This window comes from Euphorbia lathyris, chromosome 10 (assembly GCF_963576675.1).
Source record: "Euphorbia lathyris chromosome 10, ddEupLath1.1, whole genome shotgun sequence".
Lineage (NCBI taxonomy): Eukaryota > Viridiplantae > Streptophyta > Magnoliopsida > Malpighiales > Euphorbiaceae > Euphorbia > Euphorbia lathyris.
Window position 1 is genome coordinate 20,804,829 of NC_088919.1, and position 144,179 is coordinate 20,949,007.

The 144,179-nt window shown below is 35.5% G+C and overlaps 5 protein-coding genes, 3 non-coding genes and 4 pseudogenes across 25 annotated transcripts in view; 5 read left to right on the forward strand and 7 right to left on the reverse strand.

Annotated features, from left to right (window-relative positions):
- LOC136209650 (aquaporin NIP2-1-like) overlaps window positions 1-988 on the reverse strand; it is a 1,865-nt gene extending 877 nt beyond the window's left edge. The window contains exons 1-2 of the mRNA XM_066001189.1: window positions 682-988; window positions 1-87 (exon numbers count right to left, since the gene is read on the reverse strand). The exon at window positions 1-87 is cut by the window's left edge and continues 108 nt beyond it. Of these exons, the coding sequence (XP_065857261.1) occupies window positions 1-87; window positions 682-957 (363 nt within the window). The 5' untranslated portion in view covers window positions 958-988. The remainder of the gene's footprint in view (window positions 88-681) is intronic.
- Window positions 989-14,222: 13,234 nt separating this feature from the next.
- On the reverse strand, window positions 14,223-17,495 carry LOC136208046 (beta-1,3-galactosyltransferase GALT1-like; annotated as a pseudogene).
- A 6,440-nt stretch (window positions 17,496-23,935) lies between these two features.
- LOC136208047 (structural maintenance of chromosomes protein 4-like) lies at window positions 23,936-48,817 on the forward strand (annotated as a pseudogene).
- LOC136209985 (ARF guanine-nucleotide exchange factor GNOM-like) lies at window positions 24,076-30,884 on the forward strand. Of its 2 annotated transcripts, none has more exons than XM_066001638.1 (3): window positions 24,076-24,214; window positions 25,562-26,343; window positions 26,936-30,884. In XM_066001638.1, exons 2-3 carry the CDS (start codon window positions 25,705-25,707, stop codon window positions 30,509-30,511), a joined length of 4,215 nt encoding a protein of 1,404 aa, XP_065857710.1. In that variant the 5' UTR covers window positions 24,076-24,214; window positions 25,562-25,704; the 3' UTR covers window positions 30,512-30,884. The 2 variants fall into 2 exon arrangements, with proteins under 2 accessions (XP_065857710.1, XP_065857708.1); XM_066001636.1 differs by having other exon boundaries at window positions 24,077-24,214; window positions 25,545-26,343.
- Window positions 48,818-59,800: 10,983 nt separating the features above from the next.
- Window positions 59,801-65,887, forward strand: LOC136209987 (ARF guanine-nucleotide exchange factor GNL1-like; annotated as a pseudogene).
- On the forward strand, window positions 65,214-77,070 carry LOC136209986 (structural maintenance of chromosomes protein 4-like). Of its 7 annotated transcripts, XM_066001640.1 has the most exons (24): window positions 65,214-65,926; window positions 66,014-66,144; window positions 67,155-67,233; window positions 67,304-67,461; window positions 67,546-67,621; window positions 67,785-67,913; window positions 67,982-68,126; window positions 70,352-70,482; window positions 70,852-71,004; window positions 71,118-71,276; window positions 72,656-72,964; window positions 73,048-73,224; window positions 73,504-73,587; window positions 73,664-73,873; window positions 73,966-74,055; window positions 74,149-74,270; window positions 74,344-74,499; window positions 74,871-74,914; window positions 75,021-75,061; window positions 75,256-75,390; window positions 75,504-75,591; window positions 75,682-75,754; window positions 75,841-75,994; window positions 76,876-77,070. In XM_066001640.1, exons 2-23 carry the CDS (start codon window positions 66,038-66,040, stop codon window positions 75,959-75,961), a joined length of 2,787 nt encoding a protein of 928 aa, XP_065857712.1. In that variant the 5' UTR covers window positions 65,214-65,926; window positions 66,014-66,037; the 3' UTR covers window positions 75,962-75,994; window positions 76,876-77,070. The 7 variants fall into 7 exon arrangements, 6 of the variants coding, with proteins under 6 accessions (XP_065857712.1, XP_065857711.1, XP_065857716.1 ...); XM_066001639.1 differs by lacking the exon at window positions 76,876-77,070 and having other exon boundaries at window positions 75,841-76,293; XM_066001641.1 differs by lacking the exons at window positions 65,214-65,926; window positions 66,014-66,144; window positions 76,876-77,070 and adding an exon at window positions 66,615-66,747 and having other exon boundaries at window positions 75,841-76,293.
- On the reverse strand, window positions 76,408-77,214 carry LOC136209988 (aquaporin NIP2-1-like). Its single transcript, XM_066001645.1, has 3 exons — window positions 76,920-77,214; window positions 76,750-76,811; window positions 76,408-76,670 (listed from the first exon to the last, which is right to left on the reverse strand). The coding sequence occupies exons 1-3, from the start codon at window positions 77,157-77,159 to the stop codon at window positions 76,415-76,417; spliced, it is 558 nt and encodes a 185-aa protein (XP_065857717.1). The 5' UTR covers window positions 77,160-77,214; the 3' UTR covers window positions 76,408-76,414.
- Window positions 77,215-88,626: 11,412 nt separating this feature from the next.
- LOC136208332 (amino acid transporter AVT1I-like) lies at window positions 88,627-92,795 on the forward strand (annotated as a pseudogene).
- Window positions 92,796-96,612: 3,817 nt separating this feature from the next.
- On the reverse strand, window positions 96,613-103,652 carry LOC136209226 (pentatricopeptide repeat-containing protein At2g36730-like). 11 transcript variants are annotated; one of them, XM_066000638.1, is made up of 5 exons: window positions 103,238-103,652; window positions 101,455-103,137; window positions 98,398-98,428; window positions 98,163-98,319; window positions 96,613-96,994 (listed from the first exon to the last, which is right to left on the reverse strand). In XM_066000638.1, exons 2-4 carry the CDS (start codon window positions 102,984-102,986, stop codon window positions 98,215-98,217), a joined length of 1,668 nt encoding a protein of 555 aa, XP_065856710.1. In that variant the 5' UTR covers window positions 102,987-103,137; window positions 103,238-103,652; the 3' UTR covers window positions 96,613-96,994; window positions 98,163-98,214. The 11 variants fall into 11 exon arrangements, with proteins under 11 accessions (XP_065856710.1, XP_065856708.1, XP_065856715.1 ...); XM_066000636.1 differs by lacking the exon at window positions 96,613-96,994 and adding an exon at window positions 97,225-97,614; XM_066000640.1 differs by lacking the exon at window positions 96,613-96,994 and adding an exon at window positions 98,539-99,905 and having other exon boundaries at window positions 101,469-103,137.
- A 33,790-nt stretch (window positions 103,653-137,442) lies between these two features.
- LOC136210190 (small nucleolar RNA R71) lies at window positions 137,443-137,549 on the reverse strand. Its single transcript, XR_010677901.1, has one exon. It is a non-coding gene; the product is annotated as a small nucleolar RNA R71 (small nucleolar RNA).
- A 3,025-nt stretch (window positions 137,550-140,574) lies between these two features.
- LOC136210191 (small nucleolar RNA R71) lies at window positions 140,575-140,681 on the reverse strand. The gene has a single exon (XR_010677902.1). It is a non-coding gene; the product is annotated as a small nucleolar RNA R71 (small nucleolar RNA).
- Window positions 140,682-143,709: 3,028 nt separating this feature from the next.
- On the reverse strand, window positions 143,710-143,816 carry LOC136210192 (small nucleolar RNA R71). The gene has a single exon (XR_010677903.1). It is a non-coding gene; the product is annotated as a small nucleolar RNA R71 (small nucleolar RNA).
- Window positions 143,817-144,179: the final 363 nt, after the last annotated feature.

Here is a 144,179-nt window from a genome sequence, read left to right on the forward strand (position 1 = left end):
AACATCTTTTATAGGTTCAAGTAAAACTTTTAATGTAAATGAAGCGTATACTGATCCAGTTATTTGTGCTGCTCCATAAAATGGTACCTGCATAAAAAAAAATCCAATAACTGAACTGAAAAGAATTATGCATTGCGTCGGTTCATAAGCTATGCTAATTTTGTGTTTTTATGTCGTGTCAGTCGAATTGCCTCATGAACATGTCATGTGGCTAGAAGAGAGAGGTATTTGCTGGTGGCCTCAAAATGTGGCCATCAGCAGGTATATGATATATCTTTTAGCATTATTATTGATAAATTGTGTCGGAAATTATTTATTGGATTGATCTGAAACATTTTGATAATGTAATGTGTTCAGTTGTGTGGTCGGAAGGTGTTAAGCTACTACTTTCCACATACTCAAAGTTACAAAAATGGCCCCACGTTACCATTATGTAAGTGTCTTGTAGCAATCACCTGATGTACACAAACAAATTTCATGAAATTCAATTAGAACAAACATAATTTCATAATAAGTTTATATCCAATGGTGATTGATTAAATTAGCAGTTAACATTATTGTATGATTCCATGTTTTTTTTATACAGTTCTACGACATTGTTGGTACAATAATAAAGAAATCTCATAATACCTGATTACATCCAAAACTCAAAACTTTTAGCACAAATAAATATAGACTGACCTGGTTCCATGGAAAATGTCCAAGGGAAGCAAAAGCAAGAGTAACAGTAGGATTCATGTGAGCACTAGAGACGTGTCCTACAGCATAAATCATAACAGTAACTATAAATCCTCCTGACATTGAAGCAGCTAACTTAGAGATTGTTCCTTGTTGAGTTAAGGATGATGTTCCACAAGTGATAAAGACCATAATATATGTAGCTATTAACTCAGCAGCTATCTTTCTGAGAAAACCAGGAGAATAATGCTTCTCAAATGATTTTATTTGAATACTCATTGAGTTTTTTCCAGATTCTGATGACACTATTTCTATATCTTCTGTTGTTGGCTGACTCAGATTTGTTGTCATTTTCTATTTTGAAATAAATAAATAGATAATCAATGAATGAAGAACCACAAATTGGTCATATATATTCTTTCTTTGTAAGGGAAAGCTAGACACCAACTCCTTTTTATACCTACTTTCTTCATAAAATTACCCTTTTAAAATCTGAACTATTAATAGTTAGAATTTAATTATTTATTTATTGAATAATTAAAACTTAACTATTGATTTAGAAATCAATAGCATGATTAATGAGAATCTAAATCTTCACAGCAAGAACATAACCAAATACTTGAGAGATTAATGGATAAAAATTTAGTAAGAAATGCGATTTTTTTTTTGTTACAAGAAATGCGATTTTTTTAATTCGTGGTTAATTCCATTGTTCTACCAAATGTGTCAATTTTTTTTGAAAATAATTAAATTACGGACGGAATTTTATTTTTAGCTACCAAAAATTTAAACAAGGGTTTTTTTGAAAAAAAGAAAGAAAGAAGGGGTCTGATTTAGGCTTTCCCTTCCACTGTATAACTGCGCTAACATGTACTGATATTTCATATCGGGAGTAAGGGACTGATCTAGCTCATGGTTGGATATCCTTAAAATCTAATCTAAGGGTACTAAAAAAAGTCAAACCAATCTAGTTTAATCCAAAAATAATTAATTTATTAATTTATTGGATTGCTTTTAACCAACCCGTAAGGATTTAATCCAAACCAAATCCAACTTTTAGAAGGATGTTGGATTAGATGGAAGATTATTGATTTGGTGTGGTTTGATTTTCTTCACGTTTCAGCTTTGAAATTGAATTCTCAAATTATTGTCATCTTAATTTTGATTTTCAGTTTTTCTGTCATAAAGGTAAATAAATAAATATGATATATTTATGAACTTTGGCTGAACTTTTGGGTGTTTTAAGAATTAAGCTATTGATCATTTATTTTTTCATATTAAGCCCTTGATCATTGATTCTTTTATAGATTAGGTCATTATTTAACTTTTTCGTTGAGTTTGGACTGCATACACCGTTAAGGCGATTCGGTTTGTTGACATGGACAAATAAAAATAAGAATTCCTTAACTAGGAGAGATAAAAATTAAAAATTAAAATGAAATTTATAGAACTTAACTTCCAGTGTATTTTTCCAAACTCGATTTTCTCCTCTCCCATTTTGTGATTTTCAACATTAGAATCACTAAATTGATCTTCTCATCTCCTAAACTCGATGGAAAAGTTAAATAAGGATCAAATCCATAACAAAATTAATAATCAGGGACTCAATATGAAAAAATAATTGACCAGGGACTTGATCCTTAAAATAGGTAAAGTTCAAGGGTTTAATTATGCTTTTTGCCTAAATATAAATAGAGTAGAATTTTCTAGCTGAGAAATATCAGGACAATATCGGGTCCGGCCCTGTATTTTAGACACACTAAACCTAATTTTTTTTATAAATAAATTTAAATTTAATAAATATAAAATTTAATTAATTGCTAAACTTATTAATATAGGTAAAATGAGTAAAATTTACATCGAAAACCTAGAGTGACAAATAATATGAATTAAAAAAAATCTTTTTTTTAACAAATAATATGAACGAGAGAGGGAGTAATATTTTTTAATTCAATATTTATTTTTAATATATATTATACAATTAAACTATTTAATACTTTCAGTATTTATAATATTCAACACTTAAAATTTAATATTTATTTTTTCAACAGTTAATTTTAAGTTTTATCAAACTCACCTAAGTCTTTTTTTTTATCTTTTTTGTTAGAAAAAAAAACAAAATTTGACTAAACCCTAAACCCAAAGTCTTAAATCCTAAATTCAAAACCCTAAAACTTTAAACTCTAAACTAACGTTGGAAGTAACAATATATTAATTTTATTAATTTTTCTTGTGCATCACATACTAATTTGTCATCAATATAATTTAGGCTTAAAGCACTTTTTGGCCCCTGACTTATCCAAAATTTGTGCATTTGACCTCTGACCTATTATTTGGTCATATTTGGCCCCTAACCTATCAAATTAGATAAAATCCAACCCATATTGAATGAAAAATTAACCCTGTTGGAAAATTAACGGCAGTAACCAATACAAAAATGACACATGACACATAAATAAAATTAATTTTCACTCTATTGGAACACTAGAAAAAGTTTTTAGGATTTTTTTACTGTGTAAAATAGTTACTGTTGCTATCTCCAGTTGAAAATTAAGTTTATTTATGTCTCATGTGTCGTTTTTGTATTGGTAACTGCTGTTAATTTTTCAACAAAGTTAATTTTCCATTCAATATGGGTTGAATTTTATCTAATTTGATAGGTCAGGGGCCAAATATGACCAAATAATAGGTAAGGGGCCAAATGCACAAATTTTGGATAGGTCAGGGACCAAAAAGTGCTTTAAACCTATAATTTAAAGAATCACATCTAATTAATTACTGATAAGATTCTAGTGTCATATAATTTGCCTATTTTTATTTTTATTATTTTATTTTTGTGGGCCGTAAAGGCAGTGATTGAGCTAAAAAAATCAACTATTCATTGGGATTTTGGCCCATTAATTTCGGATAAATCTCAAAGTCCATTTTTATAAAGTTTGGGAATGAATACTGAAAAAATATATTCATGTCATTTTCAAAACCAAGCATAGCCAAATTTTTTTTTTCATTTCAGAGATTCTTATAGTGATTTGAAAAAATGGAGAATCACTATTTACCTCTCTATCGTATTGGAGAGTATTTTACTATTTCTTAAAAAATAAAACAAATAAAGGTTTTTTTTAGGTGAGATATTATGAAAGATTTTAATATAATATTAATAAAAATATTATGTGAATTGAAATAAATTAGAGAATATATTTTTGGAATCTAGGAAATGAAGTAATGGTTAGAAAAAATAGAGATGAAAAGTTTGAACTAGAGTTAGAGCTGCCAAAAGCAACATTAATTTGTTTAAACTATCATAATTCTTTGGGTAAATAATTTATTAGTCCCCTAGTTTTTACCTAACACACTGTTTAGTCCATCTATTTTGAAAAACACATTATAAGGTCCCTAACTTTTACCAATATTAACCCTTTGGTCCTTTTATATATAGTTTTTAGACTTGTAACATTATAAGGTCCCTAACTTTTACCAATATTAACCCTTTGCTCGGCGTAGTGACTTTAGCATGGTCACGCTGGATAGAAGGCTTAGGGTTTGCATCGGAGCGGTTCTGGGTGTGACCGGCGCCGGAGATGTTTAGTGAAACGTTAGTCATATTCGCAAAGAAGTTTGGGAGCATTTGGAGTTTTTGAGAGAGAAAGTATGGATGCCAGAAAAATTCGTAAGCGTAAAGAAATAAAAGTGGGGATTTGCCCACTATTTATAGAGGTGAGAGGTGGATCTTATCGAATCCATGTGTCAGTTTGACCTTGGGATATTCAACCGACAAGGATCCTGGCATTTATGACACATTCAGTGCATACGTCATCCTAGGTGGCTATTCGCGTGCTTTGGCATTAAATGCAACAGATCTTTTACTCAGTGTTAGAATTCTAACCGTTCTATATTCTGAGTAGTCAGTTTTTTATGCAAAAGGATAGTTTGAGTGTTTGGTTACTCAGTTTGAGATAACCACTCAGTGTGCATATTTACTCAGCATGTGATATTCATTCATTTAGCATAAAACACTTAGCATGATAATCAACTCAGCATGCATATATCACACATTATACTTTGGAATTTATGAAAGATGATTAAACATACCAATGGCTTCTCTAAGTATGTTGAATTGCTCACGTGCTAGTGGCTTTATGAAGATGTCAGCAAGCTGTTCATCTGTTGGAACATAGGTCAGCTTGATCTCCCCTTTGAGTACATGGTCTCTGATGAAATGATGTCTTATGCTGACATGTTTCATCCTGCTGTGCTCGATTGGGTTCTTTGATAGGTCAATGGCACTCTTATTGTCACATTTGACTTCAATTGTTTTAGTTTGAACACCATAATCTTCTAGCTGTTGCTTGATCCAAAGGACTTGAGCAACACAGCTTCCAGCAGTAATGTACTCAGCTTCAGTGGTTGACAAGGCTACTGACGATTGCTTCTTACTGAACCAAGACACAAGACAACTTCAAAGGAAATGGCAACCTCCTGAGGTGCTTTTTCGTTCAAGCTTGTCTCGTCCGTAGTCAGCGTCAGTGTATCCAATGAGTGTGAAATCATAAGTGTTGGGATACCATAAACCTGTATTCACTGAGCTTTTCAAATATCTAAGGATTCTTTTTACATCTATGTAATGAGATTCCTTAGGGTTAGATTGATATCTAACACAATAACATACTGAGAACTGAATGTCTGGTCTGCTGGCAGTTAAGTAGAGTAAAGAGCCAATCATACCTCGGTATAATTTGCTGTCTACTCACTTACCATTCTCGTCAGCGCAGAGGACAATGTCAGTGCCCATAGGAGTAGATATTGGCTTGCAATTTTCAAGTTCATATTTTTTCAATATCTCCTTGGCATACTCAGTTTGACTGATGAAGATGCCATTTTTCCCTTGTTTGATTTGAAGTCCAATGAAGAAGTTGAGTTCTCCCATCATTGACATTTCAAACTCAGTCTGCATCTGCTTACTAAATTCCTTACACATTGACTCGTTAGTGGCACCAAAAATAATATCATCAACATAGATTTGAGCCAGCAGGGTATCTTTACCCTTTCTCTTAATGAATAAGATTGTATCAGCTTTACCTCTGACATAATTTCTAGTCAGCAGGAAACTGGTCAGCCTCTCATACCAAGCACGGGGTGCTTGCTTGAGGCCATACAAAGCCTTTTTGAGTTTATAACGTGGTTTGGGAACTTGGGATCCTCAAACCCTGGAGGCTGATTAACATAGACTTCCTCGTTTATAACTCCATTAAGGAATGCACTCTTAACATCCATTTGGAATAATTTAAAGTTCATATAACTTGCATATGCATATAAAATTCTAATAACCTCTAGCCTTGCCACTAGGGCAATGGTCTCACCATAGTCAATACCTTCTTGCTGACTGTAGCCCTGAGCTACAAGTCTTGCTTTGTTCCTGACTACGTTCCCTTGTTCATCCAGCTTGTTGCGGAAGACCCATCTTGTTCCTATGGTCTTCTGGCTTCTTGGATGTGGTACTAACTCCCATACTTCGTTTCTTCTGAATTGATCAAGTTCTTCTTACATTGCACTCATCCAGAACTCATCGTTCTCAGCTTCAGCGAAATTCTTTGGTTCCTGAACTGAGACGAATGCTACATTGCTGAGGTATCTCCTGAGTTGATTTCTTGTCATCAGGGTGTTCTCAGCAGCATCAAGAATGGCACTTTCTAAGTGTCCTCTTGGTATTCTGATCTCTTTTGGTAGATTGATGTCTTGAGCTGTTCGTGTTTCAACAATCTCTGCAAGTGTAGATTGGTCAGTGAAAACAATTTGAGTTTCACTTTTATCTTTGGTCAGCCCTTGAGGCAGTGACTCAGCGGCTGTTTCTTGGACAACGGATACTGAGTATGGATCATCCTCAGTCAGCTCCTTGTCTTTTCCTGCAGGGTTAGTTTCATTGAACTCAACATGTACTGACTCTTCTAAGACTTGAGTCCGTTTATTGAAAACTCTGTATGATTTACTGTTTGTTGAGTAGCCCAAAAAGATAGCTTCGCCAGCTTTTGAATCAAACTTAGCAAGGCTGTCTTTGGTATTTAGAATAAAACATTTACAGCCAAAGGCACGAAAGTATCCAATATTGGGCTTTCGTCCTTTCCAAAGTTCATAGGGGGTTTTCTTTAATATAGGTCTAACTAGAGCCCTATTAAGAATGTAGCACGCTGTGTTGACAACTTCTCCCCAAAAATACTTTGGAAGCCTATTCTCACTCAGCATTGTCCTTGCTATTTCAACCAAGGTGCTGTTTTTCCTTTCAACTACCCCATTCTGTTGAGCAGTTCTAGGAGCAGAAAAGTTATGGTCAATGCCGCTGGCTTCACAAAATTCAATAAACTGTTGGTTTCTGAATTCTCCACCATTATCACTTCGGATGTGAGCTAATTTTAGGTCTTTATCATTTTCAAGTTTTCTTACTAATGTTGAAAACGTCTCAAAGGTTTCACCTTTGCTACTCAGCAGGATGACCCAAGTGTACCAAGAAAAGTCATCTACAATGACCAAGGAAAATCTCCTACCACCCAAGCTCAGCGGCTGGACTGGTCCAAAGAGATCCAAGTGTAGTAACTCTAATGGACGCTTGGTTGAGACAATGGTTTTACTATGAAAAGATTTTATAGTTTGTTTTCCATACTGACAAGCATTGCATAATTGATATTTTTCAAATTTAAGTTCTGACAATCCCTCAACCAATTGTTTTCTTGCTAATTTGGCCAGGAGGTCCATGCTCACATGACCAAGTCTCATGTGCCATAGCCAGGAATTTTCTTCCTTTGACACTAAGCACACAGTTTTTGAAATTTTCTTTTCTAGGTTCAGCATAAAGACATTATCAATACGAGGGGCAGTTAAGATTAACTCATTTGTTTTTCCCTCTAGTATTTTACATCCAGTGTTATCAAATATAACTTTTCTCCCACTGTCACATAGTTGAGCTACGTTGAGTAAATTATATTTGAGTCCGCTGACTAGGGAGACTGACTCAATAGTAGGATTACCACCAATGGTTCCTGACCCTACTATCTTACCCTTTTTGTTGTCTCCAAAGCTTACGCTTCCACCTCGTTTACGTACAAGTGTGATGAATTGAGTTTCATCACCAGTCATACACCTCGAGCATGCGCTGTCAATATACCACATTTTTTACTTCTCAGCACACCTCAGGCTTACCTGCAATATAGCTAGTTATTTTTAGGTACCCAATTCTTTTTGGGTCCTTGTTTGTTAGGTTCAACATGTAAAGCATCATATTTCATTTTATGACGGTATACTTGGACAGTGTGTCCAGTCTTTCCACAGAAGTCACAACTGACCTTCCGTTTAGGAAATTTTACTGACTGGTCAGCACCCCAATGCTGAGCATGCCAGCACACCTTTGTGGTGTATCCTTTCTTTCCACAGAAGTCACACTGGACATTCCGCTGAGGATTCCATCTCTGCTGACCAGTACTTCGATACTGAGTGTTCAGAGGAATATTTCTTTTATTCGGAACCTTAAGTTGGTTCTAAATAGATGTGATGTCCTTTCTTAGTTTCTTAGAATCTGACTGGACCTCAGAGACAAACTTGTGCACAGTTTCTACGTTGCTGTGCAAAGTTGAGTTGTCTTGGAGGAGATATCGAAGGTCACTCAGCTTGACCTCTTCGATCTCATCACATCGCCTGCTGAGTGCTCTAACCTTCTTGTTACTCTTTTTCACAAGTGTGTAGAGATCACTCAGGGCATTAATCATTTCATTTCTGAGCAGTGGTAGTGATATTACCTCAGTTGATTATCCCTCATCGTCAGATGAAATGGATGGGTCAGCGTGCTCAGAAGTACACGGCTCAGCAAGGTCATCTGCCATGAAACAGATCTTTGCTGACTCAGTGGCATCAGCTTCTGATGATGTTGATGACTTATCACTGTCACTCCAGGTTGCCACCATATCCTTCTTGCCATTCTTCTTATCCTTCCTTAAGGCAGGACAATTTGACTTGATATGCCCAGTTTGATGACATTCAAAGCATGTGATTAGCTTTGAGCTGTCTTTCTTGTACTTGCTGTCGCTGCTGGACTCAGCTTTGTACTTATCAAACTTCTTGTAAGGATTCTTAGAATATTTGTCATTCTTTCTGAATAGCCTTTTCATTTTTCTAATGAACATAGCCATTTCTTCATCATTTGTTGAGCTCCCATCAGTGGAGTCGGCTTTCATGACAAGACATTTTTGCTTCTTGTCTTCAGACTTCTCCTTCACCTCAAAGTTCTTCATTGAGATCTCATGGGTCAGCAGAGAGCCAATGAGTTCATCATACTTGTAGGTGGTCAAGTCTTGAGCTTCCTCAACATTCGTTTTCTTGGCTTGCTAGCTTTTGGGAAGACTCCTCAGTATCTTCTTGACTTGCTCTTCCTTAGTGAAGATCTTGCCAAGTCTCTTGAGCTCGTTGATTATGTTGGTGAACCTTGAGTTCATGTCAGAGATTCCTTCACCATCATTCATTTCAAATAGCTCGTATAACCTCATGTGCTGGTTCACCTTGGATTCCTTAACCTTACTGGTTCCTTCATAGGTGACCTCCAGTTTCTTCCAGATTTCCCGTGCTGACTCACAACCTAAAATTTTGTTGTACTCTGCAGAATCTAACGCACAGTGAAGCATGTTTATAGCCGAAGCATGATTTTGCAGTTTCTTTAAATCATCTTCTGTCCATTTGGCCTCAGCTTTGACAACTGTTTGGCCAGCCACAACTTCAACACGAACAAATGGGCCTTGGACTATTGAAAGCCATGCACTCATATTTGTTGCCTGAATGAAGTTTTTCATTCTGTTCTTCCAAAAGGTGTAGTTTGACCCGAAGAACAGAGGGGGCCGAGTAAGGGACATTCCCTCAGGAAGAATCTGAGTTGTCTGATTTCCTGGGAGAAACCGAGTGCTGTTCTCAGCCATTGTGGGGATTAGCTCAAGATAGTTATATCTCGTTCAGTGAGCTTTTAAGCTCTGATACCACTTGTTGGTCCCTTATAACGTAACAAGTATAGTTCCAAGAGGGGGGGGGGATAGGAACTATTTAAAATTTTGTTCGTTAAGGCTGACTTTTTTTCTTAGAGAAAAGGTTTACACAGCGCGCTGGGTGAATTTAAGACACTAGCTTAGTCAACTTGTGACTAAGTCAGTTTCTTTCCTTGAGTCAGGAGATAGCACTTGAGTCTATTCCTGAACTCAGATACTTAATTCACACAACTCAGCATGACTTCTTTACTTAGTCAGTTTTCAAGCAAGCAATATATATTAAAGGAGTTTAAGGGTTAGAAAGATATTACTCAGTAGATTTATCCAGGTTTGGCCTCTACGCCTACGTCCTGTCCCAGGAACTCGTTTCGAGCTTTTTGAATTCTCTACTGAGCTCTTTAAAGGTAGAGCACAAAACCTTTTACAACTAGAAGTTGAGTATGACAAGAGTACCTTCCTCTATACCTCTACTCACTCCTATACTACTGCTGAGTACTATAACCGAGTACTCAGTCTCTCCTTTTTATACTTCTAGAAATGATAATGAGATTGTCCTAAACAACAATTGCTAAGACACTTTAGATGATTGGAGAATCACTCTAGACTTTTACACAATAATATGGAAATTGGTGTAAGTATTTGCTTTGCTTTTTCTCACAGAACTTCAAGTGTGAATTTGGTCAGCGTAATAGCTAGTTGAAGATCTACATCGAATGAAGAAACTGAAAGGCCTATTTATAGTGACACTTGAGGCATCGGTCACTCAGTACATGCTCAGTGTCGTTGGCCAATCAGATTCTTGCATATTTTGTCTTCGGTCAGTGCTGAGCAGCTTTTGGTCAGTCAAACAGAATGTTTCACCATTTATGGAAAAGTCTTCCAGACAGCTTTCTGTGTCTTCTGAACTTTACCCGAAGTGGAAATACTTTGTCTTGAAGTTGTTTTTGCTCAGCTGCTGTCTTGTACTTCTTGTCATTCAACTCAGCAGCTTCGTTCCAAAGTAGTAGAAGGAAGTCTTCTAGATCCTTCTTCATGCTGAGCTGCGTTTTAATCAGAACGACAGCGTTTTGATCACACGGGCCGGGTGATCTTGATCTATTGACTTGGGCTTGACTTTCACTAATGGACCTTTACCCTTTTGATCTTTTATGTCTTATAAATTAATTTACTCAACATTGAATAAACACATTAGTGTAATTAAATCAAAGCATTTAAACTTAGTGTGTTTAGAATATTTTTAATCATATACTTAAATAATTTTGTCAAATCAAAATCATGTGGAAAGGAGTTTCAACAACCCAACGTCTGCCTAACACACCCTAGAGTCATCTCTGTTATGGATCGTGTTAGAACAGGATCAAAGCCTCACATTTCATAATCCATAATCACTAATTAACATTCCTTTGAGTCTGAGGATTACTTATACCTATTAATACCAATGAGATGAACAGGTGACAAGGATAAATCTACCCATCCTGTTATCTCAAGTCGGGTCCCCAATGCTAATGAACTCTTTCACTGGATTCATGTAACTGTCCAAATATCTGAAGCTTGTGAGATCAGCTCTCTGTCTCGACACAAAACATTGTTACATGCAAGTCTCAACAGTATTATGTCAATCCCTATTCAAAACATATTACTTGACTTGGGGTGGTTTTAAGTTTATTAGTTTATTATAATGTTTTGTCTCACTTCATTCTTGTATGAACACTTTATAATCACGTTAAATAAACTTAGGGATTTCCTTTTATTTAGACTTATTTAGTTCTTAAAAGTAATTGCCTTTATACAGTTTAGAAACCATATCTTATTAAAACAAATGACATAAAGAACAATTTCATTTACAGCTGGTTTATATCCTAGAACAATTATCTATAGGACACTAAACCTCAACAACATACACCTAGAAAAGTGTATTTACCAGATGGTGTTACACAATCTGTTACACATACTGGTGTCATTGATGTTAATGAGACACTACAATTGCGACATGCTTTCTACATTCCTAACCTACTCTCTGTAGGTAGGTGATCAGTAGATTGTAATTATGGAGTACAAATTGGAGTTGAGAAATGTATTTTGTAGGACCTGGATTCTAGCAAAGTTCTTGCTACCGGATTCTTGATAGATGGACTATATCAACTGCAGCAAGATGTGTCATAACATAGGAATATAAAGGTTTCTATTACTATTGCTTTGAATACAAGGAGAATCCTTGTCCATACAACTCCTCTGTTTACGAATTCATAAAAGAAGAACCAATCTCTGTGGAGACAAATATGAAATGAGCAAGCAGAGTCAAGGAGTCATCATTGTCCAGATCTAGCACCATCGCCGGACACATTATAGACTTCACAATCTACTTCATCTTCAGCGACACTAGCTTCGACAAGGTTGTCTTTTTTATGGACTTTTTCTTTATTTTTCCTTTGCAGTTTGAAACATTCAGCTTTGATGTACCCTTACTTTTTATAGTAATTGCATGTCAAATTGTTGTATTTAGATTTTGATTTAGATCTGGATCGATTGTTGTTGTTGTTGCTTCTGCTGATAGGATCTCTTGTAGTAGATCTTCCTCTAATGACCAGACTTTCTACAGCATCATTTCTATCATAGAAGGCTCTTTGTTTATTTTGAAAATAGACACCCTTTAACCTCATCCACGATTAGAATGTTTCTACTATGGATCATGGTCTCCCGGTTTTTTTTAAAAGACAGAGGTAGAGAGCATAACAATATAAGAGCTTTGTCTTCTTCTTTATATTTAATATCTAAATTTTCCAGATCCAGCAAAATGAAACTAAAATGATCAAGGTGTGACTTTAGGGATGTACCTTCCGCCATATTGAGCATATGGCGATGATGCTTCACAACAAGCTTGCTGGTGAGGTTTTTGGACATGTAGAGAGGTTCAAGTTCTCCCATAAGTCTTTAGGAGTCTTCTCATGGATGACTTCTCGCAGGACCTCATTCGACAAGCATAACTAAATGGCAATTAAAGCTTTCTCCTCCAATTCTTGTTTCTTCTCCTTTGTTACCGTGGCAGGTAACTCGTCTACTAGCTAGTAGTGCAATCCATTTTGTGTCAAAATAGCTTTCATCTTAACTTGCCATAAGGTAAAACTGATGGTACGATCAACTCCTCGATATCAAATTTTGTTGTCACCATTGTAGATCCCAAAATAAATATTAATTGGCTCTGTTACTAATTTGTTAGGGAAAACCCGGCAGCGGAACGAAATATTTAATTTGGGTAAATAAATTGACAACAAAATAAAAGAGAACAATCAGGTGACACAGAGATTACGTGGTTCAACAGTGTGTCTGCTCGATAGGCGAAGGAGACCGAAAATTATTTCACTAGAGGAATGAAAATGGCACAAAAGAATTGAGAAAATAACACTAAAAAGTCTTTAACCTTAATACACCCAAAGCCTCACAACTATCTATGGGAGAATATCTCTCAAATTAGCAATTAAGTATTAATTGTTTGAGTGCTCAAAATCTATGTCAATGTATGGTATTTATAGGAAAAATGTGAGATGTGAATGGAAGAAAAGAAAAGAAAAGAAAAGAAAATGGGCTAAAAGTGATAGCGACCAATTTGACCCGGTGGTCTACACAGTTTTGGTTTTTGTCTTTGGTCGGTGAAATTTAAAATCATGTTTACAGTTAACTCTAGTTAGTTAATTTTGTATTTTTTTTTAAATTTGCGCAATGCGCTTACATTAAAGAAGAAAGAAAAATCCCCACCAGACCTGGATGTGATTCGAACCCATGACCTCCCAATGCATAGGTAAGCTCTCAACCACTAGGCTAAGAGCTTCACCACAGTTAGTTAATTTTGTATGTTATTAAATATTAATTATCAACTTAAAATTTATGAAGTTTGTTTAATTGCTCAGTTTATTAAGTTTGTTATGCTAACAAAAACTATAATAACGTAGCAGTTCCTCCCTAATATAGAAACAGAACAGCAGATATGATGAGAAACAGAACAACTGAATATGGTAAGAACTTGCAAACTATAGTTCATGCTAGAATTGCATAATTAGAGAGAAATTACAATTGATTGTCTTAAATTGTTTGCCAAATGGAAAAAGCATTACAAATATTGTAAGGAAGAAACTGAAATGCCACACTATTATGGTAGTTGAGAATGAAATGCTAGAATCAATACTATTTTGCTTTGTTCAGGTTCAGGTAGAATGGCATGTCAAAAGTCCAGCAATTAAGTCATGAAAAGCACCTACTTTATCGAAGAAAAAAAAGAGATACACCTATTTGTATGGAATACCTAATACAAAATTGGACATTTACAAGTAATAGTGATCTATACCATATTCAGAAAATTGGACCTATAGTAGCACCATAAAAGGCACTTCAAAAAGGAGGATTACCTCACAACTTAACAACTAAAACATGTAACAAGTCCAAGTTACCTAATTCTTTGCTGTTTTTTCAATTTACCTATGCCTTCTATATGTGTTTCATGTACATATTTAGTACTCGAGCCATAAAGATCTTATCTGTTTATTTGGCAGAACAACAGATAGGATTATGTTCTTCTTGCAATTTCTGCCATAGGCAAAGGATCTCTCTTGGGCTTTGGTAGTGAGCAACTACATAACCATCATTGCATCCCTCACTGCAAACTCGCTCTTCATTCACATAAATAACCTGCAGACTCTCTCTCTTCATCTCTTCTATCCACATTCCCATTGCTACATCCTCCAGTTTGAACATCTGCATTCATCATTGCCTATTCACTTTAACACCATCATAAAGTTATGCATGACATGGTCTACATTATGTAATGCAATAAATGATGAGTGATTAGGAGATGTTCAAAGTTATTATGTGAATTTGACTTTAAATATTGAAACAGAAGTATTTATGCTTCCATCATAACTTAAAAGGGAAGGAAATTAATTTATTTGAGCTTGCACAGTGTGATTTTATTTTCAAAAGATACGTTAACATACTAATGGCCCTGTAATCAAAAGAGAATGGTCCTACTGCGACAACAAGACTTTTCAATGATTCAAGAAAGTATTTTCTATGTGAAGATTACAAGGAAATGGGCAGGAAAATAACAGCTCAAAATTTATTAAATTTAGAGATGTATATCAAATGATAGTCTCATGTATTCATACCTTCAAATGACCATTTTTGTGTCTCCTATAAACAGCTTTCGCAATGTCATTTGATACCACATAGCCAGGACCATGTGCCCACGGCGGGTAATAATTCTGAGGCCATTCCTTTAATCAAGGGAAATTAAAGAACAAGCAGCACGTAAGACAACACATGCTACAGAAAAGTGAAAAAAAAATAGTAAATCAACAGATATTTTGCAAAAAGTTACCTCCAGGCTGATGTACCATTTACTGTTAGCATTCCTGTGAGGCTGGGAATTATAGGTGATCAAACCATAAAGAAGCCCATTTGTCACATTTGTTTTAGTCAAAGAAGCAAGAACTTCATCTACTTGAACAAATGCATCATCGTCTGTTTTCATGACATACTTGGCCGAAACAATTTCTGCCTGTCAAAAAGACAAAATGAGCAAACAAAAAACCACATTCTAAATACACAAATAAGTGAAAACTTACCCCAAAAATACAGATTGCTATAGTCTTCCACGTTATAAGGCTATAATAGTCGACAAAAGGCAACGGCTGTATGTCTCCGTATGTTTGTAGCTCATCTCCGAGCTGTTCATTGACCATCTGGTTCTTGTGCTACAAAACATGATTTCATTCAAATTTATACTTTGTTTGGGTTAATCATGAGACTCAGACTATAGCTTTTTAGGATAAAACTGAATAGATATCATAATCAATCCAAGAAAATTGCACATGATGTATGGAAGGAAGCCCAATCAACAATGAAAACAACTTGAACATCTTGTCTAGCATGATAAAATTAGATGAACCATAACAGCACTAACCAGACCAACAAAAAAGCGCATTGCAACCTCTCCTGTCTTTACTGCTGGGTATTGCATCCATGTTCTACGAACAGCCATCCCGCGCTCAAAATTATTGGCAGAAGAAAACACACCAACAAAGAGATCTAGTGGCTGGTGCGGCACTAGTTGAGCTGATTTCAGTGACTCCAAATCAACAATGTGTTCTGATTCCTCAAATGAGGGTAATCCACTCGCCAGTACCGATATTAATTTCAAGTCTCCAGATATCCTTACTTCACTAATAAGCCATGGCTCCAAACTCTATAGACATCACATGAAAAGAATGAGCAAAAGCAAGTATACATTCCAATAAAATGATAGAAATGCTAACTAAGAGGAAAACAATAGAAATACTTCACGATAAGCGAAAGATGTTATATGCTTTCCATCAATTGTCATCTGAATCCATTCCTCTCCCACACTAAGTGTCATAACAGACAAGTACCCTTGCTTAAATGGGAAATACCTTCTAACTCTAGATCTGTTCTTAGACGTCGATGACGATACAGAAATGTTTGAGGATCCGGTAAACTTATAATCTTTACCCACCAATTCATTGCACTGGTTCAACTTATCAACTGCTCTACATGAGAAAAAGGAAGCTCAGAATTGAGAAATATATATAAAAATAGTGCATACCTCTTTACATTTATAGGCCGGAATAGAGAAATATCCAATAATATGCCTTGATCATAGTTTATTATATATGGCTCAAAACTAGGAGCAGGTTACAAATGTAAGATAAATCTATATCAATTAATTCCTTCTTAATCTCATAATTTCTTTAAGGAGACTAAAATGAAAAGTTTCAGTTCATTTTCTATTCATTACCATATATGTCATTTCAAATATTGAAGCTTGAATATTTTCCCATGTATTAGTAGTATTTCACTGAAAGAATAAGGAAAAAGGCTAGGAGAGAAGCAAGAACATCAAGTTAAAAATTCCTAGATGCCCAAAGACATTAACATTTCTACTTGAGAAATTGGAATACTTTGATGGTAAAGAATGATACAAAACATTAATGTTTGGTGCAGTGGTAATAAGAAGAGACGAAAACTTCAATACCTTTCTTGTTATCTTCAGGAACAGATGAAGGGCACCGCTCCTCTTCCCCCCCAATCATGGTTTGTTGTCCATGTGTTTTGAACAATCACAGGATCCTTAGTTAACTTATCACCTAGAAGTCGAACATTATAATGCAGAATAATGGGAGGCTGAGGCTCTCCTGAGAGTGGTTCCCCTGATAAGTCAATCTGGAAACTACCAAGAAGACCATTAGGAATGCCTATTATTGTAATTGCAGTACCCTGAATAAAGCCACAAGGAATCCGTAACTTATAACCATCATCTCCAAATTCTGTGTCATTCATTATGTTGAGAAAATAAGGGCATTTTTTCTCCTTCACATCATGAAGCGAACTTTTATTCACATTTCCTTGTTCCCTCTTCATAAAATAGTCCACGAGGCTTTCCCAGGCACCTTGAGCTTCCGTAATAGCCCCCATTGCATTAGTAAGACCTTGTGAATAGTTTACCAAGTGCCTCATATGGTGTCATGTCAGTAATGAATTCTGAATTTCATAGGAAAAGTTCCTTCTGATAAAGAGACTAGATACTACCGTTCCTGTAGAAACCACATGACTAGCAGAATTTGGGCTATAAAATGCAGGTGAAGGTCCAAGATCAGTCAATTCAAGAGGATTAGATAAATTCATACCAGTCGGATTCAACAATGTTCTCTCCCTAAAACGATTTTTCATCACACCTGCTCTTAGAACCATCAGCACAAAAAGAAACACAATAAGAAAACTCAGAAGCCCTTTCTTCATTTTTGCTTAACTGACCTTCGCTGAAATCAATGATGGTTACATTCCCAAAGGCGTCTCTGAAAAATCAGAGGCCTATAAATAGGGAGAGAGGAGGGTATATAGGAAATGCATTGAGCTTGAGCAACAATCTCCTAACCTAAACCAAAATCAAGTGTAAGTTTTCCAATCAACCAATCCGACTCATTTGGGGTAAATTTCATCAATGGTGTACAACATTTGTCTCATTTCACACTTCGGTGTACAACCTTCAATTTGTCTCACTAATATGTACGACCTTATAGGTGACCTCCCACTTTGGTGTATAGCAGGTAAAAATGACCGGTCAACACTTGGTCAACGCGCCACCTCAGCATTTTTCATATACCCATTTAAAAAAGTGGGACCCACTTCTTATTCAATTACTAAAATATCCTTCCCTTTTATACAATTACTAAAAAACACTTATCCCCTTCCTTGCAACCCCTCTCTATCTTTCCCTTTCTCTCTAAAAAACTTTCAATCTTTCCTTTCAAATACAATAATGAATTTGTACTTTCTAAATCCATGTTAGACCTTTCATTTTCTCTGCACAAAATTGTTAATTCAAAATTATCAATCAACCATCTTTACAATTACAAATTTATAACATGTTTTTATGTACCAAAGAGCTACTGGTTGAGCGTCTTTTCCTTAATAAGATCCCAGTTTTGAGTCTATTTGGTTTTTTTTAATTATGCAATTCATTGGAGATCTGCAGCTTTCCTGCTTCTGGTTTTTTCTTCTTTTCGTTCTCTTTTTCTAGCATTTCGTTACCAGGTTACCTCATTCCAAAAACCAAATTGAAGTAAGAACAGTCATCATCTTGGGTGGTTCTTTTTCCTCTCCCTTCTTTGAAGGAGGAGGTTTATTTTTCAGTGCTTCTTTTTCGACAGTTTTATCAGAAATATCTTATTCTATATTCACCAGGTTCATTTTCGGTGCTTCTTCGATAGTTTTATCAGCAATATCTTGTCTTATTCTCCTATCTTCATTCTCCTTTTCTCGACCTCTTCATTTTCTATTTCTTTGTCATCTTCTATATTGCTTCTTCAGAATCTGGTGCTGTATTATCTGAGTTACAACACCAGATTTTGATATTTCTTTTGAATCGCTGAGCTTGGTTGAGTTAGGAGATGTTGAGAAATCGGTTGAGCAGCGGTTTAAGGTTAGTGGACTGTTTGTTTTTTAAACCGGGAGAGACGAGTTTGATCCTGAAGAACAATAAATAAAGGAGGGAAATTAGATGAAAATGAGGTTGTTAAATGTTGAAAAAAAGTGTGGTAATGTCAATGGATTCAATCCCAGAATTGTTTTGTTGCTATTAAGAGAGATTGAAAGTTTTTGAGAGAGTATAGGGGGGGATTTAGAGAGAGAGAGAGGGGTTACAAGGAAGGGGATAAGGGTTTTTTAGTAATTGTATAAAGGGGAAGGGTATTTTAGTAATTGAACAAGAAGTGGGTCCCACTTTTTTAATGGGTAGATGAAAAATGCTGATGTGGCGCGTTGACCAAACGTTGACCGGTCATTTTTACCTGTTATACATCAAAGTGTGAGGTCACCTATAAGGTCGTACATATTAGTGAGACAAAATAAAGGTTGTACACCAAAGTGTGAAATGAGGCAAAGGTTGTACACCATTGATGAAATTTACCCGACTCATTTGAGAACGAAAGATTCAAACTACAGAAATACATTAACTTAATGATGAGAATGCACAACATTTTATCAAATTTAATGGTCATTCGGTTCAGTCCTTAAATTCCTGTAGTCATAAAATGCATGTGCCATGATCAAGCGGTTACAAACGCCGATTACTAAGTAGCTAGTAGGGGTTCCTACTTCCTTTGGAATTTTGAACTCCATAGTTAATAAAATTTAGGAAAAGATAAACAAGAGCAAACTTCAATCTGAAACTAAGTTGCATTGATAAATCAAAAACCGCAACAATCGGAGACATATAATCTATCACTTTTAAAACTAAGCTCCATCAAATGTACAGATAACAGAAATCAAATAAATGACACCAAGAAGTTGAAGACAGAAACACAAAAACAAACGCTAATCTGACGCGTACTTACAGATAGAATAGAAAAAGAAAGAGAGACATACCTGAGCAGAAAGAGCAAAGACGAATGAAGTAGAACAGATGAAGAAGAAATGATGAAAGTTTTGGAAAGGAAGTTAAACTTTCGAATTTCCCGAATAAACTTCAACTGTACGCCAAATGGCGGTTGTTGTGTTGTGTGTGTCGATATTTTCTATTCAAAGGATTTCTCATTATACTGAAGGAGGGAGTATATAATTTTCGAAATTCGGAGCATAATTTCCACCGGCCGTGCCTGCATTTGTTTTTTCTTTTATAGTTTAAATTTAAATAAAATAAAATAAAAATTTGAATAAGTTGAGTTTAATTCCATTACTCACTCTGCTGAACTAACAAGATTTAATCATCTTCTAATAATCCAATTTATGCATACGACAATTAAGGGCCTGTTTGGTTCAGCTGTTAGTTAATAGTTGTTGCTATTGCTGTTAGCTGTTTGCATTTGCATTTGCAGTTGCAGTAAGCTGTTAGCTGTTTATTATTAGATGTTTAATTACTAGTGTTTGGTAAAATTATATTGAGCTGTTGCTGTTCGGATTTAAAATGTCTAAAATTGACATGTTTTAAATAAATAAACAATGAAATTATAAAAGGAAAAATGTGAAAAAATGCTCATAACGTTTACAACTATGAATAATTTTACTATTAACGTCTAAAATAGTGTAATTTTACCCATAATGCTGGTAGCTAAGAGCAATTTTACCCCTAACATTGACAACTTGGGTCGATTTTAGATATTATTAGAAAACGTAGATATTTTATTTCTTATTCTACACTAATTGCACATATCAGTAGTTCTAAAAAAGAGATTTTTTTTGTGATTTAATAATAGAATTATAAATTAATATTTATAAATTCGGCGAAATATTTCCTCTCTCTTTTTTTGTGCTTCCACCTGGGCTTTTCATTCTGTTTTATAGGGAGACCCGAGGAAAAATTTTAGAAAAAATTTCTATAGAAAGGTGCGGAACTTTCCCCGTCATACGAAAAAAGAATCCAGGATGACACCTTTCAAAAGACGAGTAAGGACAGGGAGGGGGAGGCTCTCGAAACCAAAAGAGATGGAGTAATAAATAGTGTATATGAGTCAATCAAGCTTACGGAACCTGACTAAACCAGAACTAACCTCTTATACCAGAAGAAGAACCATATGGGGCTAGGGCTTACACAGACTTCATTCCTTACTTTGTAACTCTTGCTTTATTCCTTACTTCATGCTCCTGAGGGTGAGGAATCCGCGGGATAAACTAGATATGTTAGTTAGGTCTCGGCTTTAGGGAAGAATTCCTCTTCATAACAATTCTAATTGAGAGGGAGAGAGCAGCCCTAGGCTCCGCTTCTTAGGATGTGCAATGTATGATCCATCGATTGAGACAAGAATTCAAAAAATATTGAAGGGAGGGGAGGGCTTTCCTCGGATCATGTCTAGATATGTTGCCTTGAACTTGAGTTCTTTCAAAGCGCTTCGGAAGAACTTCTAAAAACGAAGGTAGTATTCTTCTTTTCGTTACTAACATCCTTGCTTTTAGCTTATCTTTCTATTCGTAACTTCTTATGCTTAGTCATTTCTTTATATTAGGTAACACCTCGTTTCTATGGTTCTCTTTAGTCAATCCTTTCCTTTTTCTTTTCCTCATTCCGCTTGACTTAGTGGCTTGCACACAAAGAAGGACCAGTTGCCACTGACGCATCCTTATCCTTAGCAAGACTCTATTCACGACACAGTTAAACCTCTGACTTTAACAAGGATAGGATTCTCTTCCTCAACTGGCTTAGCTTATGAGGAAGAAAAACCAGGTCTTTCTGGTCATGTTTACGTATCCGCTCACCCAGCTCTTAGGAAAGCATTAAGATGACTGTTAAGACATCATTCATAGTAATCAGACTTTCTCCAATGATTTGGTTGTGCACAAACTCATTAAAGAAGAGGTTTTGATTGGGTGGAGTCCTCCGGAACCACTTAGGTCAAGCTCAAAATAGATGGTGTTGTTAAAGGGAGCTAATTCTTAGATGCGACTGGCGGTCTTATATGCGATAGCAAAAGTGATTGGGTTCAAGGATTTGTTAAGAATATGGGTGTCTGCTCAGTGGTTAAGGCGGAGTAGCTTGAGACTTGCTTGGTCGTTGGGTATAAAAGAGTAATTTTGAAGTTGATAGCAAGATCTGCATCGACCTTATTTCTCGATATTTTATTCTCCTAACGAGGTCGCCTCTCTAGTGGGGGTCATTGTGGAGCTTATATCGGTAAAGAGTGAGAGATTTCTCTTCGTCACGTCTACTGAGAAGGAAATAGAAGTGCTAATTGGATAGCCAACTATGAAGATTCTCTGCCCTGGAGTGCACATCCTCAAAGAGATGTCTCAGAACTTAGGGAAGATTTAAAGCAAGAGCTCCTAGTGTTTTTTTGTCTCGGTTTTGTGTCATGTAGCCCTGTGATACACTTTTGCTTATAAAAAATAGGGTAAAGTTCAAATAAAATCCCTCTGGTTTCACTAATTTTCAGATAAAGGACCGTGGTTTACTTTTTATCAAAACGAGGACTAAGGTTTTCAACTTTAGCAAAATAAGGACTTTTTCGATTGATACTATTAAAATCACCATTGACGATTTCAAAAATGACATATTTTAAGAACTACTAATATTCTAAACAATTTTAATTCTTCAACTTTTTTATTTCGAGATTATTTAGATAATGTTTGGCAAAGAGAGAAGGTTAATGTTTAGAGAGAGAAAGTTCCAAAAAAGATGATTTTCTAAAATCGAAAATGTAGTTCCATAGAAAATATGACACTGAACAACTTTAATTCTTGAAAATTTTCATTTTCAGGTTGTTAAAGATAGTTTTAATAGCATTATTAAAAGTGCGAAACCTCAATCCTCGTTTTGACAAAAAGTAAACCACAGTCATTTATCTGAAAATTAGTGAAACCACATTGGTTTTATTTGAACTTTACCCTAAAAAATAATATCCAAGATGGGAACTTTCTAATATTTGAATTTTTAAAAAACTTAATCATATTCTTAAAATAAAAAGATTAAGCATACTTCTCTCAAAAAAATAAAATAATAATCATACTATAGTAAAAGGAATTGTCATAGACTGGACATGAAATGAAAGTCCTATGATATTGGAATTTAATAGAAAATTTGACCAAAAAAAAGAAAAAAAAAGAAATGAAATTGCCCAATTTGCATAAGGATCAAAGAGAAAACGTTTCGATAAAGAGGAGACAAAGAAACGGTTTAGCGGCGAACTCAAGAGAGATCTGTCTGTTAGTTCTGCAGTTGAACGATTTCCAAAATCATTCCCTTCGTCTTCAAAAATCAAATTCCCTGAAATCAGACGCAAGTAGGGAATGGAAACACCCATTTCCTGTCTGTGCTAAAATGAAAACCAATTCTCTTCACCACCTTACACTTCTTCGTCTGATCCCAACTTCTTTAAATCTGTTTGAACTCACGAAATTCTCGAGGATCTTTCAAGGTGCTCATTCACCCACTTGATCTATTGGTTCAATTAATTATGCCTCATTATGTATTGTTTGGATAGTATTTAGTTGATTGAATGTTCAATTCTGTTTCAATCGGCATTTGATTGATTGTTTTGTTGAATCGGATCTTGTTCCGCGCGGTTTGAAATTTGGGCGTTGTTTAGTTGATTTATTTTGCAAATTGATTGTCATCTAGGATCTATAAAATTGATTTGTTTATGGGTTCAATGCAACAATCCTTAATTTTGAGTTTTGACTGTAGTTACTTGTGGAAAAGGCTTAAGGCATGAAGGCTAAATAAATTTTCAATTAATTATTTGCTTTTGTTGAATTTGGCACTGCAGATTGAGATCTCTTCTATGTTTTATTTGAGTGAAATTTTTCTAAGATGTTCTCGTTCAGCTCACTCTTCAAGCATTAGACTCCACTAGATTTAGGGGTGGGCAAAAAAACCGATCAAACCGGTAACCGAACCGAAAATCGATAATCCGACCTGGAAAAAGCGGTTAACCGAACCGGTGGTTTTTTAATGGTTTAAAAAATAGACTGGTATCGGTTTCGGTTTCGGTTTCGGGTTAGAGTGTTCAAAAACCGCGGTTAGCGGTTAACCGAACCGTTTAATAAATATATATTTTAAAAAAATTAAAATATTATAAACACATATTATACCTATTTACTATAAAAAAAACTAAATATAGAATATATATTATTATGATATCATAATATATTTAAAAGACAAACAAACCCTTCTTTTTTAAATAAAACCCAACAATATTCTAACTTCTTTAAAAAAAAAAACCCTATTCTGTCTATTCTTCAAAAATTAAAATCGAAGAACCAAAGAAAGGAAGCCGCCGTCTGTTCATCTCTCCTCACACCATCGTTCCTCCTTATCCCGATCTCCACACACGCCGTCCGTCTCTCCTCCTCACACGCCGTCCGTCTCTCCTCCTCACACGATCGTTCGTCGTCCCTTCCGATCTCCTCACACCGTCTTCCGATCTCGCACCATCTTCGTTGGATCTCGCACCATCGTCCTTCCGTCTCGCACCACCGTCGTCTCACACCTCCCTCGTTCCGATCTCTCACCGTCATCCTTGATTAAGGTAACTAGCAATATCTGGGTTTGCTAATGTCCAGGTTTGCTATCATTCGTTATCTTTTTGTTCAATGTCTGGTTTGAAGAGTTTGCAGACAGAGAAAGAAGTAGCAATGTTGTTGGTTTTGTAAGAATATTTTCAGTAATGATGAAATTGTATAGCTAGTTGATAGTTGAAATTGTTTATCTTTGAAAGAGTTTGATGAATCTTTTTAATTCAAGAATTTGATAATAGAGTTTATCTTTGAATTATTTAGCTATGAAATTGTTCAGCAATGATGAAAGAGTTTGATGATTGCTTATACAACTTTTTTTCTTAATTAATGAAGACCTTACACTATTCAATTCAACATATTAATTTTAAAATTTATGATATAGTTAGTTGGCTAGTTTATGCACATCGTATTAATGATCAAATGCACATCATATAGGTATATATAGCTAGTTTCGTGTAAATTATATCTCAAAACTGACTTATACTATATATTTCTTGATTAATTATGTTATGTATAAACATTTTATACAACTACAGCTCACATATCATGGCTACTGATCTTAAAGGTTTTCTATTTAATTTAGGTTCGGATAAAAATTATGGTTAACCGTTGATTTTTAGTTAACCGTTGAGAACTGGTTAAAAACCGTTAACCGAAAAACCAAACCGAAATTAATGGTTAACCGTTCGTACGGTTAACCGATATATATGGACTGGTTTCGGTTTCATTGGTTAAAAAACCGATAGTTTCGGTTCGGTTAATTTTATTACCTCATGGACCGGTTAACCGAACCGTGCCCACCCCTAACTAGATTAGTAAAACTGAAATTATATTTCAGAGAGATGATAATAAAGGACTTTGTTTGTTGCTTGTTTTTTATGTTTGATTTCTATTTGTGGGATAGTCTGGCAGAAGGGAAGGGCACACATAGCAATGGTGATATCAGTAATTTGTTTACTTTGTCCTACCACCTTAAAGTCATGAGAGTTACAGGTTTTGTGAGGGGATTATATGGGTTGCATAGAAAATTTAGAACTCATGCTGATTTTTTTCGCATGTGACTTGTGTTATCATCGCTGTCGTGGCTTGAATTGTATCACAACACTGCTTTTATTAAGCTATTGACCAAACAATATCCCGATGATCCTGATATGCCATAATAAAATATAAATGTCGGGGTTGTAAGCCTTAATATGATGTATGTCCTCAGCCGTTGTAAATGTTTGTGTTGCCCTCTACATTTTCATTTATATTAAGTTTTTTAAGATCTGTATACATGATTATTAATTGTTAGGTGCAGATTACCTTTTTCAGTAATGGTAAATGGTACAAATATGCCAGGTTTTGGTACCTTGTAGGTGTAGTTGCTGCGTGGTTCAAGCACAAACATAAAGAACCTGCGGTCAATATTGGGCATCTGAATTTGCAATCTGGATCCTATCCATTTGACAGAGAATTCAGGGGCTGTCCTGTTAAAGCTACCAAAGGTTCTCTTGCATGCATGGTTAATTCTGAAATTGGAGCAGTTTTGGCTGTGATGCGGAGAAACGTAAGGTGGGGCATCCGCTATGTGACAGATGATGATCAATTGGAGCACTCTCTCATTCATTCCTTGAAAGAACTACGGAAACAGATTTTTTCATGGCAAGATAAGTGGGACAATATTGATCCAGCCATCTATCTCATGCCATTTTTGGATGTAATTCGATCTGATGAAACTGGTGCACCAATCACAGGGGTTGCTTTGTCTTCTGTTTACAAAATATTAACCCTTGATGTGCTTGATGTTGATACTGTGAAAGTTGCTGAGGCTATGCATCTGATTGTGGATGCTGTCACCACCTGTAGATTTGAGGTGACTGATCCCGCCTCTGAAGAAGTGGCGCTGATGAAAATCCTTCAGGTTCTTTTGGCTTGCATGAAAAGTAGAGCATCATCAAAGTTGAATAATCAACATGTATGCAATATAGTAAATACATGCTTTCGCGTAGTCCATCAAGCCAGTTCTAAAGGAGAATTGCTGCAGAGGATTGCACGCCACACCATGCATGAATTGGTCAGATGTATATTTTCACACCTACCTGATATGGACAACAATGGGGACAAATTGGTTGATAGAGGCTCTTCTATTCTTGGAGAGGTAAGAATTAAATGCTCACTTTTTTATTTTATTATTCTTTGATATCATGCTGGAATTTTATAACTTGCAGAAATATTTACACAATATTAAAAATACAAACAGAAACAAGGTGGATATCTAGTGTGTTATGATTCATTGATTGTGATAAAACTCCATTATTTACATGGGGTTACCACTTACCTCCTTCAATCTGAGGTAACTGCAGCTTCAACAAAGAGATTTTTCCAGTAAGAAAACTGTAGTGATTGTGAAATAATCAAATTGGTCTTTTAGTTAAGCAGTTTGGAGTTCAAGCCAGGCATAAGATCTTATGATTATTCATGTTTCATGGCTGTAGATGTATATGCTTGCCAGCTGTCACGAGTAAAGAATTTTTGGTTAGGGATCTCAACAGAATTATCCAATAGATGTTTATATAATCTCTCAGTAGTAGCAATCGACTTGTTTAAACCCTGAATGGGTGATGTAACTTCCAAGTTGAGTAGAATATGCATACATGTAAATACCCTTTTGAGTTATTAGCTACTGAGGTTAGCACATCAATGCCTTCCTCAGTACATGAAGTTGATATATATGTATTTTTTCACTGCAGGTTGATGCACTGAGCAAGGATGATTCTTTTGGAAGTAAACTGCTAGATAATGGGAATGTAAGGGTTGAATCTGATGGTCAATCCGCAACTGTTGATGCAACTAGTGATCTCATAGGAAAATTACAACATGGCAAGGATGAAGAAAAGATAGATGCTGGTAATGGGATGGAAACTGCTGAAAATGGTGAAAAACTTATGATGGATCCTTTTGGAGTACCTTGTGTGGTGGAAATATTTTCTTTCCTATGCTCTCTTTTGAATCTCATTGAACATATTGAGATTGGTTCCAGATCGAATCCGATAGCATATGATGAAGATGTTCCTCTATTTGCTTTGGGTTTAATTAATTCAGCTATTGAATTGGGTGGCCCCTCGTTCAGCAAACACCCAACATTATTGTCATTAATTCAAGGTGAATTGTTCCGTAATTTGATGCAGTTTGGTTTATCAATGAGTCCATTAATTCTTTCAACAGTATGTAGCATTGTTCTCAATCTGTATCATCATTTGCGGGTTGAGTTGAAAGTACAGTTAGAAGCTTTCTTCTCTAATGTGCTTATGAGGATAGCACAAAGCAAGCATGGATCGTCATACCAACTGCAGGAGGTTGCTATGGAGGCTCTGGTTGATCTCTGCAGGCAGCAAACTTTCATGGCTGAAATGTATGCTAGTTTTGATTGTGACATTACCTGCTGTGATGTCTTTGAAGACCTTGCTAATTTATTATCAAAAAACGCCTTTCCGGTAAATGGACCTTTGTCTGCAATGCATATTGTTGCACTGGATGGTCTGATATCCATGATTAAGGATATGGGTGATAGGCTAGGCAATGAGTTATCACTTTCAGAAGAAGCTTTAGAAGATTCTGAGGGGTATAAATCATTCTGGACAATGAAATGTCAAAATTATAGCGACCCTAATTACTGGATTCCACATGTTCGTAAGATGAGACGCATTAAAAGGAGGTTGATGGTTGGAGTGGATCACTTTAACCGGGATCCTAAGAAGGGTCTAGAATTTCTCCAAGGAATAAATCTGCTGCCTGATAAGCTTGAGCCTCAGAGTGTAGCATCTTTCTTTCGGTACACAGCTGGATTAGATAAAAATCTTCTTGGAGATTATCTTGGAAATCATGATGAATTCTGTATTCAGGTGCTTCAGGAATTTGTTAGAACTTTTGATTTTCGGGGCATGAACATGGATACTGCATTGCGTCTTTTCTTAGGAACTTTCAGGTTGCCTGGAGAATCTCAGAAAATACAGAGAGTGCTCGAAGCATTCGCTGATAGATATTATAAGCAGTCACCTCAGATATTGGCAAACAAGGATGCTGCTCTCGTGATGTCATATTCACTTATAATGCTGAACACAGATCAACACAATGTACAGGTTAAGAAAAAGATGACCGAAGAAGATTTCATCCGAAATAATCGACGCACCAATGGTGGAAATGATTTTCCACGAGAATACCTATCTGATCTCTATCGCTCTATCTGTGAGAGTGAAATTCAGATGATTCCTGAGCAAGGTTCTGGTTTTCCATTGATGACATCAGGTCGCTGGATTAATGTACAGCACAAATCAAAAATTACTAGTCCTTTCATTGTCTGTGATTCTCGAGCACTCCTTGACCATGACATGTTTACTATTCTGTCAGGTCCTACAATTGCTGCTATGTCAGTGGTTTTTGATCAGACAGAACATGAGGAGGTTCTAAAAACATGCGTTGAAGGGTATTTGGCAATTGCCAAAATTTCTGCCTCCTACCATTTGGATGATGTATTGGATGATCTAGTTGTGTCTTTGTGCAAGTTCACAGACCACTTGACTCCATTGTCTGTTGATGATGCTATTTTGGTTTTTGGAGATGACACTAAAGCAAGAATGGCGACCACAACGGTTTTCACCATAGTAAATAGGTATGGTGATTATATCCGCAATGGTTGGAAAAACATATTAGATTGTGTCTTGAGCTTCCATAAGCTTGGCCTCTTGCCTGCTCGTCTTGCCAGTGATGCAACTGATGATATGGAGTCGTCTTCTGACCTGGAGAGGACAAAGCCCTCACCAAGTCCTTCCTTGACATCAAATACACCATCTGGCATCACTCCTAGAAAATCTTCTGGCTTGATGGGCCGGTTTAGCCTGTTCTTATCTTTTGATGTAGAAGAGCCAAGGTCACTGCCAACTGAGGAACAACTTGCAGCTCATCAGCGAACTCGTGAAACAATAGAAAGTTGCCACATTGACAGCATATTTACAGAGAGTAAGTTCCTTCAGGCTGAATCGTTATTGCAGCTTGTGAGGTCACTTATCCTAGCTGCAAGCCGTCATTGCAAGGAAACTAGTTCCTCGGAAGATGAAGGTTCTGCAATGTTTTGCTTGGAGCTGTTGGTTGCAGTTACACTTAATAATCGGGATAGGATTTTGCTTATATGGCAAGAAGTTTATGAGTATATAAACAGTGTTGTTCAGTCAACCACAATGTCATCTGTTGTGGTGGAAAAGGCTGTGTTTGGGCTCTTAAGGATATGTCAGCGGTTGCTTCCCTACAAGGAAAACTTGGCAGATGAGCTCCTCAAGTCACTTCAGCTGATATTGAAACTTGATGCTCGGGTTGCTGATGCTTACTGTGAACCCATTACACAAGAAGTAATGCGTCTTGTAAAAGCAAATGCTGTTCACATCAGATCCCATATGGGTTGGCGCACAATCACTTCCCTTCTATCCATCACCGCTCGACATCCAGAAGCATCAGAAACTGGATTTGAAACACTTGCATTCATCATGGCTGATGGGGCACACCTTTTGCCATCTAACTATATTCTGTGTGTTGATGCTGCAAGACAGTTTGCCGAGTCCCGATTGGGGGATGTGGAACGATCTATTTCTTCCCTAGATATGATGTCAGGTTCTGTTTTTTGTCTGACAAGATGGTATTCTGAAGCTAAAGTTTCAGTAGGGAGAGAGGTTGCTGTGAAAGTCAGTGAAGATGTTGGAGAAATGTGGTTGAGGCTGGTGCAAGGACTGAGGAAAGTATGTCTGGATCATAGAGAAGAAGTGAGGAACCATGCTGTTTTGATGTTACAAAGGTGTATGGCAGAAGTGGATGCAATTCACTTTTCAAATGCCCTGTGGTTTCAATGTTTTGATTTAGTGATCTTCACATTGCTTGATGATCTCTTAGACATTTCGCTAGACAGCTCTTCGAAGAATTACAGGCAACTGGAAGAATCACTTGTCTTAGCCATGAAAGTTATGACAAAAGCGTACTTACAGCAACTGCAGGATCTGTCACACCAACCATCCTTTTGTAGACTGTGGTTAGGAGTTCTTAACCGCATGGAGAGATGCATGAAGGCAAAATTTCGAGGAAAACGCGGTGAAAAGATACATGAATTAGTTCCTGAGCTTCTCAAGAACATCCTGCTGGTGATGAAGACAACAGGACTACTCATGCCAAGTGATGACATTGGTGGTGATAGTTTTTGGCAATTAACATGGTTGCATGTGAAGAATATATGTCCATATTTGCAATCAGAAGTGTTTCCAGATGATGAATTAGAGCAAATGTAGGCGAAGCACATAAAATCAGGAGGCCTTTCCGCACCTGACACGACTCTGCTGGTTTCATCTAGCGAGACGATAGTGTGAATCTAATTGTAGAATAGAGGATTGCTCATTATACAATGAATTTTTTTTTCTTCTTTTTAAGTTTAATCCATGAGATTAAATTGCTTTGCTGTGGTGCCAGCCAGAGATAATTACAGATCAAGGCAAAATTGGAAGATGGAAAGGAAAGATAAGAATATCCTAATTGGGCATTTTATGTTGTCTACTTGGCAATGTCTTAGTGATTACAAATGTTGACACTTGAATCCTATTGGTGCTATGTTGAGCTTGTGGACCCATTCCCTATCACAATTCATAATGCCTTTCTCTTGCTTTTCTTTATTGTTTTTCATTCTCAATATTTATAGTTTTGATATCATTTAGACTTTGATTGGATGAAAGAGTTTTTGGAAGGTTATTGTTAATCTTTAGATGTAAAAAGAGAAAGTAGTAGCTCCAAAAATACTAATTTTCAAAACTAAAAACCATGATTCCATCGAAATTGTGATTCTAATTCTTCGATTAAGATAAATCATTTTGAAATCCTCAGCTACTGTAAATGTTTGTGTTGCCCTCTACATTTTCATTTATATTAAGTTTTTTAAGATCTGTATACATGATTATTAATTGTTAGGTGCGGATTACCTTTTTCAGTAATGGTAAATGGTACAAATATGCCAGGTTTTGGTACCTTGTATGTGTAGTTGCTGCATGGTTCAAGCACAAACATAAAGAACCTGCGGTCAATATGGGGCATCTGAATTTGCAGTCTGGATCCTATCCATTTGATAGAGAAATCAGGGGCTGTCCTGTTAAAGCTACCAAAGGTTCTATTGCATGGGTGGTTAATTCTGAAATTGGAGCAGTTTTGGCTGTGATGCGGAGAAACGTAAGGTGGGGCATCCGCTATGTGACAGATGATGATCAATTGGAGCACTCTCTCATTCATTCCTTGAAAGAACTACGGAAACCGATTTTTTCATGGCAAGATAAGTGGGACAATATTGATCCAGCCATCTATCTCATGCCATTTTTGGATGTAATTTGATCTGATGAAACTGGTGCACCAATCACAGGGGTTGCTTTGTCTTCTGTTTACAAAATATTAACCCTTGATGTGCTTGATGTTGATACTGTGGAAGTTGCTGAGGCTATGCATCTGATTGTGGATGCTGTCACCACCTGTAGATTTGAGGTGACTGATCCCGCCTCTGAAGAAGTGGCGCTGCTGAAAATCCTTCAGGTTCTTTTGGGTTGCATGAAAAGTAGAGCATCATCAAAGTTGAATAATCAACATGTATGCAATATAGTAAATACATGCTTTCGCGTAGTCCATCAAGCTAGTTCTAAAGGAGAATTGCTCCAGAGGATTGCAGGCCACACCATGCATGAATTGGTCAGATGTATATTTTCACACCTACCTGATATGGACAACAATGGGGACAAATTGGTTGATAGAGGCTCTTCTGTTCCTGGAGGTAAGAATTAAATGCTCACTTTTTTTATTTTATTATTCGTTGATATCATGCTGGAATTTTATAAATCGCAGAAATATTTACACAATATTAAAAATACAAACAGAAACAAGGTGGATATCTAGTGTGTTATGATTCATTGATTGTGATAAAACTCCATTATTTACACGGGGTTACCACTTACCTCCTTCAATCTGAGGTAACTGCAGCTTCAACAAAGAGATTTTTCCAGTAAGAAAACTGTAGTGATTGTGAAATAATCAAATTGGTCTTTTAGTTAAGCAGTTTGGAGTTCAAGCCAGGCATAAGATCTTATGATTATTCATGTTTCATGGCTGTAGATGTATATGCTTGCCAGCTGTCACGAGTAAAGAATTTTTGGTTAGGGATCTCAACAGAATTATCCAATAGATGTTTATGTAATCTCTCAGTAGTAGCAATCGACTTGTTTAAACCCTCAATGGGTGATGTAACTTCCAAGTTGAGTAGAATATGCATACATGTAAATACCCTTTTGAGTTATTAGCTACTGAGGTTAGCACATCAATGCCTTCCTCAGTACATGAAGTTGATATATATGCATTTTTTCACTGCAGGTTGATGCACTGAGCAAGGATGATTCTTTTGGAAGTAAACTGCTAGATAATGGGAATGTAAGGGTTGAATCTGATGGTCAATCCGCAACTGTTGATGCAACTAGTGATCTCATAGGAAAATTACAGCATGACAAGGATGAAGAAAAGATAGATGCTGGTAATGGGATGGAAACTGCTGAGATTGGTCCCAGATCGAATCCGATAGCATATGATGAAGATGTTCCTCTATTTGCTTTGGCTTTAATTAATTCAGCTATTGAATTGGGTGGCCCCTCGTTCAGCAAACACCCAGTATTATTGTCATTAATTCAAGGCGAATTGTTCCGTAATTTGATGCAGTTTGGTTTATCAATGAGTCCATTAATTCTTTCAACAGTATGTAGCATTGTTCTCAATCTGTATCATCATTTGCGGGTTGAGTTGAAAGTACAGTTAGAAGCTTTCTTCTCTAATGTGCTTATGAGGATAGCACAAAGCAAGCATGGATCGTCATATCAACTGCAGGAGGGTGCTATGGAGGCTCTGCAGGCAGCAAACTTTCATGGCTGAAATGTATGCTAGTTTTGATTGTGACATTACCTGCTGTGATGTCTTTGAAGACCTTGCTAATTTATTATCAAAAAACGCCTTTCCGGTAAATGGACCTTTGTCTGCAATGCATATTGTTGCACTGGATGGTCTGATATCCATGATTAAGGATATGGGTGATAGGCTAGGCAATGAGTTATCACTTTCAGAAGAAGCTTCAGAAGATTCTGAGGGGTATAAATCATTCTGGACAATGAAATGTCAAAATTATAGCGACCCTAATTATTGGATTCCACATGTTCGTAAGATGAGACGCATTCAAAGGAGGTTGATGGTTGGAGTGGATCACTTTAACCGGGATCCTAAGAAGGGTCTAGAATTTCTCCATGGAATAAATCTGCTGCCTGATAAGCTTGAGCCTCAGCCTGATAAAGCTTGGAAATCATGATGAATTCTGTATTCAGGTGCTTCAGGAATTTGTTAGAACTTTTGATTTTTGGGGCATGAACATGGATACTGCATTGCGTCTTTTCTTAGGAACTTTCAGGTTGCCTGGAGAATCTCAGAAAATACAGAGAGTGCTCGAAGCATTTGCTGATAGATATTATGAGCAGTCACCTCAGATATTGGCAAACAAGGATGCTTCTCTCGTGATGTCATGTTCACTTATAATGCTGAACACAGATCAACACAATGTACAGGTTAAGAAAAAGATGACCGAAGAAGATTTCATCCGAAATAATCGACGCACCAATGGTGGAAATGATTTTCCACGAGAATACCTATTTGATCTCTATCGCTCTATCTGTGAGAGTGAAATTCAGATGATTCCTGAGCATGGTTCTGGTTTTCCATTGATGACATCAGGTCGCTGGATTAATGTACAGCACAAATAAAAAATTACTAGTCCTTTCATTGTCCGTGATTCTCGAGCACTCCTTGACCATGACATGTTTACTATTCTGTCAGGTCCTACAATTGCTGCTATGTCAGTGGTTTTTGATCAGACAGAACATGAGGAGGTTCTAAAAACATGCATTGAAGGGTACTTGGCAATTGCCAAAATTTCTGCCTCCTACCATTTGGATGATATATTGGATGATCTAGTTGTGTCTTTGTGCAAGTTCACAGACCACTTGACTCCATTGTCTGTTGATGATGCTATTTTGGTTTTTGGAGATGACACTAAAGCAAGAATGGTGACCACAACGGGATTCCACCAAAAAGGGATCAAGATGGCAAGAGATGGCACCATTTCCAGCAACGACAAAATAACCCTCGGGGTTTCGAGCTACAAAACCGAAACCAGCACAATCCATTCTTTGAAAAATTGCTCCATCGACATTAACCTTTATAAAACCAGTTGGCAGGGAGTCCAAGTCGCAGCACCGTTAACAGAGCATTGAGCACCATCTAGTAATTATCTGGCCAAGTTTCCACTTGGACAAAAAGGAGATCGCAGTGCTAAAAAAGGACATGAGCAAGCTGAAACTTATGATTCCAGACTGTCATTTTGGTTCGTTCACAACGGCCAGCAGATTTCAACAACGAGTCTAGAAGCCTGCTTTGGGTGCTTAAGGTTTACATACTTCTAGAAATCTATGAAATTGTCAAAGAGAGCACTAATATGTGCAACCAACTAAAACATGATACATATCTTCTATAGCAAACATACAAAAAGGGACATCCATTATCAAGTTGCACATGACAATTTTTAAGAGCATCGAGGGTAGGCAGACAGTTCAATAAGGCGCGACAAATAAGATTTCGAACCTTTGGGATGTGGGGTGTGAAAGCACCACATGGACTTCTTGTCAATGTCTGTGGTTGGGGGTGTCACCATAATGAACTGAACCTAACTGCAAATATGCGCTCTTGACACTGAATTGGCCCTTGAGTCCCACCACCAGCTCCAAGCATCATTAACACGCCTAGTGCTTAATGGAATTTTTTTGATGAGTTCGTAATCCCGATCATTAATCAGCTCTTGAACCAGCTCATCATCTTAAGCATTGTGAACTAAAGATTGAAGGCTATCAATCGTATGAATAAAGAGACCTTCCAATCGAACACTCTCAACAAAAGGATTATTTAGGAGACGCAACCAGAGGTCTTCCCACAACACGATAAGCACCCGGAGAGATTAAGGGAAGGGAGGCCAGGATACTAATCTAAATATAACTCGGGTTATTATTGATATCAGCTTCTAGGAAGGAAGTAGTGGGGTAGTACCTAGCTTTATACACATGAGCCATAAGAGAATCTGGACACGTGAGGAGTTGCGAGCCTTGTTTTGCTTCGCGGGCCACATTAAATTGATGCAAATTTTGGAAATCCATTCCCCCTAACTTCATTGGAGCACACAACTTATCCCAAGATTATTAGCAAATCCTCTTGCCTTCATCGCCATTCATACCTCACCAGAACAAGTTCATCATCTTCTCAAGATCTAAACACAACAAATTTGGAAGTAAAAATAAGCCCATTGCATAGGATGGTAGAGCTTGGATAATAGATTTAATAAGCACTTCCTTGCCCGCTTTAGAAAGAAACTTCGACTTCCAACTCCTTAACCTTGAAGATACTCTACCTTCAACATACTTAAACACTTGAGACTTGTTCCGGCCGACTAGCGGTGGCAGGCCCAAATACTTTTTGGGGACAAAAACCAATGAGAGCTAATTTGACTAGAGCAGTTTTTACTGAAAGAAATTGAGGACTTGGAGTAGTTTATTTTCTGGCCTGACGCCTTCTCGTATTGAAAAAAGCAGTGTTTCACAACTTCACACTTCGCCCTGATTGCTTTGAAAGAGATAATTGCCGTAAGCAAAAAAAGAGATGGGAGATGGATGGGGCGGTACGGGCAATCCGGCAGCCATGAAGCGTACCTCTTTCTTCAAGTTTAGACAGAGAGAAGAAAAGACCATCAACATAGATCAAGAATAAATAAGGTGAGACCGGGTCACCCTTGCGAAGACCTCTGCTCGGGAAAATATGGTTGCCACTAATAATCTGATAAGTTCCTTAGTGACATGTTGCATAACCAAACTAATCCATTTGTCTTCAAAACCGAGCTTTCGCATTATCTGGGAAAAGAACTCCAATTCCACCTTATCGTATGCCTTGGACATATCAATCTCGAGGGGAAGTGATTTAGGAAGTGATTAACTTCAAAGAGTAACATAATATTATCAGTGGTGAGCCTTTTTTATATAAGGCACTAATATGGAGAGATAATGAGGTGAATGATGTTTTTACGCCTATTTGCAATTACCTTTGAAAGGATTTTGTAAATTACATTACATAGGGAAATCAGCCTAAGATTAGAGATCGTTTCAGGCTTAGACTTCTCTGGGATAAGAACCAAAGTAGTAGCATTAATATCATCCAGAAAGGAACCCAAATTTAACAACCTATGACAAGAAGCCACAACATCTGCCCCAATTAAATCCCAGTAACATTGATAGAAACCATGGTTGAAATCGTGAGGGCCATGACTTTTGTCTGGATTCATTAAAAAACTCGTTGACTTGACTTCATCTGGTGTAAATGGCCTCAAAATATGATCATTAATGTCCGAGGAAATCTTAGCGTGAATATTATTGCGGATAAAAATAGGTTCACAACCATTAGAATAAAAAATGTTATTAAAGTAATAATGGAGAAGGGTACTCAAACCTGAAGTCTAAGAATAAAAAAAACCAGTCTCTTTGGTTTTCTAGGTTTTCCCTGGTGAGGAAGTGTTGTGGTCTCACTATCTCTTTTTTTTTTTTGCTTTATAATGTCTCAGTAACCAAAATAAAATTAGATTGTCAATTCATATTCATTTCAAACTAAGTTCATACTTATTATAGGATGATGGCAACTATGAACCTGTCCCAGGAAGTGATTTTGAAATTACAAGGGTTGCTTTTCGAGACAATTCATCTAAATAATACATCAACAATCGTGCAAGTAATTTTACGGAGGTCACGAAAAAGCTGAAAGGGAAGGGGGTTGATCTTGACAATAACGGTTTTCTGATTCTTCAGGTTTTGTACTTGCAACATAGCAGTTTTAATTCGAGTAAGAAGTTAGTTTTCACTGGTTAAAAAAAAATTTGTTGCTTGCTGTTATAGGGTGAAGTTGAGCAGGTTTCATTGATGAAACCCAAAGCTCAAGGACCCAGTGATGAAGGGTTTCTTGAATATATGGAAGACATAATTGGGACTGACAAGTATGTACAGAAGATTGAAGAATCATCCAAAGAGTGAGTATGTTGACCTTCTATAAATGTAGAAGAATGACTCATGGTGCTGATTCCAAGTTTCAAATTCTAATTCTTGATAAGGATCAACATAATCTGTGTATGTGCAAAATAAAAACAATACTTGTTAGTTTTGTAAAGCACTCTATTATGGGAAGTTCATCTCTTGATTGCAAGAATTCAGTATTGAAATTGATACTGGGTGATCTGAACTCATACTGTCACAGGTTGTTAATTCTTGAATTAGGATGTCTTATGGATTTTTTTAATCCATCATTTAATAGCCTTGAATAACCATGGATAAAATAGTTATTATGATGCGATGTATACTGCTGGTTGTGAGGTTATTGTAGCTGCAAGATTGATGATCAAAGTCATAGATATACTGCTGTGATGATAGGTGGAGTAGTAGAAACTGTAACTGGATAGCGGTGATGGTTAATCAAGACTGTCTTGACCATGGTGCAATTCTTTTATTTCTGTTATAATATTGGCTATCAAATATAGTGGGTTCATGATGGTGGTGACTAGCTAGAGTTATGGCAAGTTTGTTAGGCTAGCAATGATGCGGTGGTATGGGATCCAAATGAAAAGTTATAAACTCAAGTAATTTCCTATTCTATAAAGAAAATTTGGAAGTAATAGCAAGTTAACCAAATTGGTTTTGCATGTATTAATTTATTCTTTTCATTTTCCTTGGAATACAATTGAAAACTAAGTAAATCACTTAAAGGCTATGTGACATGATTGGTGTCTAGTTTCTTAAATTCTTGAATTAAGCTGCCAAGTTGGTAAAATTTGGAAACTTAGTCTGCAGATGCAAATGCATGTTCCATTGATGAAGCAGTGGCAATTAAATTGTGTTTCAATCCCTTCAACAAATATTTGGCATATCAATAGCTCGAGGATGATAACTGCATTTTGTAGCTAACAATATGCTGTAAATAACCTTACAAATTTGTTTCCATACAAGCCATTTCTAACTTGTATTTATGCTTGCATTGGTTTTATAGGTTGGAATCCCTTAACGAGAAAAGGTCCGGAGTGGTGCAGATGGTTAAGTTGGCTGAGAAAGAAAGGGATGGCTTGGAGGTTTGTGTACCTTTTGTTGTTATTTTAATATATATTCTTAATTAATTTCTCTTTTTTTCCTGTGGAATAGGATGTGAAGAATGAGGCAGAGGCCTATATGCTGAAAGAATTATCATTTTTAAAATGGCAAGAGAAAGCTACAAGATTAGCTTACGAAGATAACAGTGCAAAAATGGTTGATATGCAAACAAATGTGTCTAGCCTTGAAGAAAATTTAAAAGCTGAAAGGTTATTTGGTTATGACTAGCTAGATTTGCATTAAATTCATTCACTAGATCTGTAATATATTGAAGATCTTATTGATGTATTTAGGGCGAAGATTCAAGAAAGTCATAAATCATTGAAGGAGCTTGAGGCAGTGCACAAGAATTTTATGAAAAGACAAGAGGTTTGTATGGCATTCATTTGACTCTTTAATAATCATTGTCAATCCCCGCTTCCGAAACAATAATACAGTAATACTCGTTTGTCTATGTTTGCGCTCTTTGCTATGCATATATTTAATCTTGTTTTATTAACAAGCAGTTATTTTTTCTTTGTCTTGAGTTCAGGAACTTAACAATGATCTCAGAAATTGTAAAGAAGAGTTTAAGGAATTTGAAAGGCAAGATGTTAAATACCGGGAGGATTTGAAGCACAAGAAGCAGAAGATTAAGAAACTCGAAGACAAACTTGAAAAGGTAGGTGAAAGATGATTTTTTCAGCCATTGAAAATATGTAGCATCTAACATATTTTCATCCTTTGCAGGACTCGGCAAAGATTGAAGACTTAACCAAGGAGTGTGAGAACTCAACAGATTTGATTCCAAAACTTGAGGAGAACATTCCAAACCTGCAGAAATTATTCTTGGATGAGGAGAGAATACTAGATGATATTGTAGAAAAGTCTAAAGGTTCTATCTTTTCCTTTTATTTTAATTATATATTTTTTATTTCAATTATTGAATATGCTTTGCCTTAAATTTCTTTGTAACCTATGCTTTCTCAAACACTTCAAATGAGGTAGGTCTGAGATCTAGATGCATGGGGTTTAGGGTGCTTGTTTGCTGTTGGTATTCCTACTTTGTTTATGTTAGGACTGAGGAGCATTTGTCAATTGGGATAAATCTGCATATGGACCATTGACCATGTTAAGAAGCATGTTCATGGGTTTGACAGCTCTTTCAGCACATAACCTTAAGGTTAATAGGTTTTTTCAACTTATATCCTTTACATGGCTTATACTTTTTTTTTTTTTTAATATGCAGGATTTTACTCACTTGCATCCAAATAATACCTTATTTTGGATGTGAATTGCACCAAATGTGCCCATTTTATAATTAACTTAAACTTTATATTGAGTTGAGTCATGACTACATAACTCTCACTCACACACACCTGTCAACAATCTTCCCCTCAAGCATGCAATTTTGAATCTCTTGCATATTGGATTTGGGTCTTGCTCCCCCTTGAACGAAATCCTCTCTGAAACCTACAACATCACTAACAAGAGTTCACTGCTCTTGTTGCCATTTTGCTCAGCTCAAACTCAACTTGGCTCCATGCTTGTCCAATGTCAAACCACGGGCTTTGATATTGGATGTTATGTTGGGATGATCACTCATGGGCTTGACGGTACATAATTCCAACCCAAAATTTCAAGGTATTAGGTTGAGAGGTCATTCTCAAGTCAACTTATATAACTCTCACTCGACTTGTATCTTTGCAATATGAGATTCTCAAACTATCACGTTCCATGTTCATCCCCTGTCGTATCATGCTCTGATGCTAAATTTTTAAGACCAGAGGAAAAACACTCGTGGACTAAACACTACATTCCAACACAAAATTACTAGATATTAGGTTAATTAGGTCATGCTCAACATATATATCATTCACTTGACTCATATTTTTCTGATGTGAGATTCTCACTCGTTCCAACTATTTGACAGTTGAAGTTTGAAATATTCTAATAAGTTCGGAAATTTAATTATCTTGTATTTAGGTGTGAGGCTATATAGAGTTCTATCTTGTTATTTTGAAGGATATTTTGGTTTTATTAGTGTGACTTTAGTTCTTCCCATGTACAAATTCTTCCTCAAAGCCATGATTGAAACTCATATTATAAATATCCATCTATGGTTTTTTTAATTAGGTTTCTTATTGTGAAATGAAAAGATTGCTCTGTTTTGAAATTGTAATTTCAAATTTTCACATTCCGAAGTTGTGGTTTTATAGCAGCTAGATCTTTTCTGTGTGTTTAACAACAAGTCAATAGTTGGCAACATCAATTGATACAAGGGAAAATTCCATTTCTTTTGTACATTTCATTGTTAGACAATCCTTTCAATTTTATTTTATTGCTTGTTATGTAACATTTTCACGTTTCTACCAGTTTTTCCAAAAATAAAATAAAATAAAGAAGAGAAAAATAGCCTAATCAATTTGAACATTTACTTTCTCAATACGTGAGCTTATAGATTTTTATTTGTACATTGGTGTTCTCTGTAAGCTTGAGAATGAAAATATATCAACTATTTTATTTAACACTGCTGTTTAAATGTGTAGAAAATAGCTAAATCGAATTTTTGTGAAAGAAACAAGTAAAAGTTACACCTGAAAATATGCTCAGAGTTTCGGTTTTTTATGAACATGTGACTTGTATTTTTGTCAATTAGCTAGAATCAGTATGAATGTGAAAAGTTAGGGTACAGATTCCAAATTGATTAAATTACAAGAATCGACTAAAGTTAAAACTCAAGCGCAAGCTTGGCTATACTTGGTCATTAGATCGAGTGAATGTAAAATATGATTTGAGGGTGAGAGAACTATTTTCTCTATTTGAGTGTGACTTTGACATAGAATTCTCTTGTTTACTTTTATTCTTTGTGATTTTAAACGGTTACAGTTTCTATTTGGCATGAAGTTGTGCTTTGTTTTTTTGTATGTGTCTGTGCGTTTCTCTCTCCTTCTAGTCTGTGAAGAACTTGTGCCATTATGGAATTTAAGTTCTTAGAAGAGTGTCTTGATTTTTTGTTCTTTGATTTTCTTAGCAATACACTGAATTTTAAGCTAAATATATTTGTTATGGTTGGTTGATAAACAGTTGAAACCGAAGGATATCGCTCTAAGCTTGTAATGCTTCGTGCTGAATTAGAACCATGGGAAAGACAGGTCATTGATCACAAGGGAAAGCTTGATGTTGCATGTACTGAATCGAAGCTCTTGACTGATAAGGTGGTGGATTTATTTTGTCATTTGATATGTTAGTGATGTGCTTAGAATATTCTCTGATTTCTAGCATTTACAAGGATATGTCAGTCTGGATACTAAACCAAAAGGATATTTAAATCTGGGTACTAGACCTATAGTGAGCTGACCTCAGGAAGAAACATCCATTCTTTTCAAACTGTTGCATTGCATGGAGTTAGGGTCATAGTTTTAACTTGTTACTTATAAATTTCCTGTCTGTTAAAACTGGTAGCAGAAGTAATACCATATCAAATTTGGAAATTTGTACCATTTTTTATCTTCTATTTGATTAGATGCCTTAAATTACTGTCCGGGTGAAATTTTTGTCTAAATGTGCTCGTTTGCTGTTTCAGCATGAAGCTAGTCGTTCTGCTTTTGAAGATGCGCAGAAGCAGATGGGTAATATTTTGGAAAGAATTGAAAAAAAAGCTTCAAATATCGCAAAACTACAAACTGATATAGAAAAGCACCAACATAAGGCATCAGAAGCTCAAAAAGTGGAAGAAGTTCGTAATTTCTTAGTAACTTATGTTTTTCACTATGATATAGTGATACTGGATTTAGTTTACTATTGTGGATTGAAGGTATAAGTTTTCAAGGATTTGATTTTCTTATACTGCATGTGTGTTTTCCATCTCCTGTGAAAAACTATATGCGAACATTTTGGTTGCAAAAACTTTCCTTAATGTATGTAGCTGGAAATTTTAGTTCCTGCTGAAACTCCAGTCTCCTCTTTCTTTATAGATTTTAATTCTTCATGTTTTATAAGCTTTTCCCTCTCCACATGAAAACATTTATTCTTCTTATCCCTTTGAAAGTACTGATTTGCTAAAAGAATGTGTGGTAGTGGATTCACGTTTGTGTTTAAATTTTATCTTTGCAGCAAAATATGATGTTGCCGTATCGACAGCCTGTTCAGGACTTGATTACATTGGGGTAGAGACAACTGCAACAGCCCAAGCATGTGTTGAGCTCCTACGAAGGGAGAATCTTGGAGTTGCAACTTTCATGATATTGGTATTGACTGCATTCGTGACAGTACTTATTTCATTAAACATTTTGAGATTGTTATGCCTTACTGCTTAGGCAGTAGGTGCTTGCTCAGTCAATTTATTGCTATGACCATGGGTACAAAACTTAGGATTAACTGGACATTTGATGATTAAAGATTAAGTATGTTTGTTGCTACCACTCTTATAAGAATCTTACGATTCTATTCAGCTGTATTTCGAGCCGGATCTCCTAAATTATTAACAGAAGCTTATGATTCGCGATTTGAATCATATGATTCTATTCGATTTGATTTGTCTCTATTTCGAGCCGGATCCTCATTACTGTTCATCAAAAACTTCAAAAATACTAACTACTAAAGTCACTCTCCTCTAGTCCGATTGTTATTTATTAGGTTATCAACTCAAACTCGTTCCATTCAATCATTACGCTTAGGATCACATTTGCATTAGATTTGAATTTCAAGTAATTGGTTGATATGATTTCTTTTTTGACATTAAAATTGTATTTTTAGACTAATATTTGATAATAATTTGAGTTCGACAAGGTAAATAAATAAATAAAAAAATATATATAGTATTATGAAATTGAACCGAATCTTACGATTCATGAGTCATAATTCACAAAACCTGGATTTGACAACTATTGTTGCTACAACTTTGACATCTTGCTTTACTTAATAGTTTCTGTCAAAGATTTGAATTTTGACGATATGAACTTATTTGGTAGCTTCTAAAATGTTGTGCGAATAGCTGTGACTATTTTGTCCAAATAGGTTGATAGTTCAACGAAGCATGTACTAAAGAGAATCACCTAGTTAATGCAACAATGGTGTAGATCCTGTCATTTGCTTTTCTGCATCCAAGTATTTGTGATGGTCTAATAATATTTAGCTTGCTTTCACAAGTAACTCAAAATTTCAGGAAAGGGTATTGGGTGGTCATATTTGATTGCTATGACTTCCTAGACATGAGTTAAAAATTGATTATAGTTGCTTTGTGCTTTAGATACTTTTACTTTTCATTTCATTTTTTCCATTTCCTCAATGCAGGAGAAGCAAGTTGACCTCCTACCAAAATTAAAGGATAAAGTAAGCACTCCTGAAGGGGTTCCACGTCTTTTTGATCTAGTAAGAGTTCAAGATGAAAGAATGAAGCTTGCATTTTATGCTGCTTTGGGTAACACTGTCGTAGCAAATGATCTAGATCAGGTATTCAAGCTTCTTTTTGTATGATTGCTAGAAAAGTTCCAAAATACATGTCTAATCGCTTTAACATGGTTAATCTCATAGTTGTTAAAGGCACGCCTGACCCTAGGCCCAGGTCTTAGCACCTCTGTAGCAGAGAGGCAGACGATGTTCAGCAGGCCTGTGGCGGCGGTGCGCCTTGTCTGAAGTGCACCTAGGCGCATGGATAGGATTTTTTTAGGGTTTTGAATTAGAATAAGTTGTTCTAATCTCAGCCCTATAGCTAAGTACTTAGAATAAGTTGAGCTAAGCTGAGTTGAACATATCTATATCCATATATGGTTCACATGTCTAAACGAGTCAAAATCTTTATCAATACATTTAAATTCTAAGTTAGGTGTAGGTTTATTTAAAAATATATTATTGATACAGGCATACAAATTATTACTATGGTTTTCACAACAGTATTTTGATGAAAAAGGACATGGTTAGAGAAGAATTTTTTAGATAAGTATCATCTTTAAACCTCGAATATAATATGATTAAAAATTGCAATGATTAAAGTAATCATATAACAAGCTGCTCATTATTCAAGTTTGACATGTTTATGGAAAAAGCCTCAATTTTGCTTGACATTTTGTTGTGTATAATCATCTACAAGCTTGAATGAGTAACTATCAGGCCTTGTCACTGGCTTGAATTGTTTCAGCCCTAAGAAGAACTTTTTTTGATGTCATCTATAGATGAAGGGAATGGAGAAAAAGAAATTTTATATGGCTGACAATCTGTGAAGGGGTGAAATCTTTTTTTGATTGATCTGAATTGTTTTGCATTGGTTGCGCCTATAGAAGCTGGCCTGTCAAAATAGAATACTGCTTACTGAGTCTATATATTAAGTTATTAACTTATTTTCTGGCTTTCTTTTAATTACTTCAAAAACTAAAGATTATTGAAACACAGGACAAGTCAACTGTAACCAAGTCTCTGCTGAGCCTGCATGAAATACACTAATTTACTCAACAAGATGTTATATGCTATTAAGAATGAACTTTTATGCCACTAACTTCTAGGTACTTTCTCAAGTAAACTACAAATGGAATCCCTTGTTAATGAATAATACTGACGCACTTTAATCTGCTAGGTAAGAATAACCTTTTATGCATGAGCTTCTAGGTACTTCCATAAGTAAACTACAAATAGAATCCCTTGTTAACGATACAAAATGTAATGAATTCTAATATGCTTCATCTCATGTTATGAATAGTTTCCATAGTCTTTGAAGGTATTTTGAGAGCATAATTATGTTGTCTTCAGATATACTGTTTAAGCTTAATCTGGAGAAGAAAGCTCAACTTTATTGATTCTGAATTTATAGGCTACACGGATTGCATATGGTGGAAATATGGAGTTTCGACGTGTAGTTACACTTGATGGGGCCCTTTTCGAAAAATCTGGTACGATGAGTGGTGGAGGAAGTAAGCCGCGTGGTGGTAAAATGGGCTCATCTATCCGAGCTGTGAGTGTTTCTGGTGAAGCTGTTGCAAGTGCAGAGAAGGAGCTTTCTATTATGGTTGATAAATTAAATGGCATCCGTCAATTAATTGTTGATGCAGTAAGAAGTTACCAGGCGTCAGAGAAAGCAATTACACACTTAGAAATGGAATTAGCCAAATGTCAGAAAGAGGTAGCTTTTCTGGTTAAGTTTACATGAGTTTGCTTTAGCTGTTGCTGATAGAACTTAGTTTTTTTAAACTAACTCTCAAACAGATTGACAGTTTACATTCAGAACATGGTTATCTGGAAAAACAACTTGGTTCCCTAAAGGCAGCATCTCAGCCAAATAAGGATGAACTTGACAGGCTAGGGCAGCTTAAGGAAATGATATCTTCAGAGGAAAAGGAGATCGACAGACTGACAAAGGGGTCTAAAGATTTGAAGGAGAAGGTATATGAAATATGCAGAGTCTAAACATTCTGGAAACCAAGATAACAAACCTTGTCTGTTTTATTACTGATTTGTGCTTAATTGTTTGACTCTCTTAAATCTTTGAATTTATTCCTGACTTGCAATTGACTTGAACCAAAATTCCATATATCATTTAGTTTTGCTACTGTCGAATTTAATTCATTAAATAATATATATATATATATATATATACATATATTTATTTTTTTTATAGGCTGTGGAACTCCAGAATAAAATAGAGAATGGTGGTGGTGAAGTATTGAAAGCACAGAAAACAAAGGTCAACAAAATACAGCTGGTAAGAACTAACATGACTTCATAATCTCTAAATTGCTCCAATTTTGTTTGTTCTAATTTAAGCTACTTACCACCAGGATATTGATAAGACTAGCACGGATATCAACCGTCACAAGGTACAAATTGAGACAAATCAGAAAATGATAAAGAAGTTAACAAAGGGCATTGAGGACTCAAAGAAGGAGAAGGATAGGCTTGTTGAAGAGAAGGAAAAACTGAGAAATGTTTTCAAAGAAATAGAAGAACGGGCATTTGCAGTTCAGGAGAATTATGAAAAGACACAGAAGGTTTGACTTTTTCCTTAAATTTTAAGTTTCAACAAGGTCTGACTTATCAGGATAAGTTTTGCCTGCTGATACATGCCTTGGCTTTTCTGCAGCTGATTGATGAACATACGGAAGTGCTGGATAAAGCCAAAACTGAGTATGAAAATGTGAAAAAAGTTGTGGATGAGCTGCGGGCATCAGAGGTACTTTGCCACATCAAATTCTTTGACTAATGTCTTTTCTTTTGGTCAAATGACTGGAATGGATCAGTTAGTTTGCATCTTGTCATAGGACAGGTTGATGCAGATTACAAATTATCAGATATGAAGAAAGGTTACAAGGAGTTGGATATGAAGGGAAAGGGTTACAAGAAAAAGCTTGATGACTTGCAGAATGCTCTGACACACCATATGGAACAGTATGTTGAATTGTTAGTTGTCTATTTTTGAAGCATTATATCAAACCGAAGCATGCTTAATTTTTGTTTGCAGAATTCAAAAGGATCTGGTGGATCCTGAAAAGCTTCAAATGACGTTGGCAGATGAGACTCTTGCTGAAGCTTGTGATCTTAGAAGGGCTCTTGAAATGGTAACATTGATAGAAGCACAACTGAAAGAGATGAATCCAAATCTTGATTCAATTGCAGAGTATGAATTTTTATTTTAACTTGGTATTTGGATATTCCTATGCTAAAATTTTAGGATAAAGTATCAAATTGGTCCTTAAATTTGTACGCGATGATATACATGTCCCAAAATGAATTCCATCAACTTGTCATATTTGGTCAAATAATTTGGTAAATTGGATATATGCCTTAATTTGATTGGTGAATCTGGATTACATGAAGTTCATTTTGGGCCACCTTGATGGTTGCTTACAAGTTTAAGATCTGTTTGATACTTCATAAAAAAAATTCACTTCTATTTGCATCACCAAAAAACACTGGTAAAACAGATATCGTAAAAAAGTCTCCTTGTATAACGAGCGAGTGGAGGAGCTAAACATGGTCACTCAACAGCGTGATGATATCAAAAGGCAGCATGATGAATGGCGGAAGAAAAGGCAAGCACATCTCCTGTTTTATGCATACTCCAGTTTTATCTCTTCCCAGTGGGCAATTGTTAGTCAAATTGGGTCTTTTTTCAGGTTGGATGAGTTCATGGCAGGATTTAATACAATATCATTAAAGTTGAAGGAAATGTATCAGGTTGGTGAAATTATCATTTAGTGTGTAGAACTGGTTGTATACATGTATGTCAAATGCATGTTCTATTCTATCTTCTTTCATCTTTTTGCATGACTATAAACTATGTTAAACTACTGCATGTTTTGGTTGGTTGGTGGCTTGGTGCTGTCTTTGATTGAATTTACCTGTTTTTGGAACTTATGTCTTTGATATAGATGATTACGCTGGGAGGTGATGCGGAACTCGAACTTGTTGATTCTTTGGATCCTTTCTCTGAAGGAGTTGTTTTCAGCGTGAGGCCACCAAAGAAGAGCTGGAAAAACATTGCTAACTTATCAGGGGGTGAAAAGGTATCTCTAATAATAGTTGTTCATTTAAACAGCTTTTAAAAAAAATCAAATAGTGTTTTTATTTTATTTTATTTTGAATTATAGTAAAATTGAATCTCTCTTAACTATTTTCAGACACTTAGCTCCCTGGCTCTTGTTTTTGCACTTCATCATTACAAGCCTACGCCATTGTATGTGATGGATGAAATTGATGCTGCTTTGGGTAACTTTCATTGAACTCTTGAATGTTTACATTCTCATTCTTTTACTATTTTATTTCTCTTACTCATAGTTCATATGGATTGTCAGATTTCAAGAATGTTTCTATTGTGGGGCATTATGTGAAGGATCGGACAAAGGATGCACAATTTATTATCATAAGGTCAGCTCCAAGTTTTTCCTTTTTGAGGCTATAATTACACGGTTACTTCTTTTTTAAATGTAATTCAAGTGACTTGCAATGTGCAGCCTTAGAAATAACATGTTCGAGTTGGCGGATCAACTGGTTGGAATATACAAAACAGACAACTGCACCAAAAGCATAACAATCAATCCAGGCAGTTTTGTGGTGTGTCAAAAGGCAGCATGATTCTGAACATGGTTTTTCGCAGTATGAATCAATGTGAGGAGCAATTCCATTATTATTTATTTTGTATAGGCCTGATTTGCACGTACTTGTAACTTTCAAATATCAACTTGATATTTATTAGAAATTGTTCGATAGCATACATGCAAATTGTACTCTGGATTGTGCATATTATAAGGTGTCCTTGGAATACTATGTAGATGCCATGACACACTTTTCCCATTTGTTGATCATGAAAACAGATGGTTTTGGATTGAATGACTTTAAAACACCGCCTTCTTGTGTATAGTTCTTGGCGCTTAACTATTACTTTGAAATATACATTAGCTTGCTCAGAAGCATCATGATCAAGCTCGAATGATCTTAGCTGGAAAGAGAGATTAGCGCTTGGCTGGCAACCTATTTAACACATGCTTCTTTTATATTCATTTGCACTACTTTTGTTTACATGTAATGCCATCACAGGGTATCAAGAGGGTCATTGTTGGTAGCTTGCTAACAGGGAGGGGGAGGCTCTCGAAACCAAAAGAGATGGAGTAATAAATAGTGTATATGAGTCAATCAAGCTTACAGAACCTGACTAAACCAGAACTAACCTCTTATACCAGAAGAAGAACCATATGGGGACTCTAGGGCTTACACAGACTTCATTCCTTACTTTGTAACTCTTGCTTTATTCCTTACTTCGTGCTCCTGAGGGTGAGGAATCCGCGGGATAAACTAGATATGTTAGTTAGGTCTCGGCTTTAGGGAAGAATTCCTCTTCATAACAATTCTAATTGAGAGGGAGAGAGCAGCCCTAGGCTCCGCTTCTTAGGATGTGCAATGTATGATCCATCGATTGAGACAAGAATTCAAAAAATATTGAAGGGAGGGGAGGGCTTTCCTCGGATCATGTCTAGATATGTTGCCTTGAACTTGAGTTCTTTCAAAGCGCTTCGGAAGAACTTCTAAAAACGAAGGTAGTATTCTTCTTTTCGTTACTAACATCCTTGCTTTTAGCTTATCTTTCTATTCGTAACTTCTTATGCTTAGTCATTTCTTTATATTAGGTAACTCCTCGTTTCTATCGCTCTCTTTAGTCAATCCTTTTCTTTTTCTTTTCCTCATTCCGCTTGACTTAGTGGCTTGCACACAAAGAAGGACCAATTGCCACTGACGCATCCGTATCCTTAGCAAGACTCCATTCACGACACAGTTAAACCTCTGACTTTAACAAGGATAGGATTCTCTTCCTCAACTGGCTTAGCTTATGAGGAAGAAAAACCAGGTCTTTCTGGTCATGTTTACGTATCCGCTCACCCAGCTCTTAGAAAAGCATTAAGATGATTGTTAATGACATCATTCATAGTAATCAGACTTTCTCCAATGATTTGGTTGCGCACAAACTCATTAAAGAAGAGGTTTTGATTGGGCGGAGTCCTCCGGAACCATTTAGGTCAAGCTCAATATAGATGGTGTTGTTAAAGGGAGCTAATTCTTAGCTGCGACTGACGGTCTTATATGCGATAGCAAAAGTGATTGGGTTCAAGGATTTGTTAAGAATATGGGTGTTTGCTCAGTGGTTAAGGCGGAGTAGCTTGAGACTTGCTTGGTCGTTGGGTATAAAAGAGTCATTTTGAAGTTGATAGCAAGATCTGCATCGACCTTATTTCTCAATATTTTACTCTCCCAACGAGGTCGCCTCTCTAGTGAGGGTCATTGTGGAGCTTATATCGGTAAGGAGTGAGAGATTTCTCTTCGTCACGTCTACTGAGAAGGAAATAGAAGTGCTAATTGGATAGCCAACTATGCAGATTCTCTGCCCTGGAGTGCACATCCTCAAAGAGATGCCTCAGAACGTAGGGAAGATTTAAAGCAAGAGCTCCTGGTGTTTTTTTTGTCCCTGTTTTGTGTCATGTAGCATTGATACTATTAAAATCACCCTTGACGATTTCAAAAATGACATATTTTAAGAACTACTAATATTCTAAGCAATTTTAATTCTTCAATTTTTTTTATTTCGAGATTATTTAGATGATGTTTGGTAAAGAGAGAAAGTTAATGTTCAGAGAGAGAAAGTTAATGTTCAGAGAGAGAAAGTTCCAAAAAAGATGATTTTTTAAAATCGAAAATGTAGTTCCATAGAAAATATGACACTGAACAACTTTAATTCTTGAAAATTTTCATTTTCAGGTCGTTAAAGATAGTTTTAATAGCATTATTAAAAGTGCGAAACCTCAATACTCGTTTTGACAAAAAGTAAACCACAGTCATTTATCTAAAAATTAATGAAACTACATAGGTTTTATTTGAACTTTACCCTAAAAAATAATATCCAAGATGGGAACTTTCTAATATTTGAATTTTTAAAAAACTTAATCATATTCTTAAAATAAAAAGATTAAGCATACTTCTCTAAAAAAAATAATAATAATCATACTATAGTAAAAGGAATTGTCATAGACTGGACATGAAATGAAAGTCCTCTGATATTGGAATTTAATAGAAAGTTTGACAAAAAAAAAAAAAAGAAAAAAAAAAGAAATGAAATTGCCCAATTTGCATAAGGATCAAAGAGAAAACGTTTCGATAAAGAGGAGACAAAGAAACGGCTCAGCCGCGAACTCAAGAGAGATCTGTCTGTTAGTTCTGCAGTTGAACGATTTCCAAAAGAGTATTGCTATATACTGCAATATTTTTTCCAACCACCGCACTAGTTTGACAATTATGCCCTTCTCATAATTTAAACTCAAAAACCAAAATATTTTTTTTCCTCTCTTTCTCTCCCAAGCCAAAAAACTCAAATTGGACGAAAATGGACCCGAGCATTCCCAAAGACCATGATTTCGTACACGAGGTAATCCTACATCTAACATTTTAATTAAAATTTCGTTTTATAATTTTTAAATTTTTTTTTAACACGATTTGGCCTAAACGGGCGGCGCATCCTGCTTGCCCGCACGGCCGAACGGACGAACTGTCCGTTCGGCCGTGCGGGCGAGCAGCATGCGCCGCTCGTTCGGCCTACGGCTCGTTCCACCAGCCGGACGAGCAGAGCGCGCTGTCCGTTCGGCCTGCGGAACGAGCAGCGCATGCCACTCGTTCGGCCATCGGACGAACAGCGTGTCCTGCCCGTTCCACCGTACGGTGGAACGGGCAGACTGCCCATTTAGGCATAATTTGCCCAATTTTTTATATTTTAACCGGGCAGACTGTCCGTTTAGCCTATACGATGCCCGAATAAGCTCGGAATTGTAATTTTTAACCCGACTTAGCCCTAAATTTATATTTTTAAATTTTTACATGTATTGTTAATACCTATTATGCAACCGAATGCCATATTTTAACATTTTTGTGCGTATTATTAATACATTTTATACATTTTTTATATATTCAGGAACCGTTAGAAGATTGGCAACCCGACGGCATTGATTACAGTTCTCGTTTTATAACGGACACTATTTTCCCTTCGTGTGAAGATGTTGTTACTTGGGCAAAACAGGTAGCTATTCGACTTGAGTTTGAGATTATAATATCTTCGCATAAAAATGGTGGAAAGCAAAAGCAATTGAGATGTTCACGGGGTGAACGCTACAGAGGGAAAACAAATGACGCAGGGTTAATACGAAAAACTAAAACTAAAGCGTGCAGGTGTAAATTTGAGATTAAAGCCTATCAACGGTCAGACCTTACTGGTTGGGGGATAAAGGCTAAGGCTGGATTAGCTGGTCAGCACAATTATTCGATGCGTGTGTATCCAGAGGGAAGTCGGCAGATGAGCGGTCTTAGTATCACATCTAAACCAATCGTTCGTGATATGAGTTCGGCTCAAGCAAAGCCTTGTGCTATTTTAGCAGCCGTTAAGGAAAAGCATCCTGAAGACAACACAATAATTAAACACGTCTACAACTATAGAGATAAGATGAGGAAGGATGGGTTTGAAGGTAGAGACTTGGCTAGTCAGTTCTACCATGTCGCTCTCGAGAACAAGTATGCTCATTATACGCAAACTGAGGGTGATTCCAACGTCATTACACATGTGTTTATGGCACATCCAGAATCAGTAGATTTATTCAGGACTTATCACTGGTACATCGGCATTGATTCCACGTACAAAACCAACAAGTACAAAATGCCATTTGTTGAAATTATTGGGATGACGCCTTGCAATAACAATTTCAAGATCGCATATGCCATCATTAAAGATGAGACTAAAGGAAGTTACCGTTGGGTCCTGCAGCGGCTGAGGGTTTTGATTGGGTTTGATCTCAACCCGACTGTTATCGCCAGTGATAGGGAGTTGGGGTTGTTGAAACCGATTATGGAGGTTTTCCCACATACAGCACATTTGCTATGCACCTGGCATATAAACAAGGATGTAGAAGATCGGGCGTATAGAATTATGGGAGACAAATCAATTGCCGGTAAATTCAAGAATGGAAAATGGAGAACATTAATTGAATCTTTATCCATTGAGGAGTACGAGGAAAATCTGGGCAAGTTGCATGATTCGATGAGCAGGTACCAAACTCTTATCTCGTACGTTGAGGAGACGTGGTTGGTGCATAAGGAGAAGTTTGTTGTTGCATGGACGAAAAATTTCTTACATTTTGGCAACACAACCACTTGTCGTGTGGAGAGCGAGCATGCGAGTTTAAAGCAATGGCTCAATACAGCCACAGGATCGCTGGATACGGTATGGCAGAAGGTTCATAAGCAGATAGAAGCCCAATCAACTAATATCAGGTATTTTCAATAAGTTCTATTGGAAGATGTTTGTATTCTTATCATGTATTTGTAAATCTCAATCAACTGATAGTATGTTTATGTTTTTATTAGGTACATGCTTGAGCAGTCCAGGCTTCGTAAAGGAGTCTTTTACTCTGGATTCCCGTTTAACTACCTGGTATGCAACGTTTCACACCACTGTATGCAACTGATCAATGTTGAGTTAGAACGCATGAGAAGTTTGAGCTATGAAGTGAATGCGCGTTGTGGATGTGTATTGAGAACCTCTCACCAGATACCATGTGCATGCGAGATCAAACAAGCTTATGAGTCTGGCGTTATGATCAGTGTTGTGAGGGTTCATGTGTTCTGGAGAACACTTTTGATTAATTATGGTCAGACTCGGGAAACTGAAGGGTGTCATGATCAGACAGAGGATCAGAGATATTTTAATTCCTTAGTCGACCAGGTCTCTAAAGGTGACCCAGCCTTGCTGCGAAACATTTCAATACTTATACATAATAAACTACACCCTGATCAAGCACATTACACCGAACCTGATGTGAAAATTAACGTTCGAGGTCGACCGAAGGCGGGTAAATCTACAAAACGAATGCCTAGTGCCTGGGAGTACAACGAACCTCGGCGTGGACGTGCTCGTTCTATTAGTTCGTCTAGGAGCCAAGGTAGAAGTGGTAGGAAAAGCTCTTCATCATCTGTTCATAATTTTGCTTCCTCAGGTAATACAGTTTTGCAATATCTAATCCATTTACACTTATCGTAAGTTATGTTCGGTTTATAATATCTTATTTTGATTCAATGTAAATGGAAATACTATGAAGTTAATGATTTCGTTCATTCTGACAAAATAATCGGGGATCATTAAGCCCTATGTTGAAACATATTGCGACGTAGTCGGTGATGGAAATTGTGGCTTCCGTGTTGTTTCTTCCTACATTTTTGGCACCGAAGAGAAGTGGCAATCAATTAGGCATCACCTTAGGAATGAAGTAATTGCTAACCGTTCTCGGTATGAATCTGTGTTAATTGACGGTGTTGATGCAGTAGTTAATAGAATCAGTTGGGACGGTGGAGCTTGTTCGCAGGAGCATTGGATGCTCGCTTATGATGACATGTTTGTGATTGCTACATTGTACAATGCTGCTGTAATGTTTTTCGGTTACGTGGGTGGAAATAACTCTAGTTTTTGTGGTACTGTTTTACCACTTTATGCCCCTTCCACCGCTACAAGACCAGAACGAGAGATTTGCATAGCTCATTTGGGTACGCACTGTCGCCACTATATTCTTTTAAATTTATCTCCTAATTTTCCACTCCCCCATGTAATACAATGGTGGAAACAACACCATGAACGTAGCGTTGAAGGGTGGGATCACATTTATGCAGCTAGGACAGCACAATGGACAAGACTAGTTCAATTTAGATCTGGTTAGCTCTATATGCGTCACAGGTTGTGTCTGTAATATGTTTGTATTGATTCTGTAACGTTTTGTATGGTTACAGTTAGCTATATACTTGTTACAGGTTGATTCTGTAACGTTCTGGATGGTTATAGTTAGCTGTATACTTGTTACAGGTTGATTTTGTATTGATTCTGTAACGTTCTGGATGGTTACAGTTAGCTGTATACTTGTTACAGGTCGATTCTGTATTGATTCTGTAACGTTCTGGATGGTTACAGTTAGCTGTATACTTGTTACAGGTTGATTCTGTATTGATTTTGTAACATTCTGGATGGTTACAGTTAGCTATATACTTGTTACAGGTTGATTCTGTATTGATTTTGTATTGATTCTGTAACATTCTGTATGGTTACAGTTAGCTATATACTTGTTACAGGTTGATTATGTATTGATTCTGTAACATTCTGGATGGTTACAGTTAGCTATATACTTGTTACAGGTTGATTCTGTATCGATTCTGTAACGTTCTGGATGGTTACAGTTAGCTATATACTTGTTACAGGTTGATTCTGTATTGATTCTGTAACGTTCTGTATGGTTACAGTTAGCTATATACTTGTTATAGGTTGATTCTGTAACGTTCTGGATGGTTACAGTTAGCTATATACTTGTTATAGGTTGATTCTGTATTGATTCTGCAACGTTCTGTATGGTTACAGTTAGCTATATACTTGTTACAGGTTGATTCTGTATTGATTCTGTAACGTTCTGGATGATTATAGTTAGCTATATACTTGTTACAGGTTGATTCTGTATTGATTCTGTAACGTTTTGGATGGTTACAGTTAGCTATATACTTGTTACAGGTTGATTCTGTATTGATTCTTTAACGTTTTGGATGGTTACAGTTAGCTATATACTTGTTATGGGTTGATTCTGTAACGTTCTGGATGGTTACAGTTAGCTATATACTTGTTACAGGTTGATTCTGTATTGATTCTGTAACGTTCTGTATGGTTACAGTTAGCTATATAATTAAAACACCAAGTAATAAAACAGTACATAAAGTATTCAAACAACAAGTATTCAAACACCAAGTAATAAAACAGTACATAAAGTACATAAATCACTTGGCCGAACGCCAATCATCCAAGATCTGCTCGTACGACTGTCTCCACTCAGCCGCAACATCCTCATTAAGAAGGTTCATCGCGTCCAATGCACCTTCACCCCAGTTAACCCAACGGCTAACCCACTAGCAAAAGAAATAACATTAAATGAATAAATATCACTTCATTTAATGTAATTTGATAATTGTAAATAAATTGATTAAAAATTAAATTACTTACCACTTCGCTATTCGAGCGAGAATGAGTAACAGGTCCGGGTGCAGGCATATCTGGTAGTAGCTGAGGGTGTGAATGCAGATAGTACCACGGCATGTACTGCTCTTCACAGTCCGAAGGAGTCCGTGCAAGAGTGAGCCGAGACAATATAAGCATGTTTGCCTCTGGAAACGAGGTCCAAAGATCCTCCGCCATATCGGCGGGCACTTCTACCCGATACTTTAAGCTGGACCAAGGACGTACGCACTTCAACGGCCTCAAGATCGGTCGGGGTATGGTCTGCACGAAACCTAGCTGGCGAAGGCATCTCCCCGGTATGTACGGCTCGATCACATCCCTGTAACGTATTCATCCGGCGTATATCATCCTAGGGGTTTCCGTAATGACATCCGGACCATACGCCATCCACATAACCTACAGACATATACAAAAACATTATTAACATACAAATAAAACAAGTAAATGAATTAGGATTTTTTAATTAAAATGAAATTGTACCTCATCAGCAATCAATCTATCAAGCCGGACGCGATATGATTTCAGTCGATCCCCACTCTTCTCCAACGGTATAGATGGCCACATACAAGCCCTCAGCATCATTGGATCCAATGTGACTCCCTCCCGCTCAGGCCTGAAGCACGGGAAGTACTCATAAATCCATGCCTGAAGTAGTGTCAGACAACCCGTGATCTACCCGCAGTCTCCTCTGCTAGCAATACCTAGATGACAGTATAGATATGCTAGTGCAGCTGAGCCCCACGAGAGTCCAATGGCTCCAGCTACAGAGTCATGTACCTCCAACAGACAAGAAGGTCGAATGTGGTCCCCACTCTTATCCACGAACAATGTGCAACCGAGCATTAAAAACGTCCAAGCAGTAGCCTGTGCATCAGCAATCCGATCTCTTTGACAATGATCCATGACGGAACCCGCTCGAATACCGCCATTATAGTAGTGACCCCCCTTCAGCAACTCCTCCCGAGTCATACCAAACAACTCCATCACACAAGACTGAAGCTCCTCAACAGATGCATCAGCAGTCACCATAGCCCCATCGATGGGGATCCGCAAAATCTGCCACACATCATGCAACATAATGCTCATCTCACCAAACGGCATGTGAAATGATGATGTGTCTGGCTGCCACCGCTCCACAAAAGCCGCAATCAGAGGCGCATCGATGTGGCCATACATGATACTGGGTAAATGGGACAATCCAGTTGACTATATATGCTTCTGCATCTGCTGAGAAGCACCACCGTACCATACACACAGCTTCCCATAATATACTGATCGTGTCTGACACCTGAGGAGGCCCCTATCCTGCCCGCTCCAGATAGCATTGGCAATATGTCCCGGGAAGCTCGAGATCACAACACCATCAGATGGACCTCCAGGAACCGGGGCCTTCACGATCCAGTCATCATCTACATCACTCTTCGGGCGCTTGCTGCTACCTGAAATTACAGTAAACTCATTTATTATATTCGTATATTTTATAATAATCATGAATAAATCACATAATAATAATTTAATTTAAATTTCTCACCCGAAGACGACCCTGCTGTAGAAGCAAAACGTCCGTCATGACTCCTCGGTATGGCCTTCGTAGGTACAGGCAAAGAGGATGAACTCTGAGCAGGCATACAGTCATCTCCATCCATCTCTACAGCATCTGCCATCTCCACAGGATGTGCCCTCTGGGCATCCCCCATCAATATCTCGTTCGCCTGTTCCCTCCGGGCAGAGGCTGTCATAATACGTGACCTTACATGTCTTTTTCCAGAGCGGGCCTCAACAATATCAGCCTGTAAAAACCAAAAACATTTTACATATATAAGCAAATAACACATTTTTATTTAAATATACTCAATTTCTAGTTTTCTGGTTTTTTTAATAATTTGGCATTACCATAGGCCGGGTCGAACGAAGTAATTAAAAAATAAATAAAATTCCGGCCATTTTTTGCCTAAATAGGGAGCCGTTCTCGTTCCGCCGCGTGGCCGAACGGTTGCGGCGCTCGTGTCGGCCATAGGACCGACATAGGCACCGTTCTCGTTCCGCCTAACGGTGGAACGGGTAGTGCGCACAGTTCCACCGTATGGTGGAACGGGTGCGCCGCTCGTTCCATCGTTAGGCGGAACGAGCATGGTTGTCGTTCCGCCTTACGGTGGAACGACAACGCCTCTCGTTCCACCGTAAGGCGGAACGACAGCGCCTCTCGTTCCACCGTAAGGCGAAACGACAGCGCCTCTCGTTTCACCTTACGGTGGAACGAGAGCGCCATTCGTGCCACCGTACGGTGGCACGAACGGCGCATGCCGTTTCCACCATAGGTGGAACGGACAGTTCGTCCGTTCCACCCATGGTGGAAACGGCATGGCGCATCCGTTTAGTTAAAAACCATATGGTTTCCGCCTCCGATTTTGAGGCGGAACCCGTGATTTCGGACTAATTTTTTTTAAAAAAAAACTTACAGGAACCTTCATCAAGCCTTTGCCCACTCCTGCCTTTGGCGGCATGTTGTTTTAGGTCGGGTTTTTTTGAAATCATAAAAGCTAGAGATTAGTAGAGAGGATTTGAGATTTTTGATTTTTTTAGTTTAAATTATGAGGAGGGCAAAATTGTCAATGCAGTGCGGTAGTTGGAAAAAATAGTGCGGTAAATAGCAGCCCACTTTCCAAAATCATTCCCTTCGTCTTCAAAAATCATATTCCCTGAAATCAGACGCAAGTAGGGAATGGAAACACCCATTTCCTGTCTGTGCTAAAGTGAAAACCAATTCTCTGCACCACCTTACACTTCTTCGTCTGATCCCAACTTCTTTAAATCAGTTTGAACTCACGAAATTCTCGAGGATCTTTCAAGGTGCTCATTCACCCACTTGATCTATTGGTTCAATTAATTATTCCTCATTATGTATTGTTTGGATAGTATTTAGTTGATTGAATGTTCAATTCTGTTTCAATCGGCATTTGATTGATTGTTTTGTTGAATCGGATCTTGTTCCGCGCGGTTTGAAATTTGGGCGCTGTTTAGTTGACTTATTTTGCAAATTGATTGTCATCTAGGATCTTATAAAATTGATTTGTTTATGGGTTCAATGCAACAATCCTTAATTTTGAGTTTTGACTGTAGTTACTTGTGGAAAAGGCTTAAGGCATGGAGGCTAAATAAATTTTCAATTAATTATTTGCTTTCGTTGAATTTGGCACTGTAGATTGAGATCTCTTCTATGTTTTATTTGAGTGAAATTTTTCTAAGATGTTCTCGTTCAGCTCACTCTTCAAGCATTAGACTCCACTAGATTGGTAAAACTGAAATTATCTTTCAGAGAGATGATAATAAAGGACTTTGTTTGTTGCTTGTTTTTTATGTTTGATTTCTATTTGTGGGATAGTCTGGCAGAAGGGAAGGGCACACATAGCAATGGTGATATCAGTAATTTGTTTACTTTGTCCTACCACCTTAAAGTCATGAGAGTTACAGGTTTTGTGAGGGGATTATATGGGTTGCATAGAAAATTTAGAACTCATGCTGATTTTTTTCGCATGTGACTTGTGTTATCATCGCTGTCGTGGCTTGAATTGAATCACAACACTGCTTCTATTAAGCTATTAACCAAACAATATCCCGATGATCCTGATATGCCATAATAAAATATAAATGTCGAGGTTGTAAGCCTTAATATGATGTATGTCCTCAGCTGCTGTAAATGTTTGTGTTGCCCTCTACATTTTCATTTATATTAAGTTTTTTAAGATATGTATACATGATTATTAATTGTTAGGTGCGGATTACCTTTTTCAGTAATGGTAAATGGTACAAATATGCCAGGTTTTGGTACCTTGTATGTGTAGTTGCTGCATGGTTCAAGCACAAACATAAAGAACCTGCGGTCAATATGGGGCATCTGAATTTGCAGTCTGGATCCTATCCATTTGACAGAGAATTCAGGGGCTGTCCTGTTAAAGCTACCAAAGGTTCTCTTGCATGCATGGTTAATTCTGAAATTGGAGCAGTTTTGGCTCTGATGAGGAGAAACGTAAGGTGGGGCATCCGCTATGTGACAGATGATGATCAATTGGAGCACTCTCTCATTCATTCCTTGAAAGAACTACGGAAACATATTTTTTCATGGCAAGATAAGTGGGACAATATTGATCCAACCATCTATCTCATGCCATTTTTGGATGTAATTCGATCTGATGAAACTGGTGCACCAATCACAGGGGTTGCTTTGTCTTCTGTTTACAAAATATTAACCCTTGATGTGCTTGATGTTGATACTGTGAAAGTTGCTGAGGCTATGAATCTGATTGTGGATGCTGTCACCACTTGTAGATTTGAGGTGACTGATCCCGCCTCTGAAGAAGTGGCACTGATGAAAATCCTTCAGGTTCTTTTGGCTTGCATGAAAAGTAGAGCATCATCAAAGTTGAATAATCAACATGTATGCAATATAGTAAATACATGCTTTCGCGTAGTCCATCAAGCCAGTTGTAAAGGAGAATTGCTGCAGAGGATTGCACGCCACACCATGCATGAATTGGTCAGATGTATATTTTCACACCTACCTGATATGGACAACAATGGGGGCAAATTGGTTGATAGAGGCTCTTCTGTTCCTGGAGAGGTAAGAATTAAATGCTCACTTTTTTATTTTATTATTCGTTGATATCATGCTGGAATTTTATAACTTGCAGAAATATTTACACAATATTAAAAATACAAACAGAAACAAGGTGGATATCTAATGTGTTATGATTCATTGATTGTGATAAAACTCCATTATTTTCATGGGGTTACCACTTACCTCCTTCAATCTGAGGTAACTGCAGCTTCAACAAAGAGATTTTTCCAGTAAGAAAACTGTAGTGATTGTGAAATAATCAAATTGGTCTTTTAGTTAAGCAGTTTGGAGTTCAACACAGGCATAAGATCTTATGATTATTCATGTTTCATGGCTATAGATGTATGTATATGCTTGCCAACTGTCAGGAGTAAAGAATTTTTGGTTAGGGATCTCAACAGAATTATCCAATAGATGTTTATATAATCTCTCAGTAGTAGCAATCGACTTGTTTAAACCCTGAATGGGTGATGTAACTTCCAAGTTGAGTAGAATATACATACATGTAAATACCCTTTTGAGTTATTAGCTACTGAGGTTAGCACATCAATGCCTTCCTCAGTACATGAAGTTGATATATATGTATTTTTTCATTGCAGGTTGATGCACTGAGCAAGGATGATTCTTTTGGAAGTAAACTGCTAGATAATGGGAATGTAAGGGTTGAATCTGATGGTCAATCCGCAACTGTTGATGCAACTAGTGATCTCATGGGAAAATTACAGCATGGCAAGGATGAAGAAAAGATAAGATGCTGGTAATGGGATGGAAACTGCTGAAAATGGTGAAAAACTTATGATGGATCCTTTTGGAGTACCTTGTGTGGTGGAAATATTTTCTTTCCTATGCTCTCTTTTGAATCTCATTGAACATATTGAGATTGGTCCCAGATCGAATCCGATAGCATATGATGAAGATGTTCCTCTATTTGCTTTGGGTTTAATTAATTCAGCTATTGAATTGGGTGGCCTCTCGTTCAGCAAACACCCAGCATTATTGTCATTAATTCAAGGCGAATTGTTCCGTAATTTGATGCAGTTTGGTTTATCAATGAGTCCATTAATTCTTTCAACAGTATGTAGCATTGTTCTCAATCTGTATCATCATTTGCGGGTTGAGTTGAAAGTACAGTTAGAAGCTTTCTTCTCTAATGTGCTTATGAGGATAGCACAAAGCAAGCATGGATCGTCATACCAACTGCATGAGGTTGCTATGGAGGCTCTGGTTGATCTCTGCAGGCAGCAAACTTTCATGGCTGAAATGTATGCTAGTTTTGATTGTGACATTACCTGCTGTGATGTCTTTGAAGACCTTGCTAATTTATTATCAAAAAATGCCTTTCCGGTAAATGGACCTTTGTCTGCAATGCATATTGTTGCACTGGATGGTCTGATATCCATGATTAAGGATATGGGTGATAGGCTAGGCAATGAGTTATCACTTTCAGAAGAAGCTTCAGAAGATTCTGAGGGGTATAAATCATTCTGGACAATGAAATATCAAAATTATAGCGACCTTAATTATTGGATTCCACATGTTCGTAAGATGAGACACATTAAAAGGAGGTTGATGGTTGGAGTGGATCACTTTAACCGGGATCCTAAGAAGGGTCTAGAATTTCTCAAAGGAATAAATCTGCTGCCTGATAAGCTTGAGCCTCGGAGTGTAGCATCTTTCTTTCGGTACACAGCTGGATTAGATAAAAATCTTCTTGGAGATTATCTTGGAAATCATGATGAATTCTGTATTCAGGTGCTTCAGGAATTTGTTAGAACTTTTGATTTTCGGGGCATGAACATGGATACTGCATTGCGTCTTTTCTTAGGAACTTTCAGGTTGCCTGGAGAATCTCAGAAAATACAGAGAGTGCTCGAAGCATTTGCTGATAGATATTATGAGCAGTCACCTCAGATATTGGCAAACAAGGATGCTGCTCTCGTGATGTCATATTCAGTTATAATGCTGAACACAGATCAACACAATGTACAGGTTAAGAAAAAGATGACCGAAGAAGATTTCATCCGAAATAATCGACGCACCAATGGTGGAAATGATTTTCCACGAGAATACCTATTTGATCTCTATCGCTCTATCTGTGAGAGTGAAATTCAGATGATTCCTGAGCAAGGTTCTGGTTTTCCATTGATGACATCAGGTCGCTGGATTAATGTACAGCACAAATAAAAAATTACTAGTCCTTTCATTGTCTGTGATTCTCGAGCACTCCTTGACCATGACATGTTTACTATTCTGTCAGGTCCTACAATTGCTACTATGTCAGTGGTTTTTGATCTGACAGAACATGAGGAGGTTCTAAAAACATGCATTGAAGGGTACTTGGCAATTGCCAAAATTTCTGCCTCCTACCATTTGGATGATATATTGGATGATCTAGTTGTGTCTTTGTGCAAGTTCACAGACCACTTGACTCCATTGTCTGTTGATGATGCTATTTTGGTTTTTGGAGATGACACTAAAGCAAGAATTGTGACCACAACGGGATTCCACCAAAAAGGGATCAAGATGGCAAGAGATGGCACCATTTCCAGCAACGACAAAATAACCCTCGGGGTTTCGAGCTACAAAACCGAAACCAGCACAATCCATTCTTTGAAAAATTGCTCCATCGACATTAACCTTTATAAAACCAGTTGGCAGGGAGTCCAAGTCGCAGCACCGTTAACAGAGCATTGAGCACCATCTAGTAATTATCTGGCCAGGTTTCCACTTGGACAAAAAGGAGATCGCAGTGCTAAAAAAGGACATGAGCAAGCTGAAACTTATGATTCCAGACTGTCATTTTGGTTCGTTCACAACGGCCAGCAGATTTCAACAACGAGTCTAGAAGCCTGCTTTGGGCGCTTAAGGTTTACATACTTCTAGAAATCTATGAAATTGTCAAAGAGAGCACTAATATGTGCAACCAACTAAAACATGATACATATCTTCTATAGCAAACATACAAAAAGGGACATCCATTATCAAGTTGCACATGACAATTTTTAAGAGCATCGAGGGTAGGCAGACAGTTCAATAAGGCGCGACAAATAAGATTTCGAACCTTTGGGATGTGGGGTGTGAAAGCACCACATGGACTTCTTGTCAATGTTTGTGGTTGGGGGTGTCACCATAATGAACTGAACCTAACTGCAAATATGCGCTCTTGACACTGAATTGGCCCTTGAGTCCCACCACCAGCTCCAAGCATCATTAACACGCCTAGTGCTTAATGGAATTTTTTTGATGAGTTCGTAATCCCGATCATTAATCAGCTCTTGAACCAGCTCATCATCTTAAGCATTGTGAACTAAAGATTGAAGGCTATCAATCGTATGAATAAAGAGACCTTCCAATCGAACACTCTCAACAAAAGGATTATTTAGGAGACGCAACCAGAGGTCTTCCCACAACACGATAAGCACCCGGAGAGATTAAGGGAAGAGAGGCCAGGATACTAATCTAAATATAACTCGGGTTATTATTGATATCAGCTTCTAGGAAGGAAGTAGTGGTGTAGTACCTAGCTTTATACACATGAGCCATAAGAGAATCTGGACACGTGAGGAGTTGCGAGCCTTGTTTTGCTTCGCGGGCCACATTAAATTGATGCAAATTTTGGAAATCCATTCCCCCTAACTTCATTGGAGCACACAACTTATCCCAAGATTATTAGCAAATCCTCTTGCCTTCATCGCCATTCATACCTCACCAGAACAAGTTCATCATCTTCTCAAGATCTAAACACAACAAATTTGGAAGTAAAAATAAGCCCATTGCATAGGATGGTAGAGCTTGGATAATAGATTTAATAAGCACTTCCTTGCCCGCTTTAGAAAGAAACTTCGACTTCCAACTCCTTAACCTTGAAGATACTCTACCTTCAACATACTTAAACACTTGAGACTTGTTCCGGCCGACTAGCGGTGGCAGGCCCAAATACTTTTTGGGGACAAAAACCAATGAGATGCCAAAAAAGGTTCTCAGATGAGAGCTAATTTGACTAGAGCAGTTTTTACTGAAAGAAATTGAGGACTTGGAGTAGTTTATTTTCTGGCCTGACGCCTTCTCGTATTGAAAAAAGCAGTGTTTCACAACTTCACACTTCTCCCTGATTGCTTTGAAAGAGATAATTGCCGTAAGCAAAAAAAGAGATGGGAGATGGATGGGGCGGTACGGGCAATCCGGCAGCCATGAAGCGTACCTCTTTCTTCAAGTTTAGATAGAGAGAAGAAAAGACCATCAACATAGATCAAGAATAAATAAGGTGAGACCGGGTCACCCTTGCGAAGATCTCTGCTCGGAAAAATATGGTTGCCACTAATAATCTGATAAGTTCCTTAGTGACATGTTGCATAACCAAACTAATCCATTTGTCTTCAAAACCGAGCTTTCGCATTATCTGGGAAAAGAACTCCAATTCCACCTTATCGTATGCCTTGGACATATCAATCTCGAGGGAAAGTGATTTAGGAAGTGATTAACTTCAAAGAGTAACATAATATTATAACGCCTATTTGCAATTACCTTTGAAAGGATTTTGTAAATTATATGAAATCAGCCTAAGATTAGAGATCGTTTCAGGCTTAGACTTCTCTGGGATAAGAACCAAAGTAGTAGCATTAATATCATCCAGAAAGGAACCCAAATTTAACAACCTATGACAAGAAGCCACAACATCTGCCCCAATTAAATCCCAGTAACATTGATAGAAACCATGGTTGAAATCGTGAGGGCCATGACTTTTGTCTGGATTCATTAAAAAACTCGTTGACTTGACTTCATCTGGTGTAAATGGCCTCAAAATATGATCATTAATGTCCGAGGAAATCTTAGCGTGAATATTATTGCGGATAAAAATAGGTTCACAACCATTAGAATAAAAAATGTTATTAAAGTAATAATGGAGAAGGGTACTCAAACCTGAAGTCTAAGAATAAAAAAAACCAGTCTCTTTGGTTTTCTAGGTTTTCCCTGGTGAGGAAGTGTTGTGGTCTCACTATCTCTTTTTTTTTTTGCTTTATAATGTCTCAGTAACCAAAATAAAATTAGATTGTCAATTCATATTCATTTCAAACTAAGTTCATACTTATTATAGGATGATGGCAACTATGAACCTGTCCCAGGAAGTGATTTTGAAATTACAAGGGTTGCTTTTCGAGACAATTCATCTAAATAATACATCAACAATCGTGCAAGTAATTTTACGGAGGTCACGAAAAAGCTGAAAGGGAAGGGGGTTGATCTTGACAATAACGGTTTTCTGATTCTTCAGGTTTTGTACTTGCAACATAGCAGTTTTAATTCGAGTAAGAAGTTAGTTTTCACTGGTTAAAAAAAAATTTGTTGCTTGCTGTTATAGGGTGAAGTTGAGCAGGTTTCATTGATGAAACCCAAAGCTCAAGGACCCAGTGATGAAGGGTTTCTTGAATATATGGAAGACATAATTGGGACTGACAAGTATGTACAGAAGATTGAAGAATCATCCAAAGAGTGAGTATGTTGACCTTCTATAAATGTAGAAGAATGACTCATGGTGCTGATTCCAAGTTTCAAATTCTAATTCTTGATAAGGATCAACATAATCTGTGTATGTGCAAAATAAAAACAATACTTGTTAGTTTTGTAAAGCACTCTATTATGGGAAGTTCATCTCTTGATTGCAAGAATTCAGTATTGAAATTGATACTGGGTGATCTGAACTCATACTGTCACAGGTTGTTAATTCTTGAATTAGGATGTCTTATGGATTTTTTTAATCCATCATTTAATAGCCTTGAATAACCATGGATAAAATAGTTATTATGATGCGATGTATACTGCTGGTTGTGAGGTTATTGTAGCTGCAAGATTGATGATCAAAGTCATAGATATACTGCTGTGATGATAGGTGGAGTAGTAGAAACTGTAACTGGATAGCGGTGATGGTTAATCAAGACTGTCTTGACCATGGTGCAATTCTTTTATTTCTGTTATAATATTGGCTATCAAATATAGTGGGTTCATGATGGTGGTGACTAGCTAGAGTTATGGCAAGTTTGTTAGGCTAGCAATGATGCGGTGGTATGGGATCCAAATGAAAAGTTATAAACTCAAGTAATTTCCTATTCTATAAAGAAAATTTGGAAGTAATAGCAAGTTAACCAAATTGGTTTTGCATGTATTAATTTATTCTTTTCATTTTCCTTGGAATACAATTGAAAACTAAGTAAATCACTTAAAGGCTATGTGACATGATTGGTGTCTAGTTTCTTAAATTCTTGAATTAAGCTGCCAAGTTGGTAAAATTTGGAAACTTAGTCTGCAGATGCAAATGCATGTTCCATTGATGAAGCAGTGGCAATTAAATTGTGTTTCAATCCCTTCAACAAATATTTGGCATATCAATAGCTCGAGGATGATAACTGCATTTTGTAGCTAACAATATGCTGTAAATAACCTTACAAATTTGTTTCCATACAAGCCATTTCTAACTTGTATTTATGCTTGCATTGGTTTTATAGGTTGGAATCCCTTAACGAGAAAAGGTCCGGAGTGGTGCAGATGGTTAAGTTGGCTGAGAAAGAAAGGGATGGCTTGGAGGTTTGTGTACCTTTTGTTGTTATTTTAATATATATTCTTAATTAATTTCTCTTTTTTTCCTGTGGAATAGGATGTGAAGAATGAGGCAGAGGCCTATATGCTGAAAGAATTATCATTTTTAAAATGGCAAGAGAAAGCTACAAGATTAGCTTACGAAGATAACAGTGCAAAAATGGTTGATATGCAAACAAATGTGTCTAGCCTTGAAGAAAATTTAAAAGCTGAAAGGTTATTTGGTTATGACTAGCTAGATTTGCATTAAATTCATTCACTAGATCTGTAATATATTGAAGATCTTATTGATGTATTTAGGGCGAAGATTCAAGAAAGTCATAAATCATTGAAGGAGCTTGAGGCAGTGCACAAGAATTTTATGAAAAGACAAGAGGTTTGTATGGCATTCATTTGACTCTTTAATAATCATTGTCAATCCCCGCTTCAGAAACAATAATACAGTAATACTCGTTTGTCTATGTTTGCGCTCTTTGCTATGCATATATTTAATCTTGTTTTATTAACAAGCAGTTATTTTTTCTTTGTCTTGAGTTCAGGAACTTAACAATGATCTCAGAAATTGTAAAGAAGAGTTTAAGGAATTTGAAAGGCAAGATGTTAAATACCGGGAGGATTTGAAGCACAAGAAGCAGAAGATTAAGAAACTCGAAGACAAACTTGAAAAGGTAGGTGAAAGATGATTTTTTCAGCCATTGAAAATATGTAGCATCTAACATATTTTCATCCTTTGCAGGACTCGGCAAAGATTGAAGACTTAACCAAGGAGTGTGAGAACTCAACAGATTTGATTCCAAAACTTGAGGAGAACATTCCAAACCTGCAGAAATTATTCTTGGATGAGGAGAGAATACTAGATGATATTGTAGAAAAGTCTAAAGGTTCTATCTTTTCCTTTTATTTTAATTATATATTTTTTATTTCAATTATTGAATATGCTTTGCCTTAAATTTCTTTGTAACCTATGCTTTCTCAAACACTTTAATATGCTCATATTATGGTTGTTGAGTTTTTTCAAATGAAGTAGGTCTGGGATCTAGATGCATGGGGTTTAGGGTGCTTGTTTGCTGTTGGTATTCCTACTTTGTTTATGTTAGGACTGAGGAGCATTTGTCAATTGGGATAAATCTGCATATGGACCATTGACCATGTTAAGAAGCATGTTCATGGGTTTGACAGCTCTTTCAGCACATAACCTTAAGGTTAATAGGTTTTTTCAACTTATATCCTTTACATGGCTTATACTTTTTTTTTTTAATATGCAGGATTTTACTCACTTGCATCCAAACAATACCTTATTAATTTTGGATGTGAATTGCACCAAATGTGCCCATTTTATAATTAACTTAAACTTTATATTGAGTTGAGTCATGACTACATAACTCTCACTCACACACACCTGTCAACAATCTTCCCCTCAAGCATGCAATTTTGAATCTCTTGCATATTGGATTTGGGTCTTGCTCCCCCTTGAACGAAATCCTCTCTGAAACCTACAACATAACTAACAAGAGTTCACTGCTCTTGTTGCCATTTTGCTCAGCTCAAACTCAACTTGGCTCCATGCTTGTCCAATGTCAAACCACGGGCTTTGATATTGGATGTTATGTTGGGATGATCACTCATGGGCTTGACGGTACATAATTCCAACCCAAAATTTCAAGGTATTAGGTTGAGAGGTCATTCTCAAGTCAACTTATATAACTCTCACTCGACTTGTATCTTTGCAATATGAGATTCTCAAACTATCACGTTCCATGTTCATCCCCTGTCGTATCATGCTCTGATGCTAAATTTTTAAGACCAGAGGAAAAACACTCGTGGACTAAACACTACATTCCAACACAAAATTACTAGATATTAGGTTAATTAGGTCATGCTCAACATATATATCATTCACTTGACTCATATTTTTCTGATGTGAGATTCTCACTCGTTCCAACTATTTGACAGTTGAAGTTTGAAATATTCTAATAAGTTCGGAAATTTAATTATCTTGTAGTTAGGTGTGAGGCTATATAGAGTTCTATCTTGTTATTTTGAAGGATATTTTGGTTTTATTAGTGTGACTTTAGTTCTTCCCATGTGCAAATTCTTCCTCAAAGCCATGATTGAAACTCATATTATAAATATCCATCTATGGTTTTTTTAATTAGGTTTCTTATTGTGAAATGAAAAGATTGCTCTGTTTTTAAATTGTAATTTCAAATTTTCACATTCCGAAGTTGTGGTTTTATAGCAGCTAGATCTTTTCTGTGTGTTTAACAACAAGTCAATAGATGGCAACATCAATTGATACAAGGGAAAATTCCATTTCTTTTGTACATTTCATTGTTAGACAATCCTTTCAATTTTATTTTATTGCTTGTTATGTAACATTTTCACGTTTCTACCAGTTTTTCCAAAAATAAAATAAAATAAAGAAGAGAAAAATAGCCTAATCAATTTGAACATTTACTTTCTCAATACGTGAGCTTATAGATTTTTATTTGTACATTGGTGTTCTCTGTAAGCTTGAGAATGAAAATATATCAACTATTTTATTTAACACTGCTGTTTAAATGTGTAGAAAATAGCTAAATCGAATTTTTGTGAAAGAAACAAGTAAAAGTTACACCTGAAAATATGCTCAGAGTTTCGGTTTTTTATGAACATGTGACTTGTATTTTTGTCAATTAGCTAGAATCAGTATGAATGTGAAAAGTTAGGGTACAGATTCCAAATTGATTAAATTACAAGAATCGACTAAAGTTAAAACTCAAGCGCAAGCTTGGCTATACTTGGTCATTAGATCGAGTGAATGTAAAATATGATTTGAGGGTGAGAGAACTATTTTCTCTATTTGAGTGTGACTTTGACATAGAATTCTCTTGTTTACTTTTATTCTTTGTGATTTTAAACGGTTACAGTTTCTATTTGGCATGAAGCTGTGCTTTGTTTTTTGTATGTGTCTGTGCGTTTCTCTCTCCTTCTAGTCTGTGAAGAACTTGTGCCATTATGGAATTTAAGTTCTTAGAAGAGTGTCTTGATTTTTTGTTCTTTGATTTTCTTAGCAATACACTGAATTTTAAGCTAAATATATTTGTTATGGTTGGTTGATAAACAGTTGAAACCGAAGGATATCGCTCTAAGCTTGTAATGGTTCGTGCTGAATTAGAACCATGGGAAAGACAGGTCATTGATCACAAGGGAAAGCTTGATGTTGCATGTACTGAATCGAAGCTCTTGACTGATAAGGTGGTGGATTTATTTTGTCATTTGATATGTTAGTGATGTGCTTAGAATATTCTCTGATTTCTAGCATTTACAAGGATATGTCAGTCTGGATACTAAACCAAAAGGATATTTAAATCTGGGTACTAGACCTATAGTGAGCTGACCTCAGGAAGAAACATTCATTCTTTTCAAACTGTTGCATTGCATGGAGTTAGGGTCATAGTTTTAACTTGTTACTTATAAATTGCCTGTCTGTTAAAACTGGTAGCAGAAGTAATACCATATCAAATTTTGGAAATTTGTACCATTTTTTATCTTCTATTTGATTAGATGCCTTAAATTACTTTCCGGGTGAAATTTTTGTTTAAATGTGCTCGTTTGCTGTTTCAGCATGAAGCTAGTCGTTCTGCTTTTGAAGATGCGCAGAAGCAGATGGGTAATATTTTGGAAAGAATTGAAAAAAAAGCTTCAAATATCGCAAAACTACAAACTGATATAGAAAAGCACCAACATAAGGCATCAGAAGCTCATAAAGTGGAAGAAGTTCGTAATTTCTGATTTACTCTTCCTAGACATGAGTTAAAAATTGATTATAGTTGCTTTGTGCTTTAGATACTTTTACTTTTCATTTCATTTTTTCCATTTCCTCAATGCAGGAGAAGCAAGTTGACCTCCTACCAAAATTAAAGGATAAAGTAAGCACTCCTGAAGGGGTTCCACGTCTTTTTGATCTAGTAAGAGTTCAAGATGAAAGAATGAAGCTTGCATTTTATGCTGCTTTGGGTAACACTGTCGTAGCAAACGATCTAGATCAGGTATTCAAGCTTCTTTATGCAAGCTCATACTAATTATTTTCTTTTTGTATGATTGCTAGAAAAGTTCCAAAATACATGTCTAATCGCTTTAACATGGTTAATCTCATAGTTGTTAAAGGCACGCCTGACCCTAGGCCCAGGTCTTAGCACCTCTGTAGCAGAGAGGCAGACGATGTTCAGCAGGCCTGTGGCGGCGGTGCGCCTTGTCTGAAGTGCACCTAGGCGCATGGATAGGATTTTTTTAGGGTTTTGAATTAGAATAAGTTGTTCTAATCTCAGCCCTATAGCTAAGTACTTAGAATAAGTTGAGCTAAGCTGAGTTGAACATATCTATATCCATATATGGTTCACATGTCTAAACGAGTCAAAATCTTTATCAATACATTTAAATTCTAAGTTAGGTGTAGGTTTATTTAAAAATATATTATTGATTCGGGCATACAAATTATTACTATGGTTTTCACAACAGTATTTTGATGAAAAAGGACATGGTTAGAGAAGAATTTTTTAGATAAGTATCATCTTTAAACCTCGAATATAATATGATTAAAAATTGCAATGATTAAAGTAATCATATAACAAGCTGCTCATTATTCAAGTTTGACATGTTTATGGAAAAAGCCTCAATTTTGCTTGACATTTTGTTGTGTATAATCATCTACAAGCTTGAATGAGTAACTATCAGGCCTTGTCACTGGCTTGAATTGTTTCAGCCCTAAGAAGAACTTTTTTTGATGTCATCTATAGATGAAGGGAATGGAGAAAAAGAAATTTTATATGGCTGACAATCTGTGAAGGGGTGAAAGCTTTTTTTGATTGATCTGAATTGTTTTGCATTGGTTGCGGCTATAGAAGCTGGCCTGTCAAAATAGAATACTGCTTACTGAGTCTATATATTAAGTTATTAACTTATTTTCTGGCTTTCTTTTAATTACTTCAAAAACTAAAGATTATTGAAACACAGGACAAGTCAACTGTAACCAAGTCTCTGCTGAGCCTGCATGAAATACACTAATTTACTCAACAAGATGTTATATGCTATTAAGAATGAACTTTTATGCCACTAACTTCTAGGTACTTTCTCAAGTAAACTACAAATGGAATCCCTTGTTAATGAATAATACTGACGCACTTTAATCTGCTAGGTAAGAATAACCTTTTATGCATGAGCTTCTAGGTACTTCCATAAGTAAACTACAAATAGAATCCCTTGTTAACGATACAAAATGTAATGAATTCTAATATGCTTCATCTCATGTTATGAATAGTTTCCATAGTCTTTGAAGGTATTTTGAGAGCATAATTATGTTGTCTTCAGATATACTGTTTAAGCTTAATCTGGAGAAGAAAGCTCAACTTTATTGATTCTGAATTTATAGGCTACACGGATTGCATATGGTGGAAATATGGAGTTTCGACGTGTAGTTACACTTGACGGGGCCCTTTTCGAAAAATCTGGTACGATGAGTGGTGGAGGAAGTAAGCCGCGTGGTGGTAAAATGGGCTCATCTATCCGAGCTGTGAGTGTTTCTGGTGAAGCTGTTGCAAGTGCAGAGAAGGAGCTTTCTATTATGGTTGATAAATTAAATGGCATCCGTCAATTAATTGTTGATGCAGTAAGAAGTTACCAGGCGTCAGAGAAAGCAATTACACACTTAGAAATGGAATTAGCCAAATGTCAGAAAGAGGTAGCTTTTCTGGTTAAGTTTACATGAGTTTGCTTTAGCTGTTGCTGATAGAACTTAGTTTTTTTAAACTAACTCTCAAACAGATTGACAGTTTACATTCAGAACATGGTTATCTGGAAAAACAACTTGGTTCCCTAAAGGCAGCATCTCAGCCAAATAAGGATGAACTTGACAGGCTAGGGCAGCTTAAGGAAATGATATCTTCAGAGGAAAAGGAGATCGACAGACTGACAAAGGGGTCTAAAGATTTGAAGGAGAAGGTATATGAAATATGCAGAGTCTAAACATTCTGGAAACCAAGATAACAAACCTTGTCTGTTTTATTACTGATTTGTGCTTAATTTTTTGACTCTCTTAAATCTTTGAATTTATTCCTGACTTGCAATTGACTTGAACCAAAATTCCATATATTATTTAGTTTTGCTACTGTCGAATTTAATTCATTAAATAATATATATATATATATATATATATATATATATATATATATATATATATATATATATATATATATATACATATATTTATTTTTTTTATAGGCTGTGGAACTCCAGAATAAAATAGAGAATGCTGGTGGTGAAGTATTGAAAGCACAGAAAACAAAGGTCAACAAAATTCAGCTGGTAAGAACTAACATGACTTCATAATCTCTAAATTGCTCCAATTTTGTTTGTTCTAATTTAAGCTACTTACCACCAGGATATTGATAAGACTAGCACGGATATCAACCGTCACATGGTACAAATTGAGACAAATCAGAAAATGATAAAGAAGTTAACAAAGGGCATTGAGGACTCAAAGAAGGAGAAGGATAGGCTTGTTGAAGAGAAGGAAAAACTGAGAAATGTTTCCAAAGAAATAGAAGAACGGGCATTTGCAGTTCAGGAGAATTATGAAAAGACACAGAAGGTTTGACTTTTTCCTTAAATTTTAAGTTTCAACAAGGTCTGACTTATCAGGATAAGTTTTGCCTGCTGATACATGCCTTGGCTTTTCTGCAGCTGATTGATGAACATACGGAAGTGCTGGATAAAGCCAAAACTGAGTATGAAAATGTGAAAAAAGTTGTGGATGAGCTGCGGGCATCAGAGGTACTTTGCCACATCAAATTCTTTGGCTAATGTCTTTTCTTTTGGTCAAATGACTGGAATGGATCAGTTAGTTTGCATCTTGTCATAGGACAGGTTGATGCAGATTACAAATTATCAGATATGAAGAAAGGTTACAAGGAGTTGGATATGAAGGGAAAGGGTTACAAGAAAAAGCTTGATGACTTGCAGAATGCTCTGACACACCATATGGAACAGTATGTTGAATTGTTAGTTGTCTATTTTTGAAGCGTTATATCAAACCGAAGCATGCTTAATTTTTGTTTGCAGAATTCAAAAGGATCTGGTGGATCCTGAAAAGCTTCAAATGACGTTGGCAGATGAGACTCTTGCTGAAGCTTGTGATCTTAGAAGGGCTCTTGAAATGGTAACATTGATAGAAGCACAACTGAAAGAGATGAATCCAAATCTTGATTCAATTGCAGAGTATGAATTTTTATTTTAACTTGGTATTTGGATATTCCTATGCTAAAATTTTAGGATAAAGTATCAAATTGGTCCTTAAATTTGTACGCGATGATATACATGTCCCAAAATGAATTCCATCAACTTGTCATATTTGGTCAAATAATTTGGTAAATTGGATATATGCCTTAATTTGATTGGTGAATCTGGAGTACATGAAGTTCATTTTGGGCCACCTTGATGGTTGCTTACAAGTTTAAGATCTGTTTGATACTTCATAAAAAAAATTCACTTCTATTTGCACCACCAAAAAACACTGGTAAAACAGATATCGTAAAAAAGTCTCCTTGTATAACGAGCGAGTGGAGGAGCTAAACATGGTCACTCAACAGCACGATGATATCAAAAGGCAGCATGATGAATGGCGGAAGAAAAGGCAAGCACATCTCCTGTTTTATGCATACTCCAGTTTTATCTCTTCCCAGTGGGCAATTGTTAGTCAAATTGGGTCTTTTTTTCCGGGTTGGATGAGTTCATGGCAGGATTTAATACAATATCATTAAAGTTGAAGGAAATGTATCAGGTTGGTGAAATTATCATTTAGTGTGTAGAACTGGTTGTATACATGTATGTCAAATGCATGTTCTATTCTATCTTCTTTCATCTTTTTGCATGACTATAAACTATGTTAAACTACTGCATGTTTTGGTTGGTTGGTGGCTTGGTGCTGTCTTTGATTGAATTTACCTGTTTTTGGAACTTATGTCTTTGATATAGATGATTACGCTGGGAGGTGATGCGGAACTCGAACTTGTTGATTCTTTGGATCCTTTCTCTGAAGGAGTTGTTTTCAGCGTGAGGCCACCAAAGAAGAGCTGGAAAAACATTGCTAACTTATCTGGGGGTGAAAAGGTATCTCTAATAATAGTTGTTCATTTAAACAGCTTTTTAAAAAAAATCAAATAGTGTTTTTATTTTATTTTATTTTGAATTATAGTAAAATTGAATCTCTTAACTATTTTCAGACACTTAGCTCCCTGGCTCTTGTTTTTGCACTTCATCACTACAAGCCTACGCCATTGTATGTAATGGATGAAATTGATGCTGCTTTGGGTAACTTTCATTGAACTCTTGAATGTTTACGTTCATTCATTCTGTTACTATTTTATTTTTCTCTTACTCGTAGTTCATATGGATTGTCAGATTTCAAGAATGTTTCTATTGTGGGGCATTATGTGAAGGATCGGACAAAGGATGCACAATTTATTATCATAAGGTCGGCTCCAGGTTTTTTTTTTTTTTTTTAGGCTATAATTACTCGGTTCTTTTTTAAATGTAATTCAAGTGACTTGCAATGTGCAGCCTTAGAAATAACATGTTCGAGTTGGCGGATCGATTGGTTGGAATATACAAAACAGACAACTGCACCAAAAGCATAACAATCAATCCAGGCAGTTTTGTGGTGTGTCAAAAAGCAGCATGATTCTGAACATGGTTTTTTGCAGTATGAATCAATGTAAGGTGCAATTCCATTATTATTTATTTTGTATAGGCCTGATTTGCACGTACTTGTAACTTTCAAATATCAACTCGATATTTATTAGAAATTGTTCGATAGCATACATGCAAATACTCTGGATGGTGCATATTATAAGGTGTCCTTGGAATACTATGTAGATGCCATGACACACTTTTCCCATTTGTTGATCATGAAAACAGATGGTTTTGGATTGAATGACTTTAAAACACCGCCTTCTTGTGTATAGTTCTTGGTGCTTAACTATTACTTTGAAATATACATTAGCTTGCTCAGAAGCATCATGATCAAGCTCGAATGATCTTAGCTGGAAAGGGAGATTAGCGCTTGGCTGGCAACCTATTTAACACATGCTTCTTTTATATTCATTTGCACTACTTTTGTTTACATGTAATGCCATCACAGGGTATCAAGAGGGTCATTGTTGGTAGCTTGCTCACCGTTGCGTCTCATTCTGCGAACTTTGAGTGAAAAAGAACGAGGAGAAATTGCTTGGACTGCTTTATCAGTGACTCTAATTAGATTATAAGACCATGCTCCAAGCAATGTTCCTACCACCGGTCCAACAAAGTAGACCCATAAACTTTTGTAGTGTCCACTGGCAATTGCTGGTCCGAGTGTCCTTGCTGGGTTCATAGATCCTCCAGATACTGGCCTGATCATCACTACACCTCATTAGTTACATAGCTTTGGCTATATATATATATATAAAAGTTACAGTATCTATGGCTTACCCGGCAAGGATGGAGGTTATGCATACAGAAGAACCAACTGCTATGCCTGCTAACTCTCCTATCTGCAAAAATTACAAAAACATTCTGTGAATGAATACTGAATAGAGATTATTTTTTATTGTGCAGTAGTGGGAAAAGGTGAATTTGGAAGGGTAGTAATAGATATTTACAGCCTTAGTGTCAGTTGCAACAGCTGAAGTTACAAACATCATAGTAAATGTTACAACCATTTCCATTATGAGAGCTTGAACATCTGAACCAGAAGGTGAAGTAGTCCCAACATCTTTTATAGGTTCAAGTAAAACTTTTAATGTAAATGAAGCGTATATTGATCCAGTTATTTGTGCTGCTCCATAAAATGGTACCTGCATAAAAAAAATCCAATAACTGAACTGAAAAGAATTATGCATTGCGTCGGTTCATAAGCTATGCTAATTTTGTGTTTTTATGTCGTGTCAGTCGAATTGCCTCATGAACATGTCATGTGGCTAGAAGAGATAGGTATTTGCTGGTGGCCTCAAAATGTGGCCATCAGCAGGTATATGATATATCTTTTAGCATTATTATTGATAAATTGTGTCGGAAATTATTTATTGGATTGATCTGAAACATTTTGATAATGTAATGTGTTCAGTTGTGTGGTCGGAAGGTGTTAAGCTACTACTTTCCACATACTCAAAGTTACAAAAATGGCCCTACGTTACCATTATGTAAGTGTCTTGTAGCAATCACCTGATGTACACAAACAAATTTCATGAAATTCAATCAGAACAAACATAATTTCATAATAAGTTTATATCCAATGGTGATTGATTAAATTAGCAGTTAACATTATTGTATGATTCCATGTTTTTTTTATACAGTTCTACGACATTGTTGGTACAATAATAAAGAAATCTCATAATACCTGATTACATCCAAAACTCAAAACTTTTAGCACAAATAAATATAGACTGACCTGGTTCCATGGAAAATGTCCAAGGGAAGCAAAAGCAAGAGTAACAGTAGGATTCATGTGAGTACCAGAGACGTGTCCTACAACATAAATCATAACAGTAACTGTAAGTCCTCCTACAACATAAATCATAACAGTAACTGTAAGTCCTCCTGACATTGAAGCAGCTAACTTAGAGATTGTTCCTTGTTGAGTTAAGGATGATGTTCCACAAGTGATAAAGACCATAATATATGTAGCTATTAACTTAGCAGCTATCTTTCTGAGAAAACCAGGAGAATAATGCTTCTCAAATGATTCTATTTGAATACTCATTGAGTTTTTTCTAGATTCTGATGACACTATTTCTATATCTTCTGTTGTTGACTGCCTCAGATTTGTTGTCATTTTCTTTTTTGAAATAAATGAGTAATAGAGCAAGAGATAATCAATGAATGAAGAACCACAAATTGGTCATATATATTCTTTCTTTGCAAGGGAAAGCTAGACAACAACTTCTTTTTATACCTACTTTCTTCATAAAATTACCCTTTTAAAATCTGAACTATTAATAGTTAGAATTTAATTATTTATTTATTGAATAATTAAAACTTAACTATTGATTTAGAAATCAATAGCATGATTAATGAGAATCCAAATCTTCACAGCAAGAACATAACCAAATACTTGAGAGATTAATGGATAAAAATTTAGTAAGAAATGCAATTTTTTTTTGTTACCAGAAATGCGATTTTGGTTAATTCCATTGTTCTACCAAATGTGTCAATTTTTTTGAAAATAATTAAATTACGGACGGAATTTTATTTTTAGCTACCAAAAATTTGAACAAGGGTTTTTTTTCAAAGAAAAAAAAGAAAGAAAGAAGGGGTCTGATTTAGGCTTTCCCTTCCACTGTATAACTGCGCTAACATGTACTGATATAATAATGATGTATAATTATTTTCATATCGGGAGTAGGGGACTGATCTAGCTCATGGTTGGATATCCTTAAAATCTAATCTAAGGGTAGTAAAAAAAGTCAAACCAATCTAGTTTAATCCAAAAATAATTAATTTATTAATTTATTGGATTGCTTTTAACCAACCCGTAAGGATATAATCCAAATCAAATCCAATTTTTAGAAGGATGTTGGATTGGATGGAAGATTATTGATTTGGTGTGGTTTGATTTTCTTCACGTTTCAGCTTTGAAATTGAATTTTCAAATTATTGTCATCTTAATTTCGATTTTCAGTTTTTCTGTCATAAAGGTAAATAAATAAATATGATATATTTATGAACTTTGGTTGAACTTTTAGGTGTTTTAAGAATTAAGCTATTGATCATTTATTTTTTTTATATTAAGCCCTTGATCATTGATTTTTTTATAGATTAGGCCATTATTTAACTTTTTCGTCGAGTTTGGACTGTATACATCGTTAAGGCGGTTCAGTTTGTTGACATGGGCAAATAAAAATAAGAATTTCTTAACTAGGAGAGATAAAAATTAAAAATTAAAATGAAATTTATAGAACTTAACTTCTAGTGTATTTTTCCAAACTCGATTTTCTCCTCTCCCATTTTGTGATTTTCAACATTAGAATCGCTAAATTGATCTTGTCATCTCCTAAACTCGATGGAAAAGTTAAATAAAGGTCAAATCCATAACAAAATTTATGATCAGGGACTCAATATGAAAAAATAATTGACCAGGAACTTGATCCTTAAAATAAGTAAAGTTCAAGGGTTTAATTATGCTTTTTGCCTAAATATAAATAGAGTAGAATTTTCTAGCTGAGAAATATCAGGACAATATCGGGTCTGGCCCTGTATTTTAGACACACTAAACCTAATTTTTTTTATAAATAAATTTAAATTTAATAAATATAAAATTTAATTAATTGCTAAACTTATTAATATAGATAAAATGTGTAAAATTTACATTGAAAACCTAGAGTGACAAATAATATGAATTAAAAAAATCTTTTTTTTAACAAATAATATGAACGAGATAGGGAGTAATATTTTTGAATTCAATATTTATTTTTAAAAATATATTAAACAATTAAACTATTTAATACTTTCAGTATTTATAATATTCAACACTTAAAATTTAATATTAATTTTTCTTGTGAATCACATACTAATTTGTCATTAATATAATTTAAAGAATCACACCTAATTAATTACTTATAAGATTCTAGTGTCATATAATTTGCCTATTTTTATTTTTATTATTTTATTTTTGTGGGCCGTAAGATTGAGCTAAAAAAATCAACTATTCATTGGGATTTTGGCCCATTAATTTCGGATAAATCTCAAAGTCCATTTTTATAAAGTTTGGGAATGAATACTGAGAAAATATATTCATGTCCTTTTCAAAACCAAGCATAGCCAATTTTTTTTTTTTCATTTCAGAGATTCTAATAGTGATTTGAAAAAATGGAAAATCACTATTTACCTCTCTATCGTATTGGAGAGTATTTTACTATTTCTTAAAAAATAAAACAAATAAAGGTTTTTTTTTAGGTGAGATATTATGAAAGGTTTTAATGTAATATTAATAAAAATATTATGTGAATTGAAATAAATTAGAGAATATATTTTTGGAGTCTAGAAAATGAAGTAATGGTTAGAAAAAATAGAGATGAAAAGTTTGAACTAGAGTTAGAGCTGCCAAAAGCAACATTAATTTGTTTAAACTATCATAATTTATTAGTCCCCTAGTTTTTACCTAACACACTGTTTAGTCCATCTATTTTGAAAAACACATTATAAGGTCCCTAAATTATGATAGTTTAAACAAATTAATGTTGCTTTTGGTAGCTCTAACTCTAGTTCAAACTTTTCATCTCTACTTTTTCTAACCATTACTTCATTTTCTAGACTCCAAAAATATATTCTCTAATTTATTTCAATTCACATAATAATTTTATTAATATTATATTAAAATCTTTCATAATATCTCACCTAAAAAAACCTTTATTTGTTTTATTTTTTAAGAAATAGTAAAATACTCTCCAATACGACAGAGAGGTAAATAGTGATTCTCCATTTTTTCAAATCACTATTAGAATCTCTGAAATGAAAAAAAAAATGGCTATGCTTGGTTTTGAAAATGACATGAATATATTTTCTCAGTAATCATTCCCAAACTTTATAAAAATTCTTGGTTAAATCCTTGTATGAATTAAAACAAGCGCATAAATAATGGCACGAAAAATTTGATTCTGTTATTTTGTGACGTGGTTTTACTTATAACTCTGCATATAGGTGCATTTACTCTAAGTTTACAAAAGATTACGGTGTCATTATATGTTTATATGTTGAGGACATGTTAATCTTTGGAACCAATATGAAAGGAATTGATGAGACTAAGAACTATTTGACTTCATGTTTTAAAATGAAAGATTTAAATGAAGTTGATACTATTTTAGGTATCAAGGTTATAAAACATAGTGGGGGTTTATCATTGAGTCAATCTCATTATATTGAAAAAGTGCTTAATAAATTTGAGCACTTAAATTTTAAAGAGGTTAACTCCCCTTATGATTCATCTTGTAAACTTAGTAAAAATGAAGGAAGAGGTGTTGCCCAACTTGAGTATGCAAATGCGATAGGAAGTCTGATATATGCATCCCATAGTACTAGACAAGATATTGCATTTGCTGTTTGTAAACTTTCTAGATTTATAAGTAATCCGAGTCGTGAACATTGGAAACCAATTGGTAGGGTTTTAGGTTACTTAAAGAGAACGAAAAACCTTGGATTATATTATAATAAATTTCTAGCAGTTCTTGAGGGTTATTCAGATGCTAGCTGGATAAATAGTATCGGTGATAGTAAGTCCACAAGTGGTTGGATTTTTATGCTTGGTGGATGAGCTGTTTCTTGGGCTTCAAAGAAACAAACTTGTATTACTCATTCCACAATGGAGGCTGAATTTTTTGCCTTAGCAGCAGCAGGAAAAAAGCTGAATGGCTGAAAAATATGCTATTAGATATTAAGTTGTGGCCACAACCGATGTCAGCCATTTCTTTGAACTGCGATAGTGAAGCTACTTTGTCTAGAGCTTATAACAAGATTTATAATGGAAAGTATAGACATATTAGCTTAAGACATTCGTATGTACGACAGTTAATATCAAACGAGATTATAACTGTTGTATATGTTAAGTCTTGTAATAATTTGGCTGATCATTTCACAAAAGGACTTCCAAGGGACATAGTATCTAAAATGTCCAAAGAGATTGGTTTAAGACCTGTATGATTACATCAGCAACAACAGAAACTCAACCTACGTATAGTATTATCACTATGTAAAGGTTCAATGTGGTAAAAACAAGTTGTTGATAACTAATTGATATACTAACTATAATAATAAATTATATAGTATATGATTATTAGGGTGAGTCTTAGACTCTTAATGAAGCTTCATGTGTTGTATTTGAACTTCACTTATATAGACAGAAGGAGTGGTGCCGCTCCTAATGAAAGTGTGGTCTACTTTTATAACTGTCCATGAAGTCTAGGATGAGCGCATGGCCATAATAGTGCTACCATTTCTATGAACTTACATTTATATAGAAGTTATGTGTGTGATACTTCCGGTATAACAAAATGGATTACGAAACGCGGCAAGTCGCCATTAATTTCGTTTTTCCTTGAAGAATTATACTAAGTGGAGGTCCATTGCATTTAATTTGTCTGTTTATGCTAGTGTTAATCAAACCAACCCAATTTGAATTCTAACACTTAAGGTAACTGTTCAACAACTAGTTTCAATCCCTGTAGAATACGACACTTGGTCTTGCCAACACTACATATACCCTAGTAAACTTGCTAGAGTCCATATCTAACACACCATGTTTTTGGCGCCGTTGCCGGTGATTGTTTAAATCTAAGTTTGGAAGAATTTATATGCTTATTTTGTTACCCGATAACCACTTGTTTGTCCAGTTTTTGTGTTTCGAATTTTAGCTGTGTATGCGAAGAGCAGGTATTTCTATTCTCCCTGTGGACATCGAGATTGAGAGAACCTATAGAAGAAGAAGAAGACTACTCAAACAAGCTAGACGCGCCAGAATGAATCGCAAAAACGAAATACTAGAGCCTGAAGAGTGCTAGGTGATGTAACAATGAATTTAGCAACTTTTGAAGAGTGCCATTTATTGGAGTGATGGCAAGTGTTGAAAATTTTCAACCAAGGTTGTCACTTTTTGGCAACTTTCTAGTAAGGATGTTTAATTTTTTTTTAATATAAAAAAACAATTTAGTTGTCTATTATTGGTTCATTTTTATAACATTTATGATGAAAATAAATTATATATAAAGTAATGGGTTGTAGGGTTATTGTGGTAAATTTTAAAGTTGCTTATCATTGTAGTGTTTTTTAATAAAAGTTATCAAAATAATGGTGTTATTAAACATAGCCTCAATTTTTCATTTCTAGCCCCGTGAAAGGACGAAAATATCCTTACAGCTTTTGAGGTGGGAAATTGGGGCTTTTTTCCTCTCCCGGCACGTGGGCGTGAGGTAATCACGCCTCATCTTGTGGTGAGGCGTGTGTATATCGCGCCTCATCACAAGGCGACGCGTGAGTAATCACGCCTCACCTTGTGGTGAGGCGTGAGGCTATCACGCCCGCACCTATGGTGAGGCGTGATTATCTCACGCCCGCGTGGCTGGGTGGAGGAAAAAATGGGTTTTACGGATTATACGGCTTATTGCGGAATGAACGGTTTATTGCGGATTACCCGAATTAACCATTTACAAATAAAAAATAATCTTTTACAAATAAGCTTTTACTCGGATGAACCTTTTAGAAATAAACATAAAATATAAGTAATACTAAAATTATAAATAAACACTAAAATTAATTAATAAACATAAAATAGTACATATAATCTCAAAAGTGTTGAAATGTGAGATTATACAATAAGTTCTAGTAAATACAAACAGATATCAGTTCACATGGCGCCAGAATAATCTGCCTCCCCTCCCCCAAACTTGGGCTGATCCGACACAGCCGGCTCTATCGAAGCCCCCTATACCTGCTGCGTCCCAACCCCTCTCCGTCTACGACCTGATACATCAATACCATCCAGTCTCGTATGACGTGGTGTATCCTCCTCCTTATCCATATCTAGACGCCGAGCTGATGGTAGGATAGATTTCCCCGCGACAGTAGATCGCTCCGTCTACACATAAAAAGTTAAATTAAATTAAATTGACCAAATTAAAGTATACGACAACTAAATTTAACTATAATTAACATTATACAACATAAAAATTAAAACTAAATTAAATTAAATAAATTAAAATATACGACAACTAAATTTAACTATAATTAACATTATACAACATAAAATTTAAAACTAAATTAAATTAAATAAATTAAAATATACGACAACTAAATTTAACTATAATTAATATTATACAACATAAAAATTAAAACTAAATTAAATCAAACAAATTAAAACTAAATTAAAAAAATAAAATATATTTTTTTTAAAAACCCCGAAATAGGGGCGGGCGTGAGCCTATCACGCCCTCACCAATGTGGGGGCATAAGGCTATCACGCCCGCACCTATGATGCGGCGTGATATTCATACCTCGCACCATAGGTGCGAGCGTGATAGCCTCACGTCCAACCATCTGATTCCGTTTTTTCCTATTTTTGAACAGATTCGAAAAAACAACCAAAAAATCGATAGAAAAGTTACGGATTTCGTACCATAGGTGCTTTGTCTCGTCCATCCCTCCCACGAACCATGTTTTTGTTGAGCAATTCGTCCGGATTTGATCGAAGAGCGTGTAGGGTGTTTGAGATTTTAGGTTAAGGGTAGTTCGGTCTATTCTCGATGCTAGAGGTATAATAATCCACAAACAAATAATATGGATGAAATAGAAAATAAAAATATTATATTTTAATATAATGTGTTATTTTTTTTTGTTTAGCAATGCCATCGGAGATATATATCTATAAATGTGCCATAGAATTTAGAATAAAAAAAAAAATCTGCCATAGAAATTGACTCTGCTGCCACGTGATTTTCCCATCATATATCATATCATACCACTGAGAAACTGTTTGTTTGGATGCAAATTCTAAATCAAACTATATTATAGTATACTCCATGTGATTGTGGAAAATCTCCTGTATTATAATTTAGAAAAAAAGTATTTTTAGAACCTTATCTTTCATTTTTTTATTTATTAAGCTCTGATCTTTTATTTGGATATAGTAAATCTCTGATCATTTTTTTTATCTTAGTAAGCTTTTTATGACCAAAAAAGATAAAATTGAGTACAAAATTCAGTTAACAGACTGTTATTCATTGCAATTGGATTCGAAATTTATTTCACTGTTTAAAAGCAGTTTTGGAGGTACAAAGTGACTATAAAAAAACTGTAAAAACCTTAATTCAAACTGTAAATAATATTTTTTTAATAATTTCAAATACAGATGAAATTAAAAACGTCATTTTAATATAATTACATGTTCATAACTTACTAATTTGGTCATCGAGAATTTAATGAGACCAAAAATAAATAATAAGAAACTTAATGTATCCAAATAAAAAATCAAAAACTTAATAAATAAAAAAATAAAAAATTAGAAGTCTAATAATGTTTTTTCCCTCTAATATACTCCAAGCCATTATCTAAAGTCAACCTTAAAAAATACTAAGATATGGGGTCATTAGTCTAAAATGGACCTAATATTCGAAATACTTTTATTGTTTCCAAACAAAATTGTGGTTAGTAATTTCCCCATTTATGTTAACATCGTCTTGAATCTACTACGAGCAAAAGTTATGAATAAATTGGCCGCAAAAAGAATAATTTAAGGTAAATATTATGTTTACTTTGTTTTATCTTGACTGACAATTTTATTAATTCTAACATATCATAATCACTCGTATAATTACATTTTACTTAAATTTATTGGTAGATATGATTAAACAAAATAATAAAACGAACACAAAAAGTATATAAACAATAAAACTGGAAACTAAAGAACATAATTAAATAAATATGAGGTCCGTATTAGCACTCACCTTAAAATAGATTTCGTCGCTATTGCTGACCATCTCAAAAAATACAACAGGTTACGCAAACAAACTTTTACCGTGTGTATCACTTCATCCTGAATTGGCGGACCCTCAATCATTGCATTCGGAATAGAAATCTCCCCATCCTTGGTCTAGTCACAAGAAGGACAAAGATCAAACACATGGTAGTGCATACCACATTCGAAATAAATATTATAAAAACCTTTATAAACAATTCAGTAAGTTTTCTATCGTAACCTATCTTTGGAAAGGAGAGGCTTGGCCAAATCAACTTCCACACAGGCTTTAGTATTTGCCATATTTTCATTTTCTTGTTAATATGGCGAACTTTGCCAACAAGATTATCCAATCAAACAATGAATTTCTTATTATGATATTCAATATATTACATTGGAAAATAAACCCAGCTTAAAATACTTTTCACTTCATTATTTAGGAGGTCAAAATTTGGATTCAAAGACCGAAGAACAATACAATGGGTGTCAATAAGATAAAGACCGCCTTCAATAGCCATCTTGTAATGGTCATGATTAGAAAATTTTACCACTTAAAAATCATGCTCAAGATCAATAATATCAATGATACCATACCTGACCTAGAACTGCTTCAATCGGAGAGATAAATAACGGAACCTAATTTGATGTCCCAACACATTCACAATCAAAGATCATCGGCATTTACTCTACAAAGATTGCTTCTCTTCAGCCGAAAGATGAACAATGGAACATTTAGGGTCATCTTACTCATCTCCGTCAAAATCAGAGTCAACCGCAACATCCTCAAACCATCCATCGAGGTATCAACCTTCCCTTATCCGGTGAGAGTGTTCCGGTAAATATTTTTTATGTTTCAAATAGAATAAATAATAATAGTACAGTAGAACCTCTATATAGGAATACTCTATATTAGAATAACCTCCCAATTGTTATACAAAAGTTTGGTCCCAAGTGCTGAGAATCTTTGTTATACCAACCTCTATATAGGAATAACCTCTCAATTGTTATACAAATAGTCCGGTCCCAAGTGTATTTCTATACAGAGGTTTTACTGTATTATGTCTACATTTAACCAATTAAATAATAAATCACGTTTTTCTAAAACAAAAATAAAAAATAAATCACGTTTAACTTAAATTTTTTGTTTAAAAGTTCAAAATTAACACCCAAATTGGGGGAAAAAGAAATCCGAGAAGACAAAACTGTTATGACATGTGATTTAATTTGGACCACCTCATTTTTGGAAGTATTCAGATTCAGCAAATGTCTGCCTAACAGTCCTCGGTGGAAACTCCGCTGGATTCCTAATCCTTTTTTGGCTTTTTAATATTTTGTTTAATTACGTTAAATATTATTTAGGTAAACCGAGGAAAATTTTGGGATAAGTTAAATAAATACAAAAGGCTTAATATCTTGCGAGCCTCCTCAAGTTCTCCCAATATTACAACTGACCTTTCGAATTTAGATTTGTGACAACTAACCTTCGCAACTTCCTTATTTGAAATAAATAACTCCTTTAAATAGGTTATTTTGGGAGTTTTTTTTTGTCATTTAGTTAATGTATCAGTAGATTAGTTAGATGTACTAACCGATATTTTAAAATCTTTTATTTCTGGTGTAATATTATGTTGAATTTTTTTTTAGGTTTAGGAGTTATTTGTTCTAAATAAGCTATTTGTTCCAATTGAGCAATTTGAAGGGTTATTTATTCTAAATAAGCAAGTTGGGAGATTAGTTGTCTTAAATCTAAGTTCGGTGGTCAATTACAGTATTGAAACAACTTGAGAGGGTTGAGAAGATATTAAGCAAAAAAAACCAATAAAGAACACTCGGTTACGGAAGTTTGAGAGTTATGACTTTTTTAGAACAAAAGGATATTTGTATTTGAAAACTTCTGATCTTTTTTTCTTCCTTTCTCTTCCCTTATTCTGTCAATTTTCCTATTTCGTTGATCTACTTTGAGGAGGATGAAGAATCTTCATTCTTCTTCCTCACACTGGATTAGGTTTCTGTATTTTTTTTATTGCTTTTTTAGTTTGTGTTTCATATATTTCATCGGAACTCTTTATCCATCTGATTATATCTGCTTTCTATTATTCTGTCGTTTATGCTTTTTTCGCATTTATCAAGAGCGGAAATGCTTTATCTTGTTCGTAGATCAATAAATCTACGTGGTTGCAGCAAAAAAAAGGACTCAGATCCAAATGTTTGGAATGGTCTAAATGATGAAGTTTGGATTGCAGATGTTTTTCTACAGATTTAGATTAATGAGAAATATATTGTTGTTTTGTGTTTTTTGTGCCTTTTATGGACTCTTTTTACTCTTTGTAGTCATTTCTATCTCTTCATGGATATTGTATTTATTTTAGTCTGCAATCATGTGAGGTTTTATTCCTTGCATTTTGCTTGTTGTACTTTATATTTTATCTCATCAAATTACAAGCATTTCTTAAAAAAAATATTTGTATTTTTAATTTTATAAAAAAATAAAATTTTAGTAATACTTGATATTTTTATTCAATCAGTCTTATCTGATATGATATTTTATCATTAAATTCATTACTGATATAAAAAGTTCCCTTGAATTTAACATAAATTTCATTCTTATATTACCATGGAAAACGGCACGTATTGTTTTGTAAAAAGAAAAAAAAAATACAATGTAGAAAATTACAAAAATAGTAATTCCTAACTGCAAAATTGATTTTCCTAAACGTTAGAAGAAGAAAAAAACCCCATTTTTAGAATATTTTAATATATTTACCAAAGCATTTATGATTTTTCCCAAAATACTTATATACAGAAGAGAAGAAATTACATGAATACAAAAACTGAGCCTAAATGTTGTTTGATTTTTTGCGCCGAAGACACGTTATGGAACAGAAATAGGGCCTGCTACTGCTACTGCTATTATATAAGAATGCTGAAAATTGTAAACATGTCCACGTTTTATCTTTTTCCGCATCCCTTTTGTTTTTATATTCTCCGCTCGCTTATCTCGTTTCTCTGTAATGGAGTCCAGGCCTGAAGATGCTTCATTGACTGCGCCTCTTATTGTTGATGAAAATACACACAAAGACAAACTACAAGATTCTGAATCTTTCTATGATAATTCCACTAAAACGGGTGCCTCCTCTTTCAAAACCATTGTTAATGGCCTTAATGCTTTATCAGGTTTTTCTTCGTTACACTCTTATTTCATTCTTTCAAAACTTGCTGTTGAGGTTTATTAATAAGGTGTAGCAGTGTTTTAAAATGGTGAGATCTAATTTGGATAAAAGCTACAATATCTGTGGAGGATATTTTAATGTTAGGTTGTTACAATGATATTTAGTTCACAAACTAGCTAGATGAAAGCTGATGAGCCGTGATATGTTGTTCAATAATATGTAGTTATTGTCTGCTCTAGTCTTAGGAGCGGGTTCGAGTCTTAGGAGCCACCTCTTGCCAAAAAAAATTGGTTTGCCCCAAGTACATCCTTATGGTGGGACCTCTCCCCGGACTCTCGCTTTGCGGGGACGTGTAATGCACCGGGCCGCCCATTGCCTGCTCTAGTCTAAGAGCAACTCCTTAGACTTTAAGGTTTTAGTTTATTCCTGTCTTATTGCCATATTTTAGGTGCTACTCCCTCAAGAGCAGGTCATTATTGTCTGGTTTGCTTATGTAGTGGATAATAATAAAAGTTATTGTTGTATCAAAACTATTAGCTTAATTTTTTCAAATAGTTCATTGATATGCGTTTGAATTTTCAAATTTTGGCTGAAATTTCAACAAAGGTATGATAATATTGTTCAAGTTCAAGTTCAGAGGCAATTGGTGAATTGCACTGTGCATTTTATGCGTTTCCTATTAACTTCAATGTTTAGTTCAAATGACTTGACACACTTAAACAACTTTTTGTATATAACTCTAATACTAATTGTAACGGGATAATAAAACACTGTATTCCTATTGTGTATTTTGGTCCAACACTAACTCATTGGGGTTCATGGGTTTAAAACATTTCTACGTGTATTGAAAACACACTTGAGTCTAGTCATTTCCTCTGCATGTCTGATGTGAGATTCATTTCATTTTTATACAATTATCATCTTTTAAGACCATTACCTTCCATCCCGTCACCACCTCTAATAACTTGGTCTTTACATGATGGTTGCTTGACATGTATGTATGTGTTAAACTTTTCAGGAGTAGGGATACTTTCAACCCCATATGCATTAGCATCAGGAGGATGGTTAAGCTTGATTCTACTCTTTATCATAGCAAGTGCAGCCTTGTACTCTGGTTTACTCATTAAAAGATGTATGGAAGCAGATTCACATATCACAACTTATCCAGACATAGGCCAAAAAGCTTTTGGTAACAAAGGAAGAATTTTGATCTCTGTTTTCATGTGCACAGAGCTCTATTTAGTAGCAGTAGGCTTCTTAATTCTTGAAGGAGATAACTTGCACAACTTATTCCCAAATGTGGATATCGTTAATATTGGTGGAAAAAAGAGCTTTATTCTCATAGTTGCCCTTGTTATCTTACCTACTGTGTGGTTAGACAATCTCACCATACTTTCTTATGTATCTGCAAGTGGGGTTTTAGCTTCTGCTATAAGGCTTATGGTTTGTGTGGAATTACAATTTAGATTTCATCTATAAATAGGTTTAACTTAAAAAATGGTACCAATTTAAGTCTAGATAACGGAAAGTGACACATTATTCATATTACTCTGTTAAGTTCTATGAAGCGAGAAATCAGAACTCAACGGGGTAACATAAATGACTTGTCACATTTCGTTATCAAGATTTAAATTGGTACATTTTTTAAGCGTTAAGCTTATATTAGTGAAGCCTACATTGATACTTCCTCGAAAATCATAGGCCTATTTTAGTAGCTTATCATTTATTAGAGTTGCTCTATGCTAATGCCCTCCACTCCGACCCCACTCTCAAAAGCAGGTCCTTACTCACTAGCTTGTGTGTGGTTCATATCCGTAAAAAATAATAATGGAAGTTTTGTGGAGTCTTAGCTATTGGTTTAAACTTTTAGTTCAAATGGTTTTCTTGACATGACATGATATCAGAGACTTAGATTAAATGGTCGATGCTTCAAGTCCGAAAGGCATTAGCACGCATGAGTATGTTAGAGATAATAATAAAAGTTTTCCGAGCCTTAACTCTTAGCTTATGTTTTTCATTCAAATGGTTCCTTGACAAGACTATGTCTTGGGGTTCACGGGTTTAAAATGCATCTGTTTTTTTTATTCGAAACACACCTTTAGTCTAGTCATTTCCTCTATATTTGTGATGTGAATTCATTTCATTTTTGCGTGATCATCATCCTCTAGGACTGTTAATTACTCAAAATTTTCACCCTGGCACCACCCATAATTACTTAGTCTTTACATCATGCTTGCTTGACATGTATATGATACGTATTAAACTTTTCAGGAATAGGGATACTTTCAATCCCATATGCATTAGCATCAGGAGGATGGCTAAGCTTGATTCTTCTCTTTATTATAGCAAGTGTAGCCTTCTACTCTGGTTTACTCATTAAAAGATGTATGGATGCAAATTCAGATATCACAACTTATCCAGACATAGGCCAAAAAGCTTTTGGTAACAAAGGAAGAATTTTGATTTCTGTTTTCATGTGTGCAGACCTCTACTTAGTAGCAGTAGGTTATTTGATTCTTGAAGGAGATAACTTGCACAAGTTGTTCCCAAATGTGGATATTGTTAATATTGGTGGAAAAAGGAGCTTCATTATCATAGTTGCACTTATTATCTTACCTACTGTGTGGTTGGATAATCTCATCATACTTTCTTATGTATCTGCAACTGGAGTTTTTGCTTCTGCTATCATTATTGCCTCAATTTTCTGGGCTGGAGCAGTTGATGGAGTTGGATTTAAACAAAAGGGAAAAGTAATTAACTGGAATGGAATTCCTAATGCTGTGAGCTTATATGCTTTCTGTTACTGTGCACATCCAGTGTTTCCTTCCCTCTACACTTCCATGAGAAAGAAGCATCAGTTCTCCAATGTAAGTTAACCATAAACATCACAGTTTTTCTTTCCCTTTGAAGTAGAGGAGGGCAATGGGGGTGTTGTCGCAACCCCGGCCTCTAGGAACCACCCTTGAGAGTTGTGGTTTTGTCTTCAATCCCATAAATTTCATGTGTTGGAGGTGCAATTTGCACCCAGAATAGATGTAGGAGACGGAAATAGAGATTTTGACAAACTAAAATATGTATCACTTTATGCAAGTTTAGACGGCCAATAGATTATTGTAAGCAAGTTAAGGAAAATCTAACTTTTAAGTCGATAATATAAGCAATTCAGTCAAAATGATTCCTAAAAGTTGTTGTTTTTAGTCCAAATCGAATTTTAGGTATCAACTTGGTCAAATTTCAACAAGTCATCCCAAATTTTACAAACTTTAGATATTGAAACGGAGTGTAAGTGGATCAACTTGTCAAAGTTTAACAACTTAGAGAGGTAATTTAATTCCTACATTGATCCACAATCAACTCATATGTTTCATTCTATGCACTTTCAGTTATGCATCAATGGCTGTGATAGGGTACTTGATGTTCGGATCAGATGTTGAATCTCAGATAACCTTAAACCTTCCTACCAAAACATTGAGTTCAAAAATAGCAATATACACGACTCTGGTGAATCCCATAGCCAAATATGCATTGATGATTACACCAATTGTGAATGCTACTAAGAATTGGTTTCCATGTATCAGCAGCAACAAGAAGAAGCCATTGAACATAATAATTAGCAGTTCACTGTTACTAAGTACAGTGATTGTAGCACTTGCTCTTCCTTTTTTTGGTGATTTAATATCTTTGGTTGGAGCATTTCTGAGTGTTATAATTCCATTATAATTCCATGTTTATGTTATCTGAAAATCACTGGAATTTATAGGAGGTTTAGTTGTGAGTTGGTATTAATTGGGGGAATTGTGGTTTTAGGTGTTATGGCTGTAATTTTTGGTACTTATACTTCTGTTTTGTAAATTGTAGGGCATTTATAATTTGCGGATCCTAACTTCAAATAGAAAGAATCTCTGAAGTTTGGTTTCAAAAAGTTCATTGAATGTGTTTTTTTCAATAGAATCATTAAATTTTAATGAAGTCATTTTGATGGATTCTGACAGAGAAAGACACTGTAATAGTAACATGGCAGAAAATTGATTGTTTTGAAGTCCCAATTCACATCCAAAAACAAAAAAACAAAAAAAACTGATTTGCAGTGGTGACGTGTCATTCTCAGACTATCATATGAAGGACGTGTCACTTTATCTATTTGTATGATTGATTGTTTTGTTTTGTGATCATTAGTAATGGAAAGGAAACTTGAAAAAGATAAATCTTCTACAAAATTATTTTTAAGAAAGGGACAAAACGGTCAATTCAAGCAGCATCATACTGGTGTTTGCAAACGACTAATCAAATGGATGACACCTTCTCTAAACGACATTCTCACGTTCTCCACTAGTGGAACGAACGGCAATTTGATTACTTCTTCCTATTTTTTTAGGATATTCTGCAAGGAAACGATAAAGATACTGCCTTTTTTTTTATTGTTATTTATTTCCTATGGATAAATAAAATATTTTTCTTTTTTAAATATGATATATTCCGGAGTTATCAATACTTATCCTAGTAAGTCCATTAGGATACAATTACTGTTTTTTCCCTGAATATATCAGTCACCTGGGTGCTCTTTGAGTTGAAGTTGGATTTCTTCACTAATAAGTTGCACATAAGATAATAGAAATATATATACATTAATTGATGTAGAAAGGAATTGATACAAAGAAATAGTGAAAGGTTTTTTTTTTTTGTTCTCGAAATAATGAAAGGTTTTAACTCCAAACTAATAAAAAAATTCATAGGACTATATATGAGCCAAGACACTTATGAGCAGGGGCGGAGCTGGGGGGTAGGGGAGGGTCTCCCGACCCTCTGGAACACCCTTGACGAATAGTGGTTCAATCCCGAGCAGCCCTAAAATAGTTAAAATTAGTACTTATAATGTAAAATGTGATTATATGACATAAAATTAAGTTAGCATAGTTAGTTGTAGTGATAATTAAAGGAATCTTTGTATCCAATTGGTCCTATGTTCAAATCTCACTCTCTAAACCTTTTATCTCATTTTAATTTTTTTTCCTTAAACCTTATTCTCCTTTAAAAATATTAAGTATCATTTTTAATCATTATTAACCTCATTCTCCTTTTTTTTAATTGTATTTTTTTTTGTTACAAAATTCATAACCGAAAAGACAATTTGATGAATAATTTCTCCAATTAACCAAACTTGTCAACGTTAGGGATAAAATTGCTCTTGGCTGCCAACGTTAAGGTAAAATTGCACCATTTTAGACGTTAGGGGTAAAATTGTTCTTAGGTGTAAACATTAGATTAGTTTTGCACCTTATCCTTACTTTATATTGAATCTCAATTGTTTTGTAACTTAATGTTTCCAATTATAATCAAATTTACTCTTATATTGTCAAAAATTTGAAAATTTTGAATTGACTACTATGAATCAAAGCCTTAAGTCGTTAGTAAAAAAAAATCTTCATATAATGGAACCCCTCCGGACTTTAAGCTCTGGCTCCGCCACTGCTTATGAGCAGTTTGGTGTTCAGTTCGATAAAAACTCGATCGTGTTTGGCTTGATTTATAAACAAGCCGAATTTGAGCACGACAAAAGTTGGCTCAGAAGCTCGTTAGCAAAGTTCATGAACTGAATTAGAGAGCTTTCGCGAACAGCTTACATACCGAATGTTGAGCTCGATCTCGTCAATTTTCTGAGAAGCCTAGTATGAACAAATCAAAATTCGGGTCGGTTCGATTACAACTCTACTTCAAGGAGTTGAAAAATTCTAAAAACTCATGTATAAAGCCAAACTCTCGAAGAGAGATTTTGAAATTTGATTAATGTTAAAAAAGAAAAGGTAGTTATTCAATTTATAACCCTCCAAGTGCATCTCTTAAGAGACTTGTTTGTTAAGCTCTTAAGTTAAATTAGGAAAAGTTTGGATTAAAAACCAACTCTAAAATAACTCTTAGTCACTTATCAAATCACTAAGGGAGAGTTTGGTTCGCACCGGGTGACAGAAATGAATCCAGAAAAGGAAACAAAGAGAAAGGAGTAGAATGACTCTAAATTCCTTTCTCTGTTTGTTTCGATTCCGGAAAGGGAATGATACATATGTTTCTCTTTGTAACTGTTCGAGGAGATAATAAATTAGTGGTGTGGATTGTTTTCAACTACAACTAGCATAAACCCCGTGCAATGCACGGGATGCCTTATAATATTCTGGTGAAAAAAAATCAAGCAACTCAATATTTGACGTAAATGAAAGATGTAAATGTATTTTCTTGGAAGATACTAATATATTTCTTAGTAATTTAGAATAATTTGGAACTATATCAAAATTGTAAACAACTGACTGTCAAAGTCTAAATAAGATGAACAACAAATGTGGAAGCTGTCATAAGTAGGGATGTGCATCGGTTCAAAACCGAACCGAACCGAAATAACCAAATACCGAAATTATTAAAATAATTGACACTGATACCAAACCGAATAGTATGTAAAACCGAAATAAAATCGAACCAAAATATTCGGTTCGATTTTAAATCGAATTAGCAAAAAAAAAAAACAACAAAAAAAATACTATATTTACTTATTAAATTTATCTCAACAAAAAAATTTGAACAATATTGATTTATTATCTTAACAATACTAAAAGAAATAACCTTGTCACATCTAATATATGTATATGTATATATAAAATAATGTAGAATATATATAACTCAGTGCGGTGCGGTTTTTTTACATTTTTTCTCAAACCGAACCGAATACCGGAATGTCCGTAAAATTAAAATCGACGCCGAACCGAAGTATAAAAAAAACCGAACCGAAAAATCGAATTCAATCGGTTCGGTTCAATATGCGGTTTAAACCACACCGATGCACACTCTTAGTCATAAGCAGTCTGGAACCTAATTATCCTCCAATTTTATCAAAAAAACTTTACCTTCTGGACTTATGTTTAAGAACCTGAACATCAAATCCATAACGGAATCATTGATCAAGGATTCAATATGACAAAATAATTGATCAAAGACTTAATCCTTATAACATATAAATTTCAGTGGCTTAATTATGTTTTTTACCTTATCTTTTATGTATCAAAGTTATCTTAAGTTTGTTATCTATGTATTAAAACTTCAATGAATATTATATATTTTTGGGTAAAGTTCAAATAAAACCCCTGTGGTTTCACTAATTTTCATATAAAGGACTGTGGTTTACTTTTTGTCAAAACGATGACTGAGGTTTTCAACTTTAGCAAAATAAGGACTTTTTCGATTGATACTATTAAAATCACCTTTAACAACTTCAAAAATGACATATTTTAAGAACGACTAATATTTTAAGCAACTTTAATTCTTCAACTTTTTTATTTCGAGATTATTTAGATGATGTTTGGTAAAGAGAGAGAAAGTTAATGTTTAGAGAGAGAAAGTTCCAAAAAAGATGATTTTCTAAAATCGAAAATGTAGTTCCATAGAAAATATGACATTGAACAACTTTAATTCTTGAAAATTTTCATTGTCAGGTCGTTAAAGATAGTTTTAATAGCATTATTAAAAGTGTGAAACCTCAGTCCTCGTTTTGACAAAAAGTAAACCACAGTCCTTTATTTGAAAATTAGTGAAACCACAGGGGTTTTATTTGAACTTTACCCTATATTTTTTTCACCCAATTTAAAACAATAAAACAATTAATATATTACAAGTATTAATATGTCTAAATATATTTGAAATATATAACGAAATCAAACGATTTAAATTTAGTTTATTAAAAGTATATTACCATGTTAAGTGAAATTTAATTTGTAAAAAATTTGACTTGAGCTACAAAATTCACTGCTAAAATCAATTAAAATAAAATAATCCACCAAATATTTTTTCTTTGCAAAAAGGCATCAACTGATAAGTATAGCCGGCAAGGAAAACCAAAGTCTCGCCCCATTTAGACTTTCTCCAGTGAGTTCATTGGCAAATTGTGTTTTTACATGTCATGGATCCACTTCATTTTCTTTGCTTTGTTGCATGCGCAAAGCTACATCTTAGGTATTTTCCACAATGAAATCTTAGCAATAGGATATGAATAATTTTTGCAACTTTTGTAATATTTGAAACTTTTTTTCTGCAAAAAAAAAAAAAACCAATTTAGTTTAATAAGGAATGAAATCTTGGCATAATCTAATCTCCATCAAGAATTGATCACGAATTAGAAATTGGGTAAAACTTTAGCTATCCTCTGCTTGTCCATTTATCATAAACATAGACTTATAGAAAATGCTTCGGTTAGAGAAAAATTAGAATTATCATCATAATGATCTAGCCTTTACAAAAACATGGAAACTGAAAAGTGAATGACCCCAAAATGTAAGATCTAGTCAAAAAGCAAGTGAAAACAAAAATTACCAATTTAAAAGAAGAGACATGTAAAAAACCCAAATAACTACAAATGTAGATAGAAATTCAGAACAGGCAATGGAGAACAATAAAATAAATATCAATCTCTAACATTAAAACCACAAGTTTCAAGGAAAACACAGATGAACTATCAGTAATGAACTTGTGTTATCACAATCTTTGTGGATCATTGATAACTTGCATTCCCCTTATTCAAGGTCTCTATCAAATCTTTTCTGCTCCTCTCCTTTTTTATTCTGTTCATCTTGGCCATCATCATTGAGACCTGTAGGGTTCCCGTACCTCTATATGATTACAAAATTGATAATGTCCTCTGATCCAACAGACCTACCAACATCAATGAAGTCGCACATATAGATTTCATTTATGCCATAGAGAAAAAAATTCAAGACATATAAACATATTTTTAAACTATATAACAACATCAAGTAAAGGCAAACAAAATTCAAATTTCTCGTTTTGTCAGTCATGAATCTATACTAATTAAAAGGTAAATGAGAGGGAAAAAATGATTTGAAACAAAAAACATAGAGACCTTCCAAAAGTAGACAGTAAAGAGCCCAATCAGAATAACATAATATATATCAAAGGTGAATAAGATGTCTAGAACCTCATATATGTAAATATGTTTATTCTTTCACTTTGATTAAAGACACAAGTTCTCTCAATCTCTAGGCTAACAAAAGGAAAATGATATACTTGCACCATTTCACCATGAACAAAACATAAATTACAGTAGAGGAAACGACATGCATATGAGGAAACGTAGAAAATATATTTTTGTTTTTCAGAGAAACCTTAGAGTGAGATGGATCTGCAGTAAAAGATGAGAATAAATGGGAATAGAAGAAGCCATTCAGGAAGAAAATCCTTACCTCTCCAAGTGATCCCAATATTAAATCATTGAACCAAATTTGGAAGATATCTCTATCCATGTAATAACATCACTGTTTTGTATCTGTGCTTGCGCCATGTTCTTAATCTCCACTTTTTGCCGAAGAACTTCATAGGCCAAATCATCCAGAACATCTTCTGTATCACAGGGAGACTTTAGAATTAAAAAACGAATTACGAAAGAGGAAATTAACAAAAGGATCTAAAATTTCTTACCCAAATAATGAAATCTGTCAAAATTAGAATTCTTCATAAGAAAACCCAATGAAGATTAATATCCATCGGATCAACGCTAGAAAGCGAAAATAAGAAAAGATAAATCTAACTTGATATATGTAAAACTAAACTTAAACTCACCAAGAAAGAAATAAGTGCAGATTATATAAGGAAAATCATAACTCGATGTTGGAGTCGCTGATTATCTGAATCGATGATGAAGGGAAAAGAATTGAGTCGAAGATAAAAGAGAAAGGAACGTGGTTTATAATTAGAAACCGTTCATAAAGCATAAGATCATGAGAAAAAGAAAAGCCTGATCAACTGATCAATAAGAGGTAGAACGGTTGAGAGTGGTTTCTATCGGATAAAGAGTTAATACCAGATAAAGAGGAGAAGCACGTCAGTGTTTAGGAAAGAGAGATGAAAAAGTTTAAGTAATCCTAAAAGTAAATAAAATTCTAAAAAGGAGAGAATGCCACATCAGCCTTAAACTCCAAATCAGCAACCTTAGTAGCCTGCTTTTAATATATATATAGATTTTTATACATACATGTTCTAATAAATTAAGGGATAAGGTACTAAAATAGGTCTATGGTTTTTGGGAAAGTATCAATTTTAGGCTCCACCTACAAAATAGCACCAATATATCTTAACGTTTAAAAAAGGGTACCAATTTAGGCCTCGATAATGGAACGTAACACATTATTTATATTACTCCGTTAAGTTCTATCAATTGTACCTAGAGAGAGAAATCAGTACTTAACCGAGTAATATGAATGACGTGTCACGTTTCATTATCGGGGCCTAAATTGCTACCATTTTTTAAACGTTAAGCCTATATTAGTACTATTTTGTACGTGAAGCTAAATTGATACTTCTCCAAAAACTATAGGCTATTTTGATATCTTATCCCATAAATTAATCACATGCAAAAATAGAAATTAAAATCAATTACTTCAACCAACGGTGAAACAGAGGAAACTGAATAAAGTTAATCAAAGAAAATGCATAAACCTATGAAGCACGGACACGGACACAGAAAACGGCATTTTTAGAAAATACGAGACATGGGTGCGGTGGAGATAAGGCAAATGTTATATAATTAATTATATATATATATATTAAATATAAAAAGAAATCCCAGGAAGAAATCGTTTCTTTTTATTATCCCAAAAGAAAAAGAAAATCGGAATCCCAACCCAGAGAAGAAATCAAGAGAAGAACCCAGGAGCAGAAATCGCAAGTTTGCGACAGGAGGAGAAATCGCAAGTTTGCGCAGTGCAGGAAGAAGACCTAATTCGTTCGAGTAGGAGGTGAGAAATTACACATAATTTAGGATCTTTTGGCAAATTGGTAATTGATCCCTATATTTTATAATTTTTTAAAAAAAACCCTAATCTTTTACCCCAGCCGAGTCCCACCTGTGTCCCGCCGTGTCCCGATCCGTGTCCAACTTTCCGGCCGTGTCGCCGGAGAAGTGTCCGTGCTTCATAAGCATAAACATTCTATTTTAAAAAGAAAACAATCATTTCAAAATAATTATAAATAAATATTAAAATCGAATAATATGATAAAATAAAAAAATTGCTCAAAAAAAAATTCAATGCAAAAAAAAAGTAAAAATAAAAAAAGTATAAGAATCAAAAGTGAAATTAGTCTAGGGATAAAAAAAAAGTATAATGAAAGGTAAAATTTTGGTCAAAATATTTTTTGAGGAAAAAAAGCAAAAATATACAAGTACAATGATCAAAACTGAAATTATTTTAGGAATACAAAAAATAAAAATAAATAAGTATACGGACCAAAACAAAAAGTAAAAAGTAAAATAGAGATTAAGTAAAATTTATGAGATTAGAGGAGTATATGGTAAACCTAAAACTAACTAACCACAAAGGGAATGATTATATTGGTAAAACAAACACCAACAAAAAAATGAAACCTCATGTTTCTTTTACCCTTCTCGGAAACCCCAAAGCAAAAGCCCCTAAGAGTCTTCATTCTCTCCATTACTGAGGAGTCTCTCACTACTTTTTTCGTCCATTCCTTATTTCATTTTTTCTTAATGAACCCAGTTCAAAGAAGATTTTGGGCTCGAAATAAGCACAAAACTCGGCTCGAGCTCGTTTATTTTCTAATGAGCTGAGCTGAGTTTGAGCAAACCAAAGCTCGACTCGGGCTCAATGTCATTAATTTTATAGAGAGCTGAGCTTGAACAGGCCAAAGCTCAGCTCGGCTCGATTACACCCCAATTTTCAACACCAAAATGTGAGTTCAATGATGATTGTGCAGAACATCAATGTCTTAAGGTGACTGGGAGTGATAATAAGGTAGAACTTGTGATATGCATAGCTCAACAGTCTTCATCACTTGAGAAGATATTAATCCATCTAACCTTTTCCTAAATACTCGTATCTTAGGATAGGTAGGAGTACCCTAAGACAGAATATGTAAGAAGTGTTGTTCAAAAGTCGCAATCAAGGCTACCTTGGAAATATTGTAGTCCAGTATTGCAATATATGCTTTGATTTTATCATTTTCTGTGAAATTAACACAGTTTGCATACATCTTAGCTCTATAACTAAGGAGTGGAGTAAAATTTGAAGAATGTGTTTTCCTTTTGATGTTTTCACTATAATATGCATTTGAACTTAATATAAGGTAAAGAGATTCGGAACAAAATAAAAACAAAAAAGAAAGAGGTATTTCTAATTGTTGAACTAATTTTTCCCAATAGAAGAAGCATATTGCAATTTCTTTTGTAACTAATTTATCCAGCAAGAGCTGCTATTGCATTTCTGGCTAATGTTCTTATATCTATTATCTATAACTGTTAGCTCATGCTTGTTTTAGAGTCATTCTTACACTTGACTAAAATAAAATCTATTTGAAGATCAATCTTTTGCTTAGCTGGGCCACAGCAATTTATGTCTTCATGCAACATCAAAGGTGTTAATGATGTGATAATGATGAATGCAATTTCATAACTCAAGGTTAACACACTCTGAATTAGTATTGAACAATAACAGAGTACCAGACACCAAGAAAGAGGCTTACGATAAGTTGACCACCTGCATGTGCAAATTCAGTCCATCTAGCAAGTTGTAAATATATTCCCTGCCATCTAGAGAGTTATAGCCAGAAGAAAACCGATGAATGGACCCAGCAAGTTCAAAACAACTCTCTCCGCCCTTCTTCTTTAATCTTCCATCTTTCAATACCCTCCTCACTTTTCCTGCTTTCTCCCACATTCCAGTATCAGCATACATATTTGCAACCATCACAAGATTCCCAGCTCTCCTAGGTTCTAATTGAAGCAATTCCTTCATCACCTTATTCGCTACTCCAGTATTATCTTTGGCATCATGAACAGTGCAGGCGCTGAGCAACGTCCTCCACACAATCGGATCAGGCTGGAGAGGCATACTCATTATAAAGTTATAAGCTTCTTTAAGATAGCCAGCACGACCTAACATATCAACCATGGCACCATAATGTATAATCATTGGTTTGATTCCATATTCATGCTCCATTTCATGAAAATACCGAAATCCATCGTCTACTAAACCAGCATGGCTACAGGCGCACAGAACTCCAACAAAAGTAACGGAATTCGGACGTATGGAAGATTTGCTTATCATCTTAAGAAAAAGTTGAAGTCCCTCTTTGGCAAATCCGTGTTGAGCCAACCCCAAAATCATGGCACTCCATGTCCACACATTTTTCACTCCCATCCTATCAAAAACTAGCTTAGCATAACAGAGAGCTCCACTTTTTGCATACATATCAACAAGAGCAGTACCCAATTGCAAATTCATCAACATCCCTCTCTCAATCACTTGAGAATGAATCCACCTACCTAAACCCAAGTTCCCATTTTCAGCACAGACGGTAAGCATGAGGACCATTGTGGTTTCATCGGGCTCAAATCCGAAATCCCTCATTTTAACAAAATACCTAATTGCATATCCCAACCACGAGCTCTCAACACAGCTAGTAATCACAGAATTCCACGAAACTAGAGTTCTAAGAAGCATATTATCAAACACCTTACAAGCATCCAAAACCTTCTTGCTTCTCCCATAAAAATGAATCAAATTATTGTTAACATAAACATCACAATCGAAACCATACCTAATTGCATTTCCATGTATTTGTTTGCCCTCTCTGATAGCAAAACATGAAGAACAAGCTTTGAGAAGAAAAGGGAAGGTGAGGCTATTGGGTGTAATCCCATCTCTTCGCATTCTGAGAAAAACCCGAATGGCATCTCTCGGGGACTTGCTAGCAGCATAACCTCTAATGAGATGATTCCAAGCCGATGGGGGCAATGGGTTAACCGAGTGATCGAGAATAGATTGGGCATATCTCAAATTCTTTAGAGATAAAGAAGAAAATTGAATGAGCTGAGATATGAGATGGGTGTCTTGTTGGAGAGCAGAGACTTGTATCTGAGCATGGATTTGAGAGAGATGATCGATTGAGGAGCAGAGATTCAAGAGAAAGAGGCATTGATCTTTTTTGTGTAGGAAAGATGTATTTCCATTTACAAGTTTTGGAGGGAAAATAGAAACCGGAAGCCGAACCATACATTGGGCTTGTGATGGCAGACAACTGAATGAATTGAGTAAATCAGACAAGTATGCATTAAATTTCTAATGCCATCATCCAAACGGCGAAGCCAACAAATACATCGGTGAAACAAACAATGTTTACCACGGTGTCCGCTGTTCTCACTCCCTTTAAAAACAAAAGAAAGTAAAATTATTATTTTTAAACCAATGATAAAAGACAAATCACGTATTATTTTTTTAGAGTTTTTTACGGATGAACTTGCTACCTTCTCTCCCTATCTCTTCCAATTTTCCTTTCTCCTCTCTCTCTCTAAAATGTCAATTCTACAGCTACAGCCAGAGCAATTGTAAAATGTTAATTCATTCCTCTTCCCCTGATATGATACGAAAGAGGTTTGCATTGCTCCTCAAGACCCACCGACGATATCCACAGTCCCGGACCACAGTAAATCCCTGCGCCTCTCTTTAATCGACGACCTCATTCGCCGTGGCTGCTTATCCTCCGCTAACCAAGTTGTTCGGAAAATTATTGCCCGTTCTCCTAATGCCCTTGATACCATGTCCACTGTTGATTTCGCTGCTGGCCGTGGCATGGAGGTTGGGCTTGATATCCTTGGTGCAGTAGTACGGAAACTAGTGGAATTGGATGAGCCCGGGCTGTATCTTCTGTATTTGTTTTTTCTGTGGGTATATCTATGGGAATATTTAGTTTCTTATCAATTTAGATATTTAGATATTTTGTTTTGTTTTATTCTGATTAAAGTAAAATATGAATTGTTTGCCTGCACCTACAATGGCGTTTTCCTTTGACTAATTTCATGATACAACAAAAACAAAATGATATACCATATCAATCAAGTGGCTTGGCTTGGCTTTCTAAGTTATGACTTATGCCTAACTATTGGACCACATTCTCTCAAAATGATGCCACTGCTACTTATTCTCCAAATGCCACCTTTAATCTAATCATTGCATTCAAATAATCATCTATCTAGACTTCAACATATTACAATGTCCGCCTAAGTGTCTGCTAAAGTGATCTTCAAAATCTATATACAAAAGAATTCAACATTACCAAATTTGGAGGATGGTCGTTTTGGAGGAAAATGGGAATGCTTTATGTAATGTTAAAATACAAGTTCCCATCCTCTAATATTTACAAGTGTTTACCAAAGTTACAAAAGTGAGATGTTTTATAATGTGATGATATTTGGAGTCTTGGACTGCAATTTGTGCTTGATATTCTAGTTCCTATGCCAAGATCTTTAAGTGAGATAACTTCATATTAATTGGCATTGTGTCATATTCTGGTAGCATCAAAAAGATATTGAGATGACACTCACAAGAATAATAACACCTATTTCTTGTAAATGGTCATATACTTGGCAATACCTCTAGATGTGACAACATCTCACTTTGATCAAACTATACTTGGGGAATGCTACGATTAAAAAAAAACTATCCTTGGTCACTTACCATGTTATGATCAATAATTATTGCAAGGTAAGGAAAGTGGACTGTGCTGCCATGCTTTTGAATAACATGGCTCATTGCAATTTGGTTTCCAGTGTGCATAGTTATACATCTTTGGTAGCTGCACTGTACAAGGATAACAAGTTTAGTGAAGTTGATCAATTGTGCATACATATGTTGGAACAAGGTGTAGTGCCGGATCACATTTTGTTTCTTATCATTATGAACAATAGCCGGAAAGGGAATGAGCTTCAACTCACGCTTTTGATGTTGCATGAAATTCTTAAAGATGGGTGTGGTTTGGACCCTTCTTTCCTCTTAGAATCTACTAATTTATATAATCTGATGAATTTGGAAGAACAATTTGAGCATCTTCTCGAACACATTGTAAGAAGCAATTTGAGTCCGGCTAATGTTGCATTTTGTATTTATATAACTGCACTGTGTGAAATTAAAAAGATAGATGCTGCTTTGGCTTGCTTCAGAATAATGGTGGATGTTGGATGCAATCCTTTACCTTTCACTTTTAACTCCTTGATTAAATGCATTTTCCAGGATAGGCGTTTTGAGCCTGTTGAGTCCCTGTTTGACATTATGCAAGGTTTTGTAGATTTTGTGTAAAGTAGTTTCAATTTTCGTAAAATGGTTGGTGGATAGAATTAAAATTATTCTTTTATTAATAATTTAACAAAAAAATAATTAATTTACCTAAAATTATAGAAATGTTACAGAAATTTGTAAATGTTTTATAGATTTTTCGTAAAGTAATGTAAATTTACGTAAAGTGGTTTGGTAGATAGAATTAAAATTATTTTTTATTAATAATTTACCAAAAATAATTAATTTACGTAAAATTTTACAGACATTACGGAAATTTATAAAGGTTTTATAGATTTTCCGTAAAGTAGTGTCAATTCACGTAAAATGGTTTGGTGGATAGAATTAAAATTACTTTTTATTAATAATTTAACGAAAAGTAATTAATTTACCTAAAATTATAGAAATGCTACGGAAATTTGTAAAGGTTTTATAGATTTTTCGTAAAGTAGTGTCAATTTACGTAAAGTGATTTGGTGGATAGAATTAAAATTATTTTTTATTAATAATTTACCAAAAATAATTAATTTACGTAAAATTTTACAAATATTACGGAAATTTGTAAAGGTTTTATAGATTTAACGTAAAGTAGTGTCAATTCACGTAAAATGGTTTGGTGGATAGAATTAAAATTACTTTTTATTAATAATTTAACAAAAAATAATTAATTTACCTAAAATTATAGAAATGTTACGGAAATTTGTAAAGATTTTATAGATTTTCCGTAAAGTAGTGTCAATTTACGTAAAGTGGTTTGGTGGATAGAATTAAAATTATTTTTTATTAATAATTTACCAAAAATAATTAATTTACGTAAAATTTTACAAATATTACGGAAATTTATAAAGGTTTTATAGATTTTCCGTAAAGTAGTGTCAATTCACGTAAAATAGTTTGGTGGATAGAATCAAAATTACTTTTTATTAATAATTTAACAAAAAAAAATAATTAATTTACCTAAAATTATAGAAATGTTACGGAAATTTGTAAAGGTTTTATAGATTTTCCGTAAAGTAGTGTCAATTTACGTAAAGTGGTTTGGTGTATAGAATTAAAATTATTTTTTATTAATAATTTACCAAAAATAATTAATTTACGTAAAATTTTACAAATATTACGAAAATTTGTAAAGGTTTTATAAATTTTCCGTAAAGTAGTGTCAATTCACGTAAAATGGTTTGGTGGATAGAATTAAAATTATTTTTTATTAATAATTTAACAAAAAATAATTAATTTACTTAAAATTATAGAAATGTTACGGAAATTTGTAAAAGTTTTATAGATTTTCCGTAAAGTAGTGTCAATTTACGTAAAGTGGTTTGGTGAATAGAATTAAAATTATTTTTTATTAATAATTTACCAAAAATAATTAATTTACGTAAAATTTTACAAATATTACGGAAACTTGTAAAGGTTTTATAGATTTTCCGTAAAGTAGTGTCAATTCACGTAAAATGGTTTGGTGGATAGAATTAAAATTACTTTTTATTAATAATTTAACAAAAAATAATTAATTTACCTAAAATTATAGAAATGTTATGGAAATTTGTAAAGGTTTTATAGATTTTTCGTAGAGTAGTGTCAATTTACGTAAAGTGGTTTGGTGGATAGAATTAAAATTATTTTTTATTAATAAATTACCAAAAATAATTAATTTACGTAAAATTTTACAAATATTACGAAAATTTGTAAAGGTTTTATAGATTTTCCGTAAACTAGTGTCAATTCACGTAAAATGGTTTGGTGCATTGAATTAAATTTTTTTTATTAATAATTTAACAAAAAATAATTAATTTACCTAAAATTATAGAAATGTTACGGAAAATTGTAAAGGTTTTATAGATTTTCCATAAAGTAGTGTTAATTTACGTAAAGTGGTTTGGTGGATAGAATTAAAATTATTTTTTATTAATAATTTACCAAAAATAATTAATTTACGTAAAATTTTATAAATATTACGAAAATTTGTAAAGGTTTTATAGATTTTCTGTAAAGTAGTGTCAATTCACGTAAAGTGGTTTGGTGGATAGAATTAAAATTATTTTTTATTAATAATTTAACAAAAAATAATTAATTTACCTAAAATTATAGAAATGTTACAGAAATTTGTAAAGGTTTTATAGATTTTCCGTAAAGTATTGTCAATTTACGTAAAGTGGTTTGGTGGATAGAATTAAAATTATTTTTTCTTAATAATTTACCAAAAATAATTAATTGACGTAAAATTGTACAAACATTACCGAAATTTTTAAAGGTTTTGTAGATTTTCTGTAAAGTAGTGTTAATTTTTTTGAAGTGGTTTGGTGGATAGAATTAAAATTATTTTTTATTAATAATTTACCAAAAATAATTAATTTACGTAAAATTTTACAAATATTACGGAAATTTGTAAAGTTTTATAGATTTTTCGTAAAGTAGTGTCAATTCAAGTAAAGTGGTTTGGTGGATAGAATTAAAATTATTTTTTTATTAATAATTTAAAAAAATAATTAATTTACGTAATTATACAAATGTTACGGAAATCTGTAAAGGTTTTATAGATTTTTCGTAAAGTAGTGTCAATTTTCATAAAGTGGTTTGGTGGATAGAATTAAAATTATTTTTTATTAATAATTTAACAAAAAATAATTAATTTACCTAAAATTATAGAAATGTTATGGAAATTTGTAAAGGTTTTATAGATTTTCCGTAAAAAGTAGTGTCAATTTACGTAAAGTGGTTTGGTGGATAGAATTAAAATTATTTTTTATTAATAATTTATCAAAAATAATTAATTTACGTAAAATTTTACAAATATTACGGAAATTTTTAAAGGTTTTATAGATTTTCCGTAAAGTAGTGTCAATTTTCGTAAAGTGGTTTGGTGGATATAATACAAATTATTTTTTTATTAATAATTTAATAAAAAAATAATTAATTTACGTAAAATTATAGAAATGTTACGGAAATTTATAAAGGTTTTATAGATTTTCCGTAAAGTAGTGTCAATTTTCGTAAAGTGGTTTGGTGGATATAATACAAATTTTTTTTATTAATAATTTAATAAAAAATAATTAATTTACGTAAAATTATATTAATGTTACGGAAATTTATAAAGGTTTTATAGATTTTTCGTAAAATAGTGTCAATTTCCGTAAAGTAGTTTGGTGGATAGAATTATATTCTAGCTTGTGTAACTTTAATTCTCCCTATTTAGTGGTAACCTGTAATAACAGGTCAACTTTTAATATAAATTCATTAATTTTAAGTTAATTTGACATGTGTCGTAATACTATTCGTTATTGAAACAAAGTAATCATACTTTGTTTTTAAAGGAAGTAACCATAACGGACACCTGTTTTACCAATTGTGTTTATTACAAATCCATATTTACTTATCAATTCAATGTATAATCTGTTATTTAAATTTAAGTCTTAATATACTTTGAATATTTAACATGAAATTTTAATCAGTCTAGAATTAATGATGGATGATAAAATTCATTTAGTACGAATGTTAGTGTCAATTATAAATGTAGGTTATAACTCTCCTTCTAAAAAAACATAAAAAAAAATATAAAATTGATAATATTTGATAAATTAATTTAAATATAATCAGTTTCGAGTTATTTTGATCTTTTAATTTGAACTAATTTACTCTTTGACTTATCAATTTGTCACTTTTGACTACTTACCTATTGCAATGTTAGCCCATGTCATCCCATTTGAATGGAGTGAAATAGTATCAAATTATGAAGAAATTATTAGAAGTATCAAATCCTTCAAATTAAATACAAAAATAGACATATATTGCAAATAAATAAAAGCATCTTTTAATTAATGATGCGTTAGTCACATGTCTTTTTTTACATAGAATGTCATCTATTTGAGTTAAAGATTGTGATCCTTCTTCTAATCCCACCAACTTTACGTTTTTGTCTTTGTTTTTGTCTTTGTCTTTGTATGATGTTGATGATAATGATAAGATGAACATTAATTTTAAAACAATTTTAGTGATTATATTATAATTAGTTTAATATTCGTGCTAAATTATTAGTATAATAAATATCATTTTATTAGACAATAGTTTTTAGTTCTTAAACAATTTAATGTAGTTTATTGAGATATATTATCTAATTGTCATTAGTTACCATTATGCATTAATTGTCACCTAAGCATTGTATCTTTTATCTTTTATTTCTATTTGTTCTTTTCTTTATGTTATAACTACTATATAAGTAGTGAATAGTTCATTAATATAATTTGATTGGATTGGTTCATTTCTCTTAATTCTCTCTTAATCGTTATATGGTATCAAAACACTAGTTAATCAACCATTGTTTTTTCAATGGTAAAAGGTTCCTAACTACGTGCACTGACGGATAAACCAAAGAATGACGAGAGTGGAAGATCATATTCTTCATCCAATTCAACTGAAGAAAATGATTCTAAGATGAATCGCAACACAGAAAACGATTATGAGACGAGTTGCAACAATGAAGGTTCCTTGCAAATAGATATGTTTGGATCTACACATCAAACTGAGAATCCAAGCTTAATTCTTATTCTAGTGTTCCTCACCAATAAGAATTACATTTCATGGAGTCATGTTATGATTCGAGCACTGAGAGTAAAGAGAAAGCTTGATTTTGTTTTAAAGGAGGATTTCGAACCAGATAAGAATTCTAAAGAATACAATCGCTGGAAAGAGGTTGACAATCTTATATTCTCATGGATTATCAACAGTATTTCTAAGGAATTTCTTGAAGGTTTTCTCTACACAACTTATGTTCATTCTCTTTGGAAGGATAAAAAGCAAAGATTCGGCAAAAATGACAGAATCTTATTCATTCATCTCAAACAAGAGGCTAATTCAATTGTATAAGGTATTATGTTTGTTACCTCTTATTTCACTATACAGAAGAAAATGGGCCATTACTTTTATATAAGTGTCGAAAGGGCAGATCTGTGATACAAAAGTTATGTGATGAGGACCAACTCATGTTATTTTAGCAAGTACAATAGAGGAATTCAAGCATGTTAAAAATTAGATCTTGTTACTTGATCCATATCCAAGTTTGAACAAAGCTTTTTCAATGATTTTGCGAATAAAAAAAAGCAAATCAATCAGTTTATTTCTCTCATTTAAGTGTGAATGTTTATATTCAATCAAAAGAAGAAAATCACTACTATAGTATTGTTTCTAAAGAAGACAAATATTATACTCATTGTAAACAAAGTGGACATGTCAAGAAGGAATGCTTCAATGTTTATTACTTGGAAAAAAGAGTACATGACATTGTGTAGAAAGAGATGCAACAATTTTTTACTAAAGGAAAAGGAGTAGACTCGGCTATGATTGATTTTACAGTATTTGCTGAAGGCGATTGTAATTAGGGGTGTAAACGAGTCGAGCCGAGCCGAGCTGAACCTAGGTAGGCTCATTACTGACTCGTTAATATTTCAAACAGAGCCTTCTCGAATTGAGCTTTGACATAATTTGATCGAGCTTTGACCGAGCCGAGATTTTATCGAGCTTCTAACGAGTTTTAATAAAATTCATCATATGTACATAGAATAAGTAGCATGGATACAAAATAGGCCTTATAACATACTCCATATGAGTTTAAAAAAATTATAAAGAAAAACAATTACATGTTATGACTGAGATTCAAGAATAGTAGATAGTACTCGTGGTCGGGGAACACAAACTCACAAAAAAATTAAGTAATGAAATTTATATTAAAATTTGTAATGTATTTTGTTCCTTATCAAAACTTAATCTCTAGCAAGCTCCTCAATCAACACTTCCTGGATAGTTGATTTAGGGGCTAGTACATATATGTGCAATAATGCACACTTATTTTCCTGCATCCAAAAGATGTATACACCTAGAAAAGTGTATTTACCAGATGGTTTTGCACAATCTATTACACCAGTTTTGATCACATGGACCTTAATGACCATGTAGTGTTTGGTCATTCACCGTTAGATCTAGGCTTATTAGAATCCTAATGTGGAGATTCAAAGCATCCTAAGGCTTGGATTTAATATGCCTATAACGGTGAATGACCAAATTCATTTGGAAATTAAGGTGCATGTGAACATGGCTGTCTATTACACATACTAGTGTCATTGATGTTAATAAGACACCACAATTACAACATGTTCTCTACATTCCTAAATTTCAGTATAACTTACTCTCTATAGGCAGGTTATCATTACATTGTAATTATGGAGTACAAATTGGGGTTGAGAAATGTATTTTGTAGGATCTGGATTCTAGCAAAGTTCTTGCTATAGGATTCTTGACAGATGGACTATATCAACTTGTTAGGCATGAAATTGACTACGTATTAACATGATAATTATAAGAATATAAGGGTGTTTTTATGTTCTATTACGAAGAAGAAGGTCTGATTGGTGTTTTTATGTAGATAAGTAATGATTAAGCTAAAACAGTCTAGAAACAGCCTGTTTCGCTACTACCAAGAGGAGATGAAGCCTTTCTCAGATCCAGCGGTCAAACGCCGGATATTCTGATGACGGACAGCGACAGGACAGAAGTGGGCGTGTCAGAGGCAACAGGTGGAAAGGTTGATCAGAGCACTACCTAAGTACCAAGATGACAAGAAGTTTCGACCCTTGAGTGTTCAAGGGTCAAAAAGGATCATTAATCATTTCTAGTTTTTTTAGTTTTTTGGACAATTGACTTTGTTTTAGTGATATTATGTAAGGATACTTTCGGGTACCGATTTTGGCCCTGGCCTTTCCTTTAAATAGATGTAGTAAGGAAAGAAAGGGGATCGCACTTTTTAGATAACAAAAATATAGTCTTGGCGAAAGAAGTGAGCTCCATAGATGGAGTTTCAGAACTTTGTACAAACTACTGATTGCTCACCAACCAGTATGAGTGAGTAATCCATTTTGAATGGGCATGGCCAGTTTGGGCCGGTAATGTAAGTTTTATAGTCTTATAATGAATGCATGGTGTTTTTCTTATGAAGTGTTTGATGAGGCTTTGTATTTCTGTGCTTAGGCATATATTTATGTGTTAGATGAATGATAGGAAACTGCTTGCATCTTCACCGATATCTCTATCAAACTCGCAACCTCGAAGCAGACATGTTAGATGTTTGTGTTGAGGGTTTTCTATTTGAAATGCTGCTTCGATCTTAATGCAAGAAAGAATGTACCTTTAGGACGCTATTGGTACTAGTAAATCTTATAAGCTTAAGAACACACAAGAGTTGACTTAACTGAGCGTTAAAGCAGATACCTTGACTTCATTAGCATCATCCATGACTTATTAGACTGTTTAGGAACTTACACTGCCTGTTCAGCTGTGCTTAGTCTGTTCTATCTTTTAACTATCATCTAGTATTCATATTCTAACGTATAAGTAGCATTCTATCTTTTAACTGATTATTCTCAACAATCAACTTTATAAAGAAAGTGCCTTTAACCACACACTGTTCAGCAACGATTTTCTTATACTATTTTGGATCTCAATCCCTATGGAGACGATACTTGACTTATCACTTTATTACTTGTATCTAGTGCACTTACTAGAGTCTCATTATAGGACAACAAGTTTTTGGCGCCGTTGTCGGGGATTGAAAGCAACAAAATTTATCTGAAAATTTCTGTGAAACATGATGTTTTTAATCTGTTTGCTAAGACGTGCAGGAAAAAGAAGTTCTCAATCTGTTTATGCGAAGATCTAGACCTCCTGTTTTTCCTATCGATCTCGAATTAGAGAGAACGTGTAGACGAAACAGAGCGGGAGCTCGACGAGCGAGACAAAGAGAGTGACAAAGAGAAAAAAGAATGGCAGGAAGAATACCGGAACAAGTTGTTCAGCCAAATCCTGAAGGAGAAGGAGAGAACAATAATCCTCCAATCATGAGGATTAGAGATTACTCCCGACCCACAACAGAGGGACATTCTTCATGCATTGTGCTACCGAACGAGGAAAACAACATGTTTGAGGTGAAGGGTTCCATGATACAAATGATACAGGCCTCAGTACAATTCAATGGATATCAGTCTGAAGATCCAAATGGGCATATTCAAGAGTTCATTACACTTTACAACACCTTCCGATCAAACCGTGGAGTTTCCGATGATGTAATCAGAATAAAGCTGTTACCTTTTTCTCTCAAAGGTAAAGCGAAGAACTGGCTAAGAAATTTACAGCCAGGAACCATCACAACCTGGGAGGAAATGGCCAGAGCTTTTCTGATGAAATATTTTCCATTGAAACATCTTTCCACATGATTTTGATTTGACAAAATTATTTAAGTATAATTAAATATTCTATAAACACACTAAGTTTAAATGCTTTGATTTCTTACACTAATGTGTTTGTTCAATGTTGAGTTAAATTATTTATAAGACTAAAGATTAAAAGGCCCAAGCCCAAATACGGAAGTCAAAGCCCAAAGTCAAATAGATCAAGACCACTCGGCCCGCGTAACCAAAACGCAGCCGTTGTGTAAAGAAACGCCGCTCAGCAAAGGAAGGATCGAGAAGATCCACGTAGACAACTTCGGAACGAAGCTGCTGAGTTGATTCGACAAACAGTACAAGACAGCAGCTGAGCAAGAACAACTTCCAGACAAAGTATTTCTACTTTGGGTAAAGTTCAGAAGACACAAAAAGCTGTCTAGTTGACATTACCACAAATGGAGGGACATTCTGCTGGACTGACCAAAAGCTGCTCCGCACTGACCGAAGACAGAAGATGCTTGAATCTGATTGGCTGAAAGGACTGAGCAAGACTGAATGACAACGACAGGAAGCCGTTTCCCTCCAACGGTTATTTCAAAATTCGAAATGACCGATGCCTCAGATGTCTCTATAAATAGAGCCCTCAGATTCCTCATTCCATACAGAACTGAAATTGATCAAGCCATTACGCTGACCAGATTACTACTCAAAGTTCTGTGAGAAAAAACAAAGCAATCCTTACACCAAATTCATATCTTTTTGTGTAAAAGTCTAGAGTGATCTCAGAATCATCTAAGGTGTCTTAGCAATTGTTGTTTAGGACAAATCAATTATCATTTCTAGAAGAATAGAAAGGAGAGGCTGAGTACTCGCTTATAGTACTCAACAAGTAGAATAGAAGTGAGTAGAGGTATAGAGGAAGGTACTCTTGTTATACTCAGCTTCTGATTTGTAAAGGGTTTGTGCTCTATCTTTAAAGAGCTCAGTAGAGGATTCAAAAATCCCGGAAGTGTTCCGGGGACAGGACGTAGGCGTAGAGGCCGAACCTGGATAAATCTGATGAGTAATATCTTTCTATCCCTTAAACTCCTTTAATACATTGCTTGCTTAAAGACTGACTTAGTTAAGAGTGACGCTGAGTTGTGTGCGTTGAATATCTGAAGTTCAGGAATAGACTCTAAGTGCTATTTCCTAACTTAAGCAAAGAAACTGACTTAGTCACCAGTTGACTAAGTTAGTATTCTTCTATTCACTCAGCACCGCTATTCTAAATCTTTTCATAAGAAAAAGAAGTCAGCCTTAACGTGAAAAAGTTTAAATAGTTCCTAACCCCCCCCCCCCCTTGAAACTATACTTGTAATGTTATAAGGGACCAACAAGTGGTATCAGAGCCTAAAAGCTCACTAAACAAGATATAACTATTTTTTATCTGATCCCCACTATGGCTGAGAACAGCACTCAGTTTCTCCCAGGGAATCAGACAACTCAGATTCTCCTTGAGGGACTGTCCATTACTCGGCCTCCTCTGTTCTTCGGGTCTAACTATACCTTTTGGAAAAACAGAATGAAAAATTTCATTCAGGCAACAAATATGAGTGCATGGCTATCTATAGTCCAAGGCCCATTTGTTCCTGTTGAAACTGTTGATGGCCAAACGGTTGTTAAGGCTGAGACCAAATGGACAGAAGATGATCTCAAGAAGCTACAAAACCATGCTTCGGCTATCAATATGCTTCACTGTGCTTTAGATGCTACAGAATACAACAAGATTTCAGGTTGTGAGTCAGCACAAGAGATCTGGAAGAAGCTGGAGGTCACCTACGAAGGAACCAACAAGGGGAAGGAATCCAAGGTGAACCAGCACATGAGACTATATGAGCTGTTCGAGATGAGTGATGGTGAAGGTATCTCTGACATGAATGCAAGGTTCACCAACATCATCAACGAGCTCAAGAGACTTGGCAAGATCTTCACTGAGGAAGAGCAAGTCAAGAAAATACTGAGAAGCCTTCCCAAAAGCTGGCAAGCCAAGAAGATTGTTGTTGAGGAAGCTCAGGACTTAACCACCTACAAATATGATGAACTCATTGGCTCATTGCTGACCCATAAGATCTCGATGAAAAACTTTGAGGTGAAGGAGAAAGAAAAGTCTGAAGACAAGAAACAAAAGTCTCTTGTCATGAAAGCTGACTCCACTGATGGGAGTTCAACAAACGACGAGGAGATGGCCATGTTCACAAGAAAGATGAAGAGGCTATTCAGAAAGAATGACAAATATTCTAAGAAGCCTTACAAGAAGTTTGATAAGTACAAAGCTGACTCCAGTGACAGCAAGTACAAGAAGGACAGTTCAAAGCCCATCACTTGCTTTGAATGTCATCAAACTGGCCATATCAAGTCAAGTTGTCCTAATCTAAGAAAGGACAAGAAGAACGGCAAAAAGGCTATGGTGGCAACCTGGAGTGACAATGATGAGTCTTCATCATCTTCAGAAGCTGATGCCACTGAGTCAGTAAAGATCTGTTTCATGGCAGATGAGCTTGTTGAGCCGTGTACTTTTGAGCACGCTGACCAATCAATTCCATCTGATGATGAGGAACAATCAACTGAGGTAATATCACTACCTCTGCTCAGGAATGAAATGATTAATGCCCTGAGTGATCTTTATACCCTTGTTAAGAAGACTAATAAGAAGGTTAAATCACTCAACAGGCGATGTGATGAGATAGAGGAGATCAAGCTGAGTGATCTTCGATATCTCCTTCAGGACAACTCAACTTTGCACAGCAATGTTGAAACTATGCATAAGTTTGTCACTGAGGTCCAATCAGATTCTAAGAAACTGAGGAAGGACATCACATCTATTCAGAACCAACTTAAGGTTCCGAATAAAAGAAATATTCCTCTAAACACTCAGTACAAACGTACTAGTCAGCAGAGATGGAATCCTCAGCGGAATGTCCAATGTGACTTCTGCGGAAAGAGAGGACACATCACAAAGGTGTGTTGGCATGCTGAGCATTGGGGTGCTGACCAGTCAGTAAAATTTCCCAAATAGAAGGTCAGCTGTGACTTCTACGGAAAGACTGGACACACTGTCCAAGTATGCCGTCATAGAATAAAATATGATGTTATGCCTGTTGAACCTAACAAGAAATGACCCAAAAAGAATTGGGTACCTAAAAATGACTAGCAATATTGCAGGTAAGCCTGAGGTGTGCTGAGAAGTCAAAGATGTGGTACGTTGACAGTGCATGCTCAAGGCATATGACTGGTGATGAAACTCAACTCATCACGCTTGTACATAAACGAGGAGGAATCGTAAGTTTTGGAGACAACAGAAAGGGTAAGATAGTAGGGTCAGGAACCATTGGTGGCAATCCTACTATTGAGTCAGTCTCCCTAGTCAGCGGACTCAAATATAACTTACTCAGCGTAGCTCAGCTATGTGATAATGAGAGAAAAGTTATATTTGATAACACTGGATGTAAAATTCTCGAGGGAAAAACTGATAAGTTAATTTTAACTGCCCCTCGAATAGATAATGTCTTTATGCTGAGTCTTGAAAAGAGTCTTTCAAAAACTGTGTGCTGAGTATCAAAGGAAGAAAATTCCTGGCTATGGCACAGGAGACTTGGTCATGTGAGCATGGATCTCCTGGCCAAATTAGCAAGAAAGCAATTAGTTGATGGTTTGCCAGAACTTAAGTTTGAAAAAGATCAATTGTGCAATGCTTGTCAGTACGGAAAACAAACTAAAAAATCTTTTCATAGTAAAAATGTTGTCTCAACCCAGCGCCCTTTGGAGTTACTACACTTGGATCTCTTTGGACCAGTCCAACCGCTGAGCTTGGGTGGTAGGAGATTTACCTTAGTCATTGTAGATGACTTCTCTAGGTACACTTGGGTCATCTTGCTGAGTAGCAAGGATGAAACTTTTGAGACGTTTTCTAATTTGGTAAGAAAACTTGAAAATGATAAAAACCTAAAGTTGGCTCACATCCGAAGTGATAATGGTGGAGAATTCAAAAACCAACAATTTGTTGAATTCTGTGAAGCCAGCGGCATTGACCATAATTTTTCTGCTCCTAGAACTCCTCAACAAAATGGGGTAGTTGAAAGGAAGAACAGAACCTTGGTTGAAATAGCCAGGATAATGCTGAGTGAGAATAGGCTTCCGAAGTACTTCTGGGGAGAAGCTATTAACACAGCTTGCTATATTCTCAATAGGGTTCTAGTTAGACCCATATTGAAGAAAACCCCATATGAACTTTGGAAAGGACGAAAGCCCAATATTGGATACTTTCATGCCTTTGGATGTAAATGTTTTATCTTAAATACTAAGGACAGCCTTGCAAAGTTTGATTCAAAAGCTGACGAATCTATCTTTTTAGGCTACTCAACAAACAGTAAAGCATACAGAGTTTTCAATAAACGAACTCAGGTTTTAGAAGAGTCAGTACATGTTGAGTTCGATGAAACTAACCCTGCAGGAAAAGGCAACCAGCTGACCGAGGATGAACCATACCCAGCGTTCGCTGATCAACAAACAGTCGCTGAGTCACTGCCTCAAGGGCTGACCAAGGGTAATAGTGAAACTCAAATTATTTTCACTGACCAATCTATACCTGCAGAGATTGTTGAAACACAACCAGCACAAGACATCAACCTCCCAAAGGAGATCAGAATACCAAGAGGGCACTCAGAAAGTGCAATCCTTGATGCTGCTGACAACACACCGATGACAAGAAGTCAACTCAGGAGATACCTCAGCAACGTAGCATTCGTCTCAGTTCAGGAACCGAAGAATTTCGCTGAAGCTGAGCACGATGAATTCTGGATGAATGCGATGCAAGAAGAACTTGATCAATTCAGAAGGAATGAAGTATGGGAGTTAGTGCCTCATCCAAAGAATTTGAAGACCATTGGAACAAGATGGGTCTTTCGCAACAAGCTGGATGAAAGAGGGAACGTAGTCAGGAACAAAGCAAGACTTGTAGCTCAGGGCTACAGTCAGCAAGAAGGTATTGACTATGGTGAGACTTTTGCCCCAGTGGCAAGGCTAGAAGTTATTAGGATCTTATGTGCTTATGCAAGCTATATGAACTTTAAATTATTTCAAATGGATGTTAAGAGTGCATTCCTTAATGGAGTTATAAATGAGGAAGTCTATGTTAATCAGCCTCCAGGGTTTGAGGATCCTAAGTTCCCAAACCACGTTTATAAACTCAAAAAGGCTCTGTATGGCCTCAAACAAGCACCACGTGCTTGGTATGAGAGGCTGACCAGTTTCCTGCTGACTAGAAATTATGTCAGGGGTCAAGCTGATACAACTTTATTCATTAAAAGAAAGGGTAAAGATACCCTGCTGGCTCAAATATATGTTGATGATATTATATTTGGTGCTACTAATGAATCTATGTGCAAGGAATTTAGTAAGCAGATGCAGACTGAGTTTGAAATGTCAATGATGGGAAAACTCAACTTCTTCCTTAGACTTCAAATCAAACAAGGCAAAAATGGCATCTTCATCAGTCAAACTAAATATTCCAATGAGATATTGAAGAAATATGACTTAGAAAAATGTAAGCCAATATCCACTCCTATGGGCACTGACACTGTCCTCTGCGCTGACGAGAATGGTAAGTCAGTAGACAGCAAATTGTACCGAGGTATGATTAGCTCTTTACTTTACTTAACAGCAAGTAGACCGGACATTCAGTTCTCAGTATGTTACTATGCTAGATATCAAGCTAACCCTAAGGAATCCCATTACATAGCAGTAAAAAGGATCCTTAGATATTTGCAAAGCTCAGTGAATGCAGGTTTATGGTATCCCAATACTTATAATTTCACACTCATTGGATACACTGACGCTGACTATGGAAGAGATAAGCTTGAACATAAAAGCACCTCAGGAGGCTGCCATTTCCTTGGAAGTTGTCTGGTGTCTTGGTTCAGCAAGAAGCAATTGTCAGTAGCCTTGTCAACCACTGAAGCTGAGTATATTGCCGCTGGAAGCTGTGTTGCCCAAGTCCTTTGGATCAAGCAACAGCTCGAAGATTATGGTGTTCAAACTAAAACAATCAAAGTCAAATGTGACAATAAAAGTGCAATTGACTTATCAAAGAACCCAATCCAGACAGCAAGATGAAACATGTCAGCATAAGACATCATTTCATCAGAGACCATGTACTCAAAGGGGAGATCAAGCTGACTTATGTTCCAACAGATGAGCAGCTTGCTGATATCTTCACAAAGCCTCTAGCACATGAGCAATTCAACATACTGAGAGAAGCCATTGGTATGTTTAATCCACTGTCTTAAATTCCTAAGTACAAATGTGATATATGCATGCTGAGTGATTACCATGCTGAGTGATTAATGTTTATCGAATCGATATCACATGCCGAGTAAATTATGCACGCCGAGTAAGTTACCTCAGACCGAGTAACAAATTACTCTAACTATCCTTTTTTACAAAACTGACTACTCAGAATGTGGAACGTTTAAAATTCCAAACGCTGAGTAAAAGATCTGTTGCATTTAATGCAAAGCACGCGTATAGCCACCTAGGATGACGTATGCACCGAATGTGTCATAATGTGTCATAAATGTCAGGATTCTTGCCGGTTGAATGACCCAAGGGCAAAACTGACATGTAGATTCGAAAAGATCCTCCTTTCACATCTGTAAATGGTGGGCATTTCCCTACTATCTGTTCTTTACACATACAGAATTTCTGGCAATCACCTTCTCTCTCAAAAATTCTCAAAACTTCTCAACTCTCTGAATCAAATGGCAAGAACTTCATTCAACATCTCCGATGCCTGTCGTTCTAAGACCTGCTTCGATGAACCCTCCAGGCCCTCTACTCAGCCTTCACCTGCTAAGGCAACATCACAGAGTAAGGGAAAAGCTGTCCAAACCACCACCTCCAAAGGAAAATCGGCCAAACCCAGAACCTATACTTATGTTTTCCAGAATGTTAGGGAATGGAAGGTAGAGAACTCACGCTGGGTATCTGAGGCCTTCGTACAGACCGAGCAACCTTTTTGCGAATGGATATCCCAGAATGGATGGACTGAACTGTTTTCCCTACGATTTCCAACCTATCCTGACTTAGTCATGGAATTCTACCACAACCTCCATGTTGCTGACGATGACCAGGACTATATGGTCACTGAGGTGAAGAAGAAGACCATCTTCATAAACCCTATCTATCTTGCTTCCTTACTCAACCTGAAGAATGAGGGAGCAAAGCTGAGGAGGAATGGTGACCAAGATGGAACTGAGTATTCACACACCTTCTGCAAGCCTCATGGACATGTAGGAGAGATCTCTAGTTCCTCTATGGGCCAAAACCAAAAGATGGCCCACTATCTGCTGATCAATTACATCTACCCAAAGATTAATTGCACCAGCTCGGCGTCCAACTTTGAGCAGTGATTCATATGGCACATGCTGACCTACACGCCAATCAACATGCCAATTTTTTTGATAGCTGGGTTCTAGAGAAGCTCAAAGAATCTAAGGCTGGGCTCGCTAATCACTAAGATCCTCATCGACCACAAGGTGGACTTGGCTGGGGAAAATATAGCTCAAGGCTCAGAGATCACAGTGGCCTCGCTGAGAGCCTTAAAATTTGATCAGCCTATCAAGAAAGGCAAGATTATTGAGCAACCTGCTGAGGAGACAACCCCCAGCAAAGAGCAAGAGGACAAAGGCTCCTGCTGCCAAGAAGAGGAAAGCCGTTCAAACCTCTGCTGCTGAGCCATCACCAAAGAAGGTGAAGTCTGTCCCTAGGGACACTCAGCCTCAGCAAGAAGAAGCTGAGCAGAGATCAGCTAATAAAAGAAACACAAGTCTTCTTCTGAGCTGACTCCCATTGATGCCATTCCAACTGACATCTTGGTTCCCAACAACTCACTCTACGTTCAGAGTCAAGGGACTGAAGCTGAGCATCAAGATGATGGCAATGTTGAACTGGATGATCAGTCCGTTGCTCAAGTGGAAGATGAGCTCAAAGAAGAGGAAGGTGATGATGAGCAAGGGGAAGAGGAAGAAAGTGGAGAAGCTGACTCTGAGGAGACAGCAAGTGATGAGGAAGGAGCTGAGCCTACTCATACTGCGTTGGCTGCTGGAGAAGAACAAGAGCAAGTAGAGACAGACCAGCACACTGCTGATCAGGAACATACTGAAGAAACCTCTCCATCTCACTCAGGAGATATCCTAGCTGACCCTACTCCTCCTCGTAGAAGAATATTGGTCAAGGCACACCAAGAAAATGTTCTTGACTTCGCAGTCAGCGAGCCGACAAATGATCCATCAAAGATCAAACTGACCTTCTTCAGGAAACCAACTCCTACCCAACCATCAACTGAACCTACTTCTTCTGTAGAAAATCAAGCCTTTGTTTCTACCCAGGAACATGCCGACTTAGATGCTCCTACCGACCCAATAATCCAAACCGAGCAAGTCCTCGGAGACACTTCTGCTCCAGTCAGCACTGCTCCAACTCAGTCTGACTGTGCACCAGAAGACACATATGCTGATCAATCAATTCCCCCATCTACATCAGTGCAGATTGAAGCTACACCTCCAGTCACTGACCTTCCTGAAACTTCAAACACCGAACTCATCCCTCCTCCAACTGGTCAAACTGATGAGACAAGGCAAGCTGATGAAGGTTCCCTAACCTATCTGAATGCCAATAAGTCCGGAAGAAAGATCATCAGCTCGGTGCAGACATTGATTAATGACCTTCATCAAACAACCGAGCCTGCTGCTGGGTCTGCTCCTAATGAGTCCACTCAGCTGTCCCAAGTCACTTTAATTCTCAACGAAGTTAAAGGGATGAAGGACTTGCTCAGTGTGATGACTTCACTTCAAGCACAGCAGTCCAAGTAGGACTCAATACAGAAGCTGGCTGAGCTCCAGCTGACTATGGTACAACATCTCAACGCCCTTCAAGGCCAATTTCAGACCATGTCAGCTGAGAACGCAAAGTATGCAACTTCCTCCGAAGTCAAGATGCTTTTTTCCCAGCTTCACACCGAACAATCCAAAACCAACCATCAACTTGCCAGCTATTCTCAATGCTCGGTGGAGCAACTCAATGAAGCTGTTAGATTGCTCAATCTGAACAAGCAAGAGATGGACACCGATCAGCTGAAGCAGAATGAAATACTGACCACTACCCAAGATACCTTCAAACATCTGCGTCACTACAACATCCAGCGACAATACTATGACACTGCTCTACTGAAGACATTTCACCAGGCCATTGCCGCGCTGACGGATACTATTACATGGGTTGGTAAGTCACAGGCATTTATACTAAGTATGCTCAGTGCTGCTGAGATCGGTGTACCAAAGGATGTGTTGGACAACGACGTTGCTGTCTTTGATGGCATCAACGAGAGTGCCAACAAGCTGAAAGTCTTATTAGCTCAGCTTACAAAAGATGTCCTCCTGGATTCATTTAGGCCTCCTAAGGAATAAAAGGGGCAAACCTAAGGAAATGCTAACTATTATATATTTCTCTTTAGGTCCTCCGTCTTCTCCATGGTGCCTTGAAATTACATATTAATTTCTATACTACTAAAGAAAACTTCAACTGAATTGAAGGGAATTAGATGAGAGGAGAAATTACAATAGATAGTAGAAAGGCAGGACGCGCATGCCCTATTTCAAAAATACCAAAAGACTAAAAGAGGGTCCAAATATGTCCATAACTCCAAACATGCAAAGACTCAATTAAATAAATTTAATTGGTTGATTACATAACCGTCTTATGTAATAATCACATTAACTTATCAAATTAACTTTCATCCAATTTTACTTCTAATAGTCTCGTATCGTTTTATATTAAACCTTTAGGTTAATATAACTATACAAAACTTTAATTATGCATGTTCCAATTATTTAGATTTTAATTCATTTAACATTTTGGTTTACAATATATATATATATATATATATATATATATATATATATATATTTGATATAAAACGATTTTAAACTATTTAAAATCAAGTGGGTATCGGGCCGGGCCCGAGAGCGGGCCGCTGCCGATTGGCAGCAGCCCTTAGGGCGCACGGGACGCTGCTGCCTTGCGGCAGCGGCGCCCCTGCGCCGCACGCAGCTGCTGCCGCGAGGCAGTGGCCAGTCGCGCTGCGAGGCGCGACTCGGGCTGCTGTCGTTTTTTTTAATATATATATATATATATATATATATATATATATATATATATATATATATATCAGTTCTAAAACGATTTTCAGAAAATAGGAAAACCTACCATAGATTTCCTGTTTTATCTTTTAGGATTAATAAAACTGATTTTATCAATCTAACTATAAAACTAATAGATTTTGTTATAATGATTATCAACCGAAATAATTAGGAACATACGCATAATCTATTTTAATTAACAATTAATTAAAATTTATTTATCTTTAGAATTAATTATTCAAAACTATTTGTTAATTAATCCTAACCATAAATATTTATTCAATCCTATTCAAAACTTCTAAATTTCATATATGAAATAACGGATTTAACGATGGCTCTGATATCATTGTAGGAAATTAAGGCTAAGGTATAGCAGCGGAAATATAAAATTTTTAGCCTACTTCCTTTTAACCATAGGATCCGTTAATCGTTATTTCATATAAAGAGGGATAAGAAGGAATACCTTTTGAAGAACAATCTACCGTTGTTAAAGAAGCGCCCACAATTCTTCTCCGACTTCCCAAGCACGAAGTATAACACGATGATGTTAAATTAGAATCAACCCTTATGAGATGCAACTAAAATAGATTGCCTCTAATCAACCAACACAAGATCAAAGAGAAAAGGAGATGAATGAAATTAATCGATCGACGGAAGCCGTGTGAATTCTTGTCCACGAACTAGGGGATGCGAATTCACTTTCTCTCTCTTAACTTGCAAAAATCGAAATTCACAAGGGGAGGGGATTAGCTTGGTTGAAATTCTATAGTAGGGGGGTATATATAATAACTTGTCTCTAAACCCTAGTTAGATAGGAATAGGTTACTTAATGAGAATTCCATTCGGAATAGGATTCCCAATTATTATCTCATTATATATCTAATATATCTAGGATAATAATAAATAACCTAATTGGATAATAATAGGAGTATATTAATCTAATTAAAACTCCTAACTTAATTATCTCTTAATTAATTTAATTCACAAACCTAATCAAATTAGGATTAATGGAATTAAAATAATTCCTTTATTTATTATATACAAATTTCGGCCCCCCTCTATTTAAATGGGCCTCACTGGGCTCAATTGGGCTTCCATCTATTAATGACATCCATCTCTCTTTTGGTTCCAAGTCTTATGTGTGATCCATTAGGTTCTTGCTACTTCTGGTCGTATACAACTATTAAATTAATTTCTTCAAGAATTATATTTAATCCTTGCATAACAGAATGATGTACTGAGTATGTTATTGGCGAGTCTGTAATCAGTCCCCCAGAGTCTGTTAAGAAGACAGGTTGATTCTGTCGTTAACCCTTCCGTATTAGTTACGGTATAATTCGATCCTTTATCAACTACATCCTTGAACTGAATCTTATGATTATGGGTAATGTCAAGTCACATATAGCGAGACGTTCGTTTTACTTGTCTAGGCCGAGTCAACTCAAAAAGATAGGTTAAGTGAAATCTGTATTTCTACTCTTAAGCTATCACCTTGCAAGGGTTTAGAGTCGAGTCTTCCACAAGCGATCCTTGGATGTATCTCCCATTAATCGAGAGTGATAAATGCTCAATCCAATGTATAATTACCCTAACATTACTTCCTGTGACACCCAACCTTTGCAGTTCACACTCCAGAGTCATCTTTGTTAAGGATCGTGGGACCGCAGGATCAAAGTCTCACATTCAGTAATTCAGGATGACTAATTAACATTCTTTTGAGTCTGAGGATTAGTTATACCTAGTAATACCAATGAGATGAACAGTTGACAAGGATGAATCTACCCACCCTGTTATCTCAAATCGGATCCCCAATCCTAATGAACAACGTTTCACCGGATCTATGTAACTGTCCAGATATCTATATATATGAAGATTGTGAGATCAGCTTTCTATCGGACAGAAGACATTTTTACATACAAGTCTCAACCGTGATATATCAATCCTAAACATATCACTTGACTTGGGGTGGTTTTAAGTTTATTAGTTTGTCATAAAGTTTAGTCTCACTTCATGCTTGTATGAACACTCTATGATCACTTTAAACAAACTTACGGATTTCCTTTTATTAGACTTTATTTAGTACATAAAAGGGATTGCCTTTATATAGTTATAAAACATATATCTCATTAAAACAAATGTTATAAAGAACAATTCATTTACATTAAGTTATTATCCTAGAACAATTGTCTATAGGACACAAAACCCCAACATACTCCCACTTGGACTAAAGCCAATTGTTTCTAAAACTTATCCCAGTAGAAGTTAGATGACAATTATGCACTTTCTGGGCTAATGGCTTTGTTAACGGATCTGCAACGTTGTCCTCTGTAGGTACTCTTTCTATTCTCACATCTCCTCTAGCCACAATCTCTCTAATGATGTGGTATCGCTTAAGGTAGTGCTTGGATGCATTATGAGACCGTGGTTCCTTTGCTTGCGCAATGGCTCCATTGTTATCACAGTACAGAGTAATGGGATTGACAATGTCAGGCACCACACCTAGTTCTGTAATGAACTTTCTAATCCAAACTGCTTCCTTTGCTGCTTCTGCAGCAGCGATGTACTCTGACTCGGTTGTAGAGAAAGCTAAGCTTCCCTGCTTGGAACTTTTCCAACTGACCGCGCCCCCATTTAAGATAAACAGGTATCCTGATTGGGATTTAAAATCATTCTCATCTGTGAGATGACTAGCGTCTGAAAATCCTTCAATTTTCAGATCTCCTTCTCCGTACACTAGAAACATATCTTTAGTTCTTCTCAAGTACTTAAGAATGTTCTTGACGGCAATCCAATGCTCGTCTCCCGGATTCCCTTGGTAACGACTTGTTACAGATAACGCGAATGCTACGTCAGGTCTAGTGCATAGCATAGCATACATAATCGAACCGATCGCGCTGGCATACGGGACTGCAGCCATGCGTCGTTTGTCATCATCAGTTTTAGGACATTGATGATTGTTTAACTTTACTCCATGTAGCATGGGTAAGTTACCTCATTTTGATTCAAGCATGCTAAACCGATTTAGCACCTTTTCAATGTATGTAGCCTGTGAAAGACCAAGCAGTCTACGCGATCTATCTCTATAGATCTTTATACCAAGTATATAGGCTACTTCACTAAGGTCTTTCATTGAGAAGTTACCGGATAACCATACTTTCACTGACTGTAATAGAGCAATGTCATTTCCCATTAACAGTATATCGTCCACATATAGTATGAGGAATGCTATAGAGCTCCCACTTGCTTTCTTGTAAATGCAAGCTTCTTCGCAATTTTGTTTGAAACCAAATTGTTTTATGGTTTCGTCAAAACGCTTATTCCAGCTTCTAGATGCTTGCTTGAGTCCATAAATGGATCTCTGAAGTTTGCAAACTTTATTTGCATCCTTTGATATGAAACCTTTAGGCTGCATCATGTATACATCCTCAAGCAGGTTTCCGTTTAGGAAAGCTGTTTTCACATCCATTTGCCAAATCTCATAATCATAGTAAGCGGCAATAGCAAGCATGATTCTGATTGATTTGGACATAGCAACGGGAGAGAAGGTTTCGTCATAATCAACGCCTTGTTTTTTACGATATCCTTTCGCTACCAACCTAGCCTTGTAGGTGCTAACCTTTCCATCCATGTCAGTCTTCTTTTTGAAGATCCACCTGCACCCAATGGGTTTTATCCCTTCGGGTGGATCAATCAAAGTCCACACTTGGTTAGTATACATGGAATCCATTTCAGAATCCATGGCCTCAAGCCATGCTTTAGAATCTGGACTAGTAAGAGCCTCTTCGTAGTTTTCGGGTTTGTCGTCTAATACGGGAACCTCATCATCTCCCACTAGAAAACCATATCTAACTGGGAGTTCACGAACTCTTTGTGATCTACGAATAGGTGGCACTGGAGTCTCATCTAATGGGACTTCTTCGGGTACCTCGACTGCCTCCGTTGTTTCAGTCAACGTTTCTTCTTCTTGAACTTCGTCAAGTTCAATCACGCTTCCCTTTTGTGTTTCTTCGAGAAACTCTTTCTCTAAGAAGGTTGCATGCTTGGATACGATTACTTTCTGATCATCTGGATGATAGAAGTAATATCCCATAGTTTCCTTAGGGTATCCAATTAAAAAACATTTATCAGATTTTGAATCTAGTTTGTCGGACGCAACGCGCTTGACAAACGTTGAACAACCCCATACTCTCATGAAAGAGAACATGGGTTTCCTACCAACGAACAATTCATATGGTGTGGAACTAGCGGATTTAGTTGGTACTCAATTTAGGATGAAGAGGGCAGTTTCTAAGGCATAGCCCCAGAACGTCTTTGGAAGTAAGGCCATGCTCATCATGGATCGTACCATATCTAGTAGGGTACGGTTTCTCCTCTCGGATACACCATTGTGTTGTGGTGTATAGGGAGGTGTCCATTGTGAGCATATCCCACATTCAGTTAGATAATTCAGAAAATCATTCGAAAGATATTCGCCACCTCGATCGGATGAAGCGTCTTTATTTTCTTTTCTAATTGATTTTCTACTTCATTCTTGAAGCATTTGAACTTGTCAAAGGCTTCAAATTTGTGCCTCGTCAAGTAGATGTAACCATATCAAATATGGTCATCTACGAAGCTTATGAAGGATCTGAATCCTCCTCTTGCTTGGACTGACATAGGACCGCATACATCTGAATGAATAAGTCCTAGAGTGTCTGATACACGCTCACCTTTATTGCTAAAGGGTGTCTTTGTCATTTTACCTTTTAAACATGATTCGCATGTTTCCAATGATTCAGGATCAATTGGATCTATAAGCCCATCTGAATGTAGCTTTAGCATGCGTCTCTTGTTTATATGACAATGCCACAAGTAAGTTGAATTATCTAGCTTATGTCTTTTGGTATCAATTGTGAAAACAGAAATCAACACATAAATCCCATTTTGTGATATTCCTGAGAAATAGAAAATCGAATCTCTATAAAAATTGCAATGTTTGTTCTTTATAGAACATACCAGATGTTGGAGTATCAGCTTTTCCCTTCTGGAGGGTAGCACGGTACAAAGAACAATTTCTCTTCTAATGCCCCACGTCACCACAATAGTGGCACTTTCTTTTGGGCTTCTTCACTTCCTTTCCCTTAACTTTAGTGGGCATGGCTTTCTTACCTTTCTTGGGATGTTTAGGATTGGGAGAATTCCCTTTCCTCTTCTTTGATCCCTCTATGACAAGAGCCGGTATAGCCTTGTCTTTCTGAATATTGGGCTCAACTGACTTGAGCATATTTGCAAGCTCTTCAAGAGAGGTTTGCAAGTCATTCATCTGATAGTTCATGATGAACTATGAATAACTCTTTGGGAGGGATTGAAGAATTAAGTCTACACTTAGTTCGTTATCCATCACGAATCCAATAATAGAAAGTTTGGTAATGTAGCCAATCATCTTGACACAATGTGTCATTACAGATGTGCCCTCTTGCATCTTGCAATGATATAGCAACTTGGGTATCTCGTAGCGTTCACACCTGGTCTATTTCCCAAACAGTTCCTTTAGGTGTATGATGATGGAACAGGCATAGTTGCCTTTGTAATTCCGATGTCATCGATGCAAGTATGATGCATCCGGCATGATCGTCATCAGCCTTGCGCTTCTGGTAAGCATCGATTTCCTCGATGGGAGCATCATCCTCAGGGATAGGGGGTATCGATATATCAAATACATACCCTATTTTATCGAACTTCAAAACAATTTTGAGGTTGCGATACCGGTCGGTGAAGTTTGAACTATTCAACTTGTTATCGGTAAATGTATTTTGCAGATTGGTGTTAGTCATGATTTTAAGAGTGTTTAATTAAACTGAGAGTGAGAAAGAGTAAACGTATGTTATTCATTTGCTTTAAAGTATAACAATCTAAAATTATAGGCCTTTTAATTTATTTCAGATTGCCCCCACTATTTTGCCAAATTAATAACCCTCCATATTAATTCGAAGAATTTCACAAATCCTTTAGTGAGCTAGGATCCTAACTCCTGAGATTTCGACTTGAGTTTACTCAACAAGCTAGTCTCATTCATTAGGTAGATTCATATAATCAATCACATCTCTAATGTGATTCCTAGGTTATTGGGTTACTAACCACATTAGTAACTAATATGCTATTCATATTAATCCCAACCGTCTTGCCCATTAGTTTATGACAACATGAGTTTACTCATCCAATTATCATAATCTAATTTAAGTATTACCCCATATTCATGAAAAATGATTTTCGATAATTCAGGTGTTACCATAAGACCCCGAGCTTGAGTTTACTCAACAACCCAAATGCCCCCAGTACTGCCGGCTGAATTATAATATTAGGGAGGGGCAACCGATTTTAATAACTTGCTTATTTACTTAACTTTTGAATGAGGGATTTTTATTTAAGTCTCATAATCTAACTTAGTCTTGATTTGCTTTAGCATACATCAGACATACATTCACACATATATTGGCGTTATGGATATATCATCTAAATTATTCCGCCGAGCCAGAGACGGAATAAAAGGGGCAAACCTAAGGAAATGCTAACTATTATATATTTCTCTTTAGGTCCTCCGTCTTCTCCATGGCGCCTTGAAATTACATATTAATTTCTATACTACTAAAGAAAACTTCAACTGAATTGAAGGGAATTAGATGAGAGGAGAAATTACAATAGATAGTAGAAAGGCAGGACGCGCATGCCCTATTTCAAAAATACCAAAAGACTAAAAGAGGGTCCAAATATGTCCATAACTCCAAACATGCAAAGACTCAATTAAATAAATTTAATTGGTTGATTACATAACCGTCTTATGTAATATTTATGTTAATCACATTAACTTATCAAATTAACTTTCATCCAGTTTTACTTCTAATAGTCTCATATCGTTTTATATTAATCTTTTAGGTTAATATAACTATACAAAACTTTAATTATGCATGTTCCAATTATTTAGATTTTAATTCATTTAACATTTTGATTTACAAATAGGTAAAACAAACTTTTAAACAAATTTTCATTTGATAATCAAAACAGAAAACTATCAATTTCTGATATATATATATATATATTTGATATAAAACGATTTTAAACTATTTAAAATCAAGTGGGTATCGGGCCGGGCCCGAGAGCGGGCCGCTGCCGATTGGCAGTAGCCCTTAGGGCGCACGGGACGCTGCTTGTCACGTCCGTGTCTAAAAATTTTCGATGTAGATTTTTTAGTATTAATTAGTTACAATTTTAAAGGATCTAATTTAATGTTTTAGATGTAAATTAAAAGTTTTGGGCAATTTTTATAAAAATTATAAACTCAAAGGATCTTAACTAATATTTTCAATTAATTGCCCTGAGAGTTTGATCCGATTAAAAAAATAAAAATACCCATATTATATTATTAAAGTTAAAAAAAAAAGATTATGATTAAGTTCTTGATATTTTAATATTTTATATATTTAAGTAAAAGGTAATGGATGGTTAGTATCCAAATTGTAATAATAATAATAATAATAATAATAATATAATATAATATAATAATAAAACATGTTGTATACATGTCAACATTTTAACTAATTCAAAATCCACATATCAATAGTTTAATTACATAAAGTACATATGTCATTATTCTAACCAAAACAAATATATGTGTCAATCTTATGGATCAAAAGAAAAAACATGTGTCAAATAAGTGAATATATCATTATAGGTATATAAATATAAAAAGAAAAGTTTGTATACAAAGGAGGAAGGATATGAAAATGAATATGAAAAAAAAAAAAAGAAAGAGGGATACGAATATGAAAGGAGAGGAAGAATGGTGAGGTAGAATTACAATAAAGCAAATATCATATTGTTTTGGGATTATGAATATTTGGGAACTTAAATGTTGAATTCCATCAACTCATAAAGAAATAGTATACGAAATCATCGATAATGAACTTTGGACGGTGTGGTGAACTAGCAACTGTCAACGGATCATATCGGCAAATTTTCGGTGACTGACGACGATATCTCGGTAACTGTATTTTGAATCTAAATTATTTTTAAAATGTTATAAGTATGACTTTGAGTAAGTTTGGTTCCGTTTCGTCAAATTTTAATATGTTTATAAGTAGTGAATTATGAAGTCTATAGATTACTAATAAAAATATGAAATTTAGACAATTGTTCTATATTAGTTTTTTTTTTCTAAGTGAAATTTAATCCGGTATTAATAAGCTTTTAGTAGCGTCACAAGTTTAAATGTATATTCATTCCAAAATAATTACATCAGTTTAAAATTAATGTCTCAACGACCGAAAATAACCCAATACGAATATTTTGATTATTTTAATTTTATCAATAAAATAGTTTGAACAACCTTAATTTGTCGAGTCAAAATAAAAGGATTAATATCGACAATTGTCAATTAAAATCTACTAAAATTAGTACAAGAGTTTGGAATATAATTAGAATATAAAATTTGTACGAATAGACTCCTAGTAATGTTACGAGTCTAATTGAACCTTCGGTCAGAAGTAACGATACCAGTTTAGTGTTATATATTACAATTTCAATACCGAACATAAATAGTCTGATATAAACGTTGGTTTAAAATTTATTTGTATATAATAATTAAGTGACGTCAATTTATCGAATTAAAATAAGTTATAAACTAGAAGGACTAGTAACGATATTTTCCAATTAGAGTCGGTATAGTAAAATATATAATTGGTACCTGGATTTGAATATAAAATTTAGGACGAATATACTCTTAGTAGTTAACGAGTCTAATAGTAATTCGGTTTAGAATTTTTGTTCGGTGATCGAAAGTAGTCCGACAAGAATATTTACTTTCAGCGATATTAAATTTTATCGATATAATATTTTGAGCTATTTAATTCTGGGAGTTAGATTAAATTTTGAATCGATGATTTTATACGAATTTTTAACGGTTTTAGTTATATTAAAAGGATATTTGATTTTTAACGATTGTGATTATTTTTGCGAAAATAGTTATTTGAAGTCAAATGGTTTTATGATTATGGAATAAATTGAAAGTTTGATTATGAAAAGAGATTTGAGCATATTGTGATATATGATTTTATATATATCCATCTAGAGTAATCCGGACGGGTGGATTTGTTATTTGAAGACCATGTTCAGTGAGGGACATGACCTGTGTACACAGCTTAAAGACCTAGTCGGGTATTGGCAGCGAAGTGTTTGGTAAGACCAATACGGGATTAGGCAAGGTTAAAGAGACGTCTCGACTATGTGATACATGTGGTTATGGATTGATACATAAGGGGAGAAACTCTAGAATGGATATAAGGTTTTAAGTTTTTGGTTATGAATTGATTATGATATAAGGTTTCACGTTTGATTAACTACGAGTTTGATTGATTACGAATTTGGTTTGACAAAGAGTTTATTTGATTACGTATTTGATTTGATAAAACATTTGATTGGTTACGAGTTGTGATAAAATATCATTTGAAAGGATATCGATATTTATCCGTGATTTGATTTGATTTGATAACGTGATTTTAAGGTTTTTTTTTTTAAGTTTAAGTTTTATATTGTCGAATCGATAAAGTGTTCGCGTATATTAAATAATTGATAAATAAATTTACGATGGTCTTAATAAGCGTGTTTGGTCGATTTCGAAATTAAGTTAAGTTATTAGGAAATTAAATTAAGTTTTTAACGGGTTAAAATTGACGTGTTGAAATCGAAGATCGAGATTATATTGTGAATAGTATAGTAGCGATAAAACGAAACTATATAGTAATAAAGTGAAGTATATTAATTTCATCAACGTGTCGAGAACTACCTAAAATAGGTAGAACTATGTGGCTTTGATTCCCGATTTAAAGAATCAAAGATATTCGGGATACGTAGGAATCTTGATAGAATTATCGAGTCCAAGCCAAATAATTAATAAAATTTTAGGTAGTCCAAATAAATTTTTTTATCTATCAGAAAATAAGTTCGGCTTTTAGATTGTTAAAAGTTCATTACCTTGTTTTCTATTCATACCCGATGCCGTTTTGGGTCGGGTGTGACACTCCTGCCTTGCGGCAGCGGCGCCCCAGCGCCGCACGCAGCGGCCAGTCGCGCCGCGAGGCGCGACTCGGGCTGCGGTCGTTTTTTTTTAATATATATATATATATATATATATATATATATATATATATATATATATATATATATATATATATATATATATATATCAGTTCTAAAACGATTTTCAGAAAATAGGAAAACCTACCATAGATTTCCTGTTTTATCTTTTAGGATTAATAAAACTGATTTTATCAATCTAATTATAAAACTAATAGATTTTGTTATAATGATTATCAACCGAAATAATTAGGAACATACGCATAATCTATTTTAATTAACAATTAATTAAAATTTATTTATCTTTAGAATTAATTATTCAAAACTATTTGTTAATTAATCCTAACCATAAATATTTATTCAATCCTATTGAAAACTTCTAAATTTCATATATGAAATAACGGATTTAACGATGGCTCTGATACCATTGTAGGAAATTAAGGCTAAGGTATAGCAGCGGAAATATAAATTTTTTAGCATACTTCCTTTTAACCATAGGATCCGTTAATCGTTATTTCATATAAAGAGGGATAAGAAGGAATACCTTTTGAAGAACAATCTACTGTTGTTAAAAAAGCGCCCACAATTCTTCTCCGAGTTCCCAAGCACGAAGTATAACACGGTGAGGTTAAATTAGAATCAACCCTGATGAGATGCAACCAAAATAGATTGCCTCTAATCAACCAACACAAGATCAAAGAGAAAAGGAGATGAATGAAATTAATCGATCGACGGAAGCCGTGTGAATTCTTGTCCACGAACTAGGGGATGCGAATTCACTTTCTCTCTCTTAACTTGCAAAAATCGAAATTCACAAGGGGAGGGGATTAGCTTGGTCGAAATTCTATAGTAGGGGGTATATATAATAACTTGTCTCTAAACCCTAGTTAGATAGGAATAGGTTACTTAATGAGAATTCCATTCGGAATAGGATTCCCAATTATTATCTCATTATATATCTAATATATCTAGGATAATAATAAATAACCTAATTGGATAATAATAGGAGTATATTAATCTAATTAAAACTCCTAACTTAATTATCTCTTAATTAATTTAATTCACAAACCTAATCAAATTAGGATTAATGGAATTAAAATAATTCCTTTATTTATTATATACAAATTTCGGCCCCCCTCTATTTAAATGGGCCTCACTGGGCTCAATTGGGCTTCCATCTATTAATGACATCCATCTCTCTTTTGGTTCCAAGTCTTATGTGTGATCCATTAGGTTCTTACTACTTCTGGTCGTATGCAACTATTAAATTAATTTCTTCAAGAATTATATTTAATCCTTGCATAACGGAATGATATACTGAGTATGTTATTGGCAAGTCTGTAATCATTCCCCCAGAGTCCGTTAAGAAGACAGGTTGATTCTGTCGTTAACCCTTCCGTATTAGTTACGGTATAATTCGATCCTTTATCAACTACATCCTTGAACTGAATCTTATGACTATGGGTAATGTCAAGTCACATATAGCGAGACGTTCGTTTTACTTGTCTAGGCCGAGTCAACTCAAAAAGATAGGTTAAGTGAAATCTGTATTTCTACTCTTAAGCTATCACCTTGCAAGGGTTTAGAGTCGAGTCTTCCACAAGCGATCCTTGGATGTATCTCCCATTAATCGGGAGTGATAAATTCTCAATCCAATGTATAACTACTCTAACATTACTTCTTGTGACATCCAACCTTTGCAGTTCACACCCCAGAGTCATCTCTGTTAAGGATCGTGGGACCGCAGGATCAAAGTCTCACATTCAGTAATTCAAGATGACTAATTAACATTCTTTTGAGTCTGAGGATTAGTTATACCTAGTAATACCAATGAGATGAACAGTTGACAAAGATGAATCTACCCATCCTGTTATCTCAAATCGGATCCCCAATCCTAATGAACAACGTTTCACCGGATCTATGTAACTGTCCATATATCTACATATATGAAGTTTGTGAGATCAGCTTTCTGTCGGACAGAAGACATTGTTACATACAAGTCTCAACCGTGATATATCAATCCTAAACATATCACTTGACTTGGGGTGGTTTTAAGTTTATTAGTTTATCATAAAGTTTAGTCTCACTTCATGCTTGTATGAACACTCTATGATCACTTTAAACAAACTTACGGATTTCCTTTTATTAGACTTTATTTAGTTCATAAAAGGGATTGCCTTTATGTAGTTATAAAACATATATCTCATTAAAACAAATGCTATAAAGAACAATTCATTTACATTAAGTTTGTATTCTGAAATAATTGTCTATAGGACACAAAACCCCAACAAAGCTGACCTATACCTGAAAACTGACCTTAGACTTACTCAATTAAACCTTAAAATGTTTAGAGTAAAACTAAGTCAGTAGCTCAGCCCTGACGGGGGAGTTTACTAAGTAAGTAGGTCAACTATCATGGGGGAGCTCAACACTGAGTTCTTCGCTGAATAGTTTTGTCAACATCAAAATGGGGGAGTTTGTTGAAACACCTTTCCACATGATTTTGATTTGACAAAATTATTTAAGTATAATTAAATATTATATAAACACACTAAGTTTAAATGCTTTGATTTCTTACACTAATGTGTTTGTTCAATGTTGAGTTAAATTATTTATAAGACTAAAGATTAAAAGGCCCAAGCCCAAATACGGAAGTCAAAGCCCAAAGTCAAACAGATCAAGACCACTCGGCCCGCGTAACCAAAATGCTGCCATTGTGTAAAGAAACTCAGCTCAACGAAGGAAGGATCGAGAAGATCCACGTAGACAACTTCGGAACGAAGCTGCTGAGTTGATTCGACAAATAGTACAAGACAGCAGCTGAGCAAGAACAACTTCCAGACAAAGTATTTCTACTTTGGGTAAAGTTCAGAAGACACAAAAAGCTGTCTAGTTGACATTACCACAAATGGAGGGACATTCTGCTGGACTGAGCAAAATCTGCTCAACACTGACCAAAGACAGAAGATGCTTGAATCTGATTGGCTGAGAGGACTGAGAAAGACTGAGTGACAATGACAGGAAGCCGTTTCCCTTCAACGGTTATTTTGAAATTCGAAATGATCGATGCCTCAGATGTCTCTATAAATAGAGCCCTCAGATTCCTCATTCCATACAGAACTGAAATTGATCAAGCCATTACGCTGACCAGATTACTACTCAAAGTTCTGTGAGAAAAAGCAAAGCAATCCTTACACCAAATTCATTTCTTTTTGTGTAAAAGTCTAGAGTGATCTTAGAATCATCTAAGGTGTCTTAGCAATTGTTGTTTAGAACAAATCAATTATCATTTCTAAAAAAATAGAAAGGAGAGGCTGAGTACTCGGTTATAGTACTCAGCAAGTAGAATAGAAGTGAGTAGAGGTATAGAGGAAGGTACTCTTGTTATACTCAGCTTCTGATTTGTAAAGGGTTTGTGCTCTACCTTTAAAGAGCTCAGTAGAGGATTCAAAAATCCCGGAAGTGTTCCGGGGACAGGACATAGGCGTAGAGGCCGAACCTGGATAAATCTACTGAGTAATATCTTTCTATCCCTTAAACTCCTTTAATACATTGCTTGCTTAAAAACTGACTTAGTTAAGACTCACGCTGAGTTGTGTGTGTTGAATATCTGAAGTTCAGGAATAGACTCTAAGTGCTATTTCCTAACTCAAGCAAAGAAACTGACTTAGTCACCAGTTGACTAAGCTAGTATTCTGCTATTCACTCAGCACCGTTGTTCTAAATCTTTTCATAAGAAAAAGAAGTCAGCCTTAACGTGAAAAAGTTTAAATAGTTCCTAACCCCCCCCCTTGGAACTATACTTGTAACGTTATAAGGGACCAACATTTTCCACCTCGTCAAGCAATCAAACTCAGAAATGAAGTATCTCGATTTGTACAAGAAGAGGACGAGTCGTTGGCAGAGGCGTGGGAAAGATACAAAGAGCTGTTAAGGAGGGTACCGAATCATGGCATCCCCATGTGGATGCAAGTACAGAACTTTTACAATGGAGTCACTAACATTTATAAAATCCAGATTGAATCCATTGCCAATGGTAACCCAGAAGATCTTGAGCCACAGGCTTTGTACGACCTTATTGAGAAAGTCGTGAGCACAAGCTACAATTGGCATTCCGCTAGAAGTGAAAGCAAAAGTGCAAGAAATGATGATGTTGTGTCCAAGTTAACAACCCAAGTGGAACAACTTGCCAAGCAGCTCAGCAAGATAAACGTATCATCAATTCATAGTGAGCCACCATTTATTGGTGAATGTGATTTTTGCGGAGTGATGCGGATTCCGGAGAATCCTCAATAAGGGATAAGTGTACCCCGTCGTTATCAAGTAATAAATTTCTGGTTTAAGTCCAGGTTATCGTCCACAGGATTTATTTCTGCAAGTATCAAGCTACTCGGTCTCGGATGTTATCTAGGCTTAGGGGGTTTTGAGTTTGGTTTGTTTAATTAATCTACTCCTAGGTTGAATTATGCTAATCCTAATTAAGTTATCTAATTCTAACTAAGTTATCTAATTCTAGCTAAGTTATTCTAAGCCTAACTAAGTTATTCTAAGCCTAACTAAGTTACTTTACCCCTAATTGATCTTTCATTAATGAAACTATTCGAAGGAACATGGTATGAACGATAATAATAAAGATAGATTATCAAGTCTATTGAATAAAGACCTAATAGGAGTCACCTGTATTTCTACTCTTAAGCTATCACCTTGCAAGGGTTTAGAGTCGAGTCTTCCACAAGCGATCCTTGGATGTATCTCCCATTAATCGGGAGTGATAAATTCTCAATCCAATGTATAACTACTCTAACATTACTTCTTGTGACATCCAACCTTTGCAGTTCACACCCCAGAGTCATCTCTGTTAAGGATCGTGGGACCGCAGGATCAAAGTCTCACATTCAGTAATTCAAGATGACTAATTAACATTCTTTTGAGTCTGAGGATTAGTTATACCTAGTAATACCAATGAGATGAACAGTTGACAAAGATGAATCTACCCATCCTGTTATCTCAAATCGGATCCCCAATCCTAATGAACAACGTTTCACCGGATCTATGTAACTGTCCATATATCTACATATATGAAGTTTGTGAGATCAGCTTTCTGTCGGACAGAAGACATTGTTACATACAAGTCTCAACCGTGATATATCAATCCTAAACATATCACTTGACTTGGGGTGGTTTTAAGTTTATTAGTTTATCATAAAGTTTAGTCTCACTTCATGCTTGTATGAACACTCTATGATCACTTTAAACAAACTTACGGATTTCCTTTTATTAGACTTTATTTAGTTCATAAAAGGGATTGCCTTTATGTAGTTATAAAACATATATCTCATTAAAACAAATGCTATAAAGAACAATTCATTTACATTAAGTTTGTATTCTGAAATAATTGTCTATAGGACACAAAACCCCAACAAAGCTGACCTATACCTGAAAACTGACCTTAGACTTACTCAATTAAACCTTAAAATGTTTAGAGTAAAACTAAGTCAGTAGCTCAGCCCTGACGGGGGAGTTTACTAAGTAAGTAGGTCAACTATCATGGGGGAGCTCAACACTGAGTTCTTCGCTGAATAGTTTTGTCAACATCAAAATGGGGGAGTTTGTTGAAACACCTTTCCACATGATTTTGATTTGACAAAATTATTTAAGTATAATTAAATATTATATAAACACACTAAGTTTAAATGCTTTGATTTCTTACACTAATGTGTTTGTTCAATGTTGAGTTAAATTATTTATAAGACTAAAGATTAAAAGGCCCAAGCCCAAATACGGAAGTCAAAGCCCAAAGTCAAACAGATCAAGACCACTCGGCCCGCGTAACCAAAATGCTGCCATTGTGTAAAGAAACTCAGCTCAACGAAGGAAGGATCGAGAAGATCCACGTAGACAACTTCGGAACGAAGCTGCTGAGTTGATTCGACAAATAGTACAAGACAGCAGCTGAGCAAGAACAACTTCCAGACAAAGTATTTCTACTTTGGGTAAAGTTCAGAAGACACAAAAAGCTGTCTAGTTGACATTACCACAAATGGAGGGACATTCTGCTGGACTGAGCAAAATCTGCTCAACACTGACCAAAGACAGAAGATGCTTGAATCTGATTGGCTGAGAGGACTGAGAAAGACTGAGTGACAATGACAGGAAGCCGTTTCCCTTCAACGGTTATTTTGAAATTCGAAATGATCGATGCCTCAGATGTCTCTATAAATAGAGCCCTCAGATTCCTCATTCCATACAGAACTGAAATTGATCAAGCCATTACGCTGACCAGATTACTACTCAAAGTTCTGTGAGAAAAAGCAAAGCAATCCTTACACCAAATTCATTTCTTTTTGTGTAAAAGTCTAGAGTGATCTTAGAATCATCTAAGGTGTCTTAGCAATTGTTGTTTAGAACAAATCAATTATCATTTCTAAAAAAATAGAAAGGAGAGGCTGAGTACTCGGTTATAGTACTCAGCAAGTAGAATAGAAGTGAGTAGAGGTATAGAGGAAGGTACTCTTGTTATACTCAGCTTCTGATTTGTAAAGGGTTTGTGCTCTACCTTTAAAGAGCTCAGTAGAGGATTCAAAAATCCCGGAAGTGTTCCGGGGACAGGACATAGGCGTAGAGGCCGAACCTGGATAAATCTACTGAGTAATATCTTTCTATCCCTTAAACTCCTTTAATACATTGCTTGCTTAAAAACTGACTTAGTTAAGACTCACGCTGAGTTGTGTGTGTTGAATATCTGAAGTTCAGGAATAGACTCTAAGTGCTATTTCCTAACTCAAGCAAAGAAACTGACTTAGTCACCAGTTGACTAAGCTAGTATTCTGCTATTCACTCAGCACCGTTGTTCTAAATCTTTTCATAAGAAAAAGAAGTCAGCCTTAACGTGAAAAAGTTTAAATAGTTCCTAACCCCCCCCCTTGGAACTATACTTGTAACGTTATAAGGGACCAACATTTTCCACCTCGTCAAGCAATCAAACTCAGAAATGAAGTATCTCGATTTGTACAAGAAGAGGACGAGTCGTTGGCAGAGGCGTGGGAAAGATACAAAGAGCTGTTAAGGAGGGTACCGAATCATGGCATCCCCATGTGGATGCAAGTACAGAACTTTTACAATGGAGTCACTAACATTTATAAAATCCAGATTGAATCCATTGCCAATGGTAACCCAGAAGATCTTGAGCCACAGGCTTTGTACGACCTTATTGAGAAAGTCGTGAGCACAAGCTACAATTGGCATTCCGCTAGAAGTGAAAGCAAAAGTGCAAGAAATGATGATGTTGTGTCCAAGTTAACAACCCAAGTGGAACAACTTGCCAAGCAGCTCAGCAAGATAAACGTATCATCAATTCATAGTGAGCCACCATTTATTGGTGAATGTGATTTTTGCGGAGTGATGCGGATTCCGGAGAATCCTCAATAAGGGATAAGTGTACCCCGTCGTTATCAAGTAATAAATTTCTGGTTTAAGTCCAGGTTATCGTCCACAGGATTTATTTCTGCAAGTATCAAGCTACTCGGTCTCGGATGTTATCTAGGCTTAGGGGGTTTTGAGTTTGGTTTGTTTAATTAATCTACTCCTAGGTTGAATTATGCTAATCCTAATTAAGTTATCTAATTCTAACTAAGTTATCTAATTCTAGCTAAGTTATTCTAAGCCTAACTAAGTTATTCTAAGCCTAACTAAGTTACTTTACCCCTAATTGATCTTTCATTAATGAAACTATTCGAAGGAACATGGTATGAACGATAATAATAAAGATAGATTATCAAGTCTATTGAATAAAGACCTAATAGGAGTCACCTGTATTTCTACTCTTAAGCTATCACCTTGCAAGGGTTTAGAGTCGAGTCTTCCACAAGCGATCCTTGGATGTATCTCCCATTAATCGGGAGTGATAAATTCTCAATCCAATGTATAACTACTCTAACATTACTTCTTGTGACATCCAACCTTTGCAGTTCACACCCCAGAGTCATCTCTGTTAAGGATCGTGGGACCGCAGGATCAAAGTCTCACATTCAGTAATTCAAGATGACTAATTAACATTCTTTTGAGTCTGAGGATTAGTTATACCTAGTAATACCAATGAGATGAACAGTTGACAAAGATGAATCTACCCATCCTGTTATCTCAAATCGGATCCCCAATCCTAATGAACAACGTTTCACCGGATCTATGTAACTGTCCATATATCTACATATATGAAGTTTGTGAGATCAGCTTTCTGTCGGACAGAAGACATTGTTACATACAAGTCTCAACCGTGATATATCAATCCTAAACATATCACTTGACTTGGGGTGGTTTTAAGTTTATTAGTTTATCATAAAGTTTAGTCTCACTTCATGCTTGTATGAACACTCTATGATCACTTTAAACAAACTTACGGATTTCCTTTTATTAGACTTTATTTAGTTCATAAAAGGGATTGCCTTTATGTAGTTATAAAACATATATCTCATTAAAACAAATGCTATAAAGAACAATTCATTTACATTAAGTTTGTATTCTGAAATAATTGTCTATAGGACACAAAACCCCAACAAAGCTGACCTATACCTGAAAACTGACCTTAGACTTACTCAATTAAACCTTAAAATGTTTAGAGTAAAACTAAGTCAGTAGCTCAGCCCTGACGGGGGAGTTTACTAAGTAAGTAGGTCAACTATCATGGGGGAGCTCAACACTGAGTTCTTCGCTGAATAGTTTTGTCAACATCAAAATGGGGGAGTTTGTTGAAACACCTTTCCACATGATTTTGATTTGACAAAATTATTTAAGTATAATTAAATATTATATAAACACACTAAGTTTAAATGCTTTGATTTCTTACACTAATGTGTTTGTTCAATGTTGAGTTAAATTATTTATAAGACTAAAGATTAAAAGGCCCAAGCCCAAATACGGAAGTCAAAGCCCAAAGTCAAACAGATCAAGACCACTCGGCCCGCGTAACCAAAATGCTGCCATTGTGTAAAGAAACTCAGCTCAACGAAGGAAGGATCGAGAAGATCCACGTAGACAACTTCGGAACGAAGCTGCTGAGTTGATTCGACAAATAGTACAAGACAGCAGCTGAGCAAGAACAACTTCCAGACAAAGTATTTCTACTTTGGGTAAAGTTCAGAAGACACAAAAAGCTGTCTAGTTGACATTACCACAAATGGAGGGACATTCTGCTGGACTGAGCAAAATCTGCTCAACACTGACCAAAGACAGAAGATGCTTGAATCTGATTGGCTGAGAGGACTGAGAAAGACTGAGTGACAACGACAGGAAGCCGTTTCCCTTCAACGGTTATTTTGAAATTCGAAATGATCGATGCCTCAGATGTCTCTATAAATAGAGCCCTCAGATTCCTCATTCCATACAGAACTGAAATTGATCAAGCCATTACGCTGACCAGATTACTACTCAAAGTTCTGTGAGAAAAAGCAAAGCAATCCTTACACCAAATTCATTTCTTTTTGTGTAAAAGTCTAGAGTGATCTTAGAATCATCTAAGGTGTCTTAGCAATTGTTGTTTAGAACAAATCAATTATCATTTCTAAAAAAATAGAAAGGAGAGGCTGAGTACTCGGTTATAGTACTCAGCAAGTAGAATAGAAGTGAGTAGAGGTATAGAGGAAGGTACTCTTGTTATACTCAGCTTCTGATTTGTAAAGGGTTTGTGCTCTACCTTTAAAGAGCTCAGTAGAGGATTCAAAAATCCCGGAAGTGTTCCGGGGACAGGACATAGGCGTAGAGGCCGAACCTGGATAAATCTACTGAGTAATATCTTTCTATCCCTTAAACTCCTTTAATACATTGCTTGCTTAAAAACTGACTTAGTTAAGACTCACGCTGAGTTGTGTGTGTTGAATATCTGAAGTTCAGGAATAGACTCTAAGTGCTATTTCCTAACTCAAGCAAAGAAACTGACTTAGTCACCAGTTGACTAAGCTAGTATTCTGCTATTCACTCAGCACCGTTGTTCTAAATCTTTTCATAAGAAAAAGAAGTCAGCCTTAACGTGAAAAAGTTTAAATAGTTCCTAACCCCCCCCCCCCTTGGAACTATACTTGTAACGTTATAAGGGACCAACATTTTCCACCTCGTCAAGCAATCAAACTCAGAAATGAAGTATCTCGATTTGTACAAGAAGAGGACGAGTCGTTGGCAGAGGCGTGGGAAAGATACAAAGAGCTGTTAAGGAGGGTACCGAATCATGGCATCCCCATGTGGATGCAAGTACAGAACTTTTACAATGGAGTCACTAACATTTATAAAATCCAGATTGAATCCATTGCCAATGGTAACCCAGAAGATCTTGAGCCACAGGCTTTGTACGACCTTATTGAGAAAGTCGTGAGCACAAGCTACAATTGGCATTCCGCTAGAAGTGAAAGCAAAAGTGCAAGAAATGATGATGTTGTGTCCAAGTTAACAACCCAAGTGGAACAACTTGCCAAGCAGCTCAGCAAGATAAACGTATCATCAATTCATAGTGAGCCACCATTTATTGGTGAATGTGATTTTTGCGGAGTGATGCGGATTCCGGAGAATCCTCAATAAGGGATAAGTGTACCCCGTCGTTA

What these genes read in the sequence shown, in the direction of transcription:
- LOC136209985 (XM_066001638.1), top strand. Translation starts at nt 25,705, where the DNA reads ATGGTTAATTCTGAAATTGGAGCAGTTTTGGCTGTGATGCGGAGAAAC. An exon ending in GCTCTTCTATTCTTGGAGAG is followed by an intron (nt 26,344 to 26,935) that starts GTAAGAATTAAA and finishes TTTTCACTGCAG; the next exon opens with GTTGATGCACTGAGCAAGGA.
- LOC136209986 (XM_066001640.1), top strand. Translation starts at nt 66,038, where the DNA reads ATGAAACCCAAAGCTCAAGGACCCAGTGATGAAGGGTTTCTTGAATAT. An exon ending in TAGCCAAATGTCAGAAAGAG is followed by an intron (nt 72,965 to 73,047) that starts GTAGCTTTTCTG and finishes ACTCTCAAACAG; the next exon opens with ATTGACAGTTTACATTCAGA. An exon ending in ATGAGCTGCGGGCATCAGAG is followed by an intron (nt 74,056 to 74,148) that starts GTACTTTGCCAC and finishes GTCATAGGACAG; the next exon opens with GTTGATGCAGATTACAAATT.
- LOC136209988 (XM_066001645.1), bottom strand. Translation starts at nt 77,159, where the DNA reads ATGCATAATTCTTTTCAGTTCAGTTATTGGATTTTTTTTATGCAGGTA. An exon ending in TTGCAACTGACACTAAGGCT is followed by an intron (nt 76,812 to 76,919) that starts GTAAATATCTAT and finishes TAATTTTTGCAG; the next exon opens with ATAGGAGAGTTAGCAGGCAT. An exon ending in ATAACCTCCATCCTTGCCGG is followed by an intron (nt 76,671 to 76,749) that starts GTAAGCCATAGA and finishes AGTGATGATCAG; the next exon opens with GCCAGTATCTGGAGGATCTA.
- LOC136209226 (XM_066000638.1), bottom strand. Translation starts at nt 102,986, where the DNA reads ATGGTTCGGCTTCCGGTTTCTATTTTCCCTCCAAAACTTGTAAATGGA. An exon ending in ATGCAGGTGGTCAACTTATC is followed by an intron (nt 98,429 to 101,454) that starts GTAAGCCTCTTT and finishes TTTCTTATGAAG; the next exon opens with AATTCTAATTTTGACAGATT. An exon ending in TGACAGATTTCATTATTTGG is followed by an intron (nt 98,320 to 98,397) that starts GTAAGAAATTTT and finishes CCTGTGATACAG; the next exon opens with AAGATGTTCTGGATGATTTG.